This window comes from Microcaecilia unicolor, chromosome 11 (assembly GCF_901765095.1).
Source record: "Microcaecilia unicolor chromosome 11, aMicUni1.1, whole genome shotgun sequence".
In the NCBI taxonomy this organism is placed as follows: Eukaryota; Metazoa; Chordata; class Amphibia; order Gymnophiona; family Siphonopidae; genus Microcaecilia; species Microcaecilia unicolor.
Window position 1 is genome coordinate 389,991 of NC_044041.1, and position 144,179 is coordinate 534,169.

Consider the following 144,179-nt stretch of genomic DNA (forward strand, 5'->3'; position numbering starts at 1 on the left):
AGTTAAATTAGATCCAGATATTCTGTACTAGGCCCAGGCACCAGCGTTTAATATTCAGGTCTCCACAGGAGCTGGAAGTTATGCGGTATGGCAGACATTCAGTTTCGGACTCACAGAGCTAACCAGGTAAAGTTAGGATGGGCCTTTGGTGCGGTCCTTCATGCCCAGTTAGTGATGCAGTGCTTTTGCCCATCTAACTCCCAGTTCCTCCCCACCCCTCCCCATGAACCACCCTGGCACTTACTGGCCAGTGCTACGACGGTCAGTTTGGTTAAGTGCAATTGGATATTGGCTCCTGGGCTGCTCAGCAAGAATAAACTAAACTAGGCCAGAATTTCTTCTACCACTTAAATTGCTTTGACAGCCACCTCTATGGATTTAGCTCAAAACTGACTTATAAAAATAAATAAATTGAATAAAACAAACACTGCTTGCTAGTCAAACCAATTTAAGTGGGCAGGAGGGGCTCCTGCCCATTTAATTCACTTTAACACACCCAACTGCCGATATTCAGTGGCACTAAACTGTCCTAAATAGACCTGGGTAGCTATGGAGAAGCCATATAAATTTCCCCAAACTTTTCAAAGCACTCTGAGCCCCCTCCAGCTTCTCAAAAGAGCTCCTCTCCTCAGGCCTCTCTAGCCCCCTGAAATAGCCTTCATTCTCCTGTTCCTCTGCCTTATAGCCTGCAACCAAAGGAATCTCCCCCCCCCCCTCTGGTCCCCCAAAATAACCCCCATCCTCGTGTTCCTCCTCCTCACAGCCCACAACCAAAGGAATCCCTCTCCCACACCCCACTGAACAACCCTCAACCCCCTCAATCTCAGGCCCCCCTGGGCCTACTTAGATCCCTGGTGGTCCAGTGGGGCAATGGGAGCAGGAGCTAACCCCCCTCACTCCTGCCCCTAGTGACAGCTTGCTGAAAATGGTTGCCAAAGCTTCTCACAGCAGCCTTGCAGTATTGTGGTAGTACCACGAGGCTGCCACAAGAGGTCACAGCAGCCATTTTCAGGAATCCTGCCCCCATCTCCCCAATAGACCACTACAGACCTAAGGTAGTCCTGGGGGGGGGGGGGGTCTTCCCAAGACCAAGGGAGTTAGGGGAGGCCATTACAGGGGGGGGGTATGGGAGGGGGATTCCTTTGATTGCAGGCTGTGAGGAGGGGGAACGGGAGGATGGGGGCTATTTTGCGAGGCCAGAGGGGGAGAGTTTTTAAAAGGTTAGGGATTTTTAGGCTGGTCCCTGCCAATATTCAGCCAGGGTCCACATAAGCTCCAGCTTGCACTGCAGAGCAAATTAGCCTCAGATGTTGAATGCCAAATCCTGCATATTTCTGAGAACTGAATGTCAGCATTTAAAAAATCGCTATCAGCCTCCAGCTGAATAACATCTAGTCAGTCTTCAGCTTTGTAGACTTATTGATGATTTATTGGAATGTAGGAAAGCTGTCAAAACTTTACTTCTTAAGGGTTATGTGATTTTTAAAACATTTTTTAGTGTCATTAATATATTTGTTCTTGGATTTTATGATTTCTGATTGTTTATGGATTATGTTTTAACCTGTTTTTTTACATTTTTTATTTTGTCCTTTGATTATGAATGTTTGTTTGTAACCTGATCTGGGCTTTGTTGGGAGGACAGGCTAAATAAATAAAGACATAAATTAACTTGTGAAGAGAGATTTTCAATTCACCCAAAATCAAAGAACTTTATTCTCAACAATTAGTAGGTAAAATTCAAATTTCTTTATACTGAGACCAAAAACATCTTCACAAAAGAGCATAAGTCACATTAGTTTTCGACTAGGACTCTGTCCTGAGAGAAAGGCTGACTGTGCTAAGGTGTGAGGCCTAGAAGAGCAATCTGTACCCTGGGGATATTAAGGAATGGGTACAGAGGCCCCTGAAACTGAACAGTGGAAGCAGGGTGTTTACTGGTCTGGTACAGATGTATGTGTGCAGCAATTCCTACCCCATCGGTGCTCCAGGGAGAGCAGCACCTGAGGGTAAAGGTGATAGAGGTAATATAATGGAGGAGTGGCCTAGTGGTTAGGGTGGTGGACTTTGGTCCTGGGGAACTGAGTTCGATTCCCACTTCAGGCACAGGCAGCTCCTTGTGACTCTGGGCAAGTCACTTAACCCTCCATTGCCCCATGTAAGCCGCATTGAGCCTGCCATGAGTGGGAAAGCGCAGGGTACAAATGTAACAAAAAATAAAAATTATAAGCTTCTGAGCAGGTGTATGCTGCAGGTTTTGGGAAGGCAGTTTTGTAGTGCTAGAAAGGCATATATTCCCTTAATAAAATGAGGATATCACTTAACCCTTCATTACCTCAGGTACAGACTGATTGTAAGCCCTCTGGGCACAGGAACATATCAATTGTGCCTGAATATAACTCACCATGAATGACCACTGAAAATTGAAAGTCCATTCTCTTTCCTACATGCGCTCCTCTTACAAACTGATCCTCTCGGAGGCAGCAAGAGACCCTTTCACTGACCACAGTCCCCACCCCCACCCTCGAACACACACACCATAGAGGCTCAAAGTATTAGACTTACAACATCTTTTAGAATCATAGGATTTTTTTTCTTTCCTTTTTTTTAGAGATAAACAAGCACTCAGGAATTATTCTGCATTTTTTTCTTGTATAAAGTCATTTTCCTTCTCATTTTTTTTCTTTTAATAAAACACTTCTGAGGTTTTGTATATCTTTAATTACAATAACTTGATCTCGCTGCACAAGAGCATAATTTCTCAAGTTTTGTTCCTTAAAAAAATTGCAATTTTGCAATATTTTGTGACAAGAATTTCTCATAGGCAGACAGTTGATTAGTTCTTGTTTACATCCAATAAAAGCTATCAAGCGCCAACTACTAAAATGTTAGCCCAGAAATACTTTAACAGATAAAACAAACCCAAGCCAAAAACAGACTCAAATAATGTATGCTTAATGGTGCTGATGAACTGTTGCCTTGCTGGTTGAAGCGACACTGGAATTTAGACTTGGTCTTTTTCAAGCAGCCCTGCTTTCCTCTGCTAGGAAAAGTAGAAGATTCATTAAACTCTGTCAATTCAGGCTGGACTGTGCTCAATGAATGCTTAGCATTAGTGGAGATGGTACCAAAGGGAAAATCATTGATTCTTGTAGGGTTGTGGTTTTCAAGGTACTTGATTTTAGATATATTTTCTTTTTCCTTAAGAGGGTTATTGGGTGACAGCCTGCTGCTGTGAGAAGCAATTCCTGGTTTATGTTTGGATTCATAAATAAATGATTTATCAATATTACCTTGACAACATTTCTGAAGTTCATCCTTTGATTTTAATGGAGTGTCTGGAGTTGAAAGTTTTCGAGATCTATTCTTGGAGCTAAAATGTCTTGTTTTCATCTGATTAAAAGCATCAAAACACCCTTCAAAATCAGTCGTCTGAAGTGTTTTTAAGTCTTTGCCTAGCAAGTGAGTAGGTGAATGACATTTCATTTCTGAGGATGATCCCTTAAACTGCTTGAACCAGTTCCAGAGTGACCTAGCTCTGCAGTCACAGATCCATTCATTTCCATTTAAACGCAGATACTGGAGGTTTATCAAAGGGGCCAAAACCTCTCCTTGAAGCTCTGTTAAGTTGTTATTGAACAAATACAATGTCATTACTTTTCCAAGGTCATGAAAAGCTTGACTATGAATCTGGGTGACTCTGTTCTGGTGCAGCAAAAGCCTGTCCAAATTGATGAGTCCTCGAAAGACATTTTCAGACAAGCTTTTTATCTTGTTATCATGCAGAAACAAATATGTCAGGTTGGCAAGGTCCAGAAAGGTGTCATCATATAAACTTTGCAATTTATTATTTTGAATGTACAGGAACTGTAAGGAAAACAACCCTTGGAAAATACCCTTGGGAAGTTCAAGGAGACCACATCTATTAATATGCAGTGTGTGAAGTCGAGTTAGTCCTTGGAAAGTGATGGGACTGATTGATTTCAAGTTGATATTATCACCAATATCTAATTCTTCCAATTTGTTTAATCCATAAAATGCCAGAGACCCAATAAGAGAGATGTTATTCGAATGAATCCTAAGAATAGTCATATTATGACAAAAGCTAAAGCTTTTAGATTTCACTTCAATTATCTTGTTATTGTGAAGGAAGATACGTTGACTCTGAATGGGGATCTCTGATGGGATCTCAGTAAGCTTTTGTTGTTGACAATTTACTGTAATCTTGGGTTCACTGGAACATAAACAAGGCGCTGGACAAGCCTTCACTTTGCAATGAATGTTCAAGTAAATTATCCAAAATAGCAGTTGGATTCCTACATAATAAAAGAAAATAACACATTAGGTTCACTCACCAGTTTCCACGTACAAATATTTTTTTCAATATGGAATGATTATTCAAGCAGTAGGCTACTTATAAATATCCACATCAACAAAAGTTATGAAAATTCAGTACATTTTTTAAAAATAACAAAATAAGATCAAGCCATAATCTACCTTGTGAGAAAATAAGCAGAGTGATAAAAAAATTGTGATGTTAAGCTATCTTTCTCTTTATTCATTATTTTAAGTTCTGAAAGGACAATAAATAGAGATGCCCTTTTTCCAAAGGAATTCAAAGCATGCAGTCCATGTTATGATGAAATTTTGAAAAAGCTATGGGCAACATTCAGAACCATGTTTTAAAAATACATTGTGGATCTACAAATAAATATATCCATCGGGGAAAAGGGATATGACTTTAGGATGGAGTGAAGATGTGGCAATCAGCCAGTGAACATATACAAGGCAATTCTAGAAGACTTGTGCATAAGGCTTGAGTTTCATTTGCATGAATATATAAGTAGTGATTTTAAGTAAATAAGTTCTTAGAGGACATTTTTGTGGGTAAGTTACATTATTTAGCTCTGTGCTTGGTAACTTAAAGATTGGGTTTAAAAGATAAATTGTAGGATACTGATAAACACACATAGAATAAAAAAAAAAAAGCAAACTTTATTAACTAGTCTCCCCATAGTTTTAAAACTTGAATTTTCTGTCACAGCATTAACAGATATACTGTTAATGCAGGGCCTAGTTCAGTTTTAGAAAAACATAAAAAAAAGAGAGAAGCAAACATTATAACTAGTTTCCATAGAGGGGCATAATCGAACAGGGACGACTATCTCTAAGGGCGCCCCGGCAAAGGGGCGGGGAAACCCATATTATCGAAACAAGATGGGCATCCATCTTTCGTTTCAATAATACGGTCGGGGACACCCAAATCTCAACATTTAGGTTGACCTTAGAGATGGCCGACATAAATGTTGAGACGGTCGACCTTAGAGGTGGTCGTCCCTGGTTTTCGACGATAATGGAAACCGAGGACGCCCATTTCAAAAACGACCAAATCCAACTCAATTGGTCGTGGGAGGAGCCAGCATTCGTAGTGCACTGGCCCCCTGACATGCCAGGACACCAACCAGGCACCAGGGGGCCTGGGGGCACTGCAGTGGACTAACTGATGCACTAACTGAACGGAAAAAGCCCTTCCCTTACCGATCCCTTAGCAATTCGGAAAGGAATGAGCATGCATGAAGGAAATCGCATGTAAATAAGCTGCTCGCTGTTAGCTCATTTGCACACGATGCCTGGATGTTTCTGTGAGAAGGATGTCCATGCCTGCTATGCCTCCGACACCCGCTTTATTTATTTGGATTTTGGATCACAAGTAGCAGCAGTGGGATTTGAACTGGCCACCTCTGGATTGCCAGACGAGTTCTCTAACCACTTGGCCACTCCTCCACTCCACTCCCTTGAAATTTGGCCATCCCTGTGGGGGGGGGGGGCAGTTCAGGATGTCCAAAATGTTTGAAAGAAGGACGTCCACACCTTCGCTATGCCTCCGCTGACACACACATACCTCCCTTCCCAGGGACCTGCATACTGCTGCGATGGACCTGAGTATGACATTTCAGGCTGGCAAAAAAGTTTTTAAAGTTGTTTTTTTGAGGGTGGGAGGGGGTTAGTGGCCACTGGGGGAGTCAGGGGAGGTCACCCCCGATTCCCTCTGGTGGTCATCTGGTCAGTTTGGGCACCTTTTCGAGGCTTGGTCATGAAAAAAAATAGACCAAGTAAAGTCAGCCAAATGCTCATCAGGGACGCCCTTCTTTTTTCCATTATCTTCCAAGGACGCCCATCTCTTAATCACGCCCCAGTCCTGCCTTCTTTACGGTGCCGACACGCCCCCGGGAACTTTGGTCATCCCTGCGATGAAAAGCAGTTGAGGGCGCCCAAAATTGGCTTTCGATTATGCCGATTTGGATGACCCTGAGAGAAGGACGCCCATCTCCCGATTTGTGTCGGAAGATGGGCGCCCTTCTCTTTCGAAAATTCCCCTGATACTGTACAACCCTTTTCCCCATAGTTTAAACTGAAATTTTCTCTAAAGGTAGAAACTTAACAGGATATGAATAAGGTGTTAATTAAGGTGTGAGGAAGTAGAATATTTGCAAAGGTTACTAAGGGTAATCTGATTAATGAGTTAGCTTCAAAGGTTTGTGTCAAGCAGTCTCCTTTGAATCCAAACTATATAGAAAGGAAAAGTCCCACAACTTTCTGAGAAGTTCTGAGAGAAGAGGACATTCTCTGGGTAAGTTACATTATTTTGCTCTGTGCTTTGTAACTTAAAGATTGGGTTTAAAACAGGAATTGTAGGATATTGATAAACACAGAATTAAAAAAATAAAAACTTGATTAGTTAGTCTCCATACCCTTTTCTCCGTTGTTTTAAAACTTGAATTTTCTACCACAGCATTAACAGACTCTAGAAGGCACAGCAGTGCCTAGTTCAGTTCTCATTTCCACCCACCCCTAGCTCAACTCTTCATTTATAGTCCATTATTCTAATTAGGACTTGAGGAGAGTTTTAATTACATTTAATTAGTTTCTGAGAAGCAAACACTAAATAAATAACATATTATACCATATAATATTAAGGCTATTTATATTCATCAGATATTCCTAGTACCTGAAGAAGTTTTAATTAAACAACTCTATAATACTAAGATGCAGACAGCAGTCCAGTCTTTTGCATTGAGTGTCACATGTATGATTATCTCCTAGTTGGTGAGAGGTTATATGTGTGTGCTCAATGCGAATAGCTCCTAGGTCTTAGAGAACAAGTCCATTCTCTTGAGGCTACAATTGGAAGAGCTGAGGGAGACAGAGAGGTACATAGAGGAGGCCTACAGGGACATTGTAGAGAAGTCCCACCTCCAGTCTGGCAGCCCATGTGTTGCCTTGGAGGAGGAAGGTCATTTAAAAGGAGAGCATTACCCTGGTACAGCTGGAAGTAATCCTGTAGCCAGGACCAGCCCACCAGGGGATGCAATATCCTTTCGCACCGAGGATGTGTCTCCAGGAGCTTCTGCCCAGGAGGGAAGGGTTAGGACGGCTGTTGTAGTTGGTAATTTGATTATTAGGCATGTAGCTAGCTGGGTGACTAGTGGATGTGAGGATCGCTTGGCCACTTGCATGCATGGTGCGAAGGTGACAGACATCACATATCATCTAGATAGGATCTTAGGTAGTGCTGAGGAGGAGCTGGCTGTCTTGGTACATGTGGGTACCAATGAACCAATGTTTAGGAACATGTAGGAGAGAGACTCTGGAAGCCAAACTTAGGCTTTAGGTAGAAAGCTCAAATCCAGAACGTCCAGGGTAGCATTTTCCGCAGTGCTCCCTGTTCCACGTGCAAGGCCCAAGAGACAGGCAGAGCTCCGGAGTCTCAATGTGTGGATGAGGTGATGGTGCAGGGAGGAGGGTTTTAGATTTGAAAGGAACTGGGCAACAGTCTGGGGAAGGGGGAGCCTATTCTGGAATGATGGGCTCCACCTTAACCAGGGTGGGACCAGGCTGCTGGCATCAGCATTTAAAAAGGAGATAGAACAGCTTTTAAACTAGAACCTGGGGGAAGGTCAACAGTCATTCAAAAATGAATGGTTCAGAACAAAGTATCTTTCAAAGATATCACCAAAACAGGGAAGATACGGTATCCCGATAGCAAGGTTGCAGAAGAGACCATAGTAGATCAGGTGTCCTTAATTAAAAATCAGATAAGAGATTGCAAATTAATACTGTCAACTACTGAGCAAGACATAAATAGGAACAATAAACATAGTTTGAAATGTCTATATGCGAATGCCAGAAGCCTAAGAAATAAGATGGGAGAGTTAGAATATGTTGCACTAAATGAAAAATTAGGTATAATACATATCTCAGAGATCTGGTGGAAGGAGGATAACCAGTGGGACACTTTCATACCAGGCTACAAATTATATAATAATGATAGGGTGGATCAAATTGGTGGAGGGGTAGCATTGTATATTAAGGAGGGCCTTGAATCAAATAGATTGAAAATTCATGCAGGAAACAAAACACATCTTGGAATCCCTATGGATTGAAACTCCATGGAGTAAAGGGGAAAAGGATAATGATAGGAGTGTACTACCGTCCACCTGGCCAGAATGAACAGACTTATGTAGAAATGATATCAGAAATTAGGAAGGCTAACAAACTGGGGAACACAATAATAATAGGTGATTTCAATTACCCCAATATAGACTGGGTAAATGTAATGGGCATACTAAGGAGGTAATATTCCTTGATGAAATCAAGGACTGCTTTATGGAGCAGCTGGTACAGGAGCCAACAAGAGGAGGAAAGATTCTAGACTTAGTCATTAGTGGAGCACATGATCTGGTGCAGGATGTAATGATGATGTGGCCACTTGATAACTGTGATCATAATATGATCAGATTTGATATTGGCTTTGGAGTAAGTGCACATAGGAAATCTAATATGTTAGCATTTAACGTACAAAAAGGAAAAAATAATGAAAAAAAACTTAGAGGAGTAGCTGCGAAAGTCAAAAATTTATATCAGATGTGGATGCTGTTCAAAAATGCAATCCTGGAAGCCCAGACCAAATATATTCCATATATTAAAAAAGGAGGAAGGAAGACCAAATGACTGCTGGCATAGTTAAAAAGTGAGATGAAGGAAGCTATTAGAGCTAAAAGAAAATCCTTCAGAAAATGGAAGAAGGATCCGACGGAAAATAATAAGAAACAGCATAAGGAATGTCAAGTCAAATGCAAAGCGCTGATAAGGGAGGCAAAGAGAGACTTTGAAAAGAAGATTGTGTTAAAACCATTTAATCGGCCAGGAAGATCAGGAGATCGCTGGCTAGTGCTTAGTGGATCATCAGTTATATCTCGAAATATAACTGGCTATATGTTAATATTCAACGTATCACCAGCTGAGTTTGGCAGCCAAATGGAGCTGCTGAAATAGGCCTATCTTTGGCTGGTTTCAACTTAACTGGCCAGTGCTGAATATTGGGTTGTCAGATTAAGTTGAAACTGGCCAAAAAACACCCAGATATTCAATGTCCAGCTAACTCCCACGGTCTGAATATCAGGCCTATAGTAATAACTTTCTTAGGTATATTAGAAGCAACAAGCCAGTTAAAGAATCAGTTGGACCGCTAGATAATCGAGGGGTAAAAGGGACACTTAGAGAAGACAAGACAATAGCAGAGAGATTCAATGAATTCTTTGCTTCAGTCTTCACCGAGAAAGATGTGGGAGAGGCAACAGTGCCAGAAATGGTATTCTATGCTGATGAGTCATAGAAACTGAAACAAATCTCTGTAAACCTGGAAGATGTAATGGGGCAATTTGACAAATTGAAGAGTAGCAAATTGCCTGGACCAGATGGAATACACCCTACAATACTGACAGAATTGAAAAGTGAACTTTCAGATCTTTTGCTAGTAATATATAATTTATTTTTAAAATCAAGCAAGGAACCAGAAGATTGGACAGTGGCTAATGTAACACCAAGTTTTAAAAGGTTTCCAGAGGTAATCCAGGAAATTACAGATCGGTGAGCCTGTCTGTGCCAGGCAAAACGGTAGCGAGGACAAAATTACAGAGTATATACATAAGCATGGATTAGTGAGACAAAACCAACATGGATTTAGTCAGGAGAAATCTTGCCTCACCAATCTACTACATTTCCTTCACGGGGTGAATACACATGTGGATAAAAGTAAGCTGGTCGATGTGGAGGGGCATTTTTGATATGATGTCTAAACTGATTTTGGACGTTTTGCTGAAAATGTCCAAAAATCAAGTGGTGAATATAGCGATTTTCAAACCAGAAAAACGTCTATCCTTTTATTTCAAAAATGGTCATTTCCTAGACTTTTTTTTTAGAAGTTTTGTGCTCAGTGCATTTTTCTTTTGTGAACATAAAAAAAAAAACATTCCAAGGGAAAACCAAACAAAAACAAGCCACTGAGATATATAGCGGCCAGCATTGTTAGTAGACTGGCCACAGAGCCATCCTAGCAGAGCGGTGGGGCACCCTAGGGAGCACTGCAGTGGACTTCAGATAAAAGGTCCCAGGTACACATCTACTGTTACCACCTTATATTGTATGGTGGGCCCCCCAAAATGCACCAAAAACCTACAGTACCCAACTGTACGCCACTACAATAGCTCTTATGGCTGCAGGTGTCTCGTATATGTGAGTACAGTAGGTTTCTGGAGGGCTCACACTTTCCACCACAAGTGTAATAGAGTGGGTGGGATATGGGCCTGGGTTCCCTTTTCTCCACCTCCACCAATTCAATCCACCCTATCACCGTGATATAATTTGTACCCTGGTATGACAATGTCCCACTGGTTATCTTCTTGCCACTAGGTCTCAGAGATGGCTATTATATTTATCTTTTCATTTAGTGCAATATATTTTAACTCTCTCATCTTATTTCTTAGGTTTCTGGTATTTGCATTCAGACATTTCAAACAATGAAATTCTGGGTATACAAGCCAACAAAATTATAATCAGTTCAAAGTAATATTTGGCACTTAACTGATTATAAAGAACTAAATATTGCAGACAGATTGACCCCTTCCTTCATCATTAAGCCTCTGCATTACACCATCTGGGACAGAGCCTCGGAATTCAATGTAGAGAAAATGCATTACCGAACAGTATGTCTTGAGACCAGACTTCAACTTTTCAAATGAGGATTCTACTCGTACAAAAATTAGACAGTGCATTCTATAGCACAGGTCCAGTGACACTAAAGACAGTGCTTCTGATGGAATCGAAAATGATCTGTTTGAAAGAGGGTACAATAAGACAATTTTGACATGACAGTCTTAAAGCACATGGGGGAGAGTAGGGTATTAGTAGTCCTTGTAGACATAGAGAGACATTTTCAATATTTTTTATTTACGTTTGTACCCCACACTTTCCCACTCATGGCAGGCTCAATGCGGCAGGCAATGGAGGGTTAAGTGACTTGCCCAGAGACACAAGGAGCTGCCTGTGCCCAGAATTGAACTCTGTTCCTCAGTTCCCCAGGACCAAAGTCCACCACCCTAACCACTAGGCCACTCCTCCACTCGACGTCTAAGTCTGACTTTAAACGTTTTGCAAAAAACGTCCTAAATCTGAATAGGAAAGAATAGGAAAGAAGTTCATTTCTAAAAAGAAAAATGTCTATCTTTTGTTTCTGAAAATACTGTTTCTAACAAGGTTTTATGCTTTGGACGTTTTGTTTTGTGGTCCATTTTCAAAAAAACACATCCAAGTGAAAAATGTAGAAAATCAAGCCATTGGAATATAGGAGGGACCAGCATTTTTTAGTAGACTGGTCTCCCAGACATCCCAGGAGATAAATGGGGCACCCTAGGGGGCACTCCAGGTACTCATCTCACCGTTGCTCCCTTATCTTATCTGCTGAGCCCCCCAAAACCCACTGCCCACAACTGTACACCACTACAATAGCCCTTATGGGTGAAGAGAGCACCTATATGTGGGTACAGTGGGTTTCTGGTGAGTTTGGGAGGGCTCATAGTTTCTCCCACAAATGTGACAGAGGGAGATAAGGACCAGAACCCCCACTCCATGGTGCACTGCACTGACCACTAGACTACTCCAGGGACCTGCATGCTGCTCAGACCTGAGTATTACATCTGAGGCTGGCATAGAGGCTGCTAAGTAATGTTTTAAATCACATTTGTTTTGGGGGTGAGAGGGTGGGAGGGGGTTAGTGCCCACTGAGGGAGTAAGGAGAGGTCATCCCTGATTCCCTCCAGTGGTCATCTGGTCATTTAGGGTAACTTTTTGTTCCTTATTCATTATGATAACAGGTCTAGTTCAAAACGTCTTAGTTTTAGTCCTGGACGGTTTTGTTTTGTTCCATTATGGCTGAAAAACCTCCAAGTGTTAGGAACACCCAGATCCTGCACTTAACACGCCCCTAACACGCCCCCTTGTGATTTGAACACATTTCTGATGGACTTCATAGAAAACATCTAAAAATTGGATTTGAAAATACCAATTTGGACGTTTTTGTGAGAAAAACGTCCTAATGCAGATTTATGCCACTTTTTCAATGTTTTTCTCTTTTGAAAATGAGCTCCATAGTGGGAAAACACTATGGTTGAGTGGAAGGTGACAGAGGGAAGTGGTAAATGGATCTCATTCTCAGGAAAATGATGTTGCCAGTGGTGTGCCTCAAGGTTCGGATCTTGGGCCAGTTCTTTTTAATATTTTTTGTAAGAGATATTGCTGAAGGGCTGTCTGGTAAGGTTTGCCTCTTTGCGGATGATACTAAAATCTGCAATAGGGTTGACACCCTACTACAACTACTACTACTACTTGTCATTTCTATATCGTTACTAGACGTATGCAGCGCTGTACACTTGAACATGAAGAGACAGTCCCTGCTCGACAGAGCTTACAATCTAATTAGGACAAATAAGAGATAAGGGAATTACTAAGGTGGGGATGATAAAATAAGGTACTGAACAAGTGAGTAATGGTTAGGAATCAAAAGCAGCATGAAAAAGGTGGGCTTTTAGCCTAGATTTGAAGACGGCCAGAGATGGAGCTTGATGTACTGGCTCAGGAAGTCTATTCCAGGCATATAGTGCAGCAAGATAAAAGGAACGGAGTCTGGAGTTAGCAGTGGAGGAGAAGGGTGCAGATAAGAGAGATTTACCCAGTGAACGGAGTTCCCGGGGAGGAATGTAGGGAGAGATGAGAGTGGAGAGGTACTGAGGAGTTGCAGAGTGAATGTACTTATAAATCAATAAGAGGAGTTTGAACTGTATGCGGAAACGGATAGTGAGCCAGTGAAGTGACTTGAGGAGAGGGCTAATATGAGCATAGCGACACTAGCGGAATATAAGTCGTGCAGCAGAATTTTGAACAGATTGAGGAGGAGAGAGATGGCTAAGTGGGAGACCTGTGAGAAGCAAGTTGCAATAGTCTAAGTGAGAGGTGATAAGAGTGTGGATAAGGGTTCTGGTAGTGTGCTCAGAAAGGAAAGGGGAATTTTGGTGATATTATAGAGAAAGAAATGGCAGGTTTTAGCAGTCTGCTGAATATGTGCAGAGAAGGAGAGAGAGGAGTTGAAGATGACCCCAAGGTTACGAGCTGATGAGATAGGGAGGATGAGAGTGTTATCCACAGAGATAGAGAATGGGGGGTTTAGGGGGAAAGATAAGAAGTTCAGTCTTGGTCATGTTTAGTTTCACATGGCGGTGAGACATCCAGGCAGCAATGTCAGACAGGCAGGCTGATACTTTGGCCTGGATTCCTGCTGAGATTTCTGGTGTGGAGAGGTAGATCTGGGAGTCATCAGCGTGGTCAGATCATTAAAAAGCTCCCTCAAATGGCGTGCAAAAAACTCGCTGAACAAACAAGAACGGAAAACCTACGCCACGAGAGGAAAAATAGATCTGGTAATATTCTGGCAACAGATCTACTACAACAAATGGACAATAAAAACAGATACAATCCAATTCCTCCTAGAATGGGACAACAGATGCAGATCCATATTAGACAAGATAGTTCCAATCCAAACCAGAACCTCACATAGGAAGAATTCAATACCATGGTTCAATGAAGAACTGAAAAAAATTAAAACACAAGTTAGAAGGTTAGAACGAGCATGGAATAAAAAGAAAGACGAACCCACACTTAACGCCTGGAAACAACTCCAAAGAAAATACAAATATACTATAAGACAAACAAAAAGATTACATTACAAAACTATAATTGGATCAAACTTCAAGGACACACATAAACTCTTCCAACTCGTAAATAAACTACTAGATATTACACCAACCACAACCAACAGTAAAGATGCACCAGGAGCAGACAATCTCGCGAGATACTTCAATGAGAAAATCATACAACTACGACTTAAGATACCTACCAGTACCATCGACTATGCTGAACTCCTTGAATGTCTAGACCCAGACCCTGGCATTTACCCAGCAGACAGAACCTGGACCAACTTCGAGACATTACCAGAGGATATCATCTCCCAAATGCTCAAAAGATTTGCCAAATCTCATTGCAAACTAGACATATGTCCAAACAACCTTATGACATCAGCTCCTCAACAATTTATAACAGACATAACGAAACACTTGAACTACATGTTACAAAATGGACTCTTCCCGAAGGAGAAAGGAAATATTCTACTCACCCCCATCCCCAAAGACGCAAAAAAAAGCGCCAGTGAACTAACCAACTACAGGCCAGTAGCATCCATTCCATTATTAACCAAAATAGCGGAAGGGTTGGTGACCAAACAACTCACAAGCTATCTAAACAAATTCTCAATGCTCCATGACTCACAGTCAGGATTTCGGTATAACCACAGTACTGAAACAGTACTAGTTACCCTCATGACTAAATTCAAACAAGCGATCGCAACAGGAAAGAACATACTACTTCTACAATTCGACATGTCAAGCGCTTTCGACATGGTTGATCATGGAATATTACTACATATCCTTGAATACTTCGGAATTGGAGGCAATGTTCTCAATTGGTTCAAGGGATTCCTAACCACAAGATCATATCAAGTGACATCCAACTCGACTACTTCAGCCACATGGATACCCGAATGAGAAGTCCCACAGGGATCCCCTCTATCGCCGACCCTATTCAACTTAATGATGATACCCTTAGCCAAACTACTATCAAACCAAAACCTTAACCCATACATATACGCAGATGACGTAACGATTTACACCCCATTTAAACAAGATTTAAAGGAAATTTCCAACGACATCAACCAAAGTCTCCATGTCATGCATTCATGGGCGGATGCTTTTAGATTGAAATTTAATGCAGAAAAAACCCAATGCCTAATACTCACATCTCAACATAACAAGAACAAATTCACAGCCATTAACACACCAAATCTGAACCTTCCTATTTCGACACCCTAAAAATTCTTGGAGTTACAATCGATCGACACCTAACACTCGAAAGCCATGCGAAAAACACAACCAAGAATATGTTCCACTCAATGTGGAAATTAAAAAGAGCAAGACCTTTCTTCCCAAGGAATGTTTTCCGTAATCTGGTACAATCAATGGTACTCAGTCATCTAGATTACTGCAACGCAGTCTATGCCGGCTGTAAAGAGCAAATAATCAAGAAACTTCAGACAGCCCAGAACACTGCAGCTAGACTCATATTCGGCAAAACAAAATATGAAAGTGCCAAGCCCCTACGAGAAACGCTACACTGGCTCCCACTCAAAGAACGCATCACGTTCAAAATTTGCTCCCTAGTTCACAAAATCAATCATGGAGATGCACCAGCCTACATGTGAGACCTGATAGACTTACCACCCAGGAATGCCAAAAGATCATCCCGCACATTCCTTGATCTGCACTTCCCTAACTGCAAAGGTCTAAAATACAAAATAATACACGCATCAAACTTCACCTACTTAAGCACACAGTTATGGAACGCACTGCCACGCAACTTAAAAATGACCTACGAACTAACGAACTTCCGCAAACTACTGAAGACCCATCTCTTCAGCAAGGCTTACCACAAAGATTAACCAATGTGAATATACATAAATCCGCCACACGTACTTAGAAATGTCTTATAATATCTGCTTGTCATACTACTATCATGTCATATCATTATCATGTTACCAAAAATTTTCTGCAACACTAAATGCCTATTTTTCTATTATATTTCTCTTTCCATGATGTATTGTAAGCAACATTGAGCCTGCAAAGAGATGGGAAAATGTGGGATACAAATGCAATAAATAAATAATAAAGATGATACTGAAAACCATGGGATGAGTTGAGTACCAAGGGAAGAAGTATAGATGGAGAAAAGAAGAGGTCCCAGGACAGATCCCTGAGGTACACCACTGACAGTGGGATAGAAGTGGAAGAGGATCCACCAGAGTATACACTAAAAGTACGATGGGAGAGATAAGAAAACAACCAGGAAAGCACAGAGCCCTGAAATCCAAGTGAGGACAGCATATCAAGGAGTAGGCGGTGATCAACAGTGTCAAAAGCAGCAGATAGATCGAGAAGGATGAGGACAGAATAGAGACCTTTGGATCTGGCCAGGAACAGGTCATTGGAAACTTTAGCAAGCGCTGTTTCAGTTGAATGAAGAGGACGAAAGCAGTGGAAGCAGTCTCACAGAAAGTACAACTATGCAATCAGACAGGCAAAAAAACACTACTTCAGAAAAAAGATTGGCCTGGATTACAATGATCCAGAAGAAATTCTTCTTCTTTGTTAACAAACTAATGGATACCACAGAACTTACCATTACCGGAGAAGGCACCCCACCTGCTGCAGATTTAGCTAAATTTTTTCAAGACAAACTCAAGAAACTTCAGAGCACCCTTCCGCAGAGCAATTCTAGCATTAGTGATTTTATTAATGGATTGGACCCGGGGCCTGACGAGCAACCAGCAGACCGTTTACTCTCAAGCTTTTCAACTCTCTCTGTTGATTCCGTCAAGCTGGAGCTCCGCAGATTTGTTAGGAAGTACTGCAGGCTGGATGCATGTCCCAACTATCTGCTCCAGTGTGCCCCTGCCTGTTTCCTAGATGACTTGACGCTACACCTCAACTACATGCTTGGTAAAGGCAAGTTTTCTACAAGCCATGGTAACATCTTGCTTACCTCGGTACCTAAAGACGCTAAGAAAAAAAGTAGTGATCTGTCCAATTACCGGCCAATAGCATCCATTCCCCTGTTTGTAAAACTCATGGAGATCCTGGTGAATAAGCAACTTAGCGAGCACCTGAATAAATTTAATATTCTACATACCTCGCAATCAGGATTTCGACCGCTCCACAGTACTGAGACCATACTTGTCATGCTCCTATCCAACTTCAAGAGGGAAATAGTTGAAGGGAAGAGTATCTTACTTCTGCAGTTCAACATGTCCACTGCCTTTGATATGATGCACCACGGAATACTTTTGTGGCTCCTTGACTATTTTGGTGCAAGTGGTAACGTGCTGGCCTGGCTGAGAGGTTTTCTTACATCCAGATCCTACCAAGTACACGCCAACTCTAATCTATCTTCTCACTGGAAAGCAGACTGCGGTGTGCCACAGGGCTCCCCGCTATCACCTACCCTCTTCAACGTGATGTTGATCCCTCTGGCAACTGCTCTCTCTAAACTGGGATTAAACCCGTTTATCTATGCAGATGATATCACTATCTTCATCCCTTTTGAAAAAGACCTAACTGAAATAACCAGAAGGATTCGGCAATGCTTTAAAACCATGCTCGACTGGGCCAATTATTTTCAATTTAAACTCAATGCAGAGAAAACGCACTGCTTGCTCCTCTCCTCTCCCTATAACAAACACAGGCCTCCTAAATTAATTACTCCTGAGTTCGTCCTGCCTATCTCGGCATCCCTAAAAATCTTGGGAGTCCTGGTTGACAGATCTTTGACATTGGAGCAGCATGTGAACTCTACAGTCAAGCATATGTTCTACTCTCTTTGGAGGCTTAAGCGTATCAAGCCTTTCCTCCCTCAAGACATATTCCACAATCTAGTCCAGTCCCTGGTAATTAGCTGTCTTGATTATTGCAACAGTATCTATGGGGGATGCACTAACCTGCTCCTAAAAAAATTGCAAACTGCTCAGAATACAGCAGCTCGACTCATCTTTGGCAAATCGAGATTTGAAAGTTCGAGACCACTTCGAGAGCAGCTGCATTGGCTTCCTGTGAAGGACCGCATCGCGTTCAAGATCTGCGCATTGGTGCACAAAATCATCTATGGAGAAGCCCCTTCCTATATGGACACTCTCATTAACCTGCCGCCCAGGAATTCCCGACGGTTGGCCCGCTCATACCTCAATCTCCACTACCCGGCTTCTTGTGGCCTCAAATATAAGACCATCTATGGTTCCTCTTTCCCTTATCTCAGCACTCAATTGTGGAATGGGCTGCCTCGAGAGGTTAAATTCACTCCTGATCACCCGACCTTTAAGAAGCAACTCAAGACCTTCCTTTTTGGCAGAGCATATGTTATGGGCCCTTCTGGTGCCACCCCCTTTTAACCCACGGCTCTCTCTGTGATAATTTATCACCTCCCCTCTCTTCCTTTCCTCCTCAGTTATTTCTTTCTCCCTCTTGTGACCTTGTGTTTTGTACTATTGTCTGCATATTAACTATTGTACACCACATTGAGCCTGCCCTTGAGTGGGAATATTGTGGGATATAAATGTCATAAATAAAATAAATAAATAAAATCAAGAACAGCTTGAGATGAAAGAAAGTCAAGACAACGGCGATGAACAGCACATTCAAGTATCTTGGATAGGAAAGGGAGGAAGGAGATGGGGCGATAGTTGGAAGGGCAGGTAGAGTCCAATGAAGGGTGGAGGTGACTTGGTTGAGAATTCAAGGTTAATCTTCTGAACCTTATCATGAAAGTACTCAGCCAGAGTCTGGGGAGAAAGTGAAGGGGGAGCTGGAGATGAAGGCACTTTGAGGAGAGAGTTCAGTGTGGCAAAGAAATGTTGAGGGGTAGAGCCAAGAGAATTTGTCAACTGGATGTAATAGTCCTGTTTGGCAAGTAAACGAGCAGACTGGAAGGAGGTCAGCAAGAATTTGAAATATATGAAGTCAGCATGGGCACAGGATTTCAGCCAAAGGCGTTCGGCAGAGTGGGTACAGGAACGTAGGTAGCGGATTCTAGAGGTCAGCCAAGGCTGGGGTTTGGTACGCCTTACAGAATGGGGAATGGGAGGAGCAAGCATATCCAGAGCAGAGGAGAGAATAGTATTATAGGAAGAGACAGCCTCAATGACAGACTTAGATGACTTAGTGGTAGAGAAGAGATTTGAAATACTGGAGGACAGAGTAGAAGAATCAATAACCTGAAGATTCCTAAATGTATTGGTTAAGATTGGACGGGACTGGGGAAGAGGGTGTTTAAGTGTGAAAGTTATCAGATGATGGTCAGAGAGGGGAAGAGCTGAGGCACAGAAACTAGAGAGCGAGCAGTTTGAGAAGAGGATAAGATCAAGACAGTGGCCATTCCGGTGAGTGGAGGTAGTGGAGCACAGTTGAAGATTGAAAGAGGATGTTAAAGCGAGAAACTGAGAAGCATGAATGTTAAAATCCCCAAGAATGAGGGAAGGAGATGAAGGTTCAAGAAAGAAGGAAAGCCAGGCATCAAAGTCAGTGAGAAAGGAAGAAAGAGACTTATCAGGGGGTCGATAAATGACTGCTACTCAGAGAGGCAGAGGAGTGAATAGACGGATGGAATGGACTTCGAAGGAAGAAAAGCAGTGAGACTGAGATGGAAGAAGAGGTTGAAATCTAAAGGAGGGTGAAAGTAGTAGCCCAACACCACCTCCGCGGCCAACTGGGCGAGGAGTATGGGAGAAAAGATAACCTCCATGGCAAAGGGCCGCGACTGAAGCAGAGTCTTCAGGGTAAAGCCAAGTTTCAGTTAGGGCAAGCAGATGGAGAGTACGAGAGATAAAGAGGTCATGGATATAGGAAAGTTTGTTACAAACAGAGCGGGCATTCCACAGAGCACACGAGAAAGGCAGGGAAGAAGGGGGGAGGAGAGGAACAGAAATTAGATTGGAGACATCATGGTGTGACCTGCACAAATAGGATAAGAGCTGATGTGAAGGACCAGGATTGGGATTGATGTCCCCAGCGGAAAGCAGGAGAAGGAGCAAGAGAGTACAGAGAAGAGTAGGAGAGGTATGACCACAGCGACGAAGGCGAGATGTACTCAGAAAGGAGATGGTTCAATGGAAGGAAGGAAATATTGAAGGTTAAGAAGAAGGAAGAGGACAAAAGAGATGGTGAGATACTACTACTACTACTTAACATTTCTAAAGCGCTACTAGGGTTACACAGCGCTGTACAATTTAACATAGAGGGACAGTCCCTGCTCAAAGAGCTTACAATCTAAAAGACAAGTGAACAGTCAGTCCAATAGGGGCAGTCAAATTGGGGCAGTCTGGATTTACTGAATGGTAAGAGTTAGGTGCCGAACGCAGCATTGAAGAGGTGGGCTTTAAGCAAAGACTTGAAGATGGGCAGGGAGGAGGCTTGGCGTATGATGAAAGCAGAAGGTGGGTAATGTGTTCCTGCAGTGTACAGTGGTTTCAGATGGAGAAACAGATTAGGATGGACAGTACCAAGAAAAAAAAGTGTACTGGAGCCATAGGTAGTAACTGGGAGAAAATATAAATGTATAAAGAAAATGCCCCGGGAGGCCCTGAGTGGATCTGGGACTCACCCCGGAGAAGGCTGTGAGGGTATGCAGATGAACTGCAAGGCCTCCACAGCACCTGAAAGGCAGCTGGTGGAAGAGCTGGGCACCTCTCAGCCAAGGAAAGGCTTACCAGGGGTTAGGCCGAACCCAGCATTCCTCCCCCTGAGGGCAGGGCCGTGCCAACACAGTAAGCAGGGTAAGCACTGCAGGGGGGCACTGACCTCTGGATGGCGCCGTCCAGGTCTGCTCACTTGCAAAATCTTTTACCTGAACTTGTGATTCTCCTCTCTCCCCTGGCTTTCCCTCTCCAGGTCAGGAAGTGAAGGCAGCCCAGCAGTGCTGAGGCAGACAGGCTCTGCTAAAGATGCTTCAAAGAGTACAACCAGTGCTATATACAGTATGTCTTTGGTGTGGGAAGAACTCCTCATTCAGGGTGAGCTTGAACAACATTCAAATTAAAGAGAACAGGTTTGGAGGGAGGTGTGCAAGTGAGACTGGGGAGAAATAAAAAATAGTGTAATTGTTAAAATCTTTAAATGGTTCAAAGTTGTTGTTTGTTTTTCTGAGCATGTACACCGAGAGGAGGGCATGACTGCAATGATGTGTGCATTGCACATGTGTGCATTAGCTGTAGGGATACCTACCTACAGCTAAAAGCCATTTCATTGGCTGATGGTTCACACAGTAGGTTCAAACAGGAAGTTTAGCTGTGTAGAAGAGCTGGTAAGTGAAAATCTGATTGCTTTTTTTGTGTGTAATTACTAAATGTTTATTTCTTATATATCTCCACCATTCATGATGTATTGTAAGTCACATTGAGCCTGCAAAGAGGTGGGAAAATGTGAGATACAAATGCAATAAATAAATATAAAACATTCTGCTTGGATAGGAAGAGTCTGTGATATTGCACAGCATGAAAGATTAGGCAGCAGTGAGCTCTGGTGCAATTTGCATGACAACAAAACAAATGCAAACCTCACTGCACACGGGAAAAAATGTTAGTTCCCTGTGGGGGCGGGGTCAATCGAGGAGGTTTCCTTGTGTGAGGGGAAGGAACACTTTAAGACAAACAGTACTGCTGAAAAGAAAACAAAAAAACAGTGTGAGCTGGGGAGATGAAAAACTCCTGGAGACAGTAACATAGTAACATAGTAGATGACGGCAGAAAAAGACTTGCACGGTCCATCCAGTCTGCCCAAGAAGATAAATTCATATGTGCTAATTTTTTTATTTGTACTGTCCTCTTCAGGGCACAGACCGTATAAGTCTGTCCAGCCCTATCCCAACCTCCCAACCACCAACCCCACCTCCCACCACCAGCTCTGGCACAGACCGTATAAGTCTGCCCAGAACTATCCCTGCCTCCCACCACCGGCTCTGGCACAGACCGTATAAGTCTGCCCAGCACTAGTCCCGCCTCCCAACCACCAGCCCCGGCACAGACCGTATAAGTCTGCCCAGCACTAGCCCCGCCTCCCAACCACCAGCTCTGCCACCCATTCTAGGCAATCGTGGAGTGTGGGCAGTCTGCAGAAGATTGCCACAGTAATGTATGATCGGTCTCAGAAGAGTCAAGAGAAGAGAGCTGCAGCCTGCAACTGGTCCAGAATGTTTAGGAGTTAAGTTTCAACCCTGGCTGCAGCACAGCAGCAGGGCAGGCTCTAAGGCTCAGGAGTTGTCCTCCGTGATCAGTGGTCAAACAAGTGTCAATCAATGTGGGGTGCCGGTAGGCAGGCAGACAGACAGAGCAGCCGGCTTCAGTTTCAGCAGCAGTGCTGCCAGCCGTTGCCGTCCTCTTAGTCAACTCCAAACTTCTTTGCCTGCCAACCAACGACGCGTGCACTGCATGAGGACCTTGCGTGCATGCAGCTGCCTGCTGGTCCATCATAGGTCATGTGACCAAACTGAGAGAGAAACCCGGACAAAGAATGAAAACTGGGAAACCCGCCCGGACTCCCAATGTTGCCCTCAAAAAGAGGACATGTCCGGGGAAACACGGACATATGGTAACCCTAGATATGTGAAAATACATTTTGCTTTAATGAAATTGCTAAACTTTAGAGTCAGAGACTTATCAATGAGGGATACATACAGTGCTTTTTTTGTGCCGGTACGCACGCCGGCACCTTTTTCCTGAGGTCCAGCTCACTTGCCCGCTCCCTTCTGTTCCTGCTCTTGCGCTCCAAAATCTTTTACCTGAAGTCGGGATTCTCCTCTCTCTCCTGCCCTCCCCTCCATGTCCAGCAATTCTCTCTCCCCTCCCCTGCCCTCCCCTCCATGTCCAGCATGTCACCTCCACCCCCTGCCCTCCCCTCTCCTCTCCATGCTGGACATGAAGGGGAGGGGAGAGGAGGGCAGGGAAGAGAGAATTGCTGGACATGGATGAGCGGGGAGGGCAGGGGGCAGAGGAGACATACTGGACATGGATGGAAGGGAAGGTCAGCGAAGAGAGATTCGCTGGACATGAAGGGCAGAGGAGAGAGGAGAATCATTGGACATGGACGGGAGGTGAGGGCAGGGGAGAGAGGAGAATCGCTGGACATGGATGAGAGGGGAGGGGAGGGCAGGGGAGAGAGAAGAATCGCTGGACATGGATGAGAGGGGAGGGCAGGGAAGAGAGATTCTCTGGACATGGATGGATGGAGGAGTTGGTGGGGAGAGAGGAGAAATGCTGGTCTTGGATGGAGGAGAGGGGAGAGAGAATTATTGCTTTATATGGATACAGGGGAGGGACGAGAGAGGAGAAATGCTGAACATGGATGGAGAGGATGAGAGAGGAGAAGTGCTGGACATGGATGGAGGTGAGGAAAGAAAAAAGAAGAAGATGCATATGGATGGAGATGAGGGAAAGGGAAGAGAGGAGAAAAACTGCACATGGATGGAGAAAATAGGCAAAAGCTGGATCCACGTTATACCTCCTCCAGTCAATTCCACAGAGGAGGACACAGCTTTTACTTATGGATGTAGGGCAAGAAATGAAGAAGAAAGGAGGAAAGTAAAGAAATAAATGGAAAGGAAACCCTGGAAACTGAGTTAAGAGAACAGATAGAGAGCAGCAGAATCAGAGACTCAGACCAATATGGATAGAAAAATAAAGTCACCAGACAACAAAGGTAGAAAAAAATCATTTTATTTTCATTTTAGTGTTTGGAATATGTCCACTTTGAGAATTTACATCTGCTATCTTATTTTGCAATGTATAGCAATTTGTTTTCTAAGAATATTGCTGACAATTCCTGTCAGTGTGGCAAGTGGTGAGCGATCATTTTCACGGTTAAAAATCATAAAAAATGATTTGCAATCAAGTATTTCACAAGAAAGGCTTGTAAGCCTTGCCATCTTGTGCCACACGGGGGGGGAGACACCAACTGATAGTCTGCAGGGGGGCACCAGAGACCCTAGGCACGGCCCTGCCTGAGGGTCACCAGACCCCTGAATGGTCTGGAATTTGGCAGCTTAGATTTAATGCAAAAAAAAATGCGGAGTTATGCATTTGGGCTCCAAAACCCAAGGGAATGATAGTTTAGGGGTGAAGAACTTTTGTGCATGAAAGAGAAGCAGGAGTTGGGTGTGATCATATGTGATAATCTTAAGGTGGCCAAACAAGTAGAAAAGGTGACAGTGAAAACTATAAGAATGCTTGGGTGTATAGGGAAAGGAATAGCCTTTGGAAAAGGAGGTGATTATGCCCCTGTATAAGACTCTGACAATATGATAGAAGTCTACAAGATAATGAGCGGAGTAGAGCGGACAGATGTGAAGTGTTTGTTTACACTTTCAAACAACAACAAAACCAGGGGACACAAGATGAAGCTAGAATATGGTAGATTTAAAACAAATAGGAAAAAGTTTTTCTTTACTCGGTGTGTAGTTAGACTCTGGAACTTGTTGCCGGAGAATGTAGTGACAGCAGCTGGCCTTATGGAATTTAAAGGGGGTTTGGACAGATTCCTGAGGGAAAAGTCCATTGAACATTATTAAGTTTTTTTCTTTTTGGGGGGGGGGGGGGGTTGCTGGGTTTTGAAGCCTGGATTGGCCGCTGTCAGAGACAGGATGCTGGGCTTGATGGACCCTTGGTCTTTCCCAGTATGGCGGTTGCTTATGTACTTATGCTTATGTAATAATTGTGTAGACTTCATCTTCAAAATGATATAAACAGGATGGAGTCGGTCCAGAGGGCGGCTACTAAAATGGTCAGTGTTGTTCATCATAAAGTGTATGGGGACAGACTTAAAGGTCTCAATATGTATTCTTTGCTGACCAGTTAAATAGCACTTAACTGGCTATCCAATGATATTCAGTGGGGGTTAAACGGTTATCCCCCGCTGAATATCCCTGGTTAGCTGCTAGCGGATAGCCAGTTATATCAGTCGATATAACTGGCTATCTGCCGATTTTTAAACTGTTTCAACTCTGAGTATTGATTTAGTCTCTAAACAGGCCAAAAAGAAACCGGATGTTCAGTGCCAGTCACTGTAAGCATCCCAGCATTGAATATTCGGGCTTTGCTCTGACTGTGGGAGTTATACATACAGTGGGGGAAATAAGTATTTGATCCCTTGCTGATTTTGTAAGTGTGCCCACTGACAAAGACATGAGCAGCCCATAATTGAAGGGTAGGTTATTGGTAACAGTGAGAGATAGCACATCACAAATTAAATCCGGAAAATCACATTGTGGAAAGTACAGTGGGGGAAATAAGTATTTGATCCCTTGCTGATTTTGTAAGTTTGCCCACTGACAAAGACATGAGCAGCCCATAATTGAAGGGTAGGTTATTGGTAACAGTGAGAGATAGCACATCACAAATTAAATCCGGAAAATCACATTGTGGAAAGTATATGAATTTATTTGCATTCTGCAGAGGGAAATAAGTATTTGATCCCCCACCAACCAGTAAGAGATCTGGCCCCTACAGACCAGGTAGATGCTCCAAATCAACTCGTTACCTGCATGACAGACAGCTGTCGGCAATGGTCACCTGTATGAAAGACACCTGTCCACAGACTCAGTGAATCAGTCAGACTCTAACCTCTACAAAATGGCCAAGAGCAAGGAGCTGTCTAAGGATGTCAGGGACAAGATCATACACCTGCACAAGGCTGGAATGGGCTACAAAACCATCAGTAAGACGCTGGGCGAGAAGGAGACAACTGTTGGTGCCATAGTAAGAAAATGGAAGAAGTACAAAATGACTGTCAATCGACAAAGATCTGGGGCTCCACGCAAAATCTCACCTCGTGGGGTATCCTTGATCATGAGGAAGGTTAGAAATCAGCCTACAACTACAAGGGGGGAACTTGTCAATGATCTCAAGGCAGCTGGGACCACTGTCACCACGAAAACCATTGGTAACACATTACGACATAACGGATTGCAATCCTGCAGTGCCCGCAAGGTCCCCCTGCTCCGGAAGGCACATGTGACGGCCCGTCTGAAGTTTGCCAGTGAACACCTGGATGATGCCGAGAGTGATTGGGAGAAGGTGCTGTGGTCAGATGAGACAAAAATTGAGCTCTTTGGCATGAACTCAACTCGCCGTGTTTGGAGGAAGAGAAATGCTGCCTATGACCCAAAGAACACCGTCCCCACTGTCAAGCATGGAGGTGGAAATGTTATGTTTTGGGGGTGTTTCTCTGCTAAGGGCACAGGACTACTTCACCGCATCAATGGGAGAATGGATGGGGCCATGTACCGTACAATTCTGAGTGACAACCTCCTTCCCTCCGCCAGGGCCTTAAAAATGGGTCGTGGCTGGGTCTTCCAGCACGACAATGACCCAAAACATACAGCCAAGGCAACAAAGGAGTGGCTCAGGAAGAAGCACATTAGGGTCATGGAGTGGCCTAGCCAGTCACCAGACCTTAATCCCATTGAAAACTTATGGAGGGAGCTGAAGCTGCGAGTTGCCAAGCGACAGCCCAGAACTCTTAATGATTTAGAGATGATCTGCAAAGAGGAGTGGACCAAAATTCCTCCTGACATGTGTGCAAACCTCATCATCAACTACAGAAGACGTCTGACCGCTGTGCTTGCCAACAAGGGTTTTGCCACCAAGTATTAGGTCTTGTTTGCCAGAGGGATTAAATACTTATTTCCCTCTGCAGAATGCAAATAAATTCATATACTTTCCACAATGTGATTTTCCGGATTTAATTTGTGATGTGCTATCTCTCACTGTTACCAATAACCTACCCTTCAATTATGGGCTGCTCATGTCTTTGTCAGTGGGCAAACTTACAAAATCAGCAAGGGATCAAATACTTATTTCCCCCACTGTATATGAATTTATTTGCATTCTGCAGAGGGAAATAAGTATTTAATCCCTCTGGCAAACAAGACCTAATACTTGGTGGCAAAACCCTTGTTGGCAAGCACAGCGGTCAGACGTCTTCTGTAGTTGATGATGAGGTTTACACACATGTCAGGAGGAATTTTGGTCCACTCCTCTTTGCAGATCATCTCTAAATCATTAAGAGTTCTGGGCTGTCGCTTGGCAACTCGCAGCTTCAGCTCCCTCCATAAGTTTTCAATGGGATTAAGGTCTGGTGACTGGCTAGGCCACTCCATGACCCTAATGTGCTTCTTCCTGAGCCACTCCTTTGTTGCCTTGGCTGTATGTTTTGGGTCATTGTCGTGCTGGAAGACCCAGCCACGACCCATTTTTAAGGCCCTGGCGGAGGGAAGGAGGTTGTCACTCAGAATTGTACGGTACATGGCCCCATCCATTCTCCCATTGATGCGGTGAAGTAGTCCTGTGCCCTTAGCAGAGAAACACCCCCAAAACATAACATTTCCACCTCCATGCTTGACAGTGGGGACGGTGTTCTTTGGGTCATAGGCAGCATTTCTCTTCCTCCAAACACGGCGAGTTGAGTTCATGCCAAAGAGCTCAATTTTTGTCTCATCTGACCACAGCACCTTCTCCCAATCACTCTCGGCATCATCCAGGTGTTCACTGGCAAACTTCAGACAGGCCGTCACATGTGCCTTTCGGAGCAGGGGGACCTTGCGGGCACTGCAGGATTGCAATCCGTTATGTCGTAATGTGTTACCAATGGTTTTCGTGGTGACAGTGGTCCCAGCTGCCTTGAGATCATTGACAAGTTCCCCCCTTGTAGTTGTAGGCTGATTTCTAACCTTCCTCATGATCAAGGATACCCCACGAGGTGAGATTTTGCGTGGAGCCCCAGATCTTTGTCGATTGACAGTCATTTTGTACTTCTTCCATTTTCTTACTATGGCACCAACAGTTGTCTCCTTCTCGCCCAGCGTCTTACTGATGGTTTTGTAGCCCATTCCAGCCTTGTGCAGGTGTATGATCTTGTCCCTGACATCCTTAGACAGCTCCTTGCTCTTGGCCATTTTGTAGAGGTTAGAGTCTGACTGATTCACTGAGTCTGTGGACAGGTGTCTTTCATACAGGTGACCATTGCCGACAGCTGTCTGTCATGCAGGTAACGAGTTGATTTGGAGCATCTACCTGGTCTGTAGGGGCCAGATCTCTTACTGGTTGGTGGGGGATCAAATACTTATTTCCCTCTGCAGAATGCAAATAAATTCATATACTTTCCACAATGTGATTTTCCGGATTTAATTTGTGATGTGCTATCTCTCACTGTTACCAATAACCTACCCTTCAATTATGGGCTGCTCATGTCTTTGTCAGTGGGCACACTTACAAAATCAGCAAGGGATCAAATACTTATTTCCCCCACTGTATGAGAAGAGACTCAGTCAGAATATCAGCCCCATAGGATCTGTAAGGGAGTGATAGAAAGAGTAGACATCATGGATGGGCAGACTGGATAGACCATAGGCCATCCAATATTTAGCGCAATTTAACATAGTAACATAGTAAATGACAGTAGATAAAGACCTGAATGGTCCATCCAGTCTGCCCAACAGTCACATTCATTATCAATTCAAGATTTAAATCAACAATGAATGTCATGCTATATACTTGATCATGGTCTTTCTCTGGTGTTTCAGGGACATAGACCATAGAAGTCTGCTCAACTCTGTCCTTATGTTCCAACTACTGGAGTTACCGTCAAAGCCCACTCCAGCCTATCCAAATCCGTCTTGTCATTTTTGTGTCACAGATTGTAAAAGTCTGCCCGGCACTGTCCTCATATTTCAAAACACTGGAGTTTCCGTTGAAGCTCTTTCCAGCCCATCCTAAACCAGATCACCATATGCGGGACCCAGATCATACAAGCCAGCCTAGCGCTGGCCTTAGATGATGCAGGCCACAGTTGCCATCTAAGCACCACTTAACATGCAAACACATATACAACCCTTTAAGTTTTCTTTTTTATACCATTCATTTTCTAATTAGAGATCCTTTGTGTTCATCCCACGCCTTTTTGAATTCCGCCACAGTTTTTTTCCACCACCTCCCTCAGGAGGTCATTCCAGGCATCCATCACCCTCTCCATGAAGAAGAATTTTCAGACATTACTCGTAAGTCTACCACCCCGCAATCACAATTCATGTCCTCTAGTTTTACCACTTTCCCTTCTCTGGAAAATATTGTTTCTATATTAATACCTTTCAAATATTTAAACATCTGTATCATATCTCCTCCATCCCTCCTCTCCTCTAGGGTATACATATTCAGGTCTTCCAGTCTCTTCTCATATGTCCTTTGGCGCAAGCCTGATATCATTCTTGTGGCCTTTCTCTGGACCGCTTCAAGTCTTCTTACGTCTTTAGCAAGATATGGCCTCCAAAACTGAACACAATACTCCAGGTGGGGCCTCAACAACAACTTGTACAAGGGCATCAACACCTCCTTTCTTTTGCTGGTTACACCTCTCTATACAACCTAGCATCCTTCTGGTTATGGCCACCGCCTTGTCATGGAGTTTCGTCACCTTCAGATCCTCAGATACTATCACCCCAAGATCCCTCTCCCTGTCTGTGGATATCAGCCTCTCACTGCCTAACACATATATCTCACTTGGATTTCTACTCCCTAAGTGCATCACTTTGCACATCTTTGCATTGAATTTTAATTCTAACTTTTGCAGATCCTTTTTCATGTTTACCACTCCCTCTGGAGTGTCCACTCTGTTGCAAATCTTGGTATCATCTGCAAAAAGGCAGACTTTGCCTTCTAATCTTTCAGCAATGTCACTGACAAATATATTGAACAGAATCGGCCCCAGCACTGATCCTTGAGGCCCACTACTCACCTTTCTTTCCACCAAGTGAATTCCATTAACCACCACCCTCCGGATGCTGACTATCCGCCGATATTCAGTGGGGGATAACTGGCTATCCTCTGCTGAATATTTGCGGTTTGAGGCTGGCGGATAACCGGTTATGTCACAAGATATAACGGGCTAACTGACAATTTTTAAACTGGGTTTGGTGGTCATATTTGGCCGTGTTAAACCCTGGAATATCTTTGGCCGATTTATAGATAACAGCCTGGCATTGAATATCCGGGTTCAGTGCGGACCGCGGGAGACCAGTCCGGCTATCTCCCGTGGTCTGAATATCGCAGCCTAGGTCTTTATCTGTCTACATTTTTCTATGTTTCAATACCCCTTTCACCCCCATCCCTCACCACCTCACCATCCCTCTTATCCCCCTCCTCCATCCTAGCTCTCAACCTTCAACACTTCCTTCCTGCTATTAACCCATCCCCATTCCTCCTAAGTGCACCCCGTCTTCGTCGCCTTCGTCGCCCGTCCTCCCCCTCCCTCCTCCGCTCTCTCTTGCTCCTCCTCCTACTATCCGCCGGAGACATTAAGCCTAATCCAGGTCCCCCTCATCTGTCCCCGTCCTATCCACGCGGACGATTCCGGGACGTCTCCAATCTCGTCTCTATTCCCCTCCTCCCCCCTTCTTCCCTCCCCTTCTCTTGCGCCTTGTGGAATGCCCACTCAGTCTGCAACAAACTGCCCTTCACCCACGATCTCTTCATCTCCCACTCCCTTCAACTGCTCGCCCTAACCAAAACCTGGATCTCCCCGGACGACTCTGCCTCAGTCGCAGCCCTTTGCCATGGTGGTCACCTCTTCTCACACACTCCCCGCTCAGTTGGCCGCGGTGGAGGCATTGGGTTACTACTCTCGCCCTCCTGTAGTTTCCAACCCCTCCTCCTACCGCAGTCCCACTGTTTCTCATCCTTTGAAGCCCACTCCATCCGATTATTCAACCCGCTACCACTCAGAGTAGCAGTCATCTACCGCCCCCCTGATAAATCCTTCTCTTCCTTCCTTACCGACTTCGATGCCTGGCTCTCTGTCTTTCTCGAACCCTCATCTCCATCTCTCATTCTCAGAGACTTCAATATACATGTTGATGACCCATCCGACCCTCACGCTTCTAAGTTCCTCACCCTAACTTCCTCCTTCAACCTCCAGCTGTGCTCTACCAACCCTACTCACCGTGACGGCCATTGTCTTGACCTCATCCTTTCCTCATCCGGCTCACCCTCCAACTTCCAAGCTTCAGTTCTTCCTCTCTCCGATCACCACCTGATCACATTCACACTTCTTCACCCTCCCCTGCCCCGCCCAACCTTAACCACCACCTCCAGGAATCTCCAGGCCATTGACCCCCTCACCTTATCCGCTAGTATCTCTAATCTCCTCCCATCCATCATGTCTTCCGAGACTGTCGACAAAGCTGTCTCCGCTTACAATGCCGCTCTCTCCTCTGCTCTGGACACCCTCGCACCATCCATCTCCCATCCCACAAAGCGTACCAATCCCCAACCCTGGCTGACCCCTTGCATCCATTACCTTCGCTCCTGCGCACGATCTGCCGAACGCCTCTGGAGGAAATCTCGTACTCATTCAGACTTCCTTCACTATAAATTCATGCTATCCTCTTTCCACTCCTCCCTATTTCTTGCAAAACAGGACTATTACACCCAATTGACCAATTCTCTCAGCTCCAACCCTCGTCGTCTCTTCGCCACCCTTAACTCTCTCCTCAAGGTGCCCCCCGATCCCACTCCCCCCTCACTCTCTCCTCAATCACTGGCTGATTACTTCCACGACAAAGTGCAAAAGATCAACCTTGAATTCACTACCAAGCCATCACCCCCCACCCCCCTCGTCACCCATTAACCCTCTCCCTCAACCAACCAACCCAGGCCTCCTTCTCCTCCTTTCCTGAGATCACCGAGGATGAAACCTCCCGCCTTCTTTCCTCCTCGAAATGCACCACCTGTTCCTCTGATCCCATCCCCACCAACCTACTTAACACCATCGCCCATACTGTCAACCCCTCCATCTGTCGCATCCTTAACCTCTCTCTCTCCACTGCAACTGTCCCTGACACCTTCAAGCACGCCGTAGTCACACCTCTCCTCAAAAAACCATCACTCGACCCTACCTGCCCCTCCAACTATCGCCCCATCTCTCTCCTACCCTTCCTCTCCAAAATACTTGAGTGCGCCGTTCACAGCCGCTGTCTTGATTTTCTCTCCTCTCATGCCATCCTCGACCCACTCCAATCCGGTTTCCGCCCTCTCCACTCGACAGAAACAGCACTCTCTAAAGTCTGCAATGACCTGCTCCTGGCCAAATCCAGAGGCCACTACTCCATCCTCATCCTCCTCGATCTTTCTGCCGCTTTTGACACTGTCAATCACGATTTATTTCTCGTCACACTGGCCTCATTTGGGTTCCAGGGCTTTGTGCTCTCCTGGTTCTCCTCCTATCTCTCCCACCGCACATTCAGAGTGCACTCTCATGGATCTTCCTCCACTCCCATCCCGCTATCTGTTGGAGTTTCCCAGGGATCTGTTCTTGGACCCCTTCCCTTCTCTATCTACACCTCTTCCCTAGGCTCACTGATCTCATCTTATGGCTTCCAGTATCATCTTTACGCTGATGACACCCAGCTCTATCTCTCCACACCAGACATCACCGCAGAGACCCAGGCCAAGGTATCGGCCTGCCTATCCGACATTGCTGCCTGGATGTCCAACCGCCACCTGAAGCTGAACATGTCCAAGACCGAGCTCCTCGTCTTTCCACCTATGCCCACTTCTCCTCTTCCCCCACTCTCTATCTCAGTTGATGGCACCCTCATCCTCCCCGTCTCATCTGCCCGCAACCTCGGGGTCATCTTCGACTCTTCCCTCTCCTTCTCTGCGCATATCCAGCAGACTGCCAAAACCTGTCGCTTCTTCCTTTTCAACATCAACAAAATTTGCCCTTTCCTCTCTGAGCACACCACCCGAACTCTCGTCCACGCTCTCATTACCTCTCATCTCGACTACTGCAACGTGCTCCTCACTGGCCTTCCACTCAGCCATCTATCCCCCCTTCAATCCATTCAGAACTCTGCCGCACGTCTCATATTCCGCCAGAACCGATATACTCATATCACCCCTCTCCTCAAGTCGCTTCACTGGCTTCTGATCAGATACCGCATCCAATTCAAGCTTCTCCTCCTTACTTACAAATGCACTCACTCTGCTGCTCCACCCTACCTCTCTACCCTCATCTCCCCCTACGTTCCTGCCCGTAACCTCCGCTCACATGACAAATCCCTCCTCTCAGTAGCCTTCTCCACCATTGCCAATTCCAGGCTCCGCTCATTTTTCCTTGCCTCACCCTATGCCTGGAACAGTCTTCCTGAATCCCTATGCCAAGCCCCCTCCTTACCCATCTTCAAATCCTTGCTTAAAGCTCACCTCTTCAATGCTGCATTCGGAACCTAACCTTTCGAACATATAGGTTGCCCCAAGCTGTCTGACCTATCCGATTAACTGTACATTTGTCTTTTTAGATTGTAAGCTCTTCGAGCAGGGACTGTCCTTCCGTGTTAAATTGTACAGCGCTGCGTAACCCTAGTAGCGCTTTAGAAATGTTAAGTAGTAGTAGTAGTATGTTTCTATTAGGGCTGTACCAAATACTCGTGTTCAATTTGATTTGTCCCCGAATAGTGCCCTGAATACATTATTCGGCCAAATAGTAAAATATTCTATTCGGTACAGCTCTATTTTCTATGTTTCTATACATTTTATGAACAAGGATCAAAGTTTTGAACATTATTCTGTGCGTAACAGGAAGCCAACATGCCTCTTTAAGCAAAGGGATCACATGATTAAATTTCTTTGAAACTGTTATTAGTTTAATAATTGCAATATTTTGAACAAGTTGCAAATTTCTAAGGTTTATTACTCAAAAAACATAAGAGTACAGCAGTGGTTCCCAAACCCAGTCGGGTTTTCCGAGTATACATAATGAACATTTATGAGAGAGTGGTCATCTGGTCATTTAGGGCACCTTTTTGTGCCTTATTCATTTCAGCCCCAGATATTTTGGTTTTGTTCCATTATAGCTGTAAAACGTCTGAGTGCTAGGAATGCCCTATGCCTGACCCTGAAACGCCCCCAACATGCTCCCTTGAGATTTGGACGCATTCCAGATGAATTGTACAGATAAACATCTGCAAAATAGGTTTTGAAAATACTGATTTGGAAGTTTTGAGAAGAAAATTATCCAAATGGTGCTTTAAGACACATTTTGGATGTTTTTCTCTTTGGAAAATGGGCCTCTAGGTGTCCTTAATGCGGGGCAAACAGATTCAGTTTTTCCAACTGGAGGGCACATGGCCATTGGTTAGACTTACGGTGATCAGATGCTGTAGAAAAGGCAGCACTAATGTGTCCAGGCATTTCAGTATATTGGAAGGTAATGAGTCATGTGGAGCTATAGCATATTTCGTATTTTTAGCAGCTTTGAAACTGTAGAGACCAATGGAATATTAAATGCTGAAAAGAAATACAGAGAGAGTGATGATCAGTTCTCTCTTGTGTATTTGACCTCTGTCAATATTTAGAGAATGCATGAATGACTAAGTACCCAATCAAATATAACTGGACAAAGTTAAAACCCACATTTTCAAATATGGTTAGACAGCTGCATAAGAGGCAAGTATTCCCAGACAAGTAGCAACATATGAACATGCATACAGACCCTTAAATGTCACGATTAAAAATTGATATGGCTGCCATACAACCCACACACAGATGAATATTGACCACTAGATGGCCATGGTGTTGCTGCTCATCAAATAACAACACTTTAATGGGATCACTGACCAAACACAGGTGGCTATCACCATCCCTCCAGAGGTGTACTGCCAGCTACCTAGATGAATGTTGCCATAGCAGGATATATCTGGGGACCTGGCACCATATATCCAAGTATATGCCACCACAACCCTGAGTATAAGCCAGCAGGTAGCCATGTATTAGATTTGGACTGTGGAGAAGCACATTGTGTGACTTAGTACCCGACACACTGCAAAGACAATGCCAAGGAAGAGGGAGCCTACTTCAGTGAAGAGGAGGTGCACAAACTCTGTAAGATGGTCAGGAGACCCAGAGCCACCCTGTACTCTAAGGACAAGAAGGCCTCCATGTGTGAATCTAGGTACCTCTGCAGGAGATTCCAATCCAGGGTGCATCGGTAAGAATCTTTCTCTTCCCATATCCCTTTTGTAAATGCAGGATCCAGGTTTATACTGATCGCATACTTCTAGGGAACCCTGCCCACATATATGGTGTTCATTACAAGTGACATCTCTGTAAACGTGAGCACTGTAGCTGTATAGCATTAACTTTACTGCCAGTAATAGCAACATTTAGGTGTGACATAGCTGTGGATTGAAGGAGTGTCGGGTGCTATGCGACGAACCTACATACTACTACTACTACTACTTAACATTTCTAGAGCGCTACTAGGGTTACGCAGCACTGTACAGTTTAACAAAGAAGGATAGTCCCTGCTCAAAGGAGCTTACAATCTAAAGGATGAAATGTCAAATTGGGGCAGTCTAGATTTCCTGAATAGAGGTATAGTGGTTAGGTGTCAAAGGCAACATTGAAGAGGTGGGCTTTGAGCAAGGATTTAAAGATGGGTAGGGAGGGGGCCTGGCATATGGGCTCAGGGAGTTTATTTCAAGCATGGGGTGAGGCGAGGCAGAAAGGGCAGAGCCTGGAGTTGGCAGTGGTGGAGAAGGGTACCGAAAGGAGGGATTTGTCTTGAGAGCGGAGGTTACGGGTAGGAACGTAAGGGGAGATGAGGGTAGAGAGGTAAGGAGGAGCTGCAGATCGAGTGCATTTGTAGGTTAGTAGGAGAAGCTTGAACTGTATGTGGTACCTGATCGGAAGCCAGTGAAGTGATTTGAGGAGAGGGGTGATATGAGTATATCGGTCCAGGTGGAAGATAAGACATGCAGCAGAGTTCTGAACGGACTGAAGGGGGGATAGATGGCTAAGTGGGAGGCCAGTGAGGAGTAGGTTGCAGTAGTCTAGGCGAGAGGAAATGAGAGAGTGGATGAGAGTTCGGGTGGTGTGCTCAGAGAGGAAAGGGCGAATTTTGCTAATGTTATAGAGGAAGAAGCGACAGGTCTTGGCTATCTGCTGGATATGCGCAGAGAAGGAGAGGGAGGAGTCGAAGATGACTCCAAGGTTGCGGGCAGATGAGACGGGGAGGATGAGGGTGTTATCAACTGAGATAGAGAGTGGAGGGAGAGGAGAAGTGGGTTTGGGTGGGAAGACAATAAGCTCTGTCTTGGCCATGTTCAGTTTCAGGTGGCGGTTGGACTTCCAGGCAGCAATGTCGGATAAGCAGGCCGATACTTTGGCCTGGGTTTCCGCAGTGATGTCTGGTGTGGAGAGATAAAGCTGGTGTCGTTGGCATAAAGATGATATTGGAAACCATGAGATGAGATCAGGGAGCCCAGGGAGGAGGTGTAGATTGAAAAAAGAAGGTGTCCAAGGACAGATCCTTGAGGAACTCCAACAGAGAACAGGATGGGGGTGGAGGAAGAACCACGAGAATGTACTCTGAAGGTACGGTGGGAGAGATAAGAGGAGAACCAGGTGAGGACAGAGCCCTGGAATCCAAATGAGGACAGTGTGGCAAGAAGTAATTTTTTTTTTGTTGCATTTGTACCCTGTGCTTTCCCACTCATGGCAGGCTCAATGTGGCTTACATGGGGTAATGGAGGGTTAAGTGACTTGCCCAGAGTCACAAGAGCTGCCTGTGCCTGAAGTGGGAATCGAACTCAGTTCCCCAGGACCAAAGTCCACCACCCTAACCACTAGGCCACTCCTCCGTCAGCCTCAAAAGCGGCGGATAGGTCGAGGAGGATGAGGATGGAGTAGTGACCTTTGGATTTGGCAAGGAACAGGTCATTGCAGACTTTAGATAGTGCCGTTTCTGTCGAGTGTAGGGGGTGAAAGCCGGATTGAAGCGGATCGAGGATGGCATGAGAGGAGAGAAAATCAAGGCAACGGCTGTGAACGGCACGTTCAAGTATCTTGGAGAGGAAGGGTAGGAGGGAAATGGGGAAGTAGTTGGAGGGACAGGTAGGGTCAAGTGATGGTTTTTTGAGGAGTGGTGTGACTACAGCATGCTTCAAGATGTCAGGGACAGTTGCAGTGGAGAGAGAGAGGTTGAGGATATGACAGATGGGGGGGCGTGACAGTAGGAGAGATGGTGTTAAGCAAATTGGTGGGGATGGGGTCAGAGGAACAGGTGGTGCATTTCGAGGAGGAAAGAAGATGGGCCGTTTCCTCTTCGGTGACATCAGGAAAAGAGGAGAAGGAGGCCTGGGTTGGTTGGTTGAGGTAGTGGGTTAAAGGGTGAAGAGGAGGAGATGGCTTGGTGGTGAATTCGAGGTTGATCTTCTGCACCTTGTCACGGAAGTAGTCAGCCAGTGATTGAGGAGAGAGTGGGGGTGGGGGTGGGTGGGAGCGGAGGGCACTTTGAGGAGGGAGTTAAGGGTGGCGAAGAGACGACGAGGGTTAGAGCTGAGGGAATTAGTCAGTTGGGTGTAATAGTCCTGTTTGGCGAGGAATAGGGAGGACTGGAAGGAGGAAAGCATGAATTTATAATGAATGAAATCAGTATGGGTGCGAGATTTCCTCCAGAGGCGTTCAGCCGATCGGGCGCAGGAGCGAAGGTATCAGGTGCAAGGGGTCAGCTAGGGCTGGGGATTAGTACGCCTTGTGGGATGGGAGATGGATGGTGCAAGGGTGTCCAAAGCAGAGGAGAGAGTGGCATTGTAAGTGGAAACAGCTTTGTCGACAGACTCGGAGGACATGATGGAAGGGAGGAGATTAGAGATACTAGAGGATAAGGTGGGAGGGTCGAAAGCCTGGAGATTCCTGGAAGTAGTGGTTAGTGTTGGGTGGGACTGAGGGGGAGGGTGATGAAGTGTGAAGGTGATCAGGTGATGGTCAGAGAGAGGAAGAGCTGAAGCGCAGAAATTGGAGGGTGAGCAGGTAGAGGAGAGGACGAGGTCAAGACAGTGGCCAGATTGGTGAGTAGGGGTGGTGGAGCTAAGTTGGAGGCTGAAAGAGGAGGTTAGAGTGAGGAAATGAGAAGCATAAGAGTTGGATGGGTCATCAGTGTGTATGTTAAAGTCTCCAAGAATGAGGGATGGGGATGAGGGCTCAAGAAAAGCGGACAGCCAGGCATCGAAGTCGGTAAGGAAGGAAGAGAGGGAATTCTCAGGGGGGCGGTAAATGACTGCAACTCTGAGTGGCAGCGGATAGAATAGACGGATGGAGTGAACTTCAAAGGATGAGAAGGAGTGAGACTGCGGTAGAAGGAGAGGTTGAAAACTGCAGGAGGGCGAAAGTAGTAACCCGACGCCGAAGCCGCGGCCAACTGGGCGGGGAGAATGGGAGAAAAGATAACCTCCATGGCATAGGGCCGTGACTGAGGCAGAGTCGTCAGGGGTGAGCCAGGTTTCAGTTAGGGGAAGCAGTTGAAGGGAGCGGGAGATGAAGAGATCATGGGTGAAGGAAAGTTTGTTGCGGACCGAGCGGGCATTCCACAGGGCACACGAGAAGGGAAGGGAGGAGGGGGGGAGGAGGAGGGGAATAGAGATGAGATTGGAGACATCGCGGAAACGTTTGCATGGATGAGACGAGGACAGGTGTGGGGGACCTGGGTTGGGATTGATGTCTCCCGCGGATAGCAGGAGAAGGAGCAAGAGAGTGCGGAGGAGGGTGGGGGAGGTAGGGCGACGAAGGCGACGAAGGCGGGATGCGCTTAGGAGGAATGGGGAAGGGTTCATGGCAGGAAGGAGGTGTTGAAGGTTGAGAGCTAGGAAGGAGGAGGAGGAGATGGTGAGGTGGTGGGGGACGGGGGTGGGTAGGGTATTGCAGTAGTGAGCAGGACGGGAGAGGACATGGATGGGTAGTGAGTTCGTGCGGTATACAGCGATGGGGGGAGGGGGAAAAGATTAGGAAGGGATAAGGCAAGGAAGAGAATGTGTATGGGGGCCATAAGTAGTGACTGAGGTAGTTGTGCAGGCTAGGAGGCAGGCGGGGAGGCAGGTAGGTAGTTGTGCAGGCTAGGAGGCAGGCAGGTTGTTGATGGGCAGATAAGCAGGCAAGTTGAAGGGCTGATAGCAGGCAGGTTGGTTGGTTGATTGGCTAGCAGGCAGGCAGGCAGGAACAGGTGAGTGCGGTGGAGAGCTCAGCAGCAGGTTGTTGATGGGCAGATAAGCAGGCAAGTTGAAGGGCTGATAGCAGGCAGGTTGGTTGATTGGCTAGCAGGCAGGCAGGCAGGCAGGAACAGGTGAGTGTGGTGGAGAGCTCAGCAACAGGACTGGAACAAGCTGGAATAATTTGGAAGTTGGTTGATTGGCTGGCAGGCAGGCAGGAACAGGTGAGTGCGGTGGAGAGCACAGTAGCCGGACTGAAACAAGCTGGAATAGTTTGGAGCAGAAGAGAGCAGGGCAGCAGGATTGGAGCAAGCTGGAACAAGCTGGAACAGACGGACTGGAACGAGCTGGATCAGGCGGACTGGAACAAGCTGGATTAGGCGGACTGGAACAAGCTGGATCAGGCGGACTGGAACAAGCATTCCCCTCATTTTTTTTCCTCCTTTCCTGAAGTTACTATAGAGGAAACTACACTTCTCCTTTCTTCGTCAAAATGTACCACCTGTTCCTCTGATCCCATTCCCACCCACCTTCTTAATGCCATCTCTCCTGCTCTTATTCCTTTTATCTGTCACATTCTCAACCTCTCACTTTCCACTGCGACTGTCCCTGCTGCCTTTAAACATGCTGTGGTCACACCCATAGGAGCCAACTTTTCAAAATTATTGGGGGTGCTAATCCCAAAGGAAATAACTCCTCCCTGGACACAAACAAGGAATTTTCTCAATATTGGGGGTGCTCAAGCATCCACAGAGTCGGCTCCAATGGTCACACCTCTCCTTAAGAAGCCTTCACTCGACCCTACTTGTCCCTCTAATTACCGACCCATCTCCCTCCTCCCTTTTCTCTCCAAATTACTTGAGCGTGCTGTTCACCGCCGCTGCCTTGATTTTCTCTCCTCACATGCTATTCTTGACCCACTACAATCTGGTTTTCGCCCTTTGCACTCAACCGAAACTGCTCTTACTAAAGTCTCCAATGACCTATTACTGGCTAAATACAGAGGTCTCTATTCCATCCTCATTCTTCTTGATCTTTCCGCTGCTTTTGACACTGTCGATCACAGCATACTCCTTGATATCCTGTCTTCACTTGGATTCCAGGGCTCTGTCCTTTCCTGGTTCTCTTCCTACCTCTCCCTCCGCACCTTTAGTGTTCACTCTGGTGGATCCTCTTCTACTTCTATCCCTCTGCCTGTCGGCGTACCTCAGGGTTCTGTTCTTGGTCCCCTCCTCTTTTCTATCTACACTTCTTCCCTTGGTTCATTAATCTCATCCCATGGCTTTTCCTACCATCTCTATGCTGATGACTCCCAAATCTACCTTTCTACCCCTGATATCTCACCTTGCATCCAAACCAAAGTTTCAGCGTGCTTGTCTGACATTGCTATCTGGATGTCTCAACGCCACCTGAAATTAAACATGACCAAAACCGAACTTCTCATTTTTCCCCCCAAACCCACCTCCCCACTCCACCCCGTTTTCTATTTCTGTTGATGGCTCTCTCATTCTCCCTGTCTCCTCGGCTCGAAACCTTGGGGTCATCTTTGACTCTTCTCTCTCCTTCTCTGCTCACATCCAGCAGACCGCCAAGACCTGTCGTTTCTTTCTTTACAACATCCGTAAAATCCGCCCCTTTCTTTCCGAGCACTCTACCAAAACCCTCATCCACACCCTTGTCACCTCTCGTTTAGACTACTGCAATCTGCTTCTTGCTGGCCTCCCACTTAGTCACCTCTCCCCTCTCCAATCGGTTCAAAACTCTGCTGCCCATCTCGTCTTCCGCCAGGGTCGCTTTACTCATACTACCCCTCTCCTCAAGTCGCTTCACTGGCTCCCTATCCGTTTTCGCATCCTGTTCAAACTTCTTCTACTAACCTATAAATGTACTCACTCTGCTGCTCCCCAGTATCTCTCCACACTCGTCCTTCCCTACACCCCTTCCCGTGCACTCCGCTCCATGGATAAATCCTTCTTATCTGTTCCCTTCTCCACTACTGCCAACTCCAGACTTCGCGCCTTCTGTCTCGCTGCACCCTACACCTGGAATAAACTTCCTGAGCCCCTACGTCTTGCCCCTTCCTTGGCCACCTTTAAATCTAGACTGAAAGCCCACCTCTTTAACATTGCTTTTGACTCGTAACCACTTGTAACCACATGCATCCACCTACCCTCCTCCTTCCTGTACACAATAATTGATTTGATTTGCTTACTTTATTTTTTGTCTATTAGATTGTAAGCTCTTTGAGCAAGGACTGTCTTTCTTCTATGTTTGTGCAGCGCTGCGTATGCCTTGTAGCGCTATAGAAATGCTAAATAGTAGTAGTAGTAGTAGTAGTAGTAGTAGGGAGAAGCTGGAGCAGATGGACTGGAACAAGCAGGGAGAAGCTGGATCAGGCGAACCGGAACAAGCTGGAGCAGATGGACAGGAACAAGCAGGGAGAAGTTGGATCAGGCAGACTGGAATAAGCAGGGAGAAGCTGGGTCAGGCGGACTGGAACGAGTAGGGAGAAGCTGGGTCAGGCGGTCATGAACAAGCTGGAGCAGAAGGGCTGGAAGAAGCTACTCCTAGGCAGTCGTCATCCATAGACAAAGCATGTAAGCAAGGAATATCATTACTAGGCCACTGCCAACACATTGGCCATGCCATATGAAAGGATGGGGAGGTGGGATGTCATATGACCCTACCATTTCCACCGTGCTAGATCTACCACATTTTCACCATCTGGGCAATCTTTATGCTGTGTGTAACTCCTGCCCCATATATAACTTCAATGCATGAGCATAAAGAAATTAGAACAAGAGAACAGCCCTTAGCATGTGAAGCATTTCAGGACACAAACCAATAGGACAAGAACTTCTCTGCACTAACATATGTATATCTTAAATGTAGACTGCTAGTGGTAGAGAAATATGTTTTCTGTTCCTTCAAGATACATTCAAATAGATAGCTCAGCACAATGAGGGGAGAATGTGGATTGGTGTATAGCAGAGAGGCAGAGAGACCTGACTCATGTACCAACACTGTATGTTCACAGAGTAACAAACTGTTAGTTTTACCTTCCAGTCTGTTCAAACACTGTGTAACACTGAAGCGTTGAAGTCAAAATGGCAGACACCACACATCATCAAAATCATTTGTATCCAAAGCCTTATTTTATCTACATCAAACTTTAAAAACAAAAAAAGAGAACAAAACAGCGACCAGCTCACTTATCTGAGAATGCAGATTATAGCACTGTGGAGACTTGATCAACACACCAACAGACCCTCACCAAATACAGAACAAGGGATCACAAATTAAAAGTAAAACTATTTAGACAAAAATTGAGATGGGAACTCCCCAAAATTAAACTTAACATGTACTGCAACACTGGAGAGAGGAAAAACAGAAATGCATTTCCTTTTCTACTGAACATTTACTATGCACATTTTTCCCAAAGCTAACGTATTCCATTTAAAGCATTCAAAATAAAATTCTTTTTTTCTACCTTTGTAATCTGGACATTTTATTTTTCCATCATGTTGGTTCTGGATTCTCTTTTCTGCTTTCCTGTCTATGTCTTTTTTCCTGTCTAATCCCTCACTACACCTCCTCTGACATCTTGATTGTTCCTTTTTAGCTCTTTCCTGTTTTTTTTTTTCTTTTCTGCTCTGTCAACTCAAATTTCACCCTCTATCACCCTTCTCCTCCTCTTTACTTTTCAGCCACCTATCACATTTCTATCTTCTGTCACCCATTAGCTCTCCCATTGCCCATCTCAAACCTTCCCCAGCCCTTCATTCTTCTTCTTTAATCCCCATTATCATATTTCTACTCACTGTAATCACTATCCTCTCATTCATTTTCTTGCCACCCCCTTCTGGCCTCTCCCACATGGTTTCACCATCCTCTCCACCCTTCTAGCCCAGCAACTGCTCCCTCTTTCTCCCCTTTCATAGCCTGACATCTCCCTGTGCTTTCTCTCTTCCCTCCTGCTCGCTCCCCCATTTTTCCAGCATTTCTCCTTCTCTCTTCCCTCACTTCCACTGTCTGGCATTTCTCCATCACTCCCTTCTCCTCTTGGATCTAACATCTCCCTCTTTCTCCCCTCTCTTATCTCCTGTGTATCTCTCCCTCCCTCTCATCTACCCCCATGTCCAATATCTCTCCCTCTCTCCTATTCTCCACCATCTCTCTCTTTCTTGTCCTTGTGCCCAAAATCTCTCTTCCCACTCCCCCATGCAGCATTTTCTCCCTTCCTCCTGTCCACTACCTTGTCCAACGTTTCTGCCTCTCTCCCCTGTGCACCATCTCACCCTCCCTTCCACCCTTACGTCCAACATTTGTCCCTCTTTCACCCCCTCACCCTCCATGCAGCATCTCCCCCTTCCCTCCACCATTATATCCAACATTCTTCCCTCTTTCTCACCCTCAACCCCACCCTTAATGCCCAACATTTCTTCCTCTGTCACCCCTCTCACCCTCCATGCAGCCTTTCACCCACTTCTCCAGCCCTATGTCCAACATTTCTCCCTCTCTCACCCTCCTCTCCACCCATATGTCCAACAATTCTCCCTCTCACCCTCCATGCTGCATCTCTCCCCTCTGACACTTAGTAACATAGTAACATAGTAGATGATGGCAGAAAAAGACCTGCACGGTCCATCCAGTCTGCCCAACAACTCATATGTGCTACTTTTTGTGTAAACCCTACTTTGATTTGTACCTGTGCTCTTCAGGGCACAGACCGTATAAGTCTGCCCAGCACTATCCCCGCCTCCCAAACACCAGCCCCGCCTCCCAACCACCGGCTCTGGCACAGACCGTCTAAGTCTGCCCAGCACTATTCCCGCCTCCCAACCACCAGCCCCGCCTCCCGATCTCGACTAAGCTCCTGAGGATCCATTCCTTCTGCACAGGATTCCTTTATGCTTATCCCACGCATGTTTGAATTCCGTTACCGTTTTCATTTCCACCACCTCCCGCGGGAGGGCATTCCAAGCATCCACTACTCTCTCTGTGAAAACCAACATTTCTCTCTCTCACCCTCCATGCATGGCTATTCAATGCCGGGCCATTTCCGGTGATTGAAATTGAGTATTTAGTTTCATTTTTGGCTGCACCAACTTAATTGATTAAGCTGATATTAAGTGCTTAGCTGTTAAAGACGGGCCTGCAATGTATGTAGCCTATTTTAACCACTAAACAGAGCCGGTTTGGCATTGAATATCTGCACCTAACTGGCTGTGTCACGTAATGTAGTCAGCGGCTAGCCATTAACTGTGGATATCCAGTGGGATATAACCAGTTATCACCCACTGAAAATCTGCAGTTAGGTGCTAAAACGCTATTTGACCAGCAAGGAGCCATTCCTGTCCAGTTAAATAGTTTTGAATATTACTCTTTATGAGCCATTTCTGCATGTCCCTGGTAAAAACTTCCAATACCGTACGACATGATACATTACCACCTTGTAGAGGACAGACAATGAGCATATGGGTGCACAGTTCAGGAGGAGATCATCATGGTCGTGATACATTTCAATTCGAAGGTTCACCATCTGTATTTTTGAAGAGCTTTGCCTGAGAGAAATGGAAGGACACATATAGGCCCGATCAGTTATATATATATGTATATATGTTACCTTAGGACCATTCATTAGTGTAAATACAATACTTTCCTCCACATCACCCTCTCCAGTAAGTCACCTTTAGTGTAGTGTGATCACCTACATGGTGGACACCCAACTCTGTGATGTGTTGTTGAAGGTGTAGGAGGCAGGTGTTAGCTTGAAGAAATCTAAATATTTTGGGCCCAATATTCAAAAGATTTATGCTCCTAATTTTCAGAGTTATGCTCCTAAACTGGCCCCTTTGAAAATGTACTAGGGCTGATATTCAGCCAGTGGTCCTCAGTGTTTTGCTGTAAAATCTGCTGGCCATATCCGGGCTCTGGCATTGAATTTCCAGGTTTCCAGAGCCAGCTATATCATAGCTGCTAGAAGTGTGCACGGGGACATATATGGTCCCCATACTGTCCCCTCACTATCCCCAGTCAATTCTTTTCCATCCTCATTATATTGGAACTGCCTGCTCACCATCCCCACAGTTTTGTTTCACATTCCCATACCCAATCTGCATTGAAAAGATAAGGAACATGATAGCCGGTCATGTGTTTGCTGTCCACCACCTGCGTTAAATCCACATATTTAATACCGGGCAATTTCTTGCAACCAGCACTGAATATCTGGGTGTATTTTGGCTGCTAAAAAGTTAACCGGCTATGCTGATTTTCAGCGCTAACCGGTTAACATTTTAGTGGTCACAGATAGGCCTGTTATTTAAGTGCTCAACATAGCAGTTTGATGCTGACTATCCACACCTGACCGCCTGTGTTACACAATAAAGTTGGTTAATGGCTAGCCACTAACCGCAGTGGCGTACCAAGGGGGGGGCGGTGGGGGCGGTCCGCCCCGGGTGCACGCCTCTTGGGGGGTGCCGCGCGCCTGTCGGCTCTTCGTTTCCATGCTCCTTCTGCCCCGAAACAGGCTACTTCCTGTTCCGGGGCAGAGGGAGCATGGAAACGAACAGCCGACAGGCGCGCGGCACCCCCCCAGCGGCGTGCACCTGGGGGGGTTCTTTCACCGGGGGTGTCGCGCTGCACCCGGGGGGGTTCTTTTGCCGGGGAGGGGGGTCGCGCTGCACCCGGGGGGCGGGGCGCATCGGCGATCCGCCCAGGGTGTCAGCCCCCCTAGGAACGCCACTGACTAACTTTGATATTCAGTGGGAGATAACCAGCTATATCCCGCTGAATAGCCAACGTTAGGAGCTTAAATGCTATATAACAAGCCAGAAACGGCTCCTGGCCGGTTAAATAGTTTTGAATATCAGGTGGGGGAGGCTTGTAAATTCAAACCAAATGTAAAATGTGTCCTATAACTTGTTAAAATTTATTTTGTTAATTAAGTGTGCAAGAAAAACATATTTATTAACATGGACTGCAAGAAAACAATCAAAATAGCCAGTTTTGCTTTAAGCACTAACCGGCCATATACAGCAGCACTGACTGGTCAAAGGCTGCTGAAAATGACCGGTTAGTCTGGAACAGGCAATTTAATTGGTCAGGAGCTATTTTTGGACAGTTAAATCACTTTGAATATCAACTCCTACATTTATGAGCATAAGATGTGGGTGGCAACAAGAGCAGACTTACAGCAGGAAAATGAGTTAGGAGTTTAGCACTGATTTTCAGCACTAGCCTCATAAATTAAGCAAATGAAAGGCGGAGCTAAAGTTATAAACATAACTTTTAAGCTCCTAAATTAAGATGAATTTTCAGCTGAGGGGCATTTTTGATATGACATCTAAGTCCAACTCTGGACGTTTTGCTAAAAATGTGCAAAATTCAAGTGGGGAATATAGCCATTTTCATAACAGAAAAACATCTATTTTTTTTTTTTTTCAAAGATTGCTGTTTGCTAGATGTTTTTGTGCTCTGTGCATTTATCTTTTTGGTCCATCAGCAAATTTAATTATCTCACTAGTTACTCCCATCTCTAGGTCATTTATAAACATGTTAAAAAGCAGTGGTCCCAGCACAGACCCCACTAACTACCCTTCTCCATTGAGAATGCTGACCATTTATTTATTTTATTTATTTTATTTATTTGTTATGATTGTATCCCACATTTTCCCACCTATTTGCAGGCTCAATGTGGCTTACATATAACTATAAAGGCATCCACCAATTCCGGTATGATCAAATACAAGGTAATGACAGGTAGAATAAGGTTCATATGTGAGCAGATGCGTTAGGGAATCATAGAGAGGAAGAGTTATTTTGTGTTTATTCCGAGCCTTGGTTTCGTTGTGTTGCAGGGTTTAGGCATTTATGTTGGGTCGGTAGGGTATGCCTTATTGAACAAGTTCATTTTGAGTGATTTCCAGAAGTTTAGGTGGTCATACGTTGTTTTCACGGCTTTTGGTAACGGGTTCCATAGTTGTGCGCTTATATAGGAAAAGCTGGATGCATAGGTTAATTTGTATTTGAGTCCTTTGCAACTTGGGTAATGGAGATTTAAGTATGTTCGTGATGATCCTGTTGTGTTCCTGGTTTGTAGATCTACTGAATTTTGGATAGATTTTATCTTGTTTTCTTTTGTCCTCTGTGCTAGCCTGCCATTATAAGAGTTTCTTTTCTATCTTAATTGAATTTTGAATTATTGTACACCACTTGCAATTTGCTTTTGAAGGTTGTATATTAAAACTAAATAAACCATAAACCATATTTAAATCACTTGTAGCTGCCTAGACAGTGCTATTGAGTGGCACATCACCAGACTCGACCCTTCGCAGCCACGTCCCAAGGGGGCAGATCAGGGGCATTATAGAGGGCGGAGCCAGAGAAGAGCCAGGCTGTTATGCGGATCCTGGCAATATCCAGTGATGTTACCTGCATTGCTAATTGGGCATTCAGAAACACATAAAAAGCTGTCCTAAGTTTGCCAGGTTACCTGTATGGGTGCTGGCCCTCAATACTGACTGCATCCGTATAACTTCCAGATACTGGTCTACATTGTATATATTACAGGATACTTATACCCCACACTTACCTCATGAGCTCCGTATAGCTTACATAATGAAGAGACTGGCATTCCCAGAAATAAGTTACATCATAAGTACATAAATATTGCCACACTGGGACACCATCAAGCCCAGCATCTTGTTTCCAGCAGTGGCCAATCCATGTCACAATACCTGGCAAGATCCCGAAAAAAGTTCAATACATTTTATGCTGCATATCCCCAAGTCAATTTAATAATGGTCTATGGACTTTTACTTTAGGAAGCTGTCCAGACCCTTTTTAAACTCTTCTTGGTACTGTCCCTTCCTAATCTGTTTCTCCATCTGAAACCACTGTACACTGCAGGCACACATTGTCCACCCTCTGTATTCATCATCTCACAATCTCTTTTTTTCCTCTTCCTTTTTCTCAGCTCTCAACCTTCAACATTTCCTTCCTTCCATTCATCCATCTCCTTTCTATTGAGTACATCTGGCCTTCGTCACTGTCGTTGTACCTCTCCTACTCTTCTCCATACTCTCTTGCTCCTTCTCCTGCTGTCCGCTGGGGACATTAATCCCAATCCTGGTCCTCCACATCAGCTCTCATCCTATTTGTGCAGGTCACACCGTGATATCTCCAATCTAATTTCTGTTCCTCTCCTCCCCCCTTCTTCCCTGCCTTTCTCTTGCGCTCTGTGGAATGCCAGCTCTGTCTGTAACAAACTTTCCTACATCTATGACCTCTTTATCTCTTGTACTCTCCATCTGCTTGCCCTAACTGAAACTTGGCTTTACCCTGAAGACTCTGCTTCAGTTTCGGCCCTATGCCATGGAGGTTCTTTTCTCCCATACTCCTCGCCTGGTTGACCGCGGAGGTGGTGTCGGGCTACTACTTTCACCCTCTTGTAGATTTCAACCTCTTCTTCTACCTCAGTCTCACTGTTTTTCTTCCTTCGAAGTCCACTCCTTCCGTCTATTTGCTCCTCTGCCTCTCTGAGTAGCAGTCATTTATCGACCCCTTGATAAGTCCCTTTCTTCCTTTCTCACTGACTTTGATGCCTGGCTTTTCTTCTTTCTTGAACCTTCATCTCCTTCCCTCATTCTTGGGGATTTTAACATTCATGCTAATGATCCCTCTGACTCTTATGCTTCTCAGTTTCTTGCTTTAACATTCTCTTTCAATCTTCAGCTGTGCTCCACTGCCCCCACTCACCAGAATGGCCACTGTGTCTTGATCTTATCCTCTGCTCAAACTGCTCACTCTCCAGTTTCTGTGCCTCAAAACTCTTCCCCTCTCTGACCATCATCTGATAACTTTCACACTTAAACACCCTCCTCCCCAGTCCAGTCCAATCTTAAGCAATATATTTAGGAATCTTCAGGGTATTGACCTTTCTACTCTGTCCTCCAGTGTTTCAAATCTCTTCTCTACCACTATGTTATCCAAGTCTGTCAATGAGGCTGTCTCTTCCTATAATACTATTCTCTCCTCTGCTCCGGATACTCTCGATCCTCCCATTCCCCGTTCTGTAAAACATACCAAACCCCAGCCTTGGCTGACCTCTAGAATCCGCTATCTATGTTCCTGTGCCCGCTCTGCCGCTTTGGCTGAAATCCCGTGCCCATGCTGACTTCATACATTTCAAATTCTTGCTGACCTCCTTCTAGTCTGCTCTTTTACTTGCCAAACAGGAGTATTATATCCAGTTGACAAATTCTCTTGGCTCAAACCCTCAATGTCTCTTTGCCACACTGAACTCTCTCTTCAAAGTGCCTTCACCTCCAACCCCCCTTTACTTTCCCCCCCAGACTCTGGCTGAGTACTTTCATGATAAGGTTCACTAAGCTAACTGCCACCACATTTTCTGGCAACAAATTCCAGAGTTTTACACGTTGAGTGAAGACAAATTTTCTCTGATAAAGATCATCTCATATCAAAACACATAAATAAAACAATTACCAGAGATCGCACTCAGCAATTACTGCCCAGCATTCTCACCCTGTTGAGCTTCAATCCCCCTTCCTTCCATCTATACAGCACCAGCTCCAATCCCCCTACCAACCTCATCCCCAGCATCAGGTACAATCCTCTTTTCTCCCTCCCCTTAGTACCAGCTCCGATCCCCCTCCTTCCCACCAAGCACCAGATCTGATCTCCCTCCCTCCCCGCAGGTTCAGTCCTCCTCCCAACAGCCCACTGGCACCAGCTCCAGTCACTCTACTTCTGTCTCACCTGGTACCAGCTCCAATCGTCCTCCCAAACCAGCCCCCCCCCCAACCCAACATTTAATCCCCTTTCCTCCTTCCCACCCAGCACCAACTTTGATCCTCCTACCAACTTCCCCCACCTGATACCAGCTGCCATCCCCCTCTTACACTCCAGGCACCTGCTCTGATCCCCCTCCCTCCCAGCAGGTCCAGTCCTCCTCCCAACACCCCACTGGTACCACCTCTGATTACCCTCCTTCCTTCCCACCTGACACCAGCTCCGATTGCCCTCTCCCCACCCCCCCCAGCAATATAAGACTTCTCTATGGTGCACTTACTGTTTGTAAATTGTCCCACTAGTGGAGAGGAAAATTTTATGTATACTGTAGGTAATTACTGCAATATACCTAATTATAGATAAGAAAACATAGCCAGGGAGAGTAAAGTGGATGGGACTGTTTCCAGGAGGAGGAAGAAACCAAAAAGGCATCTGTCACCAAACTCTGTGGTCAATGTCCGCAAATATGTTGAGACCCTCAAGGTGAAATATATAAGCCAGGTCTCCTGTGATAGCTGGCACCAAAAGTAAAGGGTCTGTCTCCACTGTGGGCTGAGTGTGCCTCAGAGATGGTGACATGACATAGGGGGAAGGTAGAAGGATCCGACGATATGCAAGGAGTACAACAGGAGTCTATATGTAGGTGTCTACTTTCCTTTACAGAATACTAGTGCAACCGAGTATATACCAAGTCTATGTGCTTAGGCATGACAAGTCATACACAGAGCTGGTGTCATTCTGTGTGCTTAAAAGCCTGTGATACACATGTAACTCATACCAGTCCAACCGACTCTATGTGCTTGGGCATGACACTTACATCAGTCATAGAGCTGCTGTCATTGTGTATGCCTCAATGCCACTGATACACGTGTAACACAGTATTTACAGAATACTGGCTTAACCAACCATATACCGAGTTTATGACAAGTCAGCCATAGAGCTGGTGTCATTGTGTGTGCCTAAATGCCCATGATACACGTGTAACACAGTATTTACAGAATACTGGTGCAACCGAGGTTATAACGAGTCTATGTGCTTAGGCATGACACTCCAGCCACAGCGGTGGTGTCGTGTGTGTTTAAATGCTAGTGATACACGTGTAACATACTGGTGCAACCGAGTATATACCAAGTCTATGTTCTTAGGCATGACATGTCCTCCACAGAGCTGGTGTCATTGTGTGTTCCTAAATGCCCGTGATACACGTGTAACACATACTGGTGCAACCGAGTATATACCGAGTCTATGTGCTTAGGCATGAGACTCCAGCCACAGTGGTGGTATCATTGTATGTGGCTAAATGGCCATGATACATGTGTAACACAGTATTTTATAGGTTATCCCCTGGATTCTATATACTTTATTTTATTTTTTTGTTACATTTGTACCCCGCGCTTTCCCACTCATAGCAGGTTTAATGCGGCTTACGTGGGGCAATGGAGGGTTAAGTGACTTGCCCAGAGTCACAAGGAGCTGCAGTGGGAATTGAACCCAGTTCCCCAGGACCAAAGTCCACCACGCTAACCTCTAGGCAACTCGTAGTGTGTGCGCAATTTATGTGCTCTGCTCTACAAACCTTTTAGTGTTGATAATTGACCAATAATGACTAATTTTCAACAGTAATTGGCAATAATTTGAATTTAGGCATTCATCTTTTTAGGTGTATTTTAAAAAGAGGTGCTCTTAAATTCCAGCATGTATAGCCAAAGGGAGGAGGCGCAGCAATGTGATGAATGTGGCCATGTTGGGGCCATCAATCAGTACTACGCGCGTGGTTGTAGAATTTAGGGTAGCATCTAAATCTAGGCACATCCACCCAACCTCTGTGTTATTCTATAAACCACGTGTGAATGTAGACACAGCTTATAGAATACAGCTAGGAACATAAATTGGACACACCTAGATTTTAGTTGCAATATATAGAATACGGCCCTATGTGTATAAATGAATGTCCAGAGTTTGCCATGTGCACACAAACCTGTAAAATATACAATATGGGTGTATTTACAGATTACTGCATAGGCGCATATCCAGTATGTACGCACATATCTGTAAATATTTATTTATTTTTATTTATTTTATTTGTTGTCAAATTTATAGACTGTTTTATCCTCCAGTGGGATACAGTAAAAATACACATACCATTAAATAAAGTATCAAACATATAATTAATTACATTCATTATCTTAAGTATAATATCAAATAGACATTATTATTAGGATTTATTTTTCTGCCTTTTTGAAGGAATTCACTCAAAGCGGTAAGAATAAATCAAACATAAGCAATAAACAATTACAGCATCAAAAATATTCAAATAACAATACAAAATACTACTCACAATGTCAACACAATACATAATAGAATATTTTAACTGACAGTGTAGGGAATAAGCAAAGATGGAACATATAGGCAAGAGAGTAAGAGGAGTTAGAAAGTAAGGTGACTAATTTAAAGAAGGGTGCACATGAGGTCAGAGATTTATCTTAGTTGGGGTAGAAGTGGTTAAACATGTCCTGCTGCAGTATCATGTGCAGCCCGTGTCACTCCTTGTGTGTGTGAGTGAGACTAACAAGTTAGTTACTTCTTCCGTTAAAGGCTTGGTCGAAGAGTCAAACTTTCACCTGCTTCCTGAAGTAGTGATAGTCTTGTGTTAAGTGGAGCCTTTCAGGCAATGCATTCCAGAGTGTGGGGGCTACTCCGGAGAAGGCTTGCTTGCGGGATCACGTCGTATAATGTCTTTTGGAGAGGGTCTGTTTAGTGATAGTCCTTGAGCGGACCTTAGTGTCCTTGGAGGTGTGTAGAGGCTCATCCTATTCTTCAGGTACTCGGGGCCATTTCCTTTAAGGGCCTTGAAGATCAGACATAATAGTTTTAAATTTAGCCCTGTATTGTACTTGTAGCCAGTGAAGTTTTTGCAAAAATGGTCTGATGTGGTCACGCCACTTGCAACCTTCTGTTAGTCTTGCTGCAGCATTCTGAATCAATTGGAGCAGGTGCAGGCCCTTTGTAGTCAGATCGTTGTAGACTGTGTTACAGTAATCCAGTCTTGATGTTATCATGGCATGCACAACTGGGATAAGATTTACCTTCTCAATGTAAGAAGAGAGGCAGCGTAGCTGTCGCAAATAGTAGAGGCAGCTCTTGAAGGCTGCTTGGATTTGGGGAATCAGAATAAGTACTGAACGTAACTGTATTCCAAGGTTTCTGACTTGTGATTTGAGGGGAGTTTGTACTTCCCAAAAGAGATTTTGATGTCAGGTATGTTAGGAACTCAGAGAAGGTTTTACTTGGATTCAGGCAACGTTTGTTATGTTTAGCCCATTGTTGAACTGATTAATAATAACAATGAACAAAACAAATTAAAAGAAGACGAAAAGAGGCAAATCCAGCCACAGATACTGGAAAGAACGAGTCATCACAGGCTAGTGTCAAGCTGACCAAACTAGCTATAGCCCATAGATTCCAGCAATTACTTAAAACTACAGTAAGCTTGATATATTTTGGTCTTATGGCCTGCTTCAGACACACAAATCACTGTGTGAGTCATATTCTAGATAGTGGTACTGATCTAGTACTCTTAAAGATGGGGCATCAAGAGACCTCATCCACACAGGCCCTAAAAATAATGGGAACCTTTCCAAAACTCATAGCAGCCCTGCAATATGTAAAAGACATATTAATTTATGGCTGTTGACTCATCAAGCTCTAGATATTTCCTTTATATGCAGTTTTGGTTGACCATTATTAAAGTTTCATCAGTTTTCGACATGAAACAAATTGAAAACCAAAAATGAACACAGGAAGTAAAACAAAAATAACATATAAAATCATCAAAAATCATATAATCAAATAGCTAAAAAATATATATGATTGCATGCCACATCTATAATGTCATACATCATTCAAACAAAATTGCACGTTCAAAATGATCTTGTCATTATATTGCAAATCCCTGCTGAAACAGATAAGTGTTCAGCCATTTTTTAAATGTTAAACACCGAGTCTGAGCTCACACATCTGCTGATAATTAATTCCATAAAGTAGGCCTGGCGATGAAAAATACTTCATCAGAGAATTCTGCCTGGTGGAAGTATTTTAGTACTATCTAAATGCAATTAACTTTCATAATGCAATAATCGGTGTGGGTCGATAAATCTTACAAATAGAAGATGCTAGTTTTTAGAACATTTGCGCATGTAACTGGCGCATACATTTTAGTAGGCAACACAGAGACACTTGGGGAACACAAAGCCAAAGGCAAAATAAATAAATAGATATTACTACATAGAAAGGTCAAAATAATAAAAACAATTTAAAGAACAATAATAAAATCAGTCACAACGTTTCACCCTCAAGCTAACTCAGGGGTTACAAACATTAACAACTGAAAAATAAATATAAAACATCTCTTAAAATCAACACATACATGAAGACACATATATGATAATACATAAAATAATTACATAAAGAAGCAGATCAATCCAACAATATTAAAACTGAGGGGCCCTTTTACTGAGCTGTGTAGGTGCCTTTGCGTGCCCAACGCGCATCAATTTTGAGTTACCGCCTGGCTACCTTGTGGCCCTTGGGGTAAGTTCATTTTTGACGCACGTCTGCTAGGCATGCCAGAAAATATTTTTTGTTTTCTGGCACGCAAAACCTTAGGTGCATAAAATTAGCGCATGCTACCTTTGTAGGCGCCAATAGGAATAGTATGGGAGCCTATATGGTTCGCACATGCTAAAAATGCTAAGTAAACAGGGCCTTAAACTTCATATATTAATTATCCAGTCACTGAAGTTAGTTTTAAATACAGAAGTAGCCAATTCCTGTATACAGTGTTCACAGAACAAATATTTTAAAATAAATCTAATATCACAAAGCAAAAGGCTATACAAAGATCAGCAAATGATCGTATATATCACAAAAACAACAGAGCAAAATTCATCTGAAACTAATACTCACAGAAATGATGCATTGAATGGTAATCTAAAATGCTTTAAAATACATCTGGCAGACAGCTTAAAGTAAAATACCACATATTTTACAGTACCATTTTCCTGGTCCTCCCACATTTGCAACCAAGAACATAATATAACAAGCATACAATATAAAATCATATTTAACTGATTCAATGTATTCGATTGATTCATTGCATTATCTCATGGAGCTTTTTCTTTAAAACCTTAAATATAATAGCATTCTCATAAATTCTTCCTTTAAGTGATGTGATATTTAAAAATCTAACAAATGTATACTTTAAGTAAAAAAAAAAATCACTTTAGTAGATCTACTTGTTGGAATAATCTATTATTTAAAATGGATTATGGTTTATTTGGCTTAATAACGCGTGTTTTGGGTGTGCGCTGGGACATTTTTTTACCGCGGCTGGAAAAAGGTTTTTTTTAATGGGCCGGGAAATGGGCATGTGCCTGGCTCGTACATTATCCACGCAGTAACCCTGCAGTGCACAGCAACTGCTGATTACTGCCAGGAATGCCCCCACACGGTAGAAAATAGAAAATTATTTTCTACCGCAGGATTCGATGCACCAAACTCAGAATTACCACTGGGTGCATGTGCTAGCCCGTCAGTGGTGCCGACTTGGCATGCCTTACTTGCACATTAGCTCTCCCGCACCTTAGTAAAAGGGCCCCTCAGTTACTTACCAAATTGCAATTTACTGTAAGTATCGAAAAAGAAGACTTTACCTTGCTCCCCTGCCCCAGAGAGGGGGGCATCTTGCAACAGAAGGGGAGGGACAGAGGCTCAGGGCAGCTAGAAGTGGAGGAGGAGCCACCAGAGTATACATTAAAAGTGCGATGGGAGAGATAAGAAGAAAACCAGGAATGAACAGAGCCCTGAAATCCAAGTGACGACAGCTTATCTAGGTGTTGGCGGTGATCAACAGTGTCAAAAGCAGCAGATAGATCGAGAAGGATGAGGACAGAATAGAGACCTTTGGATCAGGCCAGGAACAGGACATTGGAAACTTTAGCAAGCGCTGTTTCAGTTGAATGAAGAGGACGAAAGCCAGATTGAAGTGGATCAAGAATAGCTTGAAATGAAAGAAAATCAAGACAACGGTAGAAATACATGAGGAGGATGTCTTAACACTGGAGATGTCCATCAACAACCATTGAACAAACACTCTGATCTCTTCCTATGGTTTTCAGTATCACCTTTACACTGATGACTCCCACATCCACCTCTCCACACCAGAAATCTCAGCAAGAATCCAGGCCAAAGTATCAGTCTGCCTGTCTGGCATTGCTGCCTGGATGTCTCACCGCCATCCAAAAATAAACATGCCCAAGACTGAGCTTCTTATCTTTCCTCATAAACCAACCTCTCCTCTTCCCCCATTCTCTATCTCTGTGGATAACACTCTCATCCTCCCTGTTTCATCAGCTCATAACCTTAGGGTCATCTTCGAATCGTCTCTCTCCTTTTCTACACATATTCAACAGACTGCTAAAACCTGTTGTTTCTTTCTCTATAATATCACCAAAATTCATCCTTTCCTCTCTGAGCACCCTACCAGAACCCTTATCCACTCTCTTATCACCTCTTGCTTAGACTATTGCAACTTGCTTCTCACAGGTCTCCCACTAAGCCATCTCTCTCCCCTTCAATCTGTTCAAAATTCTGCTGCACAACATATATTCCACCAGTGTTGCTAAGCTCATATTAGCCCTTTCCTCAAGTCACTTCATTGACTCCCTATCCATTTCCGCACACAGTTCAGACTCCTCTTATTGACTTACAAGTGCATTCTCTCTGTAGCAACTCAGTACCTCTCCACTCTTATCTCTCCCTACACTCCTCCCCAGGAACCCCATTCACTGGGTAAATCTCTTTTATCTTGCTGCACCATATGCCTGGAATAGACTTCCTAAGCCAGTACGTTAAGTTCCATCTCTGGCCATCTTCAAATCTAGGCTAAAAGCCCACCTTTTTGATGCTGCTTTCAACTCCTAACCCTTACTTATTTGTTCAGTACCCATGTTTTATCATTCCTACTACTACTACTACTTAGCATTTCTATAGCGCTGCCAGGGTTACGCAGTGCTGTACAAGTTTAAACATGGGGAAGGACAGTCCCTGCTCAAGAGAGCTTACAATCTAAAGGTTACAAACTATGTAGCCAGTGTAGGTATCACGAATGGGGAAGGTGGTTAGGCGCCAAAAGCAAGGGAGAAGAGATGGGCTTTGAGTAAGGACTTGAAAATGGGCAGGGAGGGCGCATGGCGTATGGGCTCGGGAAGTCTGTTCCAGGCACAAGGTGATGCGAGGCAGAAGGGGCTGAGTCTGGAGTTAGCGGTGGTGGAGAAGGGTACAGATAGGAGTGATTTGTCCTGAGAGCGGAGGTTACGGGTGGGAACATACGGGGAGAGGAGGGTAGAGAGGTAATGGGGGGCGGCAGATTGAGTGCACTTGAAGGTCAATAGGAGAAGCTTGAACTGTATACGGTAACGGATCGGGAGTCAGTGAAGCGACTTGAGGAGAGGGGTGATATGAGTATCGGTTCACGAGGTAGATAAGACGTGCGGCGGAATTTTGGACAGATTGAAGGGGGGATAGATGGCTAAGCGGGAGGCCAGCGAGAAGAAGGTTGCACTAGTCAAGACGAGAGGTAACGAGCGAGTGGACGAGGGTTCGGGTGGTCTGTTCAGAGAGGAATGGGCGAATTTTGCTAATATTATAGAGGAAGAAGCGACAGGTCTTAGCTGTCTGCTGGATATGGGCAGAGAAGGAGAGGGAGGAGTCGAAAATGACTCCGAGACTGCGGGCTGAAGAGACGGGGAGGATGAGGGCGTTGTCAACAGAGACGGAAAGTGGGGGAAGAGGAGAAGAAGGTTTGGGTGGAAAGACAAGGAGCTCAGTCTTTGCCATGTTCAGTTTCAGATGCCGGTTGGACATCCAGGCAGCGATGTCTGAAAGGCAGGCCGAAACTTTGGCCTGGGTTTCGACTGTGATGTCGGGAGTGGAGAGGTAAAGCTGGGTATCATCAGCATAGAGATGGTACTGGAAACCATGTGATGAGATCAGCGAGCCCAGGGAAGAGGTGTAGATCGAGAAAAGAAGCGGTCCAGGGACAGCCATACCACTCCCTGCCGGCTTCCCAACTTAGTAATTCCCTTATCCCTTATTTGTCCTGTTTGTCTGTCCTAATTAAATTGTAAGCTCTGTCAAGCAGGGACTGTTTCTTCATGTTCAAGTGTACAGCGCTGCGTATGTCTAGTAGCAATATAGAAATGATAAGTAGTAGTAGTAGAAATGCTACAAATTGTGGATTTCCTGGTTTTGGAGTTAAAAGTGATTTTAAATGTTCAGGTTTTCACAGAGCACTCTGAAGCATGGCTGTAAAGGGGTTTGAGAGGTTTAAGAGCCAGACAAAGGAGTTTTACTATTAAATATTTATGGATCTGTGGGGGTGGGGGAATGTGCAGTGAAGAGGTGTAATTCCTGATTGGCTGTTCGAGGCCCCAAGGGAAGCTGGGAGCTTGAGGAGCATGTGAGGCAAGACTGAGGAGCAGTGTGGAAGGCAGCCAATAGGAGCCAGGGCCTGGCAAAGGATACAAATTTGGACCAATGAGGTGGCAGGAGGCAGGGCAGCTCAGGGGAGAGCTACTACTACTACTACTACTACTACTACTACTACTACTACTATTACTATTAAGAAGAAGAAGAAGCAGGAAGTGAGACAGAACAAGCGAAGCCATGTGGGTGCGAGGCTGCAGGCTGAGAGAAAGAGCAAGCCAGTCAGACTGCATGCTGGCAGAAGAGAAAAAACCCAGGCAGGATGAAGGCAGGGAAGAAAGCCTGAGAATGGAAGCTACGGGTTGGAAAGAGTCAAGCCAGCACAGAGGAGCTGCATGCTGTTGAGAGCACAAGCCTGAGCACAGGAGACAATAGCTGGAGGCTGAGAGAGGCAAGCCTGCAGCGGAGAAGGAAGCCTGAACTATGAGTAACCAAAGAGAGAGTGACAGCTGCAAGAAAGGCTGGGGAAGTGTAGGGCACTGAAGCAGGCAAGCAGAGGGAAGGAGGAATTCTGGAGCAAGCTGGGACATGGGAAGCTGAGCTGCAGGAAGGCAGGCAAGCTGGGAAGAGGAGCAAAAGTATCCACAACAGAGACCAGCCCAGATGGAGAGCAAGGCAGAGGAGCTAGTGGTACTGTGCTGAGAAGCGGTATCATACTGGAACTAGGGCAGATCTACCCTGGAAGAAGCACAGGGCTATGCTGGGTGTAGTATTGCCCACGAGGGGCCGTGCAGTCTGAGGCAGGCAGTGCTGAAGAGAGCAGGGCCAGAGCGAGAAGCCGGCAGGGAGTGGTATGGCTGAAGGCCCCACATCTCTGAAGAGTTCAGCCTGCATGTGTGTCCAGCTGTGTGTGCTCCAGTCCAGAGAGAGTGAAGCTGGCCCCATGAGATTTTGCCTGGTAAAAGGGAGTCATGCCCTGAAGAGGAAACTGCTCCACCTAAGCCATCTCTCCAGACCCCAAGAAAGCTTACATTAAAATGTGCCCCAGCTGAAGCGCCTGCTCCCAAGAGAAAGGCCTACCTAAGAGAAAGTGAAATCCTGCACCAAGTAGTCTCATCCTAAATCCTGCCACTGTGCATGCCTCCTGCCAGGTTCCCACTTCTGGGAGATCCTGCCTACCTCCCTGACTGCGCCAGTAGGGGGTATAGTACGGGTATGGAAGAGAACCTGGAAGAGAATTTAAGAAGAAAGAGGGGTCTGAACTAGATAAGAATTGTCCTTGCTTATGTTTTTATTTAAATTTAGATAGTCCACTAGGCTCTTTGTCTAAGAAAATTACTGACTGAGTCTTGAGGGCACATGCAACGAGCACAGGGAGTTAGGGTTTTCCTTTTTTTAGTTCTTTTGAGTCAGGATAGTAGGTGCCTAGGAGTTCCTGAGCTGGTGAGCTGACTCCGCCAACTGAGGATACGTGGATGCAGAGACGACCAAGGTGTACCCAATGCAAGACAGTGGCGATTCTTACAAAGAACTGATATATCATTGTGTGCATGGATATTAACAGTCCCACCTAGAGATATGCTGAAAAGATATCATAAGGAGGTTTTGGGGATTGCTGAAGAGAATTTACCATTTGGAGCAAAATAAAGTTTCTTTAAATGTTTCAGCTATATTGGAACTTTCAGATACAGAGATGGCCACAGCGGCAACTTTGGTTGCTTTTGTGGCATTAACACCAGATAAAAGCTGGCTCGTGAAATTGTTCTTTAAGAACAGAACTAAGTCCTTTTTGGATTTTAAAGTTCAAATTTTTCCAGATGTAGCCAGAGACACTAAAAAAAGACGTAAACAGTTTCTACTGATGAGACCGGGTGTACTTCAGCTTGGCGCAACTTTCTTTCTTAGATACCCCTGTAAATGCATTGTTAGATACAGCTTCATTTTACTGCATTGGCGTCTGCCTCTGTGGTCCGTTGTAAGCCACATTGAGCCTGACACTGTTGGGAAACTGTGGGGTACAAATGAGATAAATAAATAAAAAAATCTGTGAAATATGTCTTCTTTGATCCTTTGCATCTCTCTGCTTTTTTTTTTTTAGTGTAGTAGGTAACCAGGGTGTTACCCCAATATCTAATTAACTCTTCATGAATATAGCTGTAGACTCTGGCACTTCAAGGAAATTTCTTTCTTTTCTCTTTTTGATAGTTTCTTTTCATTTAGATCCTCTCTTTTCTGTAATATTGGATCATTATTTTGTGGACTTGTGATATTTCTTTATTTTTATATGTAGCTTACTGAAATGTGATCTTTTTATGTTTATTATCAAACATATAAATGGCAAGTGACCGACTCACCTGCAAATGCGCAGTAGAGACTTCCCTCTCTGTCCCGCCCCCGCATCAAGACATGATGACGGAACAGAGAGGGAAACTGTGCTGAGAAATGCACCACACAGAAGGGGAGGGAGGGAACCGCCGAGGTCGCTACCGCTCCCCCCTCCCCGAGGTCCCCGCTACCACAACCCCCCCACTGGGTTGCCGCCGGCCCCCCTCCACCCTCTCCTGCCCTCCCCTCCCTCCCCCAAGGTCGCCGCCGCCCCTCCCCCCCCAGGTCGCCGCCGCCTCCACCCGGGCCGGGCCCTCTCTTCTCCATTGAACTTACAGCGCCGAAACCGCAGCAGGCAGATCAGCTCCCGTCGGCCTTCCTTCCCTGCCTGTGTCCCGCCCTCGCCGACATTATGTCACACAAGGGCGGGACACAGGCAGGGAAGGAAGGCCGACGGGAGACGATCTGCGTGCTGCAGTTTTGGAGGTGAGGCGCTATACGTTTAATGGAGAGGAGAGGGCCCAGCCCGGGTGGAGGCAGCAACCTTGGGTGGGGGGGGGGAGGAGGGGAGGGCAGGAGAAATGCTGGACATGGGAGGTCTCAGAAGGAGGGGGGCCTTGGAGCTGGGAGGGATGGACGGAGGGGAGCCTTGGAGCTGGCTGGAAGGGAGGGACGGAGAGGGGCCTTGGAGCTGGGAGGGAAGGCGGGAGGATGTTGGACATGGGAGGTCAGAAGGAGGGGGGCCTTGGAGCTGGCTTGGAGGGAGGGACGGAGGGGGGCCCTTGAAGCTGGGAGGGAATGGGGCTTGGAGCTGGGAGGGAGGGAGTTGGACATCAAAACAGAACATACCAATACTCGCCCGTTTTAACGGGCTTAACGGCTAGTTGTCTTATATATATCACTTTGCTGTACAACTATTTTACTTGGATGATATGTCAAAATTTCATTAAAAAAAAAATATATATATATATATTTCCTCCTATTTGTTTTTAAAGTATTTCCATGTAAATTCCTCAAGTGTCCCCTAGTCTTTGTACTTTTGGAATGATTAAAAAATCAATTTACTTCTTCTCGTTTTACACCATTCGGGAGTTTGTAGACCTCCCCTCATCCATCTCTTTTCCAAGCTGAAGAGCCCTAATCTCTTTAGCTTTTCCTCACACGAGAGGAGTTCCATCCCCTTTATCATTTTGGTCACTTTTCTTTGAACCTTTTCTAATTCCACTATATCTTTTCTGAGATACGGCAAACAGCACTGAACACAATACTCAAGGTGAGGTCGCACCATGGAGCGATACAAAGGCACATGCGTGGGATAAACATAAAGGAATCCTGTTCAGAAGGAATGGATCCTCAGGAGCTTAACCGAGATTGGATCTGCAGAGCCGGTAGTGGGAGGCGGGGCTAGAGGTTGGGAGGCGGGGATAGTGTGGGGCAGACTTATACAGTCTGTGCCAGAGCCAGTGGTGGGAGGCGGGACTGGAGGTTGGGAGGCAGGGATAGCGCTGGGCAGACTTATACGGTCTGTGCCAGAGCCGGTGGTGGGAGGCAGGACTGGTGGTTGGGAGGCGGGGATAGCGCTGGGCAGACTTATACGGTCTGTGCCAGAGCCGGTGGTTGGGAGGCGGGGCTGGTGGTTGGGAGGCGGGGATAGTGCTGGGCAGACTTATACGGACTGTGCCAGAGCCAGTGGTGGGAGGCGGGACTGGAGGTTGGGAGGCAGGGATAGTGCTGGGCAGACTTATACGGTCTGTGCCAGAGCCGGTGGTGGGAGGCAGGACTGGTGGTTGGGAGGTGGGGATAGCGCTGGGCAGACTTATACGGTCTGTGCCAGAGCCAGTGGTTGGGAGGCAGGACTGGTGGTTGGGAGGTGGGGATAGCGCTGGGCAGACTTATACGGTTTGTGCCCTGAAGAGCATAGGTACAAATCAAAGTAGGGTATACACAAAAAGTAGCACACATGAGTTGTCTTGTTGGGCAGACTGGATGGACCGTGCAGGTCTTTTTCTGCCGTCATCTACTATGTTACTATGTATGTATGTATGTTACATTATAGTATTTTTGATCTTATTCACCATCCCTTTCCTATTAATTCCTAGCATCCTGTTTGCTTTTTCGGCCATTGCCGCACACTAATCAGAAGATTTTAGGGTATTATCTACAATAACACCTAGATCTTTTTCTTGAGTGTTGACCCCCAAGGTGGACCCTAGCATCAGGTAACGATTATTCTTCCCAATGTATTTGTCCACATTAAATTTCATCTGCCATTTGGATGCCCAGTTTTCCTGCAATATTTCAGTCAGCATGTGTTTTAACAACCTTGAATAGTTTTGTGTCATCTGTAAATTTAATCAACTCACTCGTCGTTCCAATTTTCATATCATTTATAAATATGTTAAATAACACCGGTCTCAGTATAGATCCCTATGGCACTCCACTGCTGCCCCTCCTCCACTGAAATGACCATTTAACCCTACCCTCTGTTTTCTGTCCAGTAACCAATTCCTAATCCACAGCAGAACCTTGCCTCCTATTCCATGACTAATTTTCTCTCATGAGGAACTTTATCAAAAACTTTCTGAAAATCTAGATACACTACATCAAGCAGCTCACTTTTATCCACATGTTTATTCACACCTTCAAAGCAGTGGCATAGCCAAGGGTGGGCCCGGGTGGGCCCAGGCCCATCCAATTTGGGTTCAGGCCCACCCAATAGCAGCACATCTCTAATGTGGCTGGTTGGGATTCCCAAGCCCCACCAGCCAAAAACTCCCAACTGTCCCTCCTGCATAACTTTTAAATAGCAGATCTTTGTCTGCTACAAGCAGCGACTGATACATACTGTTCGCACCGGCCCTGCTGCCTTCCCTCTGATGTATTCCTGCGTATGCAGAAACAGGAAGTTGCATCAGAGGGAAGGCTGTGGGGCTATCATGAGCACTGTGTATTAGTTGCTGCTCGTTGCCAGTGAAAATCTGCCATTTAAAAGGGGAGGGGGATGTTTGAGAGACCATATGGCATGCAGGCAAGAGAGAGAGAGAGAGACCAAATTACTTGTGGGACAAGGCGGAGTTCTTCTGCCCACCCATCTTGGGCCCAGGCCCACCCAAAATTGGGTGTCTGGCTACGCCCCTGGGGCTATCAGGGCCTCTGGAGGGAGCATCTTATAATATTCCCCAGTAAAGCCATCGGGTCCAGGGGCAGAATGTTGCTTAAGGGATTTTATTGCCCCTTGTAGCTCCTGCAGTGTCAATGGGCTATTCAGCCCCTCTACCTCTGCTTGCGACAACTGAGGTAGGCCTGCCTGCTGTAGATATTCTGAGGCTATTTTTGGTAGTGGACCATGCTCCCCCGAGTACAAGGCAGTAAAGTATTCTGTAAAAGTCTTTCCTATCTCTTTGCGGTCTGTAATAGGCTTCTTGTTTTTATCTTTTAGCATTGTCACCGCTCTTGAACCCCCCCAGTTTTTAATAACTCTAGCTAACAGCCTGCCCGGACGATTCCCAAATCTCTGCAACTTATACTTAAAGAAAAGGCCAGATCTATTCTCCTGTTCATGTAGCAGCGTGTTGAGTGCCACACGTGCTGCTTTTAGATTCTCTAGTGTAGCTTGTGTGGGATGCTGTATATGTGCACGCTTAGCCTTTCTCACTTGTTCTTCTAAATGCAGAATACCCTGCGCTCTTCTTTTTCGCCTTAAGCTAGTATATACTATTATGTCCCCCCGAAGGACAGCCTTCGAGGCTGCCCAAAATAACTCTGGTTGTGTCTGTGCATGGTCTACATTATTTGTGGCATAATCTTCCCATTTCATAGTAATGTAATCCCGAAACTGCAGGTCTCTAGAAAGATAATGGGGAAACCTCCATCCCCTCCCTCCCCCTTCATCTGCTGGAATTCCCAAGTCCAGCCAGACTGGTGTGTGGTCAAATATTTCTTCTGGGCCAATTGTTACCATTTTTACCCATGTGAACATTGCCCTGTCTACTAATATGTAGTCTAATCTTGCCAGAGTTCCATGGGCCCGAGACTGATGTGTATAGTCTCGTTCCCCGGGATGCAGTGTTCTCCAGGCATCCACTAAATTGAGAGTTTGCAAGAGTGTATGAAACTCCTGCGCCCGTTGTCCTGAATAGTGTGGTGACGCGGGATTAGTGCAATCAACCTTTGGGTCTATTACCATGTTAAAATCTCCTAAAATTAAACATTGTTTTGTCTTATACGTTAAGCATCGGGCTGCTATTTCTTTATAGAACTTAGAATCGTAAGCGTTGGGCCAATAGATGCCTACTAAAAGAAATTCCAGGCCCTGCAGCCACACCTGCAGTATGATGTAATTCCCTTGCACCCCTCTTGATAGCACTTTGGCTTTATATGATAATCCTTTACGAAATAGTATGGCCACCCCTCCTTTTCTCCCTTGGGCAGCTGCTGCATAACTTTCTCCCACCCAAAATCTCTGCAGCTTGGCATGTTCTGCATCTGTAAGTCTAGTTTCCTGCAGACACGCACTATCCGCTTTGTGTCGTTTTAGGGCCGTCAGAATTTTAGTTCTTTTCACTGGAGAGCTAATGCCCCCCACATTCCAAGTAATTATCCTTGCTGGCATAGTGTTATTGTGTGATGTGAATCATATTTTTATTATGCTAATCTGGCATTTCAATCATCATTCTTGACCCCCATAAGGCCTGTTTCTCCCTTCTTGTTTCCCATATGAAGTTCTGTGCCCCCCTGGGGATTCCTTTTTTACATGCGATGGGGCTCCGACCTAACCTATGTGATCCCATAGACAACACTTCACCCCTCTCCACAGCTTCTGATGTTACCTTATCTTTATTACCTCCCCTCCCCCCTTCCTTTTCTTTCCCCCCCCCTCCACCCTTCTCCCCTTTCTTTTCCCCAACTTCTAACCCTTTTCTTATCCTACCCACAATTGGGGGATGAAATTCGGATCACGCCATGTGCTAGGGACCCATAGCCCTTTGTAATTATATATACACCAAACCTACTTCACAACATTTAACTGCAAACCTTCACAAACTTTGTAGCTCTCCCTGTTTCAGTCTGCTTCTATTAAGTCCTGTTCTTGAAGCGCTGTTTTTGCCTCTGCTGGAGTCTTAAAGGTCCGCCATGTACCTTGGATGCAAATTCGTAATTGTGCCGGATATTGAAGTGCAAAACGTATCTTCTTCTGTACAAGTGTGGTGCATAGTTGGTGAAACTTCCTTCTCTGTTCTTGTACTCCTTGGGAGAAATCCTGAAATATTAATATATTACGCCCATCATGTTTTAATTGGTCCATCATGTTTTAATTGGTCCCTTTTCATCTTGAAGCCTTGTATAATTTCCAACTTATGTCGGTAGTTCAGGATTTTTGTAATTACTACCCTGGGCCTCCCTCGTTCTCCGTCTCTTCGTCCAATCCGATGGGCCCTTTCGATCACCACTGGGCCCATAGAGTCAGAGAGAGCTAGTTCTTTTGATAGCCAGTTTTCGAGCCAAATTTCCAGATGTCTATCCGGCAGCGCTTCCGATAGTCCCACGATGCAGATGTTGTTCCTTCTGGAATGATTTTCCAGCTCTTCCAGCTGGGTCGCCTGGTCTTGTACTTGTTGTTGGAGACGCGCGATGTCCGGGCCAAATCCGTGTGAATCATCTTCGAGGGCCGAAACCCGAGTCTCCAAGTCTCCAGTTCTGATGCCCAGACCATCCAATTTGGTATCAAGTGCTGCCCATCGCGGTTCCAGAGCCTTTTCGATCGCAGCTATTAATTGCCAAAGTGGGGCTCGGCGCTGCTGGTTCGTCAGCCATCTTGTCTTCTCCGCCGCTTTTAGGTTTCTCTTTTTTCATTTTAGAGGCCATCCCAGCTGGCGATTAGTTTAAATATTTGTCTATCAACCTTCCTTCACCACTGGGAAGCTTTTGGTGTGTTTAAATTGTTAATTTAACCTTGGCAGGGTCGCTGGGTCGCTGAGTCCCAGGAGCTTCGGCAATTCGCCTCTACTCTGCTTCACACCATCACGTGATCTCTTAATGGGCCACTCTAATTCAACAACTTTTATTCCTGGGGCGAGTGTGTGCAGTATTTGAAAACCTTGCACACAATATTTAAAATTCTGCAAAGATTTTATTTGTATAGTTTTTTTTGCACAGAATTTCCTCATCATAAGGCCTGAAATTCCCTCCTGCTTTCTCCCTCCTCAGGCTCCAGCCTCCCCAGTTCCATCTCTCAGGTTTCTTTTGATATATTGCCCTTGGGCAAAGACCTTCAGCACGGTTTACATAATAAATATAAAAAGTTAAAATCAAACGTGGAGAATAGGAGTGAAACAATAGACAGGAGTAAGTGATAGGGAAAAAGAGGAAGGAAGTCCATTTGGTATAGGACAGGAAAGAGCAGCAATACAATTTAAACAGTGCTGATCTATGCAATCCCGGAAAGCGCACAATGACATTCTCTCTCCCTCTAACTCCCATCAAGACCCTTAATACAGCCCTCGAAGTCTTCTCCTATATGCGATATACCGACCTCTCACTCTCCCTCCCCCAGCACACACCCTCACCTCTTATTTTTTCTCCTCCTCCCCCCAGTTATCATTTTATCTCTCCCACCCTCCCTATTGTACATCCTCAAGCTTAATTTCCCTCCACACCAGTGGCATAATCTCAGCTTTCTCTGCCCTTCTTCCCATCCCCATGGTAGACTCACAGCTTTCTCTGCCCCCCTCCCCAAATCTCCATGGCGCACACTCAACTTTCCTGCCCCTGAAACCCCAGGGTACACTTTCACTTTACTCTATCCCCTCCCACCCTCCCCATGGCACACTCAGTGGCAGCAGCTGCTCTCTCTCTCTCCCCTTCCCCCACAGAGATTGAGCAACTAGAGGAAGAGGAAGTGAAGTACCACACATAGGGTCACTTCCTCCTCATCTGCTGGCTTCGATCAGTGTTGCCAGGTGGGCGGTTTTACCGCCCAATTGGGCGGTTTTCCGCGACCCGCCGCGGGAAATTTTTGCCCGTGGCGGGTTGCGGTTTTTTGGGCTGGTTTTTGTGCTTCGGGCGGTTTTTTCGGCCGCGGGGGGGGCGGGGTTAATGACGTTTTTGGGTGGGGTTAATGACGTTTTGGGCGGGGTTAGTGACGTGGGAGGCGGGCCGATGACGTGAGAGGCGGGGCCGATGACGGGGAGGCGGGGCCGATGACGTGAGAGGCGGGGCCGATGACGGGGAGGCGGGGCCGGTGACGTGGGAGGCGGGGCCGGTGACGGCGGGGGCGGGGTTGATGACGGCGGGGGCGGGGGTGGTGACGCGGGGGTGGGGGTGTCAGGGGCGGGGTTTGTGTTTGGGCGGTTTTTGGGCTGTTTTTTGGGCTCCAGTGGGCTGGAAAAAAATTTTCCACCTGGCAACCCTGGCTTCGATCTGTGTGTATGAACTGCGTGGTGGGGGGGGGCACAGTGTGCTAAATGGCTAATGCAGAGTTCACTTGTAAGCCCTTACCCTCTGATATTCAGCCAGTGGTGGTGTGATGCAAGGATTGGTTCTTTGGTTCTTTTTAACATTTTTGTAAGTGATAGTGCAAAGGGCTGTCTGGTAAGGTTTCCCTTTTTGCAGATGATACCAAACTCTGTAATAGGGTAAATACCCCTGGTGTGGAAAACATGAGGAAGGACCTAGTGAAGCTTGAAGAATGGTCTAGGATTTGGTAGCTAAGATTTAATGTTAAAAAATGCAGGTTCATGCATTTGGGTTGCAAATACCTGAGGGAGAGGTACACTATAGGTGCAGAGTTTATCCTTAAAATCGAGTGTGGTACCTGAAGATTGGAGGGTGGCCAATGTAATACCGATTTCTTTAAAAAAGGTTTCAGAGGAGATCCGGGAAATTATAGACCGGTGAGTCTGACATCAGTGCCGGACAAAATGGTAGAGACTATTATAAAGAACAAAATTACAGATCATATTCAAAAGCATGGATTAATGAGACAAAGTTAACATAGATTTAGTGAAGGGAAATCTTGCCTCACCAATCTACTGCATTTCTTTGAAGGGGTGAACAAACATGTGGCTAAAGGGGAGCCGGTTGATATTGTGTATCTGGATTTTCAGAAGGCGTTTGACAAAGTACCTCATGAAAGACTCCACAGGAAATTGGAGAGTCATGGGATAGGAGGTAGTGTTCTATTGTGGATTAAGAACTGGTTAAAGGATAGAAAACAGAGAGTATGATTAAACGGTCAGTATTCTCAATGGAGAAGGGAAGTTAGTGGGGTTCCCCAGGGGTCTATGCTGGGACCACTGCTTTTTTACATATTTATAAATGACCTAGAGATGAGAGTAACTAGTGAGATAATTACATTTGCTGATGACACAAAGTTATTCAAAGTTGTTACATCGCGGGAGGATTGTGAAAAATTACAAGAGGACCTTACGAGACTGGGAGACTGGGCATCTAAATGGCAGATGACGTATAATGTGAGCAAATGCAAAGTGATGCATGTAGGAAAGAGGAACCTGAATTATAGCTACGTCATGCAAGGTTCCACGATAGGAGTCACAGACCAAGAAAGGGATCTAGGTGTCGTCGTTGATGATACGTTGAAACCTTCTGCTCAGTGTGCTGCTGCGGCTAAGAAAGCAACAGAATGTTAGGTATTATTAGGAAAGGAATGGAAAACAAGAATAAGGATGTTATATTGCCTTTGTATCGCTTCATGCTGTGACCGCACCTCGAATATTGTGTTAAATTCTGGTCGCCATATCTCCAAAAAGATATAGTGGAATTAGAAAAGGTGCAGAGAAGGACAATGAAAATGATAAAGGGGATGGGACGACTTCCCTATGAGGAAAGACTAAAGCGGCTAGGGCTCTTCAGCTTGGCGAAAAGGTGGCTGAGAGGAGATATGATAGAGGTCTATAAAATAATGAGTGGAGTGGAATGGGTAGAAGTGAAGCATCTGTTTACGCTTTCCAAAAATACTAGGACTAGGGGGCATGCGATGAAGCTACAATGTAGTAAATTTAAAACGAATCTGAGAAAACGTTTTCTTCACTCGTGTAATTAAACTCTGGAATTCGTTGCCAGAGAATGTGGTAAAGGCAGTTAGCTTAGTGGAGTTTAAAAAAGGTTTGGACGGCTTCCTAAAGAAAAAGTCCATAGACTATCATTAAATGGACTTGGGGAGAATCCACTATTTCTGGGATTAGCAGTATAGAGTGTTTTGTACTTTTTTGGGATCTTGCCAGGTATTTGTGACCTGGATTGGCCACTGTTGGAAACAGGATGCTGGGCTTGATGAACCTTTGATCTTTCCCAGTATGGCAATACTTATGTAATACTTCCGTGCACAAAAGAACAGGACTTGAGGTGATTGAATGAAGAGGACTAAAGGTGATGAAAACTGATGATCTTAAGGTTGCAAATCATGTGGAAAAAGAAGGCGGTGATAATGCTTCTGTAGAAGTCTCTTCTAAGGCCCCATTTATAAAAGAGTGTACAATTCTGGAGACCACATGCTCAGAGGGCGGCTACTAAAATGGTCAGTGGTCTTCATCATGAAGCCTATGGGGACACTTAAACATCTCAATATTTATGCTTTGTAAGAAAGGCAGGAGAGGAGAGATAGAGAGCTTTAAATACCTAGTACATAAGTACATAAGTAATGCCACACTGGGAAAAGACCAAGGGTCCATCGAGCCCAGCATCCTGTCCACGACAGCGGCCAATCCAGGCACAGGAGGCAAATCTCAATTGAAATGAATCTCTGAGGGGCAGAGGATGAGGGTGAAAGAGGGTAGGTTCAGTTCCTTGTGACTCTGGGCAAGTCACTTAACCCTCCATTGCCCGCCGCATTGAGCCTGCCATGAGTGGGAAAGCGCAGGGTACAAATGTAACAAAACAAAAACAAAAAAAGTAATCTGCTTCTTTACAGAAAGGGTGATGGATGTATGAAATGGCCTCCCAGTGGAGGTGGTGTAGACGAAGACCCTACGTGAATTCAAGAAGGCTTCGGACAAGCACAAAGGACCTCTTAGGTAGAGAAAGAGAAAGTAGATGGTACAGATGTGCCAACTGGGAAAACCATATGGCCTATGTCTCTGTGCTTCTATTCTCTGATAGAGGCCAACCGAAACTGTCTGAAAGCTTTTGGCTGAAATTGAAACTGCAGCCAAAACTCATCATTTGGTTTTGGCTGAAACTGAAACCAACTCAAATTTGGTTGTGTGAATGTGAGTCAGTGAGGACCACTGGGGATTGTCAGCGCTTGCAGTCTTCATCCCTTTGCTCAACCCACAGTATCCAAGCCAGAATATAATTTTAATAATGAAAGACCAGATTTTACCTCCAAGCAAAATAGCCTCCACATACATGGACCTCAGGTAATGAAAACTGAAACTAAAAGCCACAGTGCCACACTTGGGAGTGGCCACCGATGTCATATCTCCTCAAAGAGACAAATTTCTAAGGAGCTTATCATCCCAAATTTATAGACTTAAATTCCAGTTAAAATTCTGAATCAAAAGCAGTTATTTGGAGCAGTCTGTTTACCATATCAACTATTATGCAAGATCATAACTGCATTACTTGCAATTGCAGTACAAAAAATATATATACAAAGAGTACCCCCCCCCCCCCCCCCCGGGGCTACCTTACAATCCCTGGTGGTCTAGTGGTATAGCCAGGGCAGGAGCAATGTCCCAGGCATGGCAACCATTTTGAGAACAGAACCAGAATGGGCAACAGTAACTGAGGATTGTAAGAAAGGTCCAAGGGACCTATGAGTATGAAGGAAGGCACTTGGGGGGGGTCTAGGTGGAGGGGCTACTCCTGTTATGGGGGGAGGGGAGGGATGGAGGCAAATGGGACAAAGCACATATTTTTGGCTTCTACAGAAAACATATGATCATTTTTCTGCCCAAACTCAAAATATGGCTGAAAATAAAAAGTAACCCTTTGACTGAAACGGGGCAGAAAAAGGAATGGAGGCTAGTTTCAGGACCGTAACTGAAATTTGGTTGGCCTCTATTCTCACATTAACTTTCGGGGCAGAGAGACATCTTTTGTTTGATTAATGTACTTTGATGCTCAGCTTTTTAAGGTCTTTAAATAGGTTCCCTTAAACCTGAAGTTTATCTGCTACCTCTTTCCCTCCAGGGACAGGGAGAGGAGATTCTGTTGTTAACAGTAATCAATCTGATACAGTTGACAAACTTCTAGGAAAGGAGTCTGGTACTATTAACCTAGAAATCATTTGCTGTAGATGTTATTAAAACGTACAGGTACACTGCAAGATGACATCTTATCTCAATAGCTATAGTTAAAACTAGATTCAGAACAGATGCAACACCCTCGCCTCTGAAAGGGACTCTTGAATCTGGTAAGATGGGATGTTCTGCAGAAAATCCAGTTCTCCTCAATATAAGTATAATATAATTTCCCTTTCAGACTTCACCAATTTGAAACTGTGGCACCAGAATAAACATAGAAAAGCTCTTGCTGGAAATAAGCCAAAGAAAAGCAATTGTTTCTCTGTCAAATTCAAAGTCTCATTCTGCAGAATCGACCTATTTGATAACAGCCGGTTCTGGGGGCTCCTAATACATTTTGAACATTCAGTGTTATTCATTTTCTTTCGCCTCATTAAAGTGGCACAAACCATGGAGTCTGGGGACTACAAAGGGAAAATCGGATCAAAGCAGATTTTCAGCTCATTTCAGTTGTTTGCAGTCTTCTTTCAAAGGTGGTTTGTCATACACAAACTTGCAAAACTTGGGTACACATCTGGAGTTAACTCGTTCAATCAAGCAGATGCTAAGAAATTAGAAAAGGCTGATCGCCTACCAAATTATGCTTCTAGCAACCTAGAAACAAAATTAATTCCATAAAAAGAAACAGCAAAACTAACTTGTTAACTTAAGGCAAATGTAATTCAGGGACCCTCAGTGAACACGGTTAAATTGTGCTACGTCCCTGCTCTAAGGATGCAGATTAATTCAGTCCTAAACACTCTTCCCTGTTTGCAATTGTAAAATCAAAGCTAGGCGGGGCACTTACCTTCTGGAATCACCGTCTTCATTATTAGGGTTTGGGAAAGGCACTTCAAAGGAAAATACAAATTGATATCCAAGGAAGGAATCCCGCAAACTTCGGGTCCTGAAGAGAAAAAAAGTCTCCCGTCACCTCTGCACTCAGTCATTTAGAAGAAACCCTGCTACCCATTATCTTTCCTTTCTTTACTGGAGCCAGGCTGCAATGGAAAGGAATTGGTTCCCGCAAGAAATCATCAGCCTTTTCCAGTAGCTTTCAGAAATGCTGCTTCTTGTCTTATTAGCTGCACTTACAAAAAGTGCAGATATTAAAATCTGATGGAAAAGCTGCAAAGGCAATCGCACAGCTCCAGCAGAGAGGGACCGAAGTAGCAAACAGCGATTGAAAATGAGTCTGCACTGCAGCAGCAATCACAGAAGTCCAGAGAGAGAGAGAGAGAGAGAGAGAGAGAGGCTAAAGGCTAAATCGACAGTCACTCAGATTCCGAGACAAAAAAGCTAGTGTAGCAACGGGAAAGCTGAAGCAATTTTTACAGAAATCTAGGGGCACAGATCCCAGAAACAAGTTGCAAATACAAAAGCCGAGGCTGCAGTTTCAATGCAAGGGGCTGAAAAGAGAGACTTCTGCACAATTGCTGTTTACGCATAGGCGGCGCTGTCCTGCATGAGTGCAGTTTACACAGTCACTGACTGCACCTCTGTCTGCAGCTGGCAAGGTGATAAAACCGTAATCAGTGATTCCCAAACATGGTCCAGCCACTGAGAGCTTTTCAGAATATCCATGAGAGAGATGTGCATGCACTGGAGGGTTATGAGAAAAGAGACAGCAGACTTTTAGCGATAAACACAGGGAAACAACTGAGGGTGAAAAGGAAGAGAAAAATGCAGGAAAGGGATAAAGTCAGGGAAACTTACAAAAATCATTATTGTATTTAGTCATTGACTCAAATGTAACAGTAGTGTTAGAAATTTGTGAAACATGTTAAATGAGTTGGAAAGATTCATTTTATCATTAGCTTTTCACTTGTTTTGAAAAATTATTCCACAGTGAATAAATGACAAAAATTAAGCAAAAGAATCTAGGAGAAAGGAGCTCCCTCATTGTGGAATTCTCTTCCGCTAACTCTCTGAGATGTCCAGTCTTTCCTGTCACTCATTTCTTTTCTCATGCTCCTGGTGCTCAGCTGGGTTAGCTGTTTGATTTCTTTATTTTAGAAATGGAATGGCTGTCTTGATTTGCATATGTTCCTCTTTCCATGTCTTTTTAAATGTATTTTACATATTGTAGAGTGCAAGAAACAAGTAGAGGATGACAAAGTGACTCTGAAACCAGGAGTAGGTGAATAGCAACTTTTTACTGAAGCACCAGGAAAATGACCCGACAGGGCCATGTTTCGCCGCCTGTCTCAGGGGTCACAAGTCAACATTCTGAAGACTACAGCAGGACGCTGCTCTCAATGCACAGTGTGAATAATCAAGCAAGCACAGATGCAATAGAAAGGGCTTTGGTGGATATACATTTGATATGGGTTATTCCCCACTTTAAGCCACCGGAAAACCAGGATATATATTTGTTAAAGAAAATTTTCTGTTCACTTATGACCCTCCCATTTCCGCGCCCCATGTTTTGGACTGCAAAAAAATTTTAGGCCTCGATCTGCACCTAACTTTATACAGTTAAGTCCCGATTAAATCTAAGCTTGTTAAAAAGCCAATTGCCACTAATTGGCTCATTATTCTATTCATTTTGCATTCACAATTTTGACGACCTTTATAGAATCAGGTGACATTTTTTTTTGTAAACTCTCTATAAAACTATCAAGAAACTCCAAACAGCCCAGAGTACCGCAGCCAGACTCATATTTGGAAAAACAAAATATGAAAGTGCAAAACCCCTAAGAGAGAAATTACTCTGGCTCCCCCTTAAAGAACGTATCGCGTTCAAAATCTGCACGATTGTTCATAAAATCATTTATGGAGATGCCTCGACCTACATGCTAGACCTTGTGGACCTGCCTCCCAGAAATGCTAAAAAATCGGCCCGCACATTTCGTAATCTACACTTCCCCAGCTGTAAAGGACTAAAATACAAACTAACACATGCAACCAGCTTTTCCTACATGAGCACGCAACTGTGGAATGCTCTACCAACCAACTTGAAAACAATTAACGAATTAGCTAGCTTTTGCAAATCTCTGAAAACCTATCTTTTCCACAAGGCCTACCACAAGAATCCATAGCTCAATTATAACACTCAGGGCCGTGCCTAGGGTCTCTGGTGCCCCCTTGCAGACTATCAGTTGGCGCCCCCCCCCCCCCCCGTCCAGCAGAGCAGGAACAGAAGGGAGCAGGCAAGTAAGCCGGACCTCAGGAAAAAATAGCACTGTATGTATCCCTCATTAATAAGTCTCTGACTCTAAAGTTTAGCAATTTCATTAAAGCAAAATGTATTTTCACATATCACATCCTATCCAAGGAGAATATTTTATATATGTCACCCGTCTGTGGTAAAACTTCACACAGTATCAAAATACCTCTAATATGTAGTCGTGCCAGCCGAGGAAACTAACTGTGCTCAGCTCACAAGAGACAGAGTGAACATAAAATAAAACTTAATCCTTAAAAGATAATATCGGATGAATGCATGAAGGTGAATATGAATTCCTGTGAATGGAATCAGTTTGATTTACAATAAATCCAGATACTACTCCCTCATATATATAACAAAAAATTATTTAAGTGGAATGGAATTATTTGACTGTACTGGTAAACAGAAAAAAATACTCTATTGCATTCTAATCTCCTTTGCACCAAAGGATATAATTCAGATCAAACATTTATCTCTGATCAACTATCTCAGATCAAATATTTATTTCAGATCAAATATTAAGGTTTCCTTGCTTACAGTCACTTAAATCTACCTAGCCTTTATATAGCTTATAGGATTTAAACACTCTTAAACTGAAATTCACCCTTTTCTATTCTTCATAAACTTCAAGTAATCCTGAAATATTCAGATCCTTTTCTCACTAGAGAAACTTCAATCGCCACCAATCTCTTTTCACTTATATTTTCTCATTTACCACAATCAGGCACTCTTTTATAACTTCAGTCAACAAACACAGGAAGTCACAGCTGGATGTCTCTCTTGGCAAAGGACAGCTCTCACTCTGTTCACTTCCCGGGCAGATTTCTTAACAGAAGCTGATCATCCAATCAGAGAGCTCTATTTGAATGCAGATTAAAATACAGACACTCATGGGAATGTTTAGTGAAAAACACCGGACTAATTTGCATATGATTTAAACAAATCTGAGCATATGACAACCTAGTACAGACTCCCAGCACCTGAATTCTGCAATTAGATTTAAGGCAAATACTTTTAAAACTTATTTTTAGCACTTTTAAAATTTCAGGTTCTCTTTAATTTGAATGCTGTTTCAAGCTCTGAAACTCACCCTGACTGAGGAGCTAGCCCCAAACTGAAGCATAAATAGCAATCTGGTTGTATTCTCACGTGCCTGCCTCAATTAATACTGCTCCTTTGAGGGAGAAGCAGTGCAAGAGGGAGGCCTGATTCTGAATGAGTCAACGGCTGAGCGTTTTGCTCCGACACAAAAAATAGCGGCTGTGTCACTGGAGAGCATTTGGAACGCTCTCCAGCGGGTAGAAGCGACGGTTGCCAATTCAGCGAAAGAAATAAAAGAACTAGTAAGTACAGTCGAAAATCTTTCCATATCATTTAATGCTGCAAAACAAGAAACATTAGAGCAAATGGGTGCTCTTAAGCAAGATGTTGTTAAATTGAAGGATATTTCAGCCTCAATTGTAAAAGATAATTTATCTACACAGCGCAGATTAGAACAATTAGAGAACTTTAACCGTAGGCTGAATTTAAGACTGTTGAATTTTCCGAAGGAACTGGGAATTAATCCTCAAGATGCCTTTAAAGTATATTTGTTGGAAGTTCTAAAATTTTCCCCGGAAACTTTACCACCATTGAACAAGGTTTATTATATTCCAACAAAAAAATCACCTGAAATTTCTGCTGAAGCTATCCCAGATGAAAATCAAGAAGAACCTTTGAATGTATCTGAACTTTTAGATTTAACACTGAATGTGAACTCTGAAAGAACTACCTTAATAGCATCCTTTATTTTTCAACAAGATGTTGATGCGGTAATGCGAATTTACTTTAAAAAAATGCAAAAAAGTCTGGATTTATCCTGATATTACTAAACAGACCCAGGAAAGGAGGAAATTATTTTTGCTTATGCGAACAGAAGTAATATCTTTAGGTGCCTCCTTTTACCTTAATTACCCATGTAAATGTGTTATTAAGTATATGAGTTTAAAATATATCTTCTATCAGCCAGAACAGTTGAAAGCATTCATAAATATGAAAAAAATTGGTCAACCGCCGATCTAGAAGAGATAATATGAAATAATTGGATAGGTTGCATGCTAAGCATATTCCACTATTGAGTTTTTCCTCTTTTTCTTTTTAGTAGTAGACTAGCCCCCTGCTTTAGTGGTCTAAAGAAGAGTTAAATATTATTTCCTTGAATATTTTCTCTATTTGTATGTATATGGAGAATTTATCTCTGTATAAAATATATATGTCTGTATTTCCTGTTCAAATGTAACAGATTGTTTAATTTGATTTAAAATGAATAAATAAATAAAATTAAAAAAAAATACTGCTCCTTTGCATGAAAAGGGGAGGGCAGCGGAGATACGAGAATCACAAGTTCAGGTGAAAGATTTTGCAAGTGAGCAGGTGGACCCTGCGGCGCTTACTTTGCTTACCGCATTAGCACGGCCCTAACACTTCACCACTCTACCCTGACTCTGAATGCCTTCTTTCTATAATTGTCTGCTTAGTTCTTCTTTACCATCCTTAATCTCTTTGTAACATCAATTGTATCTTTTACCCTGGAATGGCGATGCCAGGACAGATTTTTGTAAGCCACATTGAGCCTGCAAATAGGTGGGAAAATGTGGGATACAAGTGCAATAAATAAATAAATAATCCGCTTTGAACTCCACCAGGATGCCTTTATACTACCCTAGGCACTGTCCTGAGAGTGAAGCTGGCACCCAGTTTAGACCTATCCCCTCTCCTTTCTTACAAACATTTACCTCGCTTTCTGTCACATAATGGAGTTCTGCTTCCACCCTCCCCCGCACTACTCCTTCTTGCTTCTTAATTTCGTTTCCTTCTATCTCTTATGTATTTTAATATTGCAAGCCACATAGGTATTTTTTGTGATGTGTGGGATAACAAGCCTTTATAAACATGAATATAAATGATACATTGCATTTACAATGACAGACACAAAAGTACAAAGGGGCTTTCAAGGTTAGGGCGTCAACTCAGAAGTTTATCAATCAGACCTGACACGGTCCGTGTTTCGGCGAAACTGCCTGCATCAGGGATCTTACGAATGTGGTTCAGTTATATCAACTCTTCAAAGGAGAATCCAATTCTTAAGTCACAAAAAACACAGATAAAAGGCAGAAATGCAGAAAAATGAAAATAAACTCTCACTCCGTCTGGCTGAATATGGACCAGTCTTGCATTAGCTCCGGCACTGAATACTGGGGGCTAATTCATCCAGTGATAGTAAGCGTTTAAAAAAATGCTGACCGCTGCTGGCTGGATATTGGGGGAGGGTCAAATAAACTTGACCTTGGTAGGCACATCTTCTCTCTCTGGTAGGGGCTGTCTGCACCTTTGCTTTAGATTTGGTAGCATGCAGCAGGCAATGAATATCTTAGAGACTTTTCCAGGCCTATATAGCAGTTACCCTCAAAGATCAGTCCAGGGAGTGAAATGGCTGTTTGAGTGGCCAAACATTCTGTTGATATATGGCCTTGTTGTAGCATTGCTCTCTTTCTGGTTGTGGCATCAAGATGGGGGTGATATGCTATCTGCTCAGGGGGTATCCCATGTCATGTGTCTATGATGGTATGATGAAGTGATTCAGACATCAGTCAAGTGTGCCAATGGCTTAGAGTTGAGTTGTACGCAAAGTGATAGGCTGCCTCTGCATATGTGTTGGAAGGCCCTTGAGCCACAGGGACCTTATTATATGTGCTGGAAAAGGTATCTTACAGTTGAATTTCTAAACTGCCCTGAAAGGTTACTTGGAAGGAGCCAACAACCAATGATCTGGCCAATCTTGAACCTCTCATAGGGAGAAGACATCTGTAATCTCATCCAGAGTATTGCAAACTTCTTGCCTGTTTAGGGAGTGACAAGTCTTTCTATTTCAGTAGGTGGACATTCTTTCTCTTGGGGGCCTGATAGGCACAGGTGCACAGTAAATAACCCCCAGAACCGATGGGAAGCAGGCTACGTAAGAGAACTGAGATGTTGCTTGTTGCCTCTGCTGCACAATGCAGCTGTTTAGTCTGAGGTATGGGTTAGAAATCTATGGGTAATGCACTGTGAGATGGCTGACTAGCCGAATCCTACAGTCACAGCAAGGAAAGGCTGGAAACTGCCAATGGCATAAAAGGCTAAGGCTGCGGTTGGCCCCACGATGGAGTGGAGAGGGGTCTTTGGCTCTTGGTAAAGATGGTAGATGGCTGCCTTATTAAAGTGGAAGTTGATGAGGCCTAGGAATCAGGTCCTGGGCTTAAATATCCTGTGATAGGAATGCCTCCTTCTGACCCTCCTCTGCTCCCTATGTGCCTCATACAGTAGGGTCCACCATGTCCAGTAGTTCAACTGTGACATGACTACTGCCCAGTGGCGTAGCCAAGGGTGGGCTTGGGTGGGCCCAGGCCCACCCACTTTGGGCTCAGGCCCACCCAGTACCAGCATAGCTATAATGTGGCTGGCAGGGATCCCTAAGCCCCACCAGCCGAAAACTCCCAACAACTGTCCCTCCTGCATACCTTGTAAATAGCAGATCTTCGCCTGAAGTGAGCAGTGACTGATGCATACTGCTCGCACCGGCCCCATAGCCTTCTCTCTGATGTATTCTTGCCTAGGCAGAAACAGGAAGTTGCATCAGAGGGAAGGGTATGGAGCAGTGGCGTAGCCAAGGGTGGGCTGGGGTGGGCCCAGGCCCACCCACTTTAGGTTCAGGCCCACCAAGTAGCAGCACACCTATAATGTGGCTGGCAGGGATCCCAAGCCTCACCAGCCAAAAACTCCCGACAACTGAGGGGAGACATGATAGAGGTATATAAAATAATGAGTGGAGTGGAACAGGTGGATGTGAAGCGTCTGTTCACGCTTTCCAAAAATACTAGGACTAGGGGGCATGCGATTAAACTACAGTGTAGTAAATTTAAAACAAATCGGAGAAAATTTTTCTTCACCCAACGTGTAATTAAACTCTGGAATTCGTTGCCGGAGAAAGTGGTGAAGGCGGTTAGCTTAGCAGAGTTTAAAAAGGGGTTGGACGGTTTCCTAAAGGACAAGTCCATAAACCGCTACTAAACGGACTTGGAAAAATCCAAAATCCCAGGAATAACATGTATAGAATGTTTGTACGTTTGGGAAGCTTGCCAGGTGCCCTTCGCCTGGATTGGCCGCTGTCGTGGACAAGATGCTGGGCTCGATGGACCCTTGGTCTTTTCCCAGTATGGCATTACTTATGTACTTATGTACTAACTGTTTGCTGCCAGTGAAAATCTGCTATTTAAAAGGTATATGGGAGAGAGGGGATGTTTGAAAGACCATATGGCATACAGGCGAGAGAGGGAGAATCCAAATCACTTGTAGGACCCATCTTGGGTCCAGGCCCACCCAAACTTGGGTGTCTGGCTACGCCCCTGGTATGGAGCCAACATCAGCAATGTGTATTAGTTGATGCCTGTTGCCGGTGAAAATCTGCTATTTAAAAGGTATTCGGGAGAGGGAGGATATTTGAGAGACCACATCATCTGTGGAATGAGGCGGGGTTCTTCTGCCCACCCATCTTGGGTCCAGGCCCACCCAAAATTGGGTGTCTGGCTACGCCCCTGCTACTGCCTCTCGTCACACCTGATGTTATCCCACCACTAGCCTCCTAACTATCCCACCAGCAGCCCCCAGCTATTCCAGCACTAGCTCCACTATTACCCCTTATCAGCAACCCACCAGTAAACCAGGTATCCCATCATCATCACCCCAATATTCCTACCCCTAAACCTGAATGATTCCACCACCAGAATCCATATTATCCCAGCCTTCCAGGAATCCCCCTAGCAGCACCACTCTCATCCTACGACCAACACTCAGAGCCTCACTCACCCAATGATGACTCTCTAGAGATATACAGGAATGCATACACTGACAAAGACTGCAGGTGGGGCTGGGGGCGATCAGGCAGGACAGAAGTGCAGGACTGGGGCAGGATGGGAGGATGTGTAGATGTGAGTTGAGAAGGACAGTAGGGGAGAGATGTACTCAGATGGATTGCAGGGGGATGGCTGTGAGGTTTTGAGATGGATGGGTCACAGGGCAGTAAATGGTAATGTAAGAAGGTATTTAAAAAAAAATACCCAAAGTTGAGTGAGAGAAGTGAGTGTGCGGCTGTTGCCTGTCTGAAGTTGGTCTGGGGGTGGGGCTGCAATTACCTGCAAATCCAGAAGTGCTGTGGAGCAGAGTGGGAAGCAGCTCCGGAGTTTGCGTGTGCTAGCTGTGAACTTGGTGTGCAGTAAAAGACTGGCCAGAAGCTGCAGAATGTGGCAGCAATAGTTGCATTGGGAGTTTTGTGACAGCACTCATCAGTGCTGTAGCACCATGGGAACACAGGGCCTGGTCATGCTGCACATGCGCAGTTAGTGCTGATGTACATTTATAGAGGGAGAGAGGTGCCCAAATGTCAGAGGTGCAAAGTGCACCTGAGAAAATTCCCCAGTTGTCTGGTTCAAAATGGACCCCCGAGACTGTACTCTGATTGGCTAAAAGAGACTGGAGATGTAACAAGGGTGGGAACCAGTGAGTGAGTGAGTGAGAGGCTGGAAATTCTCCGGATTTGCAGCAGGTGAGAAGCTCCTGCATGGGACCAGAAGCTGCAACTTGAGGGGCATGGCAGTCATGAGCAACTCCTGGCTGAATTTTTAAGGAACTCTGAGTGAAACAGAAACTACAATGAGGGTGAGATGTAAAGACGTTTTAGGAAAGTTGTATGCTAGCGCTACGAACGATTGGGAGAAAGCATGTGTCTTGTGTAAATTGGTTACTATTGTTTGACACTGGCAAGTGCTATCGTTTATGGTAAAAGTGGACAAGTATTTTACTTATGCTGGGATTTTGGTGGCATGAAATTGCTGCTGGGATGATGAATGTTAAAGGGAGCAGTAAAAGAATGACAGTAACAAAGCTGAGAGTGAGAATATGTGTTAATAATAAAGATATTTTAATTTTGAGAAATAATATGAGAAAAATTGGAGAAGTTAATATGCAATGCTGCAAAGTTAAACACTGCTTGTAAAGGGCAGACGGTATTCTGGAACTGTGGGCAGATGCACGAGTAGAGCTGTTGGGAGCGAGAGAAAACCATTGGGTGTTGAGATGTGCTGAAGAAACAGACGGCTGTGAGTAAATGGGCAGCTGAGAATCTGTGAGAATTTGACTGATAGCCATTAATTTCTGAGGTGCTATGAGTTTTAGACTGCATGTGAACAGGCTTTAACTGAATCTGTTTGAGAGAGTGAAAAACTGAAACGGATTTCATTGTTTATTGCGGACCTGAACATGTATACCCTGGAGGAAAGGAGAAACAGGGGTGATATGATACAGACGTTCAAATATTTGAAAGCTATTAATCCGCAAACTAACCTTTTCCGGAGATGGGAAGGCGGTAGAACGAGAGGACATGAAATGAGATTGAAGGGGGGCAGACTCAAGAAAAATGTCAGGAACTATTTTTTCACGGAGAGAGTAGTGGATGCTTGGAATGCCCTCCCGCGGGAGGTGGTGGAGATGAAAACGGTAACAGAATTCAAACATGCGTGGGATAAACATAAAAGAATCCTGTTCAGAAGGAATGGATCCTAAGGAGCTTAGCCGAGATTGGGTGGCAGAGCCAGTGGCGGGAGACGGGGATGGTACTGGGCAGACTTATACGGTCTGTGCCAGAACCGGTGGTGGGAGGCGGGGCTGGTGGTTGGGAGGCAGGGATAGTGCTGGGCAGACTTCTACGGTCTGTGCCCTGAAAATGTCAGATATAAATCAAGGTCAGGTATACACATAAAGTAGCACATATGAGTTTATCTTGTTGGGCAGACTGGATGGACATAGTAACATAGTAACATAGTAGATGACGGCAGATAAAGACCTGCATGGTCCATCCAGTCTGCCCATGACAAACTCATATGTGTATACCTTTCCTTGAATTTGTACCTGTCCCTTTCAGGGCACAGACCATACAAGTCTGCCCAGCAGTATTTCCCGCCTCCCAACCACCAGTCCCGCCTCCCATCACCGGCTCTGGCACAGACCGTATAAGTCTGCCCTCCCCTATCCTCGCCTCCCAACCACCACCCCCTCTTCCCCCCAACTGCTCCGCCACCCAATTTCAGCTAAGCTTCTGAGGATCCATTCCCTCTGCACAGGATTCCTCTATGCATATCCCACGCATGTTTGAACTCCGTTACCGTTTTCATCTCCACCACCTCCTGCGGGAGGGCATTCCAAGCGTCCACCACCCTCTCCGTGAAAAAATACTTCCTGACATCTTTCCTGAGTCTGCCCCCCTTCAATCTCATTTTATGTCCTCTCGTTCTACCGCCTTCCCATCTCCGGAAAAGGTGCGTTTGCGGATTAATACCTTCAAATATTTGAACGTCTGTATCATATCACCCCTGTTCCTCCTTTCCTCCAGGGTGTACATGTTCAGGTCAGCAAGCCTTTCTTTATACGTCTTGGAACGTAAATCCCATACCATCCTCGTAGCTTTTCTTTGCACCACTTCCATTTTTTTAACATCCTTCGCAAGATACGGCCTCCAAAACTGAACACAATACTCCAGGTGGGGCCTCACCAACGTCTTATACAGGGGCATTAAAACCTCCTTTCTTCTGCTGGTCACTCCTCTCTCTATACAGCCTAGCAATCTTCTAGCTACTGCCACCCGCCTTGTCGCACTGTTTCGTCGCCTTCAGGTCCTCAGATACTATCACCCCAAGATCCCTCTCCCCGTCCGTGCCTATCAGACTCTCCCCGCCTAACACATACGTCTCCCTTGGATTTCTACTCCCCAAGTGCATCACTTTGCATTTCTTCGCATTGAATTTTAATTGCCAAATGTTAGACCATTCTTCTAGCTTCTTCAGATCTTTTTTCATGTTTTCCACACCCTCCGGGGTGTCCACTCTGTTGGAAATCTTGGTGTCATCGGCAAAAAGGCAAACCTTACCTTGTAACCCCTCGGCAATGTCACTCACAAATATATTGAACAGAATGGGCCCCAGCACCGATCCCTGAGGCACTCCACTACTCACCTTTCCCTCCTCCGAGCGAACTCCATTCACCACCACCCTCTGGCGTCTGTCCGTCAACCAGTTCCTAATCCAGTTCACCACTTCGGGTCCTATCTTCAGGCCGTCTAGTTTATTTAAGAGCCTCCTGTGGGGAACCGTGTCAAAAGCCTTGCTGAAATCTAAGTAGATGACGTCCATAGCACGTCCTTGATTTAATTCTCCCGTCATCCAGTCAAAGAATTCAATGAGATTCGTTTGGCACGATTTCCCTTTGGTGAAACCATGTTGTCTCGGATCTTGCAACTTATTGGCTTCCAGGAAATTCACTATCCTTTCCTTCAGCATGGCTTCCATTACTTTTCCAATAACCGAAGTGAGGCTTACCGGCCTGTAGTTTCCAGCTTCTTCCTTATCCCCACTTTTGTGAAGAGGGACCACCTCCGCCGTTCTCCAATCCCTCGGAACCTCTCCCGTCTCCAAGGATTTATTAAACAAGTCTTTAAGAGGACCTGCCAGAACCTCTCTGAGCTCCCTCAGTATTCTGGGGTGGATCCCGTCCGGCCCCATGGCTTTGTCCACCTTCAGCTTTCCAAGTTGTTGATACACACTCTCTTCCGTGAACGGCGCTCTATCCACCTCATTCTCAGGTGTACTTTTGCCAGTCCCTCTCGGTCCTTCCCCAGGGTTTTCATCAGTGAAAACAGAACAAAAGTATCTATTTAGCAAATTGGCTTTTTCTTCATCATTTTCTACATAGCGTTTTGTTGTTTCTTTTAGTCTCACAATTCCCTTTATAGTCTTTCTCCTTTCACTAATATACCTGAAGAAGTTTTTGTCTCCCCTCCTTACATTTCTAGCCATTTGTTCTTCCGCTTGCGCCTTCGCCAGACGTACCTCTCTCTTGGCTTCTTTCAGTTTCATCCGGTATTCCTCCCCGTGTTCCTCCTCTTGAGATTTTCTATATTTCTGGAACTCTTTAATCTTTATTTTCTCAGCCACTTGCTTTGAGAACCATATCGGTTTCCTTTTTCTCTTGCTTTTATTTACTCTCCTTACATAAAGGTCTGTGGCCCTGTTTATTACTTCTTTTAGCCTGGACCACTGTCCTTCCACTTCTCGTATGTCCTCCCAGCCCATCAGCTCCTTCCTCAGGTATTCTCCCATTTTGTTAAAGTCAGCTCGCTTGAAATCGAGGACTTTGAGTTTAGAGTGGCCGCCATCCACATGAGCTGTTACATCAAAACAAACCGTTTGATGGTCACTGTTTCCCAGGTGCGCAGCCACTCGGACATTTGACACACTATCCCCATTTGTGAGCACCAGATCCAACGTGGCTCCCTCCCTTGTGGGTTCGTTCACCATTTGTCTGAGCAGAGCACTTTGGAAAGCATCCACAATCTCTCTACTTCTTTCTGATTTTGCAGACGGAACCTTCCAATCTACATCCGGCAGATTAAAATCTCCCAACAACAGCACCTCTCTTTTCTTCCCCAACTTTTGAATATCAGCAATCAGATCTTTATCTAGTTCTTCCAATTGTGTTGGGGGTCTATAGACAACACCCTCATGGACCAATGTTCTATCCTCTCTTTTTAAGGTGATCCATATCGCTTCTTCCTTTCCCCAGTTCCCTGTCATTTCAGTCGCTGGGATATCATTTCTGACATACAGAGCTACTCCTCCACCTATACGTCCCTCTCTATCCTTCCTAAAAAGATTATAGCCTGGTATGTTTACATCCCATTCATGGGAACCATTGAGCCATGTCTCTGTGACTGCAACTATGTCCAAGTTAGACTCCAAAATCAGGGCTTGAAGGTCAGGAATTTTCTTGCTTAGACTGCGAGCATTTGTGGTCATCGCTTTCCATGTACATTTCCTAGTATGTGTTTTGGTTTTAGTGATTTGTGAGGGTGTTTTCTCATTGGGTACCTTCTCATATTTTTGTTCCCCCTTCCTTGCTTTTTCTTCTTTTTCCACTTCAGTTTTATTTTCAGGAACATCAGAGTCTGTAGTGGAGCAAAAGAATTTTGTAGTGGCAATACTTGTGCGGGCGGATGCTTCTGTGTCACATGATGAAGTCTGCCCGAGCCTACTGTGAACCATCTGTTCTTATGTGGCTTTATTCTTTGAGGCAGTGGTGAGAAGTTATGATTCTGCACAGTCCTATAAGTTGCTTTAATTGCATCTAATTCTTGCATTACTTTACAGAGCTCTTGTTTTAAAGTAGATAGCTGAAGACAGATAGGACAAGCTTTAAGTCTCCAGATGATTGGCCTTGAAACTAAAGCATCACAATTATTGCATGCAGGTCTTTTTCTGCCGTCATCTACTATGTTACTATCCAGCTCATTTTCAAAAGTGATCGCCGGCCATCTTCCGACACAAATCGGGAGATGGCCGGCAATCTCACAACGGCGGCCAAATTGGCATAATCGAAAGCCGCTATTTTGACACCATCGCCGCTTTCCCGTTGCAGAGCTGGCAAAAGTTCAAGGGGGCGTGTTGGCAGCGACGCAAAGGCGGGATATGAGCAGGGTTACAAAATGGCCAGCTTTAGCCCATAATGGAAAAAAAAGGCGGCGATGAAGAGCATTTGGCCGCTTTTACTTGGTCCCTTTTTTTTCAGGTCCAAGCTTCAAAAAGGTACCTGAACTGACCACATGACCACCGGAAGGAAGTGGAGATGACCTCCCCGTACTCCCCCAGTGGTCACTAACCCCCTCCCACCAAAAAACCCCCACTTTAAACACTTTTTTTTCCAGCCTGTATTCCAGCCTCAAATGCCGTACCCACCTCCATGACAGCAGACTGTGTTCTGTCCTCTGACAGCCTTTTCCTGCTTGTGATGTGGCTCTGGGGTGAGTGTGACACCTTTTCTGTTATTTGCACTGCAGAGTCACATCAGCAATGCATTGTGGTGGGTGTAGGTATGGGTAGTTGGTAGGCTCTACTTCCCTGGTGCTTTCCCCCTGCTTACTGGGTCAGAGTGTGCCCTGTTTTGTTTCCTGTTGTAGTCCATGCGGTAGTGGCCATTTTTGTAAGCCAGTTTTAGTTCCCTTTCCTGTGTTACCCACATTAGAGAACGTAGTTCTTACCTTGAATGGTGCTGAAAGAGGGCATTGCACACCATTGTGTCAGCTCTGACCTACTGCTTATCTTAGTACCAGGGGACTCTTTGCCAGTGGGGCACAACCTCTGATCTGCAGTTAACTGTGAGTAAACGTGGTTATTTCAAGAAAGGACTTTTTCAGAGAGATTAGTCTTCAGGTGTGAACTGGTGTGCCAAAGTTATACAGCAGCAATAAGTCCTAGAGGCTGTATGCAGGTCCCTGGAGCAGTTTTAGTGGGTGCAGTACATTTGTGGGTAGTGGGTTTGGGGGGGGGGGGTTGTGGGGGCTCAGCTCCCAAAGTAAGGGAGCTATGCACGTGGGAGCTTTTCTGAAGTCTACCGCAGTGACCCCTAGGGAGCCCGGTTGGTGTCCTGGCATGTCAGGGGGGCCAGTGCACTAAAAATGCTGGCTCCTCCCACGGCCAAATGTCTTGAATTTGGCCTGGGTTTGAGATGGCCGACATAACTTACCATTATCGCTAAAAAACGACGCCAGCCATCTCAAACCCCGGCCAAATCCAAGGCATTTGGCTGGCCGGAAACGTATTATCAAAACAAAAGATGGCCGGCCATCTTTTTAGAAAATACGGGTCTGGCCAGCTGTTTGCGGCGCCACCAAAATACATCGCTGGCCATGTATTTTGCCGGCGCCGTTCGATTATTCCCCTCTATGTTACTATTTAAAAATGGCTTCTGTTCCTTGACACATCACTGTTTGAGTGAGTTTGTGAAATATTTTAAAGGAAATTGCTGAATTTCTGAAAGTGTATTTTGAGATTTAAAGCTGATTTGATGCTCTTTGTGACTGAAAAGTAACATCAAATGCTGACAGATACAGTTTATTATTCTCTTCAGTTTTGTAGAAGTGCTAATTCATGTTTGCTGAATATGAAAAAATGAGATTATATTGGATATAAAATGTGTTCAGCTTTCTGGATTAAACTTCAGAGGGTTGTTATTTGCTTTGCCTGATCTGAAGTTTAGGACTTTTGTGTACTGAATTTTGCTGTTCTTTATTAATAACTTTGGCTGGAATACAACTCTTATCCAAGGAGAGAACATTTTATTGGATCTGCTAAGTAGTAGGCCACTGCTGTGTTGAATTTTTGCAGTTTTGATCCAGTCTTTATCCTGCTGGACATTTCAAAACTGAGGATTCTTAACGGTACTGTAAATTTAGCAGTGCTGAAGTGTTTATCAGTACTAATGCCCTAATATTAGCAGCATTAGATTTTTACAAGCTTTGAGTGGAAAAGCAGAGTGCTCAATTTGAGAGAAAATGCTTTTGGATTTTGAGAGCTGTTTCTTTAAAGAAAACATTTTCTGTAAATGGGAGGTTTAGTTTAGGGAATATTGCTTACCTGTTTAGACCAGCGCCGCAAGGGGAAGGAGCAAGTGGGCTGCACTCCTGTCCCCAATGACCCTGCTGAACCACCAGGGATACAGGTAGGCCCAGAGGGAAGGCCTGCCTGGGGGTGGGGGGTCTTGATGTGGGCTGGAAGGGGGGGAAGGAAAGAAGGGAACACTAGTGGGGAGACTTGAGGGAGCTCGGGAGTTTAGTTTAAAAAAAAAAAGTTATCCCAGCCGGCCAGCCCGATATTCAGCCAAGGCTACATAACTTTTAGGCGGTCATGGCTGAATATCAGCTGGGCCTGATTAAGTGCCGGCCACCCAGCCCACACAAAACATCCCCGATATTCAGTGCTGGTGCCCGGCCATGGCCTGGCACTGAATATCAGGGGATAAGTTAGCCGATGACGATCACTGTTAAAAAAACAAACAAAAAAAACCACAACGCTGACCACCACCAGCTGAATATCGGGGGGCTTGATTCTATTTTAATTATCATTATATTATTATTACAAATTAAATAATTATTTTAATATTTATTGTTGATGCAAATTAAAGGGGAAACTGTTTTAACATCTGTGACTATAATAACATCCTATGCAATTAACTGTAACTGTTAATTTCACCACTAGGGGGTTGACATTAAGCATGGATACACCTGAGACAAGGACACCAATCGAGTCAATAGTTTACTCTCAGTATGCAGTCCCAAAAGAAAAGTGGAACCTGCATTTGAATGTCTTTTATTGCAGTTGTAGGATACCAGTATTTACATCTCTTCCTTGCACTTGGATGTTGATATCGCAGTACCGTCTGTGGACATTGATCTTTCAACATCGATGAAAGAAAAACGGGGAAAGCACTCTTGACATTGATGCAGATATCGATGTAGATATACCGGCATATCCACTGGCAGCAGGGCTTCTAAAATGACTGCCATAGAAATGCTGAATACACATATTTATTTATATGCCATGGCTAGTGTTCAAGAAAATAAGCTGACCATCAGCACTGAAAATTTTCCCCAAGATATTTTCTGGAACTGAACAGGAATATAATTGTCCCATGGACTAATTATTTTCATATGAATTACATGGACACATTTGTTCCCTTTTCACTTCAAGAGCTGAAATTATATCAAAATTACACATTTCCAGTCTTCGTATTTAGGCAGTGTTTTATAAAACCCTCAGTAGTATAACTTACATATCATTTGTTAAACTTATTGATTGTGCCAGCAACAAGGTTGTGTGACTGTCTTAAAAGGCTTTTTTTTAAAGCAGTGCTTTGAGAACTTCATAGCACGTTCTTAGCAGCGAAGGGACATGCCTGATCTTTGAAAAACTTTTTGTTTAAGCAAACTGTCTGTGTTTCTCAGTGATCACCTCTCCATCAGAACATTGTCGCTGACATATCGAATTGGAGAAGAATTACTTGGTTGTATTTGCAAAGGCGTTGTTTGACATATGTAGTTAGAACTAGTAGTAACGTTTCCGTACTATGTGATGATCTTAAGCCAAATTGTGACCAGTATAAAATAGAAAATTTTTCCAGATAAAAAGAGAGTTCTTTACTAATGTAGGTTTATAATGCTTTAGTAAATAGGGGTATGCTTGCCACTGGACGGTAGTTTGCGGGAAATGTTACGTCTATCCTAGATCCCTTCAGTAATGGAGTGAGAAAAATTTTGCCCATATCAGGAGGAAGAGAGCCAGTTTTTAACAGCTCATTGAGATCATCAAGTACCCAGTTTACTGATTCCGTAGGGATGGATTTGAGTAGGTGTTTTGGACATTGATCCAGGGAGCAGTTGGCTCGGGAGCATTTCAGCAGTATTGATCTTATATCCTTAGCTGTTAGTGGTTGAAAAGATTCCCAGTTTTGACAGTTTTGAGTCCTTAGGTTGTAGGATCTCTGGCAATTAAGGCTGAACTACGTGTTGGGCTATTTTCCTCTGTTGGAGTAGCCTTAGATAGTTCAGTCCTAATTTGGAGGATCTTATTGGCGAAATGATCAGCGAGGTCTTGGGCGGTGGGACATTTCTGTGAGTGTTCATCCTTATTAGTGGAAGCTAGTATTTTAACTAAGTAGAAAAGTTATTTTGTTGTCAAGATCATCTTGACCTATTGGGCTGCTATAGTATTGGTGTTTTGAGTCAGCTACCTTCTTTTTGTAGTGTCGGAAGGCTGACTTCCATTTGGATTTATCAGTAGTATCTTTCTTCTTTCTCCATTGCTTTTCAAGGTGTTGACATTCCTTTTTTTAGGATGGATAGTTCTTCTGTAAACCTTGGCAATTTTCTGAATGTCTTGATCTTTTTAGTGGTAAATGAAGCAAACTAACTAATGCACGCATCAACCTTTTCCTATATGAGCACGCAATTCTGGAACGCATTGCCACGTAACCTAAAAGTGACCTATGAATTGACCAACTTCCACAAACAGCTGAAGACCCATCTCTTCGACAAGATATACCACAAAGACCAAAACATGTGAAATCCTCACACATATCTAGTAATGTTAAGAATGCCTTATATTATATCACTATCATGATTTCCATTACCATGCAACCCAAAATACTTCTGTAACACTAAATGTCAATTCTCCTCTCATTTCCACTATCCATGATATATTGTAAGCCACATTGAGCCTGCAAAAAGGTGGGATAATGTGGGATACAAATGCAATAAATAAATAAAATAAAATAGTATGGCTTTCACCTTGCTGTCCCAGTGGGATTTGATCGAATCATGTATAGGAGATGTGGTAGTGAGGGAATCAATGTGGTCTCATTGATTTTACTTCTGGTGGAGATGAGTGGATGACTTGTGTCTGGTTAAGCTTGACATACAGATATCAATGGTGAAATCCAGTTGGAAATGGTCAGACCATGGTACTGGCTTTCATCTGAATAAAGTAATCAAGCTATTAGGATAGGGCATCATGAAGTGTAACATATGTCCTTTTTCATGATTTGCATCCTCGGAGAATGTAGTTAGTCCTTCAGGAATGATTTGAAGTTGTGGACATTGGTGTCTGCATCATTTTCCAAGTGTAGATTTAAGTCTCCCAGGAAGATAATCCTTGAGAATTGTGGCAGCAGAGGAAGTAATCTCTACAAGTAGCGGTTCTGCCTTGGACCAAGCTCCTGGAGGACAGTAAATGAGGAGTAGGGTGATTTGATTTGCCTCTTTTGAATCATTGCAGTATTTGCATAGCATATATTCCATTTCAGGGAAAATCCCAGAACTAACTAATGACATATGGAAAAAAAAGATATGAGCAAGTCCGCCTCCTTTTTTACCCTGCCTTGGAGAATGAAGAATAGCATAACCGGGTGGATAGATGTAGGGCAGTACTGGACTATCAACTTCTGTGAGCCATGTTTTTGAGATAAACAGAAAGCCCAGATGTGAAGATTCTAGCAGATCCCTGAGTAAGAGAGCCTTGTTCCCCAGAGATCTAGCGTTGATATAGATGGCTGGGACAGGAGTGAGTTGAGACTTGTGTTCCAAAGGGGAGAGTTGTTTGGTTAATTGCAAAAAATAGTGAGCTGTCTTAGGCCGTCGAATGTTAGCCATTTTGTTCTGGTCCGTAACCATAGTAGTATTCTGACGGTATATATTGGCATTGTCTAGCAGGTATCTGACATTACACTTAGGGTTTTCTTAGCACATGGTGGGATAAAATTAGGCACTAAGTTATCTAGTAGGTTGCCACCCGACATGCTCAAGAGGGTTAAGCAAATCCATGTAAGACACTTCACAGTGAAAGCTTTTTGAGCTAGTTTAAGCCAGTCGGGTTTAGCGCTCTTTATTAGTTTTAAATATACACTGTTAAAGATTTCAGAACTGAGCTCTCCTTGAAGGTAGAAGCTATCGATGGTGAGGAGAGGTCATGGTGTCTCAGGAACTCATAAGGGGGGAGGATGTGGATGTGCCGGTGTCGCAGACTTCAAAACGATGATATGATTCACTGTAATTAGGTAGGGTTCCTCATTTAAGCTGCCATTCTTCCAAAGTCAGTCATGCAGCACTAAGGAGAGTTTATATCGGGCGAGAGGCCACAGTGTAATTCTCATGTTGTGATGATCTTAAGGTGGCCAAACAGGCAGAAAAGGTGAAGACAGCAGCTAGAAGGATGCTTGGGTACATAGGGAGCGGAATGGTTAATAGGAAAAAGGAGGTGATGATTCTCCTGTATAAGACTCTGGTGAGATTTCATTTAGAATATTGTGTACAATTCTGGAGATGTACCTTCAAAAAGATATAAACAGGATGGTGTTGGTCCAGAGGGCGGCTACTAAAATGGCCAGTGGTCTTCGTCGTAAAGAATATGGGGACAGACTTAAAGATCTCAATCCCTCCGATATTCAAAATCAATTAACTGGTCAGGAATGGATAAATGTTAATTAGCTGGCTAAGTGCTAATATTCAGTATGAGATACCAAGCTATCTTGGCTGGATATTAGCATTTAGTGGCTAGCCGGATGACCGGCTCTGTTGCGTGACATACCCGGTCAGTGCCAATATTCAGCATCTGGCTGGCAATGTTTGGCGTCCAAATATGGCCGTCTCAATAGGTGGAATATCTCTGGCCAGTTTCAACTTAATCAGCCAGCGCTGAATATCGGCTTCGCCGGTTAAGCTCAAACTGGCCAAAAATAAACCGGATATTCAATGCCGGTCACTGGAAATGGCCCAGCATTGAATATCTGAGCTCATCACCGACCACAGGAGTTAGCCAGGCTAACTCCCATGGTCTGAATATCAGGCCCAATATGTATACTTTGGAAGAAAGGCGGGAGAGGGGAGATATGATAGAGACATTTAAATAATTACGTGGCATCAATGCTGGTCCGTTTCCAGTGACAGGGAGAGGGAGAAGTGGATCTGTCGTGAGCACTAAAACAGCAGTGGTGGTCGATGGCAAGTGGCGGCGATCGGTGGCCTGCAGAACCACCCCGGCACCGCTCACCTGCCTGACCACCCAGAACCGAAGCGGCGAGCAGCAGATGAGGAGAGGACGACGACTAGAACAGAGACGATCTGCCCTTCCATCTTGGACCCCGCTCGCCCGTCCTGCCTGGGAGAGAGGAGATGACCAGGCCTCGCCCCGGGATCACGCAAGTCCCATGGCCGTGATCGCACGCCATCGTACGTCCGGTTTAACACCAGAGGCAGTGATGGCGCCGTGGGGAACAAGTGAGAGACGACCGAGAAGCCCTAAAGACAGGCACTGCAGGACCCAAAGCTCGGCAGCACAACCAGAGTAACACAACAAACCACAGGACCTCACCGATCCAAAACTGTGAATAGGTCGATTAAATAACTAAGAATCTTCGGGCTATCTCCCTTATATTCCAGCCTCCAACACAACGCTCAGAACCAATGGTAATACAACTGAACATCAAACTGTGAGTAAACTATCTTAATAATATCCATAAATTCACCACCCCTGCTCACCTATACTACAAAGTACTCAGAACCACCACTGACTTCAACAGACCTAAGCTAGCCGAAAATACGTAAAACATACAAGACTGGAACATAAGATTCCAGCCCAAAGACAAAGCCCTCCCACACAAATATCATACGTGACCACTAGTAGCCCGCAGCGAACTGACACCATAATGAATACCATCAAAATGCTGCTAACAATTTACTCCTTAACCCTGATCCACCAAACACTAACCACACCACTTACAGAAATCAATATCATACCCACACTACGTAACCATAAAAGCCCGGCCAGATACACCACACCCAACCAAACTGACAACAACCAGAACAAAGGAAGTACATCAACATGCAGACAACATCAACAAAAGGAAAAAAAGGCCACAACAAACCAATACTAACTAAAAACCGACAACTGACAAAAATCAACCCAACACCGCACACAGTGGACCCCTACCAAAAAATTCAAGTGGGTTTCATCAACGCCAGATCCGTAGTAAACAAGGCAGCAATAATAACAGACTGAATCACGTCAGAAAACTTTGATCTACTTTTTATCAGTGAAACCTGGATTCATGATCAAAATGATCCCATAATTATAGACCTCTGCACCCCAGGATACAAAATCATCCACTGGACCAGAAAAGATATGTGTGTGCCCGATGCAAAGAGCTCCTAGCTCTTAGAGAACGTGTCCGTTCTCTTGAGGCTAGAGTAGCAGACTTGGTGGAGCTGAGGGAGACAGAGAGGTACATAGAGGAGACCTACAGGGATGTTGAAGAGAAGTCCCACCTCCAGTCTGGTAGCCCTTGTGCTACCTTGGAGGAGGGAGGTCTCCTAGAAGGAGAGCATCACCCTGGTGAAGTAGGAAGTACTCCTATAGCCAGGACCTGCCCACCAGGGGATGTACTATCCTCTCGCACCGAGGATATGTCTCCAAGTGCTGCCCGGGAGGGAAAGGTTAGGACAGCCATTGTAGTTGATGATTCGATCATTAGGCATATAGATAGCTGGGTGGCTGGTGGGCGTGAGGATCGCCTGGTGACTTGCCTGCCTGGTGCGAAGGTGGCGGACCTCACGCGTCACCTAGATAGGATTTTAGATAGTGCTCGGGAGGAGTCGGCTGTCTTGGTACATGTGGGTACCAATGACATAGGAAAATGTGGGAGAAAGGTTCTGGAAGCCAAATTTAGGCTCTTAGGTAGAAAGCTCAAATCCAGATCCTCTAGGGTAGCATTTTCTGAAATGCTACCTGTTCCACGTGCAGGGCCAAAGAGACAGGCAGAGCTCCAGAGTCTCAATGCGTGGATGAGACAATGGTGTAGGTAGGAGGGTTTTAGATTTGTTAGGAACTGGGCAACCTTCTGGGGAAGGGGAGCCTATTCCGAAAGGATGGGCTCCACCTTAATCAGGGTGGGACCAGGCTGCTGGCATCGGCATTTAAAAAGGAGATAGAGCAGCTTTTAAACTAGAAATGGGGGGAAGGCCGACAGTCGCTCAAAAGCGCATGGTTCGGGATAAGGTATCTTGCAAGGATACCTCACAAGCAGGGAAGATAGGGTTTCTGGATAGTGAGGTTGCATAACAGACCGTGGTAGGCCAGGTGCCTTTAAATACAACTAAAGATCAGACAAAAGATGGCAAATCAATAGTGTCAATTACTAAGCATCATGCAAATAGGAACAACAAACATACTCTGAAATGTCTATATGCAAATGCTAGGAGTCTAAGAAATAAGATGGGAGAGTTGGAATATATTGCACTAAATGAAAAATTGGATATAATAGGCATTACTGAGACCTGGTGGAAGGAGGATAACCAGTGGGACACTGTCATACCGGGGTACAAAGTATATCGTAGTGATAAGGTGGACCGGACTGGTGGAGGGGTAACATTGTATATTAACGAGAGCCTTGACTCAGATAGAGTACAAATTCAGCAGGACACAAATCACACCTTTGAGTCATTGTGGGTTGAAATTCCATGTATAAAAGGGAAAAGGACGGTGATAGGAGTGTACTACCGTCCGCCTCGCCAGGATGAGCAGGTAGACGCAGAAATGATAAAAGAAATCAGAGACACAAACAAAATGGGCAATGTGATAATAATGGGTGACTTCAATTATCCAGATATAGACTGGGTAAATGTAACATTGGGCCACGCTAGAGAGGTACAATTCCTTGATGAAATCAAGGACAGCTTTATGGAGCCGACAAGAGAAGGAAAAATTCAAGACTTGCTCCTTAGTGGAGCGCATGATCTGATGAGGGACATTGTGGTACTGGGGCCTCTTGATAATAGTGATCATAATATGATCAGTTTTGATATCAACCTAGAAGAGGAAGGAGTGGCCTAATGGTTAGGGTGGTGGACTTTGGTCCTGAGGAACTGAGGAACTGAGTTTGATTCCCACTTCAGGCACAGGCAGCTCCTTGGGCAAGTCACTTAACCCTCCATTGCCCCATGTAAGCCGCATTGAGCCTGCCATGAGTGGGAAAGCGCGGAGTACAAATGTAACAAAAAAAAAAAAGTAACTATACACAGGAAGTCAAATATGTTAGCATTTAGCTTTAAAAAAGGAGACTATGATAAAATGAGTAGAACGGTTAAAAAAAACTTAGGGGGGCAACTGAGAGGGTAAAGAATGTACAACAGGCATGGACGCTATTCAAAAATACCATCCATACCTTTGAAATGTGCGAGTCCTCGTTCCAGACGAGTCTAGACAATAAATACATTTCACACTTTACACTCTGGCAAAGCTCAAAGTACAGAGAGAGGTGCAGTGCTCAACTATCCAGACATCATCAAAAGGGGTGGTGTTTGGGGCAGTACTGTGCAAAAAGAGGTGAGGATATGCAAGAAAGGCAGGGTTTGGGGCAGGGCTATACAAGGAGGTGGGAGTATGATATATCGGGTGATATAATCAAAAGGGGCAGGGAGGGGTGGGGATGTGGGTGGGACTTAGGTAGACAACCTGAAAGTGGACGTGGCACCTGTCAAAATCAATTAAGATGACAAATGGTATGTAAGTTATACTACTACCCTCTAACATTTGGCAGATATACACACATTGCACCAAGTACGTACATACTTGTCCTTTTAAAATTACTCAATGAGAAATACAGGCACACATATGTTGCAATTTATTTGACATAATTATGAACCTATTTTCTAAAATATGCACACAAATGCAAACCCCTCCCCAAACCATCCCTACGAATGCCTCCTTTCAGTTTGGAGAACTGTATACACCTAAGCTTACATACATATATAAACAGACATTTCATTTTTTATTTCCTTCTATTCATTGTCAGCTTGTTCACTTACACCCTAGAAAAGGAGCCTTTTACACTGAATCATCAGACTGCGGTCTGTAACCTGCTGCCTTTCCTTTGCAATCATTTGCATTCTCAGAATCTGTGTCTCTAGTACAGTGCTGGGGGTTAGCAGAGTGGAGCTGTGTCTGCTTCTGGCCAGATATAATGAGGCCCGGTGGGAATAGAAAGCTTGCTACACAGAATTGTTCCTTGAAGTTAAATTCATCCTGAAGAACTATCCTTAAGAGCTGCACTGTGAATTCAGCACCACTTTATCATTCAGTCATCTCCCCAGATTCAGCAGCAGTTCCCACTCCCCTTCCCCCTAATTCAAGCTCAGCAGATTCATCTGAAGTCTCTCTCCCCCCCCTCCCTCTTCCAATTCAGCTGCAATTAATCTCTTTCCCTTCTCCCACCCCCCACCCACAATTCAGATACCATCTATTGCTTTCTTTTTCCAACTCATTTTATCAGAAATGTAGACCAGAGCACAGAACCCCTTTTCAGTATAGCTACAGCATATCTCTACTGTGGTAGCTGCTAAGAATGCACATTCACTTTTTATTTCTGAGAACACAATTCCCAAAAGATGCAAGAGAATTCCATTTCTAATGAGGGGCAGCTCTGTGCACAGGTTTCTGAGAACTCCCACAGGGAAACATTTACTGCCAAATATAAGCCAAGATCCAAAAAGCACAGAACAGAAGCAGCCAGGGTGGAAGTCAGAGCTTGGTCTGGTTTGACATGTTCTAACTTGAACTGAGGGTTCACATTAAGAATATTGCTAATAACAATAACTACAGTTATGTGAAAGGACACATAAGGTGCTAATTCTGTACCTGTTTGTGGTAGGGCAGTTCTAGGTGAAAATAACTTGCATAAGTGGCTGGTAGTTCACTTGTTTGGGGAGACTGAGGCAGAGGGAAGTCTAAACACACATTCCATCATCCTTCACCCCCTGCCCCTCAGAGAAAACCTACTTTCCATGTAGCATTATCTAACAGAAAATAAAACAGTTTACAACCTTTGCTTTATTTTTTTTTGGCTCAGCCTCCTTTTTTTAGAGTCTCTCCTTGCTTCTCTTTCTGTTTGTTTGTTTTCTATCTGGCTCTGGTGTAACTGTTTTTTGTTTTTCTATTGCAGTTTGTTCTTTTCCTCTGTTTTTCTTTTCTGAAGCAGCAGAGACTTTCTATAATCTCACCGTTCTTTTTCTGTTCCCTTCTCTTCTTTCCCCTTCTTTTTTTCCTTCTCTGTTTTACACTACCACCCTGGATTACTTCCTCCCCCAAACAAGGGTCCTCTTCCCCATCTCCTGCCTCCTTTCCTATTCCCGCTTCCTTGTCTGCCACCTTTGCTTTCTTTCCCCTTTCCTCTCCTCTTTCTTGCTTCTCTCTTTCCATTCTAATTCTCCCCTCATTCACCCCAACATTCTTGCTTTAGCATTTCTCTCTCACACACTCTTCCCTCACTGCCACCCATATAAAGAGGTTTGCTGTCTTATCTGCTTCTCCCCTAAATCTTGATTTAACCTCACATGCACACAATCTCTTGCTTTTTTTCTCACTTGCAGTCTTCTCTCTCTCTGCCCCTTCTTCATCACTAGTAGGAGTGTACAACCAAAATGTTTTTGTTTAGTTCCCATATAATTTACAAGAATTTTCATGTTGAACTCCCCCCCCCCCCCCCATTTCAGGGCCAATATTGTAACCAGTTTCATAGCCAGAAGACAATTTTTGGGTGGGCCAGCAGGTTAGATGAATGGGCACTAGGGTTGCCAACTTTTTGAAAGAGAAAAACCCACCACCTGATGCACCCATGCCCTGTCCCATCCCACCCCATGCACCACCCCTATCCCAGTCCCAATAACTTCAATGAGGGTAGAAGTGCAGGCTTCAGTGACTGAAGACCACATTGAGGGCTAGGGGAAGTACAAGAGCCCCCATTGAGCAACAGATCCCCAACACATATATGCTTCCCCTCATATGATATTGAAGCCAAATATATTTTGCATCTTCAGAACCCCCTGGCCTTCCCCCAAACAATAGATGGAGAGCAGAGCTAGGACATTTCCTCATAAAACTCACCATACAATGGACATTTTTGTCTCTAGTGCAAGCTCAATAACAAGCATATTGTACTGCAATACAAAAATCTATTTAAAAAAACACTCAAAAGCTGCAGCAAATCTATCCAGGGGCGTAGCTACGGGTGGGCCTGGATGGGCCCAGGCCCACCCAATTTAGCCTCAGGCCCACCCACCCAGAGTCTGAGTCAGAGTCCATCCCCGTCCGTCCGTATTTTCGAATCCTCGCCTGCAGCGATGAACTGGCGGGCGGGGCGCCAGTGCGCTGCTCTCCAGTAGTAAAAGCAGCAAGCCGGCAGGTCCAAGTCCATCCTTCGCTTCCCCGCCCTCTCTGCGTCCCGCCTGCCTGAAAGGAAATGACATCACAGGAAGGCGGGACGCAGAGAGGGCGGGGAAGCGAAGGACGGAGGTGAACCTGCCAGTTTGCTGCTTTTACTACTGGAGAGTAGTGCCCCGCCCGCCAATTCGCTGCTGCAACCTCAGGAGTGGAGTGCAAGTGAGCCAGCCTATGAAGTCCACTGTAAGGAAGCCATTTGGTAAATTTCTGTTTCCACTCCCCCGCGCAGCCGTCACATCGCCGTTCGTTCAAAACACAGCAAGCAAACCTGTGAGCTGCTGCATCCACGTTGTCGTTCTTTGCCAAGAGAGATAAGAGATGCTGCGAAGGGGGAGAGAGGGGGGGATGGAAAGAAACAGGACGGGTGGGGGAAACTCTGGCCACACTGGATCACAGGAGAGGGGGGCAAGACGAAAGAGAGAAGTGACAGGAAGATGCTGGGAGGGGTTGAAGGGTGGAGAGATGAGAGGGAGCAGATGCTGGGCTAGAAGGGTGGAGGGAGAGAGACACTGGGAAAGGTGGAACCATGTGGGAGAGGCCAAGGGGGTGGCAAGGAAATAAACGTTCTAACCTTCTAACTTGTGTTTTTAGCTTTTTCAGTTCTTCGTTGAACCATGGTATTGAGTTCTTTCTTTGTGAGGTTCTGGTTTGGAGTGGTGCTATATTGTCTAATATGTATCTGCATCTATTGTCCCATTCTTGGAGAAATTGGTTTGTATCTGATTTTATAGTCCAGCCATTATAGTAGAATTGTTGCCAGAATATTATCGGATCTATTTTTCCTCTCGTGGTATATGTTTTTCGTTCCTGTTTGTGGGGTGAGTCTTTCATTCGCATTTGGAGGGAGAGGTTTGCTTTATAATGTCAGACCACAGACTGGGTGTCCATTTTGTATCTGTTAGTACTAGGTTTGAATCGGGGGGCGAATTTATGTGTAATGATGTCTAGTGTATATCCTTTAGTGTGGGTTGGCTGCGTATTTGGTCTGTGAAGATCCCATAGTTGGAAGAATTCTTCACATTCTCGGGTGCTTTTTGAGGTGATTTCTTCAAGGTGTAGGTTGATATCTCCTATTATGAGGAGATTTGAGGTAGAGACACATGTGTTCGATACAAAGTCCATGAAGTGTGTTTGGAATAGATTCTGTGACTGGTTGCAGGGGTCCTGGCTATTGTGGGATGAGTCCCTCAGTGATCACCTCATCCCTGAAGGGTGGCCTGACATTTGAGTACCGGCACCTTTTATGCTAGAAGAAACACACTGGTTAAAAGTACCTGGCAAGATCCCAAAACAGTACAATACATTTTATGCTGCTTATCTTAGAAATAAGCGGTGGATTTTCCCCAAGTCCATTTTAGTAATGGCTTATGGACTTTTCTTTTAGGAAGCTATCTAAACTTTTTTAAACCCTGCTACTAACTGCTTTTACTACATTTTCTGGCAACAAATTCCAGAGTTTAATAACATTGAGTGAAGAAAATTTTTCTCCAATTCGTTTTAAATTTACTACTTTGTAGCTTCATTGAATGCCCCCTAGTCCTAGTATTTTTGGAAAGCGTAAACAGATGCATCACGTCTACCCATTCCACTTCACTCATTAGTTTATAGACCTTTGTCGTATCTCTCCTCAGCTGTCTTTTCTCCAAGCTGAAGAGCCCTAGCTGCTTTAGCCTTTCCTCATAGGGAAGTCATCCTGTCCTCTTTATCACTTTCATTGCCCTTCCCTGTAGCTTTTCTAATTCCACTATATCTTTTTGAGATGTGGTGACCAGAACTGCACACAATATTCGAGGTGTGGTCGCACCATGGAGCGATACAAAGGCATTATAACGTCCTTATTTTTGTTTTCCTTTCCTAATAATACCTAACATTCTATTTGCTTTCTTAGCCGCAGCAGCACACTGAGCAGAAGGATTCAACGTATCATCAATGATGACAACGAGATTGGTGACTCCTAACATGGGTTAAGTGACTTGCCCAGAGTCACAAGAAGCTGCAGTGGAAATTGAACCCACTTCCCCAGGATCAAAGTCTGCTGCACTAAGCACTACTCCTCCACTGACATTAAGTTACCAATCTCATATTGCAGTTTACTTTTATACTTCACAAACAGCATATAGAGAACTCAACCTTCCAACCAGAAAGATATAAATATTATAATGATGCCCTGAAACCTTTCCCTTCATCCCCTAAACAAACAACACATCCCATAACCTCCATCCCACCATGTGCAATAAAAGCTTCTATACACCAGAAGTCTGTCCAAATGAACTCCCAAACAGTAAGGCTCAGATCATGCAACTTCCAGAGTGTCTGAGAATGGACTACGAATAATTAAAAGTAAAGTAAGAAAATGATCTCCCCTCAACATTTCCTATCGATCATACAATTACACACCCTCCCCTTAAATGCTCCAGCATCCATTCTCCATCCACTGCGGTACCATCCTAATCATAGAATTCCACTCTATGATTATATTGGTACATTCTCATCGTAAAATGGGAAATACCTGTGTAGTCTTTTGTCCAGCCCTAACCATGCTCAGACCACATCCCCTTGAAATCTCTGCAACCTGGGAATCAACACAACATACATAAACACAGCTATGCTTGAAAAATGACCCCTAATATGTGCTATGCTCATGAAGTGTAAGGTCCAGAATCTACAGTGGTCAATTCTAGGGATGTTCAGAGGAAACATTGTGGTTAAGTTTGTGTAGAGATAAATCATCCCTGTAATTTTTTTTTCTAATCTTGAAATCTTTGTTTCTTTCATTTGATTCAGGTCCTTTGATTCAGGTCCATTAAAGTCAATAGGACAAGCAATTTTTTCACTTTTAACAAGTAGGATTTCCCATCCATTTTAAGTCAAAGTTCCTTAAAATTTATTGACAGACAGGCTGCCATTAGAGACAACAGCACACCAAAATAATGCTGAGTGACATAGAGACCCCAAAATATCGAAAGAAGGGCAGAGGGCACTAAAACTGGCATGAATTCTCCTAATCTGTGGCAGCAGAATTAGAAGATGGTGAGGATTTGTAAATAGGGCGAAAAGCTAAGTACTGAGAGAACTGGAATACTGTGGTTGCCATTTTGTCTTAGCAGAAACCATAATGATCTCACTCTAAGCAGGAAGAACCAGTAAAGAGCCTTTTCTCTGAATGAGCTAATGGACTACAGCTGTGACCACATCACTTTTCTCAGACTGAGTTGAGGCCTTTTTCCTTCTAATCATAATGGATGACCTGTTCTGGCCTGAGCTCCTACTTGCCTTTGATTAGATGCAGTGGTTTGCAATACTTTTACAGGACAATCAGATTCCAATTCATCTTTTTTAACAAAGACAACATCCTAAGTACAGACAACCTTTTATCAGACAGCAGGATAAGAGGGTGTGGAATTTCCTAACAAGTCAAATTGATCTACTGTAATGGAGCACATTATAATAAATATCATGCATTTATTGACAAAGCCATTTGTTGACAGTCATTTTTCTTTTTAATTGTTAACAGCTACTGTGAGAAATCCCTTTTATTGTATATTATTTATTTATTTACTTGAATTGATCTCCTGCCCATCCTAATGCTTTCAGGTGAAATAATACACAAACCATTTGGGTATCTGCCAGATACTTGTCACCTGGCTTGGACACTGTTTGGAAAACAGGATACTGGGCTAGATGTATTTATTTATTTGTTACAATTGTAACCCACATTTCCCCACCTATTTGCAGGCTCAAATGTTTCTTCACCCAACGCATAATTAAACTCTGGAATTTGTTGCTGGAGAACGTGGTGAAGACGGTTAGCTTGGCAGAGTTTAAAAAGGGGTTAGACGGTTTCCTAAAGGACAAGACTATAAACCGCTACTAAATGGACTTTGGAAAAATCCACAATTCCGGGAATAACATGTATAGAATGTTTGTACGTTTGGGAAGCTTGCCAGGTGCCCTTGGCCTGGATTGGCCGCTGTCGTGGACAGGATGCTGGGCTCGATGGACCCTTGGTCTTTTCCCAGTGTGGCATTACTTATGTACTTACAGTACCATTGGTCTGACCTAGTATGGCTACTCTTATGTTCTAAACAAGAAATTACTGGCTATACTCACTCTGTTACATGACTCATAGTAAACCGGAGTCAAATTGTCTACTGCGTTTCTAGCTGCGACATGCACAGTCAAAGCTTGCACTGGTGTACTGAAATGTTGGAGAATATGTAAAGGCTCAAAGTTCATATCCTGACATTTATCCAAGCATGTAACTGTTCATCGATACAGCCAAGATGACTATACCAAGGAATGAGCCTGAAGGGTAAAATAAAGAGCAACCGGGATGGAATCACAAATAGGTTGAAGACAGGAACAAGCAGGAATAAAGTAGAAATCAAAACCAATGCAGTAAGTATTAGAACAAGAGTTTGAGAACCATCCAAGAAAGACCTGTTCATATTTGCAGTTTAAATCCACCAAAAAAAACAGGCATGCCTTTAAAGACAAAGAAGAGAAGGAGTGGAAGAGGCTGGGTCGCTGTACTCTTATCTGTACCACCACCCTCACTCACACTCACTATGCTGAATATAAATGCCTCCAACACCAGGTATGCCAGAAACCATAGAATATGGGGCATTTTCACTAAACCTTCCCTTACCCTCCGATCCTCCCGCCCTCCCCTCGCCAAACCCTCTCCCACCCTGTAATGCAACCGTTGTTCACTTATTCAGACTATACTACGTATGGGTAAGAGTGTTCCAATACAGTTCCCAAATTGATTGGAATAAGATCCACCTGGGAGAATGTCGAGACTCTGCGCTCGAAGAGAACCAAATTAAACATCAAACAATGTCATTGTGACAGACTGGGTGCACGATCACTCTTATCTGTACCACCACCCTCACTCACACTCACTATGCATGGTAGAATGAGATGACATGAAATGAGATTGAAGGGGGGCAGACTCAAGAAAAATGTCAGGAAGTATTTCTTCACGGAGAGAGTAGTGGATGCTTGGAGAACTCTTTTATTAAAAAAGAAACGCAAAGCCATACAGAACATATAACCCCAAACCAAATATATACAAACAAGTCCCCCACCTTAAATCCACCTATCTACCTATATACACTGTCAACCCCCACCCATCCTAAAATGAAATTAAATGAACATAAAATTCAAATAAAACTCGAAGCCAATTCAAAATAAACTGTCCAACCCTCTATGGAGGTTTCAAGTGCACATGCCTCCACCAAACATTGGTTCTTGCTATCCCCTCCGCCACCCGTTCCCACTGGGCTACCCCCTGGACCGCCCGAACCACCTCCCAACTAACGCTGTCGCTGATCGGTAGTCCTGGTGCAAGGAGACCCCACACCGAGCCATCCAGAGGCTAAACCGGAGTATGACCGAGATGAGGAAACTCCGTCACCGGATCTAACCACCCACCTCCCCCCTGCCGCCCGTAAACCCAATCTGCATATGAATATGAGTTAAAACTCGGGATGTGTAATAATGCTGCTACCCTGCCACATACCATTCGTGTAAAAGGGCATTCCCGTAAAAAATGTTCCATCGTTTCCTCCCTCCCCACGCACTCCCCCCCCCCTTGGGCAATCCCGTTCCTGCACATTCCTGTAGTTAATATTCCCTCTGACATACAATTTCCCATGAAAAGACAGCCAAGCAATGTCTCTATATTTCGGCGGGATCCTCCGTGAGGCCACCAACCGCAAGCCCTGCCTCAGCACTGGACCAGGTGCATCCTTCAGTATCAGGGGCGATGAGAATGTTTGGGACCTCACCCGTTCCACCCATACCTCCCTCCTCCCTGTCTTTATTTCCTCTGCCAAAATTCCCCAAACTCTTACCAGCCGAACTAAGGGCCTATAGTACCCAACCTGGTCCGGAGCCCCCTTCCTTACCACCCCCACCCTCCTTCCCAACTTCCACGGGAGCCAGAATCTCTCCCACCAAGACAGAACGCTACCTGCCCATCCTGGCGGATCTCTGTCCAGTGCCCGTCCCAGGTTAAACTGAATAAACAGGGAGCTAAAGAAAAGTACAAGGTTTACCATCCCTACCCCCCCCCCCCCCTTCCCGGGCCAAGTATGTGATGTTACGCTTGACCGGGTTCAGCCGATTCCCCCACATCTGAAAAAAAAACACTATATAGGGTGGCATAACAATGCACTGGCAACAAACAAAAACATAGGCACTAGGTGAGATTTAATCAGCTGAACCCGGTCAGTCATGGACATCCTCCACCCTTTCCATCTGTCAACCTTTTCCTTAGCTCCCTGTATGCACCGCTGCCAATTAAAGGTTGCATAATCCCCCTGTTCAAAATATACCCCTAATACCCGCAGTCGCTAATGGCCTCCGGAAACTCCCCTCCCAAATCAAAAGAGCCCCCTGGAGGACCCACCCACAGACTCTGACTTTTCTGGAAGTTTATCAAAGCCCCTGTAGCCTGTGAGTACCCAGAAATGACCCCTTTCAATTTCTCCCCCTCTGTTGTGTCCGCCACCCACACCGTGACATCATCAGCGTAAGCCACCACCCTTAATTGAGACCTGTACACACCTCCACCCCCCGAAGTCCCTCCTTCCCTCCCTGCTCTAACCGCCTAACAAAGGGATCAATTGCAAAAGCATAAAGTACCGGGCTTAAAGGACATCCCTGCCGCACCCCGAACCTATTCCCTTTCCAACCGTTCACCAGGGGAAAACACCGTGCCCTCGTGTACAATAAACGTAATTGAGCCACCCAATCCCTAGGAAACCCATAGTGCTCTAAAACCTGCCAAAGAAACATCCACTGTACCCTGTCAAAAGCCTTATCCTGATCTAATGCCACCATTAGTCTTCCTTCCCCCCGACTATGTTCCACACCTTCCCGCTGCCTCCAGAACCGCCCTCCCCTTAATCCCACAGGCCTGTGAACTTGCCAACACCCCCCCCACCACCTCCTTCATCCTATTCAGATGCATTCCGATCACCATTGAGCAGGGCAATCGGACGCCAGTTGGCCAAGGACTCTGGATCTTTTCCCTTACTCAGAAGAATCAACGCTGCCTCGGTCAGGGATTGGGGTAAAACCCCCTGCTGACGTGCAGCCTCCCAGACTTGCAGCAGGATTGGGGCCAGAAGGTGCTTAAATGCCTGATAGTACTCTGTTGTGAGTCCATCTGGCCCTGGTGCTGTCTTCCTCCTTAAGGCCCCAATGGCCTCTTCTACCTCCCCCAGCGACCAGGGGCGCAACAGGGCCTGAAGAGACGGGCCCCCCCTTCCCACCCCCGGTGTCCCCGCAATATAGTGACCCATCACTTCCTTATCCACTTGCTTATCTGAAAAAAATCGTGCAAAGTGCTCTTCCACCACCTTTAGAATCCCCTCCTTCGACACCTGAACTACCCCTCCCATGTCCCTTAAACCCCCCACAATCCTATGCTCCCTCCGCTCCTTGCAACACATAAATGGGTCTGGGCTGACCAATTTCCCAAAGTCCCGTTCATAGACCAAGGAGGCATATCGATCATACTGGACCTTTTCAAGTTGCTCCTGCAAATCCAGAATATCCTCCTTTCTCCCTCCATTGGAGAGTAGATAGTCCCTTCATTTCTTAATGGCAGTCCCCAGCCGAGTTCTCTCCCTTCCTTCTCTCCGAGCTTGACGGGTGAAAAAAAAACCTCGTCCGCCTCTTCACTAACTCCCACCACTCTCCAATGGAGGGAAAAATACCCTGGATCGAAAGCTGGTCACTCAAAAAGGCCCGATATTCCTCCTTGACCTTCTCATCGGTAACCCATTTAAGGTTAAGCCGCCATAACCCCCTCCCCGGCCTATGCCCCGCCCAACCCCCCACCTCCACCAACACCAGTTTATGGTCCGAGAAGTCCACGTCCACCAACCTGGGCCCCCGAACGCATGCCCCTTCCCGGACCAAAAATCTGTCTATCCTGCTCCTACACTGTCCCCGTGCAAATGTGAAACCCTCCACCTCTGGTGAAAATTCAAGGTGCACATCTACCAGCCCTGCCCCTTTCATTATCCCAGCTAGCCGTATCCCATCATACCTCACCTGCGCTGCCCTTCCTCCACTATCCTGTTTCCTCAAAATGGTGTTAAAATCCCCCCCCCAAACCACCTGACGTGCCGTGTATAAATAAGGTTTAATTTTACCAAATAACCGTGAACGTTCCCTCTTACTTTGTGGCCCATAAACATTAATAATCCGGGAAGCCACCCCGTGCCACAAAACATCCACCACCAAACACCTCCCTACTCCTAATTCCATCACCCTTTGAATCTGTACCTTATGTGTTTTAAATAATATCCCTACCCCCCCATACCTGTCCCCTGTCAAGCCCCAAACCGAAGGCCCCCATCTCCAGGCCCTCCTCGCACGCCTGATTGCCTCCATAGTTTGCAAGCGTGTCTCCTGGATTAGGAAACAGTCTGCCTGGATCGTGGAGAGGCCCTCAAAGGCCAAACATTGCGTCCTCTGGGAGGCCACACTCGCCACATTCAGAGTGGCAAATAATAATATAATACCTGCCATTATGTAGGGAAAGATGACTGTCTCCCAACCTCTTCCTGCTGAACTGCTTCCTTCACATCACCCCTACCTAGAGCCCATACCCCTTCTTCAACCACTTCTTCCTCCGCCCAATCCCTAACCCCGGCTTCAAAACCTCCCTCCTTCCCCACCCCCTCCCCCCCGCCCTTCTTCCTTCCCTTCTTCTTCTTAGACTCATCCAACCCCCCCTCCTCTTCAGACAAAGACAACCCCCCGCCCTCCTTCCTCTATTTGCCCCCCTCCCTCCCCCCTGAACCTTCCCCCTCTCACTCCCGTGATCCTTCCCTGTAGAGCTCGAATTCTATCCGATCGCCTCATAAGCTTCTCCCCCTCTCCTGCCCCCCCTCTCCCCCCCTCCCCGTCCAACCCGCCCCCACCCTCCACACTAATCTCCATCCTCCTAACCTTCCCCCCCTTCTTCTTACGCTTACCCCCCTCTCCCTCCACCCCCTCTAATTTCCTCTTTCCTTCCTCCCCTCCCCCCACAACCCCACCGACCCCTTCCCCTTCTTCTTCCACCACCTCCTCTTCCTCTGCCAAAACCTGAAACCAGTTTCCTGTCTCCCTCTCTTGCCGAGCCCCCTCTCCTGACCCCCCTGAAATCCCTCTACCCTTCCCCTTCACCCCCTTCTGCTTCTTGGGGACCTGGGCCCATTCATCTACCCCTTCCAGCCCTTGCCCCTGTTTCCTCACCTGTGCTGCTGCCTCTGGAACCCCCACCTCCACAACCTCCCTCTGTGCCCCCCTTGCCCCCTGATCCCGACCCTGAACCCCCCCTCCCCCCACCCCCTCCTCCTGCACCTCCTCTTCCCTCCCCCCATTATGCGACGCCCTAGGGAAGTCCCGGAAGGCATGCCCCAGACCACCACAAAGATTGCACCTGATCGAAGAACACTCTTCGGTGGGATGATCTTTCGATCCGCACTTAGCACATTGCTGTACTGGGCAGGACATGCTGAAATGGCGGAAAGACCCACACCGAAAACATTGTCTTGGCTGTCCCTTGTAAAAACACAGGATTCTGTCCCTTCCAATAAAAGCCGCTGAAGGAATGTGTTGTACTACCTGCCCTACCTGGTGAAGTTTAACCAAAGCCCCCCACCCCCCCGCCCAGACTCTACTGGGATCCGGGAGCTTGGTCAATGGAGTCCTCAACTCGGCATACCTGTGCAGCCAAAAGGCCAAGTCTGCCCCTGAGATGGACTCGTTACGGACTAGCAGAGTCACCTGCACCAGATCTGGCCGACTAATGGGAACTACCCTATAATATTTCCAATCCCCCCTTCCTCTTACCCCCTCATACTTTTCCCAGACCTCCATGCCTCTCTGGGTCAGAAAACTGACATCGTATTCTGGGAGATTAACTGGATGAATACAGGCATAGAGGTCTTCTGGGACAAACCCTAACCCCAAAACTAGTTTCAACACTGTATCACGTGAAGGCATTCCCCCCTCCCCCACCCACTTGATTTGGACCACATTCCTTCTCTTGGGCGGTTGCCCATAACCCCTACCTCCCCTGAACCCAGCATCTGTGTCATTACTAAAGGAAAACTGCCCCTTCCCTCTTCCTCCTTCCCTATTAACCACATCTGCAAAGGAGGGCTGACCCTGCCTCCACTGACTTCCCCTCCTCCCTGAGCTTATCCCTTCCTTGCCTGAAGATCCCTTCCCCCCCACCTGCTGATCCTGCCCACCCCCTTTACCTTCCCTTACCATCTCCCCATCAACCCCCTCCCCCCTTCCACAAACTGGAACAGCAACCCGTTCACCAACCTTTTCACCAACAGAACAGTTCCCCAAACCCTCTGCCCCTTCCCCCCCTCCCTCACATCACAAATCAACATATCCTGAACATCATCCCCTCCCCCTCCCCCCTGCCCACAGTCAGTGCCCAGAGAACTGAGCCCCCTGGAATCTATAACCAGTTCTGAACAGTCCTTAGCTTTCACAATGCTTCCCTGGGAGTGAGCTCCCTCTGCCTGGGCTGCCGATCCCCCAGCAATATCTTCTGTCAGAGAGACTGCTGATACACTCAGAGGAGAGCTCTGTTCTCCCTGCACCGGCAGGTCCAGCGTGAGGCTGCTTACAGTTTTTACAGAGCCAGAGTTTATCTCATCTTCCCTTCTGTGCCTGGGATTCCCTGAGCCTGGCTGTGCTGCTGAATCCACCACTTGTGGCTGAAAACCTGGTGCCTCAATCAGGGAGCTAACTAAGCTCACCTGTGTCTGTCTGCAGCCCTAAGACCTGCTGTTCATTAGTCTCTACACTCCCAATGTCAGTATGCTTTCCAGTGTTCACCTTCCCTGTCAAACTGTTGCCTGCATCAGTGTTGGGTAGTGCAGGCACTTTTTGTGAAACAACACAAAACCCCAAGTCACCGTCCTTAGTTTCAAAGACAGCAGAATGTGTAGGCTGACTGAGTTCCAACTCCATTGTGTTTTCAGCCATAGTCTCTGCAGCACCAACTGAGGTCTCTTCAACTCCTTCCCTCTCTTCCCTGGCAGCTGACTCTAAGGTAAGGTTTGCAGGGTTCTGAGTTGCTAGATTCTTCATAAATTGTAAAGTGTCTTGACTGCTTGTCCCCACCACATTATCTACTGCAACCTGGTGTTTTGTAAAACAATCCTTAGATACCAACTCTCCTGTTTCCTCTGGCTGATTCTGGTTTGGCACTGTCCTGGGTTGAAATCTTTCCCTGGTAATATAGAGTTCCCTTAAAGGGTTATCAGAGCCCTTCTTCAGGGAGTCCAACACCTTTCTTTTCAGGCAAAGCTGCTTTCTCAAACAAGCTTCTTCCTTTCCATACAGACTCTTCTGTGCTGCTGGGGCCAACTTCTGCAGGGTTCTAGCCCTGTTTAGTTTTTTCCCCAGCACTTCCACCTCCTTCCCCAGGGCCTCAATCCTCCTCACCCTGTCCACGATACCTCTGGCTGAAGAATCAGGGCTGCTGCTTCCCAGCTGCCCTACGCCCTCCTCCTCCTCTTCCTCAGACCACTCATCCTCACTGTACAACGGGTCCAGCACCGGCTGAAGCTGCTGACCCTCTTCCATCCTCTGTTCTGCCACTTTCTGGGCCTGCGGGACTCTCACCCTCTGCCTCCCCCTCCCATGCTCTTCGTGCTCCTTACCCGGTAACCGCTGGGTCATGGGAGGGGTGATGGGTCCACTGTCCCCCCTGGACCTCGAGGCTCCACGGTCCAGGGGACTCCGCTCTCTTCTCCCAGGGGCCAGGCTCGGCTGAGAGCTGCTTCTCCGTCTCTCCTGGTAGCTGGGCCCGGCCGTTTCCCGAGCCGGGCCCTGCCCTGAGGAGCACTCCCAAGAGCCCTGCCTCATGGCTGGGAAGGGAGCTAGGCCTTGCTCCCCTCCCTTCCTCCAACCACAGAGCCTCCTGTAGTATGTCTTCTCCTTCAGTGTCTAGCTACACACTGACTTGGAATGCACTCCCGCGGGAGGTGGTGGAAATGAAAACGGTAACGGAATTCGAACATGGGTGGGATAAACATAAAGGAATCCTGTTCAGAAGGAAGGGATCCTTAGGAGCTTAGCCGAGATTGGGTGGCAGAGCCAGTGTTGGGAGGCGGGGCTGGTGGTTGGGAGGCGGGGCTGGTAGTTGGGAGGCGGGGATAGTGCTGGGCAGACTTATACGGTCTGTGCCAGAGCCAGTGGTGGGTGGCAGGGCGGGTGGTTGGGAGGTGGGGTTAGTGCTGGGCAGACTTATACGGTCTGTGCCCTGAAAAAGACAGGTACAAATCAAGGTAAGGTATACACAAAAAATGACACATGTGAGTTTATCTTGTTGGGCAGACTGGGTGGACCGTGCAGGTCTTTTTCTGCCGTCATCTACTATGTTACTATGTAAGTAGCAGTACCATTTATTTCACAAGTAATGATGCCTTGGATGGGAACAATTCACTTCCATCTATGTGCACAGAGGACATAGATTGACCTCTAAATAACAAATCAACAGGATGAAGAGTCAATGAAGTATACCTCATTTGATACACAAATCCAGTAGCCTCCTTCAGAAGCTCTGAATCAAGGAGTAGCTCCAGAATATATGGACTAACATTGCTCCAAGGGCTTTTACACTTGGAAGACCCTTCACCTGTAGTTAAATGAGCTCTATTTCATAAAAAAGAGCGTGCCGGAAGTAAGGGGAAGAGAGAGCAGGGCATGTAATGCAGCGGCACTGGAGACCAGCACTGGACCCCCGCCAGTCAAGGTATTTGTAGCGGCGGTGCTTCAGCTGGTGGGGATTGGGGACCCCCGCCAGCCAAGATGTTACAGTGGTGAGGCGGCAGAGGGGGGCAACTAAACTGTGCCCCCCCACCTTGGGTTCTGGCCCCCTCCTACCTCGAGGACTGGCTATGCCCCTGCTATGGACTTTTCTTTTAGGAAATTATCCATACATTTTTTATGTCCTGCAAAGCTAACTGCTTTTACCACATTCTCCGACAATGAATTCCAGAATTTAATTACTTGTTGAGTGAAGAAATATTGTCTTAGCTTCTTTGCATGCCCCCTAGTCCTAGTATTTTTTGAAAGAGTAAACAATTGATTCACATCTACCTGTTCCACTCCATTCAGTATTTTATATACCTCTATCATATCTCCTCTCAGCCGTCTCTTCTCCAAGCTGAAGAGCCCTAGACACTTCAGCCTTTCCTCTTAGGGAAGTCGTCCCACCCCCTTTATAATTTTCATTGCCATTCTCTGTACCTTTTCTAGTTCCACTATATCTTTTTTGATTCGGTGACCAGAACTGCAAACAGTATTCGAGGTGTGGTCGCACCATGGAGCGATACAAAGGCATTATAACATTCTCAGTTTTGTTTTCCATTCCTTTCCTAATAATTCCTAACATTCTATTTGGCTTCTTTCAAATGATCCAAATCCTCTATTCATTCCTGTGGAGAAGGGTTTTTCTTAGTGAATGCAATTCAAGATCCTTTCAGCTTGCCCAAGGGACTCGACAAGATTGACCCCTCTCTCCATTACTTTTTAACTTAGCACTGGAACCCAATACAATAGTAATTCATTCAACATCCAATATACAAGGGATTAAGTTATATCAGGTTGAATGTAAATTATCTGCTATACCTCACAACTCAGTCTTTCTCCTCATTTATAACTCATGGAGCAATTTTCACAAATATCAGGTTACAAGATTAATTAGAACAAGCTGTTGTTATGCCTCGTACTCCAGATGTACACGAACAGGATTTGGCTGCTTTTCCTTTTAAGTGGGCATATAGTATGGCAAAATATTGGAACAATCCCTGGAACAGAAACAAAACTCTTTATTAGACATAGTCAAGGGCCCTTTTAATAAATGATCACCATTTTCTTTGTTTTGGCGGGGCACTAGTCCCTAAGATTTGTGGAGCATGGTTCCCATTCTGTTTCCTAAGTACATATACAAAAAATTAGAAACTGTGATTTCCCATTTCCTGTGGAAAATAAAACCCATTGAATATCTCTTGAGAAATTAAAATGTGAGCAAGTGCAAAGTGATTCATGTGGAAAACAGGAACCCGAATTGTAGTTACATCATGCAAGGTTCCACGTTAGGCATCACGGACCAATAAAGGGATCTAGGTGTCATCGTTGATGATAAGTTGAAACCTTCTGCTCAGTGTGCTGCTGTGGCTAAGAAAGCAAATAGAATGTTAGGTATTATTAGGAAAAGAATGAAAGACAAAAATGAGGACGTTATAATGCCTTTCTGTCACTCCATGGTGCGACCGCACCTCGAATATTGTGTTCAATTCTGGTCACTGCATCTCAAAAAAGATACAGTGGAATTAGAAAAGGTGCAGAGAAGGGCAACGGAAATGATAAAGGAGATGGGACAACTTCCCTATGAGAAAAGGCTGAAGTGGCTAGGGTTCTTCAGCTTGGAGAAAAGGCGGCTGAGGGGAGATATGATAGAGGTCTATAAAATAATGAGTGGAGTTGAACGGGTAGAAGTGAAGCATCTGTTTACGCTTTCCAAAAATACTAGGACTAGGGGGCATGCGATGAAGCTACAATGTAGTAAATTTAAAACGAATCAGAGAAAATATTTCTTCAATCAACATGTAATTAAACTCTGGAATTCGTTGCCAGAGAATGTGGTAAAGGCAGTTAGCTTAGCGGAGTTTAAAAAAGGTTTGGACGTCTTCCTAAAGGAAAAGTCCATAGACCATTATTAAATGGACTTGGGGAAAATACACTATTTCTGGGATAAGCAGTATAAAATGTTTTATACTTTTTTGGGATTTTGCCAGGTATTTGTGACCTGGATTGGCCAATGTTGGAAACAGCATGCTGGGCTTGATGGACCTTTGGTCTGTCCCAGCATGGCAACACTTATGCACTTATGATCTGTACTAGGACTGGTACTACTTAACATATTTATAAATGATCTTGAAATTGGATCGACGAGTGAGGTGATGAACTTTGCAGATGACAAGAAACTATTCAAAATTGTCAAAACGCATGTGGATTGTGAAAAACTGCAGGAAGACCTTAGGAAACTGGAAGACTGGGCATCCAAATGGCAGATGAAATTTAATGTACACAAATGCAAAGTGATGCATATTGGGAAGAATAATCCAAATTATAGTTATCTGATGCTAGGGTCCACTGTAGGAGTCAGCACTCAGGAAAAAGACCTAGGTGTTATTGTAGACAATATGCTGAAATCTTCTGCCCAGTGTGAAGCGGTGGCCAAAAAACCAAACAGGATGCTAGGAATTATTAGGAGAGGGATGCAAAACAAGACCAAAAATATTACAAAGTTCCATAGTAACCTGTGTAACTTTGTAAGTCTAAGTGCTTTGAAAATAAGTCCCATAGGCTTTCTGTTATAAAACTGAGCCTAAAATCATGAGCACAATTGTGGTACATTTAAAAAAACACTCATGTGGCTAGTACCGTATGCCTAAAACAGACTTCCTGAGTCAGGAGTGGCCTAGTGGTTAGGGTGGTGGACTTTGGTCCTGAGGAAGTGAGTTCGATTCCTGGCACAGGCACCTCCTTGTGACTCTGGGCAAGTCACTTAACCCTCCATTGCCCCATGTAAGCCACATTGAGCCTGCCATGAGTGGGAAAGCGCAGGGTACAAATGTTAAAAAAAAAGCTCCATCTCTGGCTGTATTGAAATCTAGGCTAAAAGCCCAACTTTTTGAGGCTGTTTTAAACTCCTAACTCCTATTCACCTGTTCAGTATCCATGTCTGTAAGTAATTCCCTTATCCCTTATTTGTCCTGATTAGATTGTCGATCAGGAACTATCTCTTACATGTTCAATGTACAGCGCTGCATACGTCTAGTAGCGTTATAGAAATGATAAGTAGTAGTAGTATCAGGGCCCACCACGTAAGTCTTGTTAAATATTAGGCCCCTTCATTTTTTATTTTAAAAGATTTTAATAATCTTTTCTGAGAACTATTCTGTGGGTGTATATTTGACAGAGTCTTGTCTCTGCATTTCTGTATTTAAAAAGTTTATTTTGTTCAAATGATCAGCTAATATTTCTGGGTATAAGAATGTTACAGTAATAGACACGGAATTAAGCTTTTGGGGCATAGAAAGCATCTGGTATTAGCATTAGTACTGTGTACATAATTTTGTTACAACTCCCCCGCGAAGCAAAATATAAACCATATAAGCCTTAAAATATATTTGGTGGAAAAACAAGTCATCAAGCTGAGGGAACATGTCTATAAAGCAGCATATCTTCAGCAGCTGTACATTAATGATCTCACCAAACCCTCACAATCAAAAATTTGCCATCTGTAGCTTACATGATAATTGCACCCACGTAGGAAATGTATTATTTCTGGAACACTATGTGCCCATGTAGACAAACCACTGTATCATGAATTAGAATCTTTATGAGAAAATCTCTTCTTATTAGCCTTCAAAAGTAGAAACAGAACAAAATTTAGATGTATAGAAATAAAATCTTCCCATTTCCCACTTTGTCTTTCAGTTTTTCACTAGCCTATTTTCTCTCCTGTACTTCACCTACTCTCTAGTCCATCATTTCCATCTTCTGTACTCAGCCCTTCCCAGACTTTATCTACTTTCCTTTACCTCTCATCCTCTGAACTGCCTCAGCAACTTCATTGTCACTTACTTCTTCCACTGCCTCCATTTCTCCATTACCACTCCTCATCTTTTCCATACCCAACCTCTCTCAACATAGTCTCAAGTCCCTTTTCTTGAATCGCCACCGCAGTCTTCCAGGTCTTTCACGCCATCTCTTGTCCTGCCTGAGCTGCCTCTGCTCTTTAGTTCCCTTTTTTCAAATCTCTATCCCCATTTCTCATTCCCAGCTCATGCCCCTACCCAACTGCTAAGTCCCAGTTCTCCCATGTTTCCATACAATTATTATTACTATCATCAGTAAAGTGCTACAAAGAGTATGAACTACTTTACCAAAAGGAATAACAGAAAGTGCTTTCTCTTTAGAGCTTAAAATATAGTCATGATAGGCAGAAAAGGCAAAGACAGATGAAAAACTCTGACTTAAAATGGCAAGTAAAGGCTACAGCTGGGATTAAGGTGAATATTTATTACAGAGTGATAAGTAGAGGAGTGTGGTAGCCGTGTTAGTCCATTCTTAAGGTTATCAATAGAAATCAAACAAAATAAAACATGGAAAAGAACATAAGATGATACCTTTTTTATTGGACATAACTTAATACATTTCTTGATTAGCTTTCGAAGGTTGCCCTTCTTCCTCAGATCGGAAATAAGCAAATGTGCTAGCTGACAGTGTATATAAGTGAAAACATTCAAGCATTACTATGACAGTAAAATAGATACTATTGGAGATTCTACATGGAATGTTGCTACTATTGGACATTCTACATGGAATGTTGCTATTCCACTAGCAACATTCCTGCGCAGGCTTCTGTTTCTGTGAGTCTGACGTCCTGCACGTACGTGCAGGACGTCAGACTCACAGAAGCAGAAGCCTGCGCGGCCACATTGGTGATCTACAAGGGCCGACTTCTACATGGAATGTTGCTAGTGGAATAGCAACATTCCATGTAGAATCTATAGAAATCAAACAAAATAAAACATGGAAAAGAAAATGAGATGATACCTTTTTTATTGGACATAACTTAATACATTTCTTGATTAGCTTTCGAAGGTTGCCCTTCTTCCTCAGATCGGAAATAAGCAAATGTGATAAGTGATAAGTACAAAGCCTGTGTGTACAATGCGGGGGGGGGGGGGGGGGGGAATGCATTTAAATACAAAGCAGATCCTTACCACACGGAGGACAATAACTCAAAGGACGGCGATACCCTGCTTTGATTACTGTAATAGCCTGCTTTTAGGACTACCAAAGAAAAGTTTGAAATCTTTTCAGATTGCACAAAATTCTGTAGCCCGGATTAATTTTCGATTATCTAGATGTGATCATAACTCACCAGTACTGATGCACATGCACTTGCTCCTGGTTCAGTACAGAATTTGGTATAAAATTTTATTACTTGTATTTAAAGTGTTGCCAAATACTATTTCTCCAACGTTGCATTTACATCAGCCTTTCGAACTTCACACTCGTTTACAATGTTGTTATTAAATGTACCATCATTTCGATTGATAAGACTTGATGAATGTAGATCAAGGAAGTTTTATATAGCAGGGCCAAAATTATGGAATGAATTACCATCTCGGGTTCATTTATTGCAATCTGTTCCTGTTTTCAAAAATATATTAAAAGACAATTATTTTTCAGCAAGATTTTGGTGAGGATCTCAAAAATGTATAACATAATGGGACCTTTATTCAGGCATGTAACCCTGGTGTTGTTATGTGCATTATACAGCAGGATACTGAAGATGTATTATTGTGTAGTTTTAGATTTTTTTAATTATATCTTGTTTTTATGTTTATAAGTACATAAGTAATGCCATACTGGGAAAAGACCAAGGGTCCATCGAGCCCAGCATCCTGTCCATGACAGCGGCCAATCCAGGCCAAGGGCACCTGGCAAGCTTCCCAAACGTACAAACATTCTATACATGTTATTCCTGGAATTTTGGAGTTTTCCAAGTCCGTTTAGTAGTGGTTTATGGACTTGTCCTTTAGGAAACCATCCAACCCCTTTTTAAACTCTGCTAAGCTAACCGCCTTCACCACTTTCTCCGGCAACGAATTCCAGAGTTTAATTACACGTTTGGTGAAGAAAAAGTTTCTCCGATTTGTTTTAAATTTACTACACTGTAGTTTCATCGCATGCCCCCTAGTCCTAGTATTTTTGGAAAGCGTGAACAGACGCTTCACATCCACCTGTTCCACTCCACTCATTATTTTATATACCTCTATCATGTCTCCCCTCAGCCGTCTCTTCTCCAAGCTGTATAGCCCTAGCCTCCTTAGTCTTTCTTCATAGGGAAGTCGTCCCATCCCCACTATCATTTTAGTCGCCCTTCGCTGCACCTTTTCCAATTCTACTATATCTTTCTTGAGATGCGGCGACCAGAATTGAACACAATACTCAAGGTGCGGTCGCACCATGGAGCAATACAATGGCATTATAACATCCTCACACCTGTTTTCCATACCTTTCCTGATAATACCCAACATTCTATTCGCTTTCTTAGCTGCAGCAGCACACTGAGCAGAAGGTTTCAGTGTGTTATCGACGACGACACCCAGATCCCTTTCTTGGTCCGTAACTCCTAACGTGGAACCTTGCATGACGTAGCTATAATTCGGGTTCTTTTTTCCAACATGCATCACCTTGCACTTGCTCACATTAAACGTCATCTGCCATTTAGCCGCCCAGTCTCCCAGTCTCGTAAGGTCCTCTTGTAATTTTTCACAATCCTGTCGCGATTTAACGACTTTGAATAACTTTGTGTCATCAGCAAATTTAATTACCTCGCTAGTTACTCCCATCTCTAAATCATTTATAAATATATTAAAAAGCAGCGGTCCTAGTTGTTAGATTGTATTTTTTAATTATTATATATGTAAATTTTGCTATCTTCTTAGAATCTATGAGATAATGCAGAATATAATATTTTTATAACACACAAAATAATACATTACACTAACTGGTAGACAGAGTGAGTACATCTGTTCCATCTGATTATGCATGAAACATGGAATCAGGTGCAACCATAAATAAATAAACCACAACCGCCATTGTGATCTGATCCCGCCAAACATATCTCTTCTTCTGATCCAACCTCCCCCAAACAAGCATCCCCACCTGATAAGACTCACCCAAATGAAGTACCCCTGCCTGATCCAGGCCTCTCTCCCAGATCAACCTCCTGAGGAACCTCCACAATCAGCACCCCCAACAGGAGCCCCCCCCACCATGATCAACACTCCCAAACAGGAATTCCTCCACCCCCAAGATTACCCTTATATGGCAGATTGACTCCTAGCGGTAGTGCCATAAGAGTACCACTAGGGGTCATAGGTCTCAGTTTGAACTGACCCCTGGGGAGGGTCTAGTGTTCATTTAAGGGGAAGTTGGATCAAGTCGAGTTCCTGTTGGGAGGACTGATCTTAGGAGGTTCTCCTGTTGGAGTATTCTAGGGGGGAGAAGTCTTGATCAGATAGAGAGTTTGACTTTGGGGGGGGGGGGAAGGGATCAGGTTGGAGGTTCAGGGGTTTAGCCTGACAAGGCCATGGCTATGCTACCTGACTGCTGGTAGTACAGCTGTATTATTGGCAGTCATGACAGCTAGCATATGGTAGCATTCCATACTAGGTGTCAGTGGTGGTCACGCCCCATTCCACCCATGACACACCTGGATCCTGACCCTATCCACACTAAGCAGCCAGCATGGGATTTTTACTGCCTGGCTTGTTCTAATTCTGGCTGGTTTTGGCATGCAGTAGCCATTAGCCTGGGTACACATTAACTCCTACTGCATGCTAATGCTACTACTACTATTTAGCATTTATATAGCACTACAAAGCGTACGCAGTGCTGCACAAACATTTAGCTGCTTAGAACAGCTTAGTTATCATCCTCCTATATGAGGAAGGGGCAATGATACTGACCAAAGCTGTAATTGAAGAACTAAGGTATTGTTTGATTTAATTTAAGAAAACAAAAAACCTCTTTTCCCTGATATACCTCCAAATTCCCAAGTCCCCACTCAATTCCCCTGTCACCACTTATTAGCTGATAAGTGATGTGGCTTCAACCAACTATGGGTCCAGCAGTACCATGGGGCAGAAGTAAGGGAGCAGGGCTAGCTCTAAGGCAAAAAAGGGCCATAGATGAAAATTGTCAATGATTTCCCTCAGCCCTCCAGCCTTTGGCATGGATTTGTGGAGTGGGACTGCACAGAGGCATTCTCTATCTGACATGGGGCAACGAGACTGGTGTTCTCTCCTCATCTTGACTCTCACACACATGTCCTCATTTCCTCTTCTCTCTCTAGCAATGACAAAATCTTGAGTCTTAGTCTGAGCACTGGTCCCAAATTATGACCAAACAATGCTCACATTTGCACACATTGGGGGGGGGGGGGGGAATTAAATAAATGATGCCCAAAGTTAGGTGTTGGGATGATCCAGGCTAAATAAACCGTAACAGAAGAGTTAGAGGAAATTGAATTGGCTCACAGAGAAATAACCACAAGATCATACCAAATGATATCTAACTCGACTACATCAGCCCCATGGATACCTGAATGTGGAGTCCCCCAAGGATCTCCCCTCTCGCTGACCCTCTTCAACTTAATGATGACACCCTTGGCCAGGTTATTATCCAAACAAAATCTCAATCCATACATATACACAGATGATGTAACGATCTAGATCCCGTTCAAACATGATTTAAAGGAAATCACCAATGACATCAACCAATGCAGAAAAAACACAATGTCTTATACTCACCTCACAACATAACACAAGCAAATTCACCACAATAAACACACCAAACTTGTCCCTTCCCGTCTCAGACACCCTGAAAATTCTTGGAGTTACCATTGATCAAACTCTTGCACTTGAAAGTCATGTGAAAAACAAAACCAAGAAGATGTTCCAATCAATGTGGAAACTTAAAAGAGTAAGACCTTTCTTCCCAGGGTCCATCTTTCGCAACCTGGTACAGTCAATGGTGCTGAGTCACCTAGACTACTACAATGCACTCTACGCTGGTTGTAAAGAGTAAATCATCAAGAAACTTCAAACTGCCCAGAGCACTGCAGCCAGACTCATATTTGGAAAAACAAAATATGAAAGCGCAAAACCCCTAAGAGAAAAGCTACACTGGCGTCCACTCAAAGAACGTATTATGTTCAAGGTATGCACTGTAGTTCATAAAATCATTCACGGAGTTGCCCCAGCCTACATGTTAGACCTGGTAGACTTGCCACCCAGGAACGCTAAAAGATCATCCCGCACATTCCTCAATCTTCACTTCCCCAGCTGTAGAGGTCTAAAATACAGACTAATGCATGCGTCAAGTTTTTCTTACCTGAGCACGCAGTTATGGAATGCATTGCCGCTTAACCTAAAAACTATTTACGAACTAACTAACTTTCGTAAATCTCTGAAGACCTACCTCTTCAACAAGGCATACCACAATGATCAATAATTGTAAATGTAACACATCTCCACTTTACCTATATTCGGAACTGTTTTCTTCCTATATCTGTTTGCTTAATTTTATTATGTCATCCATGTTATCTATGCAACACCAATTGTTATCTTCTAACCTGGAATGGCGAATGCCATAATGGAACAATATAAGCCACATTGAGCCTGCAAAAAGGTGGGAAAATGTGGGATACAAATGCAACAAATAAATAAATAACCAGGAGGAATTCACCAGAAACCCCACCAGGTGAGCTCTGGGTATGAATTCAACAGTTGGTGATAATATTTATGGGGTGTGGTGATTAACATGGGTTACCATTAAGATGGGTTATTTTAGCACAAGTCCCAGTGGCGTACCAAGGGGGGGGGGGTGGGGGGGTCCTCCCCAGGTGCACGCCGCTGGGGGGGTACCGTAGCACACTCCTGTCGCCCTGTCTCCGAGTTCGCATGTGTTCACTGCTCCCTCTGCCCCGGAACAGGTTACTTCCTGTTCCGGGGCAGAGGAAGCAGTGAACACATGCGAAGTCGGAGCCGACAGGGCGACAGGCGGGCGCCACAGCACCCCCCCCCCCAGCGGCGTGCATCCGGGGGGGTGTCATTTCACCGGGGGGGGGGGGGGCGCATCGGCGATCCGCCCCGGGTGTCAGCCAGCGTCGGAACGCCACTGACTAGTCCCACTTTCTGCAATGAGACTTATAACTAATAATATCCTACTAATAACTGGGGTTAACAGTAGCCCACATTGATAACTTTCCCCTATATTTATATCTAGATCTCTTCTGCTTTCTCTTTTCTCTTTCCTATTCCTTTCCAACTTAACCTCTTTTTTTTTCTTATGTAAATCATTTTGGTATGAGTCAATGGAGGTGGTAAATCAAATCAAGAAATATATAGAGAGAGACAGGTATAGTTATATGTGTGTGTGCTTATACATATAAATACACACACACACACACACATATACATTGTGTATATAGGGATTAGATATAAATATAGATAGATATAGTTAAATCGATGCAGGCAGCTGTCTCTGTGCTTTCTTTAGACAGTGTAAAAACTGCATTCAAAACAAGGGAAGGTGCTCTGATTCTTTCAGATACAACAAACCATCCCCCCCCCCCCCCCCCCCAATTATATTCCCCAGAGCAGCCCAGGCTAGTGCTTATGGTACAGGAGATCTCCTTCTCATGCTAGATAATGAGCCCTGAGTGGGGGTGGATGCTCAGCTCCCTTGCTCATACCTCCCACAGTCCAACTGCAGCTGCTGTCTCATGAATTAAACAAGTTGAAAAATAACTCAGCTCTGCAGCACTTCCCAAACACTTTTAATATTCAGGGTCTCAGTGCTCCATTCCCATCTCGCTTTGCAGACAGACTCAGCCCAACAAGCTGAAGAATCCCTGACACTTCATTAAAAAGCAGAGAGAGGCTGACAGGAGGGCCTGAAAGAGCTGTCAGAATAACACTGTTATTAGAAAGTGCTTTCTATAAACACAATTTAAATATTTTATATATATCATGATATTCCCCCTTCTAACACTTACTAATATGACCATTTCTAGGAACACAGGTTTGATCTAGAAAGAATTTACTCTTGTTTTAACTGATGAGAAAAAAAGCAGCTGTAAATCAAGCTCCTAGAATTTATCGGTTTTGATTTATTTTACTTACTTTTTTTTCAGTAAAATCAGTGCTTTTGAAAAGCACCAAAATAAGGGAAACTGTATAACAGTAATAGCCTCATGAAAAAAGCATTAATTTGGAACTGTCAGTTTGGGATTTAAATGGTAGAGATGTGAAATGTATACATTAAATGTGGCAAAATGTGAAATGTATACATTGTTTGGTTTGTGTCAGTGGCGTAGCCACAGGTGGGCCTGGGTGGGCTGGGGCCCACCCACTTAGGGCTCAGGCCCCCTCAACAGTAGCACATGTTTAGCGGTAGCTGGTGGGGATTCTAAGCTCCGCCTGCTGACTTCCCCCTGATGGTAACGAAAACGCTACTCTCCACGATACCAGCACCTGCGCATGCTCAGTTTTCAGTGTACGCCTGCTGCAGACTGCCAAGGTGGAAAGAAGGATTTTCCCGCCATCTCAGATAGTCTTGCCCTTGCCCACCCAAAATCTGTTGTCTGGCTACGCCCCTGGTTTGTGTATCTTTAAAGTAATGGAATTGGCAAGATACTAACATGAGAAGAGGGCAGAGGAACCAGAAGGCCCAGGTTTAAATCCCACAGCAATTCCTTGTAGCCTTGGGCAAGCCTCTTAACCCTCCATTGTCTTCAGATGGTCAGGGGTGGTGCTGCCAATCTCATCCCATTTAGGACCTGCCATTGAAAATGTCTTGTGGCAAACCCATGAGTCATTCACAGCTCACTGCTTGAGGGCAGTAGGGAAAAGAGAGAGCAGGAGCAGAATCCTCACTTATCAGATTCATTTTCCATTGCAAAGTGCTCCTGTCTGGGGGTGGGGAGGAGAGTAGGCATAAACCAGAGCCTTTTGGAGAAAAGAGGGCAGAATCACAAGGCACATCATCAATCATGTTGAATTTTTTAACAAGCAGACAAACATGCCTATCCCTTCCACTGTCTAAATCCCATGGCTGATGATACTATCAGCACCTGACTAGGAAAGTGAATGAGAGCATATAGGGCTAGATTTTATATATGGTGCCTAAAAATGCACTATTCTATAAGCTACGCTTAAAGTTAGGTACAGTTTATAGAAAAGTGTTACATCCGGAAATCGTGCCTAACTTGATATGAAAAAAATACAGTAAGGGGCTCATTTTCAAAAGAAAAAAAACATGAAAAAATGGTACAAGGGGCAGATGGGCATGTTTTCACACAAAAATGTTTAAACCGTATATTCAAACAACAACAACAAAAAGTATAAGTCCGATATTCGCCAGAGAAAATCGTTTTGAGAGTGGGAGTTTCAGGGGTCTGAGATGGGTTTGGGTGTTACTTGATGTATGTTTTTTGTGATAACGGATAGCAAAATGATATCCTTGTGCCAGAAAGAAAAATGTTGTGAATTAGACCTCTTTTAGAAGCAACTAGCTCAAGACTAAACTTGTCTTTAGATCCATTTGTGGTTTTGACGAGTTGGAGAGTGGAGAGATGGAATTGTTGGTCTTTGAAAAACAGTGGAGAGTTGCTGAGTGGTCTGTTACTTTTGTTTGTTTGCCCTTGTCTGAACCTTTTGACCCACACATTTATGGGCTGATGATCAGAAGCCCCGCGTTCCAAACAGCACTCTAAAAATAGCCCCGGAACAGCATGGGGCTATAACGCTCCTATGATCAAAGCTAATAGCATGCAAATTTATGTGTGCTATTAGCTCTGATCATAGGGGTACTTCTGCAGGAGGATTGTGCCTGGGCATGCGCCCAAGGCACAATCCTCCCACACAAGTTGTTTGACAGGTCCAGGCTGTCAAAAACCTGGATCTGTCAAACAGCAGAAGAGGTTTTTCAGGTCTAGGATTTTCTCCTGGACCTGTCATACCTAAGCCCGCCTGCCCCCAAACACAAGACCTGGAGGGCCGGTGGACTCCCAGGCCCCTCCCCACAAAGCACAAAAACCCTGGTGGTTCAGTGAGACCGCTGTCTATCTGCCCTCTCGACCCCAGTGGCCTACCTCGCCGTAGTGGTGGTAGTAGTTGGAGGAGGGAGGGTCTAGCATTCCCTCCCTCCTCTTTGGGGGCCTTCCCAAAATGATGGCATCCCACCCTACCCGGTGTATACTGGGATGCGTTGGGTGGGGCTTAACTTCCATATATAGGTTAAGCCCCACCCAGCACATCACAGGATACACTGGGCAGGGCAGGACACCGCCATTCTGGGAAAGCACCCAAAGAGGAGGGAGGGAATGCTAGACCCTCCCTCCTCCAACTACTACCACCAGAGGTAGGTCATCGGGGGTGGAGGGGGGCAGATGGGTAGCAATCCCACTGGACCACCAGGGCGTTATTGTTCGATGTGGGTTGTGGGGGGGGGGGGGGGAAGCTAGCAGTCCCACCGGACCACCAGAGTTTTTGTGCTTTGGGGGTGGGGGGGCCTGGAGGTCCACCAGACTTCCAGGTCTTGTGTTTTTTTTTGGGGGGGGGGGGCTTAGGTTTGATAGGTTTTGGAGAAAATCCTGGACCTGTCAAACCTCTTCAGTGGGTCTCCCTCATTAGCAAGCCCTATCGCCAGCTCTGAGCTGGCGTAAGGATTGCAGCGGTAGCAGCACCCTTGTCTATTAGATTGTAAGCTCTTTGAGCAGGGACTGTCTTTCTTCTATGTTTGTGCAGCTCTGCGTATGCCTTGTAGCGCTATAGAAATGCTAAATAGTAGTAGTAGTAGTGTTTGGCATGCTGCCCGCTGATCATGAGGTATGAATGCAGGAGACCCTTGTTTGCATGCATTTGCATGCAATTAACATTCAGAGCCTGCAAGCATGTTATTACACGCAGTCACCGGCTCTGATCAACAGGCAGGAGCAAACACAAGCGCTAGTATAGTGCTATAGGCCTTAAGTGCTTTTCTTGCCACCAGCACTTTTCAGTCAGTGCAGGCCTCACCCAGCCACTATTTCCAACTGTCTTGCCCACTTCCTCGATGCCTTCCTCATTAGAGAGTTACATTAGGAGAGAAATTTCACCCGTCTCCCCTAGAATATCCTCCATCCCTACCTGTCCCTTGTACTAAAATAACCCAACTTAACAGTAGCTTATATTGATAGCTTCAAACTTGCCAATCCCCCCCCCCCCCCCAGAATATTTAACGCCGGTCACTGGAAACGGCCTGGCAGTGAATATCTGGGATCAGTGCAGACTACGGGACACAGCCCAGCTATCTCCCGCTGACTGAATATCAGGGCCATACAGACCAATTTTCAGTAAAGGTCAGTGCAGTATTTATTTGTGCTCACCATATCTTATTCTATCCCCCCCCCATGCCCCAGCACACACAATACTGATTCATCTAATGGTACTTATAATTGAAAAGACACGTACCATTTTTGAAGACATTCAGAAGAGTCTAGTTAAGAAGCTGTTAGATTTAGAAAAGTTAATACCTACAGAAACTGATTTTGAGAAACAGTATGAGAATATTAAAAGGAAAATAGATCAGTTTAAACAAAATTTGCAGAAATTCAAAATCAAAAAGTTCAAAAGAGATGTTTCTGATTATGCAAAAGAACCAGTTTATTCATGGTTATACCAGAAGAATATCAATAAATAAATTAGGATGGCTTTTGACAGCTAATACTTCATCTGATGAGCTTTTTTAGACAAACATTAAAAAAAGAAAAATCAGAGACAAACGAGAATGGTCACGCAATAGGAGTGGACAGAGGCGCCCCGACACACGATCACCGAAAGAACCGGACTACGAGAAACAAACACGGTGATAAATTTGTTAGATCAGCAACTAACAGAAGTTGAATTAGAATTGTTTGGCAGAGGCTCGTCCTTTGTTCCAGTATGATGATTACAATCTTTTGAGTTGAGAGTAGACCTTGAACGATTCTTTAGAAATCTACATTTGAAAGAGCTTTTTAATGGACAGTCTGTTGAATTATAACAAAGTTCTCGGGTTCAGAATCATTTTTCATGGGTTCCGATGGTTCCACCTATTCAAAATTTAAAAGTATATAAAGAGTTATTTGAATAAAAAAAATCCACCAACATCAGAATTTGATGCAGGAAGAGGTAAAAGCTTTATGGAGCCCTTTTACTAAGCTGCAGTGAAAAGGGGCCTGCATTAGCATCAACGCATGCTTTTGATGCACGCTGAGGCCTGCTTTTACCATAGCGGGTAAAAGGCTGCCCATTTTCAAGGAAAAGAAATTAAGCCACCCACCGAGGTTGCAGAAGGGGCTCCAGCGCTAACCCGGCAGCAACCAGGCAGCGCCAACCACTGGTTAAGTTCCGGTGCTACAAAAATCTGAAAAATACCTGTAGTACCAGAAATGGCATGCACTGTGGGTGGGAACTACAGCTGGGCTTCTGCTTTAGTAAAATCATTACAAAGAAGACCGGATATAGGATTTGTAAGGCTGACAAAGGTGGAGCTGTGGTTGTTTTAAACACGTGATTATGACACACAGATTCAAAAACAACTTTCAGTAGAGACAGATTATATAAAACTGGAGGATTTAAAGGTAAAGATTAAGATGATCACCACTGAAGCATATGAAATAGGAACAGTAACCAAGAAGAAATATCAGTTTCTTAACAAGGATCATCCAAGAATGCTGGTGTTTTTTATTTTACCAAAAACATATAAACATTGGATAAGCCTCCTGGGTGCCCAACAGTTTCAAGAACTACTACTACTATTTAGCATTTCTATAGCGCTACAAAGCGTACGCAGCGCTGCACAAATATAGAAGAAAGACAGTCCCTGCTCAAAGAGTTTACAATCTAGTAGACAAAAAAATAAAGCAAACAAATCAATAAATGTGTAGAGGAAAGAGGAGAGGAGGGTAGGTGGAGGCGAGTGGATACAAGTGGTTACGAGTCAAAAGCAACGTTAAAGAGGTGGGCTTTCAATCTAGATTTAAAGATGGTCAAGGATGGGGCAAGACGTAGGGGCTCAGGAAGTCTATTCCAGGCATAGGGCGCAGCAAGACAGAAGGAGCGAAGTCTGGAGTTGGCAGTAGCGGAGAAGGGAACAGATAAGAAGGATTTATCCAAGGAACGGCGTGCACGGGAAGGGGTGTAGGGAAGGACGAGTGTGGAGAGATACTGGGGAGCAGCAGAGTGAGTACATTTATAGGTTAGTAGAAGAAGTTTGAACAGGATGTGAAAACGGATAGGGAGCCAGTGAAGGGTCTTGAGGAGAGGGGTAGTATGAGTAAAGCGACCCTGGCGGAAGACGAGATGGGCAGCAGAGTTTTGAACCGACTGGAGAGGGGAGAGGTGACTAAGTGGGAGGCCAGCAAGAAACAGATTGCAGTAGTCCAAATGAGAGGTGACAAGGGTGTGGATGAGGGTTTTGGTAGAGTGCTCAGAAAGAAAGGGGCGGATTTTACGGATGTTGTAAAGAAAGAAACGACAGGTCTTGGCGACCTGCTGGATATGAGCAGAGAAGGAGAGAGAAGAGTCAAAGATGACCCCAAGGTTTCGAGCTGAGGAGACAGGGAGAATGAGAGAGCCATCAACAGAAATAGAAAACGGGGGGAGCGGGGAGGTGGGTTTGGGGGGGGAAATGAGAAGCTCGGTTTTGGTCGTATTTAATTTCAGGTGGCATTGAGACAATCTAGACAGCAATGTCAGACAAGCACGCTGAAACTTTGGTTTGGATGCAAGGTGAGATATCAGGGGTAGAAAGGTAGATTTGGGAGTCATCAGCATAGAGATGGTAGGAAAAGCCATGGGATGAGATTAATGAACCAAGGGAAGAAGTGTAGATAGAAAAGAGGAGGGGACCAAGAACAGAACCCTGAGGTACGCCGACAGGCAGAGGGATAGAAGTAGAAGAGGATCCACCAGAGTAAACACTAAAGGTGCGGACGGAGAGGTAGGAAGAGAACCAGGAAAGGACAGAGCCCTGGAATCCAAGTGAGGACAGGGTATCGAGAAGTATGCTGTGATCGACAGTGCCAAAAGCAGCGGAAAGATCAAGAAGAATGAGGATGGAATATTGACCTCTGGATTTAGCCATTGCTTGATCCGTTGTCCACTTCTGCAGATACTTTTTAAAGACCTATTGTGAGTAATTTATTTTCATATACACGAGACGCCTCTGATTTCTTGAAGAAGATTTCTGAAATAAGTGAAGTGAGTTTGCTGAGTATTAGGGCCCCACAGTATCTGAATGTATGTATTGTATGAACTCTTTGGCCACTTTACAAGTGTCCTGAGCTGAAGGTCTTCTAAGATGTGCTCTAGTTGCTGCCACGGCTCTTAGGTTATGTGCAAAGGACTCAAATACAAATCAACCTATGCATCCAGTTTTTCCTATATAAGCACTACCAAAAGCCTTGAAAACCACGTATGACCATCTACACTTCTGGAGAACACTAAAAACTTATCTGTTCAAAAAGGTATACCCTATCAATCCAACATAAATGCCTACAAAGAACAAACATTAAAGAAACTTCAGACCGCTCAAAACACGGCAGCTAGGCTTATCTTCGGAAAAATGCGATTTGAAAGCGCAAAACCCCTCCACGAAAAACTACACTAGCTCCCAATCAAAGAACACATTGCTTTCAAAATCTGCACTCTGGTACACAAAATTATCTACGGCGAAGCCCCAGGATACATGACAGACTTGATCGACCTACCAACTAGAAACACATCCGAATCAACACAAACGTACCTAAATCTGCACTACCCAAGCTGCAAGGGACTCAAATACAAATCAACTTACGCATACAATTTCTCCTACATAGACACACAACTGTGGAACGCTTTACCAAAAGCCTTGAAAACTACGTACGACCACCTAAACGTCTGGAAAAAAACTAAAAACTAACCTGTTTAAAAAGGCCAACCCTACCGATCCACCATAAATGCCTGATCTCTGCTACTCAACAAAACTAAAATACATAATGGACACGCACCCCTTTCGTTGTACGATTCCTTTATGTGGCTGTGCCACATGAACTTTATCTTACCACAACATCACTTTGTATTTGTCCACACCAGAGTCTGCAAACGCCTCTCCGGCACTATGTAAGCCACATTGAGCCGGCAAATAGGTGGGAAAATGTGGGATACAAATGTAACAAATAAATAAACCCTCTCTGGAGCTACCGTGTTTGGAGAATTACTTTGCATACCTGCTATACATGAACTGCTGGGAGTTTGAGCCCTTTTTGAGCTACTCTTTTTGAAGAATTGCTTTGCATAACTGCTTTATATGAACTACTGAGATTTTGGGAACCTTTTGGGGGGTTTTTTGTTGTTGTTGTTGTTGTTGTTTTGAATACTATGCTGTTGAACTGCTATTCTTCTTCAGAAATGCTGTGGTGGGAACTACCTTTGGAGGAGCAGTTGACACAAAGGGATTACAATAAAGTATAATGATCTGACCTTGTGGATTGCCGTGTGCTCTTTAGCAGTGGAAATCTCCGCCCTCCCGCGGGAGGTGGTGGAGAGGAAAACGGTAACGGAATTCAAACATGCGTGGGATAAACATAAAGGAATCCTCCTCAGAAGGAAGGGATCCCCAGAAGCTTAGCCGGTGGTGGGAGGCGGGGCTGGTGGTTGGGAGGCGGGGATAGTGTTGGGCAGACTTATACGGTCTGTGCCCTGAAAAAGACAGGTACAAATCAAGGTAAGGTATACACAAAAAATGGCACATGTGAGTTTATCTTGTTGGGCAGACTGGGTGGACCGTGCAGGTCTTTTTCTGCCGTCATCTACTATGCTACTATGTTACAGCACACAGCTCAGCTAAAGGGCCGAGGGACAAGAGTCTCCTGGTGCAGGAGACTTTTCCAAGAGTCTCCCGGTGGTGAAGACCTTACAACAGTCATATACTCAGTCCTATCAAGCCCAAATACTAATCGTACCGCTGAATTCTGGGCCACTTGAAGTGCCTGGCCCTTACGCCAAGCCCCCTCCCTGCCCATCTTCAAGTCTTTGCTTAAAACCCACCTCTTCAATGCTGCATTCGGCACCTAACTCTTACCGTTCAGCAAATCCAGACTGCCCCAATTTGACCGTCCCTATCGGACTGACCGTTCACTTGTCTTTTAGATTGTAAGCTCTTTGAGCAGGGACCGTCCCTCTATGTTAAATTGTACAGCGCTGCGTAACCCTAGTAGCGCTTTAGAAATGTTAAGTAGTAGTAGATGTAATACAGTAACCAGGCAACCCCAAGTACATAATATTACAATAATCCAAACTCCTCAGAATCATTACTTGAACAACCTGCTTAAAATCATGCCATGATAGCAAAGATTTCAACTTGCATAGCATTTGGATCTTAAAATATATATTACGAACCAACTCTTGCACTTAAGTTCTAAAAGAAAATGAGGTATCCAATATAATAACCTGCAATGACACATTAATATCTAACCCTAGCAAAGATAAACTAGCAGGCATTATTACAAGGGATGGATCATATACTATATACACGACTTTTTTTTTGTTTTTTTTATATTCAGTTGCAAGTGATTCTGAGTCATCCAGCTCTGGACTGCAGTCAAGATTTCCTGTAATCTGACAGATCCATCTGGGTCAGTCCCAATCAGGGGGGAAAATTGGATGTCATCAGTGTACACTCTGTATGAAACCTCCAGCGGATGTAGAAGAGTACACAGTGGACGCAGATAGATGTTAAAAAGAATCACTGATAGAACTGACCCTTCAGAGATCCCCACGCACACAGGATGCTCTGTTGAAATGGCATCACCCATCTGCACTTCAGCCCTATGATTGCTCAAAAAAGATTGGAAGCACTGTAAAATGACTTTCACAAGGCCACAAGTATACAGATGACTAAGGAGAATCTCATGGTCTAAAGTATCGAATGCTGTGGAACAGGGGTGATATGATACAGACGTTCAAATATTTGAAAGGTATTAATCTGCAAACGAACCTTTTCCGGAGATGGGAAGGCGGTAGAACGAGAGGGCATGAAATGAGGAAGTATTTTTTCATGGAGAGGGTGGTAGACGCTTGGAATGCCCTCCCGCGGGAGGTGGTGGAGATGAAAACGGTAACGGAATTCAAACATGCATGGGATAAACATAAAGGAATCCTGTGCAGAAGAAAGGGATCCTCAGGAGCTTAGCCTAGAATGGGTGGCAGAGCTGGTGGTTGGGAGGCGGAGCTAGTGTGGGCAGACATATACGGTCTGTGCTGGGGCTGGTGGTTGGGAGGGGGGACTAGTGCTGGGCAGACTTATACGGTCTGTGCCAGAGCCGGTGATGGGAGGCGGGGATAGTGCTGGGCAGACTTATACGGTCTGTGCCAGAGCTGGTGGTTGGGAGGCGGGGTTGGTGGTTGGGAGGCGGGGATAGTGCTGGCCAGACTTATACGGTCTGTGCCCTGAAGAGGACAGTACAAATAAAAAAGTAGCACATATGACTTTATCTTCTTGGGCAGACTGGATGGACCGTGCAGGTCTTTTTCTGCCGTCATCTACTATGTTACTATGTTACTGTGGAAAAAAAATTAGTACGTCTGTCAAGTCCTATACATACTTCATCCACAGTCACAGCCAATAAAGTCTCTGAAGTTTCTGAAAGCATTATTGATGGTGTCAATCAGAGAATGCACACGGTTAAACAAATCCAACTGATAAAACACAGAAAGCTCTAAATGTTTTGCAACTGTAGGCAACATTGAAATAGCAAGATAAATAGAGAACACAGAACTTTCCACCTGTAGATCCTTCAAAAGTGGATGAATAGTAGCCAATTTCAAATCGCCAGGACAGAACCCCTCTTTCAAAAAGAAGCTTACAATATTTCCACTTTCTGGAACTACAATGTCTCCAATCCCCAGGTGAACCCATATCTCTGACTGATCCAGTGAGGCAAAAGCATTTTAAATATTGACCCATAAGAACATAAGAACAGTCATACTGGGTCAGACCAATGGTCCATCTAGCCTAGTATTCTGTTTCCAACAGTCGCCAATTCAGGTCACAAGTAGAGAATGACACGGGGATAGGGAACCGCAGTAACTGCGGGGATGGGGACAGGGACAGAGCTCGCGGGGACAGATCCCACGGGGACGGAGACAGAGCCCACAGGGACGGGGACAGGGGACAAACTTTGTTCCCGTGTCTTTTTCTACTTTGAAGCCTGTTAATGAACTGGACTGTTATTTATGTTTAAGCGATGCCTACAAAGATATTTTGATTTTTTTTGGAAAAACAAGCAAACATACTGGCCATAACTAGCAAAATTTGCATGGGAGATCCTGTACATCCTGCTACCAGCACATCTTTTAAGAAGACAACTTCTATTCCAGGAAGGACTGTGGAAGACAGGAGAGCTACACTGAATCCTGAGATTGTTGATGATTTCTTATTCATCCACAGATTTAAAAAAAACATAACAGTGCTTTATAGGGCACATTTTTCCCCTCTAGGGCATATAGAACGGGTTGTATTTTATACCCCTGGACATTTTAACAGTGTGAATTAGGATTCCTTGGTGTAGTAGAAATCACCTATTGGTTTGATTGGAAGGGTAGAAGGTGGTGGTGGGAAGGAGGGTTATTATAGCTGCTCATTGTTATTATTGTTCTCTATTTGTAATTTACACACAACAGTTGCACAGCATATTGTTCCTGTTTATATTTTAATAAAAAGATTTAAATATAAAATCATAAGTGTTCGAGGCTTCTGCAGATGAGGACAGAGCCCACGGGGCAGGGATAGAGACAGGGCCTGCGGGGGAACGGGGCGGGATGGAGACAGAACCTGCAGGGATGGGGTGGGGACAGAGACAGAACCCACGGGGACAGGGCGGGGATGGAGACAAACTTTGTCCCTGTGTCATTCTCTAGTCACAAGTACCTGGCAGAAACCCAAATAGTAGCAACATTCCATACTATCAATCCCAGGGCAAGCATTGGCTTCCCATGTCCATTTCAATAGCAGACTATAGCCTTTTCATCCAGTAACTTGTCCAAGCCATTTTTAACCCTAGAACGCATATTGGGGGCCTTTTAGGCCCCCATGCTTACATTTTTGCTATTATCTGCAAAATTACTTTAGTTAGAATTTTGAAACTCAAGGTATTACTCAAGTATGTCATTGTTGATAATATCCAGTTGTTCATATAATTTTTTTTCATAGGCATTATGGTGTAACAATGCTTGTTTGGTGAAAACTACATCTGTACGAATTGGGGGCCTTTTAGGCCCCCGCTGTTTTTATCATGTTCTCAGAAGTGTTTGTGTCTCAAGTTACTTTATTTGTACTCAGTAATGCTGGTGGAGGGGCCAGGGTGTGGATAATAACATGTGAGGATGTCATGTGATTTTTGGAGGGAGTGATAAGGCCATGACATCACCTCAGGTCCTCTGAACACTGAGGACAGTATACACTGTGAGCTAATTGCTGAAGGACCTGTGATAAGATAAGCTGTTGAGAGGAAATCTGTTTCATTTTCTAACATCTAGTCAGCAATGGCACAGTCTTCCTCCAAGTGTCTGACTGACCAAGAGATTGAAGCGATTATGTTTCAAAGCGATGATGAAAGTGAACTATCTTTGTCTGATGAAGAATATCTGCCACCAGCTAATCAAACATCCTCATCCAGTGATTCTTCTGATGATGAAGAAGTGAATCTAGTGGATCCTCAAGAAGTGATAAGTAGAACATCCAAAACGAATGTTTTTTGGGACAGTAATCCTACATTAGTCGGACGTACTCCAATACACAATATTGTGAGACAGGCTCAAGGAGCTGTGGGAAGTCCCAGTTACTTTACCCCTAAAGATGTATTCTGTACTTATTTTTCTGACAATATTGCAGAAGAGGTCCTATTATGTTCAAACCTAGAAGGAAGACGTATCGCTTCAGCAAAAAATAAGTCCTGGAAAAATATCTCAAAAGAGGAACTTTATGCATATATTGGACTTTTCCTGCTGGCAGGGAGTCAAAAATCGTATGATGTCCCAATACGAGAATTATTTCTGGACCCACTTTCTGATCCACACTATAAGGCGACAATGTCAGTGGGCAGATATGAGGAAATTAGAAGGATCATTCGCTTTGATGATAAGCGAACTCGTGCAGCGAGGTTTGAAACAAGACAAATTAGCCCCTATCAGTTATATCTGGAACATATTTATCAAAAATTGCACAAAACTTTACAATCCTAGTACTAATGTTACTGTAGATGAGCAACTTGTACCGTTCAGAGGACGCTGCAAATTCATACAATACATGCCCAGCAAGCCAGCCAAGTACGGTATAAAAATCTTCTGGATGTGTGATTCTGCAAATTATTATGGCATAAATGGCGTAATCTACTGTGGCAAAGAGGTTGGTGCACCAGTACAGAAGGATCTGGGGTCTGAAATAGTCAAAACTCTTGCTGTTCCAATATTCAATTCAGGTAGAAACATCACCATGGACAATTATTTCACCAATGTTGAACTAGGCAATTTTCTGCTTGCAAAAGCTATTACACTTGTTGGTACTATAAAGCAAAACAGACGAGAAATTCCAGCAGCACTCAAACACAATCATCAGCGAGCACTTTATGAGAGTGTCTTTGGATTCAATAACAAAGCGACTTTGGTATCTTACAAGGCAAAGAAGGAGAAATCTGTAATTTTACTCAGTACCATGCATCACGATTGCAGTGTTGACAGCAATAACCAAAAATTGAAACCAGAAATCATCCTGCATTACAATGCAACAAAAGGAGGTGTAGATAAAATGGATGAGATGGTGGGAGAATATTCGTGTAAGAGGCAAACAAAACGATGGCCTGTAGTACTATTTTCAAATATGCTTGATGTAGCAGCCCTAAATTCATTCATTATTTATACAGAAACTCATCCTGAATTTCATGCACAGAGGAAGGACAGGAGACGCTTATTCTTGAAGGACCTTTGTCATGAACTTGTAATACCTCACATGATAGAGCGAAGCGACTTGAAATGCTTGCCAAAGAAAACTAAAGAAGCAATGAAACGGTGTGGCGTACAGTTTCAGATTACTCCAGAGCCAGGAGAAAGAAAACGAAAGCGTTGTTTCATGTGTCCAAGAAACATAGAGAGGAAAACTGAGCGATATTGTTCCACTTGTAAGGAAACTGTTTGCAAAGAACACTCTTCTGAAAAAATAACATGTCAGAATTGTTTGGAAGACTAATATAATAGAAAAGAAAGTTAGAATAAAAATGTAGCTGCAGCTAGTTAGCTATAGATTTCTATGCATTTTTGTGTGTTTTCATGTCTTTGCGTGAAATTTGGGGAAAAAAAGATTTTTTGGTGTTTTCTGTGAAAAATTATAATTAAAATGTTGTCCACTATTCATATTTTATTGAGCAATTTTGAAATAAACTTGTGAAAGTTATTTAAGTGTGTTTTTCTACATTATGTGCATGGGGGCCTAAAAGGCCCCCATGACGTTAATATGTATATTTTTAACATCATGCGTTCTAGGGTTAAACCCACATGTGCTAACGGCTGGTACTACATCGTCCGGCAAAGAGTTCCCGAGCTTAACTATTCATTGAGTGAAAAAATATTTCTTCCTGTTTGTTTTAAAAGTATTTCCATGTAACCTCATTGAGTGTCCCCTAGTCTTTGTACTTTTTGAAATAGTAAAAAATCAATTCACTTCTACTCATTCTCAGCGGCGTAGCAAGGCCGGCTGACACCCGGGGCAGGTCGCCGCTGCGCACCCCCCCCAGGTGCAGCATGCTGCACCCCCCCTCAGCGCACGCAACTCCCCCCCCCCAGAGTGCATCTTTACCGCTGGCGCTCCACCCCGCTGAGTGCACGTCGGCTCTGGGAGCTGCGTCGGCTCCGTTGGTTCCCTGCTTTCTCTGCCCCGGAACAGAAAGTAACCTGTTCTGGGGCAAAGAGAGCAGGTAACCAGCGGCGCCGACACCCCCCCAGCGCGTGCACCCGGGGCGGACCGCCCCACGCCCCCCCTTCCTACGCCACTGCTCATTCTACACCATTCAGGATTTTGTTAGCCTGAATCATATCTCTCCTCAGCTATCTCGTTTCCATGCTGAAGGAGCCCTAACCTCTTTAGCCTTTCCTTATATGAGAGGAGTTCTATTCCCTTTATCATTTTGGTTGCTCTTCTTTGAAACTTTTCCAATTCCGCTATATCTTTTTTGAGATACAGCGACCAGAATTGAATGCAATACTCAAGGTGAGGTTGCAACATGAAGCGATGCAGAGGCATTATAGTATGCTTGGTCTTATTTACCATCCCTTTCCTAATAATTCTTTGCATCCTCTTTGCTTTTTAGGCTGCTGCCACACACCGGGCAGAAGATTCCAGCGTACTGTCTACAACGACCACACCTAGATCTTTTTTTCTTGGGTGCTGACCCCCAAGGTGGACCCTAGCATCAGATAACTATGATTCAGATCGCTCTTCCCAATGTTCATCACTTTGCTTTTGTCCATATTAAATTTCATCTGCCATTTGGATGCCCAGAATTCCAATTTCCTAAGGTCTTCCTGCAATTTTCACAATCTGCATGTGTTTTAATAACCTTGAATAGTTTTGTGTCATCTGCAAATTTAATCACCTCACTCATCATTCCAATTTCCAGATAATTTATAAATATGTTAAATAGCACCAGTCCCAGTACAGATCCCTGTGGCAATCCACTATTCACCCTTCTCCACTGAAATAGCCATTTAACCCTATCCTCTGTTTTCTGTCCAATAACCAATTCCTAATCCACAACAGAACATTGCCTCCTGTCCCATGACTCTTTAATTTTCTCAGAAGTCTCTCACGAGGAACTTTGTCAATAGCTTTCTGTAAATCTAGATACATTATTTTTTTATTTTTGTTACATTTGTACCCCGCGCTTTCCCCACTCATGGCAGGCTCAATGCGGCTTACATGGGGCAATGGAGGGTTAAGTGACTTGCCCAGAGTCACAAGGAGCTGCCTGTGCCTGAAGTGGGAATCAAACTCAATTCCTCAGTTCCCCAGGACCAAAGTCCACCACCAGCCTAACCACTAGGCCACTCCTCCACTGTTGCTACTATTTGAGATTCTACATGGAATGTTGCTGTTCCACTAGCAACATTCCATGTAGAAGTCGGCCCTTGCAGATCAACAATGTGGCCACACAGGCTTCTGCTTCTGTGAGTCTGATGTGACTCACAGAAACAGAAGCCTGCGCAGCCTTCTACATGGAATGTTGCTAGTGGAATAGCAACATTCCACGTAGAATCTCCAATAGTATCTATTTTATTTTGTTACATTTGTAGCCTGCACTTTCCCACTCATGGCAGGCTCAATGCAGCTTACATGGGGCAATGGAGGGTTAAGTGACTTGTCTAAAGTTAGAAGGAGCTGCCTATGCCTGAAGTGGGAATTGAACTCAGTTCCCCAGGACCAAAGTCCACCACCCTAACCACTAGGCCACTCCTCCACATCAACTGGATCACCTTTATTGACATGTTTATTCTCACCTGCAAAGCAATGAAGCAATATGCTAAGGCAAGACTTCCCTTGGCTGAAACCATTAAACCATGTTTATCTTTGTGTTCCACAATTTTATTCTTTATAATAGTTTTCATGGCTTTTGTGTGGGGAAATCTTGCCTGACCAATTTACTTCAATTCTTTGAAGGAGTAAACAAACATGTGGACAAAGGGGAGCCAGTTGATATTGTGTTCAAATATTTGAAAGGTATTAATCCACAAACGAACCTTTTCCGGAGATGGGAGGGCGGTAGAACGAGAGGACATGATATGAGAGTGAAGGGGGGCAGACTCAAGAAAAATGTCAGGAAGTATTTTTTCACGGAGAGAGTGGTAGATACTTGGAATGCCCTCCCGCGGGAGGTGGTGGAGATCAAAACGGTAGCGGATTTCAAGCATGCGTGGGATAAACATAAAGGAATCCTGTGCAGAAGGAATGGATCCTCAGAAGCTTAGCCAAGATTGGGATGCGGGGCTGGTGTTTGGGTGGTGGGGCTAGTTCTGGGCAAGACTTCTACGGTCTGTGTCCTGAAAATGGCAGATACAAATCAAGGTAAGGTATACACAAGAAGTAGCACATATGAGTTTATCTTGTTGGGCAGACTAGATGGACCGTGCAGATCTTTTTCTGCCGTCATCTACTATGTTATGTATGTGTATCTGGATTTTCAAAGGGCGTTTGACAAGATACCTCATGAAAGGCTACAGAGCAAATTGGAGGGTCACGGGATAGGAGGAAATGTCCTATTGTGGATTAAAAACTGGTTGAAGGATAGGAAACAGAGAGTGGGGTTAAATGGGCAGTATTCACAATGGAGAAGGGTAGTTAGTGGGGTTCCTCAGGGGTCTGTGCTAGGACCGCTGCTTTTTAACATATTTATAAATGATTTAGAGATGGGAGTAACTAGCGAGGTAATTAAATTTGCTGATGACACAAAGTTATTCAAAGTCGTTAAATCGCGACAGGATTGTGAAAAATTACAAGAGGACCTTACGAGACTGGGAGACTGGGCGGCTAAATGGCAGATGATGTTTAATGTGAGCAAGTGCAAGGTGATGCATGTGGGAAAAAAGAACCCGAATTATAGTTACGTCATGCAAGGTTCCACGTTAGAAGTTACGGACCAAGAAAGGGATCTGGGTGTCGTCGTCGATAATACACTGAAACCTTCTGCTCAGTGTGCTGCTGCAGCTAGGAAAGCAAATAGAATGTTAGGTATTATTAGGAAAGGTATGGAAAACAGGTGTGAGGATGTTATAATGCCGTTGTATCGCTCCATGGTGCGACCGCACCTTGAGTATTGTGTTCAATTCTGGTCGCTGCATCTCAAGAAAGATATAGTAGAATTGGAAAAGGTGCAGCAAACGGTGACTAAAATGATAGCGGAGATGGGAGTTTAAAAAGGGGTTAGACAGTTTCCTAAAGGACAAGTCCATAAACCACTAATAAATGGACTTGGGAAAAATCCACAGTTCCAGGAATAACATGTATAGAATGTTTGTACGTTTGGGAAGCTTGCCAGGTGCCCTTGGCCTGGATTGGCCGCTGTCGTGGACAGGATGCTGGGCTTTTCCCAGTGTGGCATTACTTATGTACTAATGTACCCACAATGATGTCAGGCTTACCGATCTGCATTTTCCTAGATCGCCCTGGAACCTTTTTTGAAAATCAGCGTCACATTGGCCACCCTCCAATCTTCAAGTACTACTACTACTATTTAGCATTTCTATAGCGCTACAAGGCGTACGCAGCGCTGCACAAACATAGAAGAAAGACAGTCCCTGCTCAAAGAGCTTACAATCTAATAGACAAAAATAAAGTAAGCAAATCAAATCAATTAATGTGTACAGGAAGGAGGAGAGGAGGGTAGGTAGGTACTACAGAAACTTTTAATGATAGGTTACAGATTACTAACAGCAGATCTGCAATTTCAAGTTTGAGCTCTTTCAGTGTCCTTGGATGCATGCCATCCAGTCCAGGTGATTTACTACTCTTTAATTTATTGATTTGGCTTAGTATGTCTTCCAGGTTCACCGAGATTTCTTTCAGTTCCTATGCATCATTGCCCTTGAAAACCATTTCTGGTGCAGGTAGATCTCTTACATCTTCAATAAAGACCAAAGCAAATAATTCATTCAGTTTATCCGCTATAGCCTTGTCCTCCCTGAGTGCCCTTTTTGCTCCTTCTTGAACTAACAGTCCCATGGATTCCTTGCAGACTTTCTGCTTCTGATGTACCTGAAAAATGTTGTTACTGTGAGTTTTTGCTTCTGCTGCAAGTTTTTCTTCATATTCTCTTTTAGCCTTCCTTATCGATGCTTTGCATCTAACTTGCTAGTGCTTATGTTGCTTCTTATTTTCTTCATTTGAGTCCTTTCCCCATTCCTTGAAGGATGTTCTTTTGGCTCTAATAGCCTCTTTCAGTTCAGCTTTTAACCATGCTAGCTTTCATTTTCTCTTCGTTCCACCTTTATAAATATGTGGAATGCATCTAGTCTGGGCTTCCAAGATGGTATTTTTAAACAATGCCCATGTCTGATTTAATGTCCTAACTTTTGCAGCTGTTCATTTTAGCTTCTTTATAACTATTTTCCTCATTTTATCATGGTCACCCCTTCAAAAATTAAATGCTGCTACAGTAGATTTCTTTTATGGCTTCATCCCAGATAGTAGCTCAAACTTGATCATGCTATGATCACTGTTTCCTTGTGGACCCAACTCCATTACCTCTCATTATTTTATATATATCTATCATATCTCCCCTCAGCCGTCTTTTCTCCAAGCTGAAAAGCTCTAGCCACTTTAGCCTTTCCTCATAGGGAGATTGTTCCATTCCCTTTATCATTTTCATCGCCCTTCTCTGTATCTTTTCTAATTCCGCTATATCTTTTCTGAGCTGCAGTGACTAGAACTGTAGAGAATTTGAAGTGCATTTGTACCATGGAATGACACAAAAGCATTACAACATTCTCTGTTCCTTTCCTAATAATTTCTAATATTCTATTTGCTTTCTTAGCCACCACCACACACTGAGCAGAGGGTTTTAACGTATCATCAATGATGACACCTAGATCCCTTTCCTGGTTGGTGACTCCTGATGTGGTGCTGCTTTCCTGTGTCCCTTGTTGGTCATGTAACACTTGATTTTTTTTTTTCCTGTGGATAAACTTAGGACAATAAAAAAAGCCCTTAGGATGCTGAAATGCAAGTCATTGAGAAAAGTGAATATTTTTATACAGTGTTTATCTAATGGATCAAAATTGGATTTCCTCTGCCTTAGTTCTTCATTGAGCAGTAAGTCATAGGGGTTTCCAGCTGATCTGGAAGAGATAAAAGAGAAGTAACAATGACAGAATAAGAACATTTGCAGTGGGACATTTGTCAGATAAATCTGCTGGAATCTCATTAGGTCTATTGTGGCTTCAGGACTTTGAGAAAATGGTTAATTATTTCCTGAGAAAGGAATCCTACCTGAACAACCATGAGAAATGTCCAGCAGTACAGCAGGAAAGGATGTTATTTAACTTAATTAATGGAAAAGAAAAAAGCCCTGACTTCCGACACCAGCTGGCACAGAGTTTTCCATCTCACTTTGTGTGAGCTGCTCTGGAAAGAAGACAAATGTTTACATCGGTAACTAGTGTAATATGTCATTCCTGCCATGTAAGCACTGATGAAATGCTCAACCATCCTGCTGCTTTACTTCTGGTGGTCCCTTGCTGCAAACAGGCTTCCCTTGAAGTTAAATAAATATTTGTGTAAGAAGCAGGTATTAGACCGATAGCAGTCTGCCAGGCAAGTAGTTAATAAAAACACTGAAACTGTTTTATGCTCGAAAGGAGCTTTTAAGAGAATTCATTTTTTATCATCTCAATTACCCTTCCTCCATTATTTTGGGTGACTCAGAACTGTAGTTCCCAGGACCCAGGTCCTATTTTAGAGTGACAAGAACAGAAGCCCCCTTCAATCAATCAATCAATCAGTTAGATTGATTTCAGTTAGAGTAAAAATGTAATGTAATTCTGCTTTCCCCCTACAAAAAACCATGGGAGCTAGACTGTCTCTAAATTTGAGCAGAACCTCCACATTTTAAGAGCTGTGGTTCAAATTTGTGGCTTTCTGAGGAAATCTGGTAACAGCCCATCCTTTCCTTCCTTATTCTGCTAAATCTTGGTCGCAGAAAGCTGCTTAGTTTGGTGGAGCAAATGCAGCAACAGAAGTGGGAGGAGCAGGAGCAATTAGGCATGGTTGTCTTATGGCGTATGACCACGGTCTCCTCGGAAGCCTGGATCTACCGTCTCCTCTTGCCATATAGATTAGATTCTTGTTAAAGTGGCAGATGCAAGTTTTCAGAGACCTGAATGAGTACAGGCCTTAGTTTCATGTACCCCAACTGGGGGTGAGTGAAAGGGTATCGATAAATATATAAATGAGGAGTTATTTATTAATTTACCAAATTTATATATGACTTCTTTCCCAAGGCTTCAAGATGATTTACAACAAGTAATTATCACAGCACTGCATACCAAAGGCTGTGCAAGCAGTGTGGCTCTACAGCTGCAGATGTGAAGGGGTATAAAAATAGTTCCCAGCCTACCATCTCCTCTCATCAACGGTGGTTAAGTGAGTGGGGTGGGAAGGCGCTAGTGGGCAAGTTACATAGGTCACAACTATAGCTCGGTATAGTTCAATCAACAATGCATAATAAACTATTCCCTATGAAGAAAGACTAAGGAGGCTAGGGCTTTTCAGCTTGGAGAAGAGACAGCTGAGGGGAGACATGATAGAGGCATATAAAATAATGAGTGGAGTGGAACAGGTGGATGTGAAGCGTCTGTTCACGCTTTCCAAAAATACTAGGACTAGGGGGCATGCGATGAAACTACAGTGTAGTAAATTTAAAACAAATCGGAGAAACATTTTCTTCACCCAACGCGTAATTAAACTCTGGAATTTGTTGCCGGAGAACGTGGTGAAGGCGGTTAGCTTGGCAGAGTTTAAAAAGGGGTTAGACAGTTTCCTAAAGGACAAGTCCATAAACCACTACTAAATGGACTTGGGAAAAATCCACAATTCCAGGAATAACATGTATAGAATGTTTAT

General features: G+C 44.6%; 1 protein-coding gene across 1 annotated transcript; it reads right to left on the reverse strand.

Annotated features, from left to right (window-relative positions):
* Positions 1-2,772: 2,772 nt before the first annotated feature.
* Positions 2,773-72,832, reverse strand: RTN4R (reticulon 4 receptor). Its single transcript, XM_030219078.1, has 4 exons — positions 72,739-72,832; positions 44,519-44,630; positions 34,228-34,369; positions 2,773-4,313 (listed from the first exon to the last, which is right to left on the reverse strand). Exons 3-4 carry the CDS (start codon positions 34,271-34,273, stop codon positions 2,902-2,904), a joined length of 1,458 nt encoding a protein of 485 aa, XP_030074938.1. The 5' UTR covers positions 34,274-34,369; positions 44,519-44,630; positions 72,739-72,832; the 3' UTR covers positions 2,773-2,901.
* Positions 72,833-144,179: the final 71,347 nt, after the last annotated feature.

Bases quoted from the DNA above. Each gene is read 5' to 3' on its own strand.
- RTN4R (XM_030219078.1), bottom strand. From the start codon at position 34,273: ATGCCTGGACACATTAGTGCTGCCTTTTCTACAGCATCTGATCACC. The intron at 4,314-34,227 runs GTAAGTCTAACC...TTTATTATGTAG, and splicing joins TTCTACAGCATCTGATCACC to GAATCCAACTGCTATTTTGG.